The sequence below is a fragment of the Emys orbicularis genome, chromosome 2 (assembly GCF_028017835.1).
Source record: "Emys orbicularis isolate rEmyOrb1 chromosome 2, rEmyOrb1.hap1, whole genome shotgun sequence".
Classification (NCBI taxonomy): domain Eukaryota; kingdom Metazoa; phylum Chordata; order Testudines; family Emydidae; genus Emys; species Emys orbicularis.
In genome coordinates this window covers 1,355,561-1,463,168 of record NC_088684.1, presented here as the reverse complement: position 1 = coordinate 1,463,168, position 107,608 = coordinate 1,355,561, and the positions used below count along the sequence as shown (strand labels likewise).

General features: G+C 57.0%; 2 protein-coding genes across 2 annotated transcripts; one reads left to right on the top strand and one right to left on the bottom strand.

Annotated features, from left to right (window-relative positions):
• Nucleotides 1-15,946: 15,946 nt before the first annotated feature.
• Nucleotides 15,947-52,944, top strand: OPLAH (5-oxoprolinase, ATP-hydrolysing). The gene is made up of 26 exons (XM_065399401.1): nt 15,947-16,120; nt 17,028-17,219; nt 26,990-27,104; nt 27,404-27,527; nt 27,943-28,138; nt 28,564-28,729; nt 28,985-29,123; nt 30,142-30,209; nt 30,287-30,555; nt 31,055-31,167; nt 36,553-36,723; nt 37,365-37,502; nt 37,888-38,026; nt 38,586-38,698; nt 39,053-39,204; nt 45,378-45,538; nt 45,660-45,761; nt 46,147-46,321; nt 46,742-46,926; nt 47,103-47,249; nt 47,779-47,913; nt 49,693-49,842; nt 50,645-50,802; nt 51,193-51,353; nt 52,138-52,235; nt 52,792-52,944. The coding sequence occupies exons 1-26, from the start codon at nt 15,947-15,949 to the stop codon at nt 52,942-52,944; spliced, it is 3,894 nt and encodes a 1,297-aa protein (XP_065255473.1).
• Nucleotides 52,945-71,355: 18,411 nt separating this feature from the next.
• Nucleotides 71,356-77,094, bottom strand: LOC135874807 (sphingomyelin phosphodiesterase 5-like). The gene is made up of 7 exons (XM_065399742.1): nt 76,201-77,094; nt 75,117-75,189; nt 74,583-74,723; nt 73,775-73,864; nt 73,358-73,421; nt 72,185-72,341; nt 71,356-71,451 (listed from the first exon to the last, which is right to left on the bottom strand). Exons 1-7 carry the CDS (start codon nt 77,092-77,094, stop codon nt 71,356-71,358), a joined length of 1,515 nt encoding a protein of 504 aa, XP_065255814.1.
• Nucleotides 77,095-107,608: the final 30,514 nt, after the last annotated feature.

Genomic DNA, 107,608 nt, shown 5'->3' with positions numbered 1-107,608 from the left:
GTTCAGTGCACTCCCACCCTCAGCTCAGTGCAGAGAGAGGAAGAGAATGGGCCAGAACCAGGGAGAAAGGTAGGTACCCACTGTATGTGGGCAGGGCCGGGACCCCAGACTGGCAGTGGGCTGAGCGGATCCGGCAGCTGGGATCCCGGCTGGCAGGAGCTGGCGGATGGAACCCCTGAGCAGCAGTGGGCTGAGCCACTCAGCCCACTGCTGGTCTGGGGTCCCGGCCGCCGGCCCCACACAGCCCGCTGCTGGTCTGGGGTTCTGGCTGCCGGACCCTTGCCAGCCGGGGTCCCGGCTGCAGGCCCTGCTCAGCCCGCTACCAACCTGGGGTTCTGGCTGCCGGCCCCTTGCCAGCTGGGGTCCCGGCCGCCAGCCCTGCTCAGCCCGCTGCCGGCCTAGGTGAACAGAACACCAGTGGGCTGAGCGGGCCGGCGGCGTAAGATCAACATTTTAATTTAATTTTAAATGAAGCTTCTTAAACATTTTGAAAACCTTGTTTATTTTACAATACAACACTAGTTTATTTATATTATATATAGACTTATAGAGAGAGACCGTCTAAAAAACATTAAAATGTATTACCGGCATGCGAAACCTTAAATTGGAGTGAATAAATGAAGACTCGGCACACCACTTCTGAAAGGTTGCCGACCCCTGAGCTATAACATTTGCACTCCCCTTAACATGGACCACTTCCATATCATAATCTTGGAAGGTGTAACAATGCTGGTTCTGTCGGGACCCAACTGAGAGTGCCAATTCAGGACAAATTGCTTAAAACAGGGCAGTTACAGCCCAAGGCTGGGGTTTTTCCACCTCTAAGGCAAACCAAACCAGCCAGACAAAGAGGACTTTGGTCTCACCCCACTGGCTAACCACAAGTCACACAAGCAATTCCCTTAGACATTCCAGTTTCCCAGTATCACCACCAGTGCCACTCGTTATGGGGACAAATGGTTATGAAAACCAATACCCCAGTAAAAGAAAAAAAAGGTTCTCTCGATCCCGAAGGATCAAGCCCCAGACCCAGGTCAATACACAAATCAGATCTTACCCACAAAACACGCTGTTGCCAATCCTTTAGAATCTAAAATCTAAAGGTTTATTCATAAAAGGAAAAAGATAGAGATGAGAGCTAGAATTGGTTAAATGGAATCAATTACATACAGTAATGACAAAGTTCTTGGTTCAGGCTTGTAGCAGTGATGAAATAAACTGCAGGTTCAAATCAAGTTTCTGGAACATCCCCAGCTGGGATGGGTCCTCAGTCCTTTGTGTAGAGCTTCCATTCCTGGCAAAGTCCCTCCAGAGGTAAGAAGACAAGATGGAGGGGAGGCATCAGCCTTTTATAGTCTTTTCCAGGTGTAAGAACACCTCTTTGTCCTTACTGTGGAAAATTACAGCAAAATGAAGTCTGGAGTCACATGGGCAAGTTCCTGCATACTTTGCTGAGTTACGAGGCATATCTGCCTTCTCTCAATGGGTCAGTTGTGTAGCTGATGGTCCTTAATGGGCCATCAAGCAGGCTAGGCAGAGCTAACACCAACTTGTCTGGGATGTCTTCCAGAAGCATAGCATAAGTTTGAAATACAGACAGTATAGAGCCAATATTCATAACTTCAACTACAAAATTGATACACACATATAGACAGCATAACCATAACCAGCCAACCATAACCTTGTCTTAGACACCTCATTTGACCCCCTTTATACAAGATTTGGTGCCACTACAGGACTTTGGTTGCAACCATGTTCTATGTGGTCCCAGTTCAAATCAATAACGTGACAGGCATCAAGTCTGTTTCTGTATTTCGTTTTCAGATGTGCATAGGAGGAAAACACTTTCTTGCATAAGTATGTTGTTGAAAATGGTAACAAAACTGTAGTAGCTTTTTCTGCCAGAAGTGGCAGAACCAGTTTACTCGTTTACTCGTTTCTTAAACTCAGCCAAAAGTTGACAGATTTCTGAAACTCCTTTTCAGTTCGTAATCAGAAAGAGATCTCAATCAATTTCTCTTTTTCCCCAGTGTTCAATATCTGTGTTGAGAAAGTGGTATCATCAAAAGGGTTGTGAATCCAGTCATTATCGCTTGGCATAGCTGGAAAGTATTCCCTGAAAGTTGTGCAAAGTCCTTTTAGGTGTGCAGTTATATTGGTTTTAGTGCACTGATCCAGCTGAAGTTTATATTCTGCCAGGAAGTCAATTTTCCCAGAATTGCAACTTCTTTATCATGGATTCAACTCGCTCTTGCACATTGAAAATTGTTATATTGAGGCCTTGAAGAGATAAATTTAGGAAAAAATATCTGCTAAATAAGCGAGGCTCTGGAGCTGGACATTATTTGCCATACAGCTGGCAAGGTGGAAAGGATGGCTGTTGAAAAAACCTAGGATTTCCATTCTAAGCTCTGTGACGAAGTGGGAATGTTCTTAATGTTTTCTCTGAATACTGTGTGGGTGCCTCAGTTTCCCCTATGCATTTCTTAAGTATCTAGGTGGGGGGATCAGGGGGTGTGATTGTTGCAGAGCCTAAGAAGGCCCCTGTGATACTGTCTGCACAGAGAATGGCCGACACCCTGTCTCCTGGCAATTAATGGCCAGGGCCCCTCCCCTGCAAAGGTGCCAACTGAAGGTGTTGGAGAACAAAGGGATCAGGTGACCTGCTGGCCTGGGAAAGAGACAAAGGGAGAGGAGGGGCTGGAGAGTTTCAGTTTGGAGCTGGCTGGGGAAATGGACCTCCCCAAGATGGACCTAACTGAGGGTGTCCTGTTGTCTGTACCTGCAAGACCTGTCTTGGACTGTGTTCCTGTCATCTAAATAAACCTCTGTTTTCCCAGCTGGCTAAGAGTCACATCTGACTGCAAAGTGGGGGTGCAGGACCCTCTGGCTTCCCCAGGACCCTGCCTGGGCGGACTCGCTGTGGGACGTGCACAGAGGGGCATATGCTGAATGCTCCAAGGTCAGACCCAGGAAGGTGATGCCGTGTGAGCTTCTTGCCCTGAAGATGGTCTGCTCACAGAGAGGAGACTTCACCAGAGTCCTGACTGGCTTCGTAGGGAGCAGTTCCAGAGCATCGCCCGGGGAGCAGGGAGGCCAGAGCCCCGTTGGGAGGCCAGAGCCCTATCTGGGCTCCCATCCATTTTCCAAGCCAGCCCCAAACTGGCTCCCTCTCCAGCCCCTCCTCCTCTGGGCTTTGTCCCTTTTCCGGGCCAGGAGGTCACCTCATTCCTTTGTTCTCCAACACCTTTAGCTATCACCTTGCAGAGGAGGGGCCCCGGCCATCAGTTGCCAGGAGACAGAGTGTCGGCCATTTATGTACACTGGCCCTTTGCTCTGCAACAATCACACCCCCTTATCCCACCACCTAGAGACTTAAGAAATGCATAGGGGAAACTGAGGCACCCACACAGTATTCAGAGGAAACATTAAGAACAGTCCCACTTCGTCACACCATGTCAATCCTTTTGGCAGCCTTTTCTCCGAGCATGCAATGAACTACGTCTTTTATACATGGGCCAATCAAGCTCTCTGCTATGGTATGGGCTTCTGATGCTTTTGCTACTCGGTAGCCAGGGCCGGCACTTCCATTTAGGCGACCTAGGCGGTCGCCTAGGGCACCAGGATTTGGGGAGGGCGGCATTTTGCCGCCGTTGGCGGCAATTCTGCGGCGGGGGGGTCCTTCCGCGCTCCGGGTCTTCGGCGGCAATTCTACGGCGGGTCCTTCACTCACTCCAGGACCCGCCGCTGAAGTGCCCCGAAGACCGGGAGCGCGGAAGGACCCCCACCTAGGGCGCCAAAAACCCTGGCGCCGCTCCTGTCGGTAGCTCACGCGGTATGACACTTCAAGTGCATTTTCATTCTCAGTACTTGCTTTGGATATAAAACTGGTAATGTCATTTTTCCTCTCAGCTGATTTTTGCTTGAAAAAATCCACAGGCTTGTCGAGTTGTGCAGGATGCCTAGTTTCTAAATGGCGCCGAAGCAGAGAAGGTTTCAGGCTGCTGTTTGCTAGAACATCACCACAAATCACACACTGGTTTTGGACGTTCTTGGTCACCAATCACGTACAGCCGTATTTTATAGAATCATCGTCATATTTTCTTTTCTTGTAAGTGACTTTCCAGGACCACCATGATCATTAGAAACCCAGCTGATTCTTGCATCTTTACACTTTCCTTTTCCAGCCACTTATCCATTGAACTTGTGTACAAAAGTTATGATAAAAATAACACAGAGAGACTGATAACCAACAAAGTAGAAAATGAGACAATTCACTCACGTCTCACTGAAGCAAAACAGCACTCCAGAGAGAATGACTTAGTATTGAATTACTGAGGCTCCTTAACATTGCTACAGTGGGACAAATTAGCCTGGAGCACCCCTCACGTACGGCGTGGCCCCTGCTCACTCTGCCCCTCGTGCCACCCAACTTCCCGTCTGCCAAGGACAGGGGTCCGAGCTGCCACCTGCGGGCCTGGGGTCCCAGCTACTGCCCTGCCCACCACGGGGCTCAGGCTGCTGGCCCCGCGCCGGGGTCTGGGCTGCCGGCTCTGCACTCCGTGGGCTCGGGCAGCTGGATCCCGTTGACCAGGGCTCGGGCTACCCACTCAGTGCTCCACTGAGCTCAGGCTGGCGGTCCCCACTGGGGCTTGGGCTGACGGCCCTAATTGCCCAGCCCCACGCTCCATGGGGCTTGGGCTGCTGACCCCATGCTGACCGCTGGGGCTCTGGCTGCCCGCCCCCGCCCCTCTGATGGGGGCAGGGCTTGTGCTGCTAGCCCCAACTGCCTGGCCCCGCTCTTCATGGGGCTCGGGCTGCTGGCCCCCCCACTGACCAGGGCTCGGCTGCCTGCTCAGCGCTCCATGGGCCTTGGGCTGTCAGCCCTGCAGCCAGGTCCCACCTGCTGCCTCCCATGCCTGGGGTCCTCTGGCCGCCATTAGGGAAATTTTTCTGGCGACCCCCCTGTAACGTTGTGCAAACCCCAGTTTGGGAACCATTGCCCTATGTGTTACTCAAGTATCTAGGTGATGGGATAAGGGTGTGTGATCGCAGCAGAGAGCCCTAGAGGGCAGGTGTGACTGCCGACTGGCTGCCTGGACGCAGAATGGCTGATACTCTGTATCCTGGCAAGTGATGGCCAGAGCCTGTCCTCTGCAAGGAGCCAGCCGGAGGTGTTGGAGAACAAAGAGACCAGGTGACCTGTTTGCCCTGGAAGGAGGCAAAGCCCGGAGGAGGGGCTGCTGAGCTTGACAGGGCTGATGGAAGGGGTCAGTCTCCTGGTTTGGGACTTGGGGGAAGAGCCCAGGGCTCTGGATCCCCCCCCCAAGATGGACTTTGCTGTAACTTCCTGATTTCTGTGCTAACAAGCTCTGTCCTACGCTGTGTTCCCGACGACTAATACAGCTTTTGTTTTACACGCTGGCTGAGAGTCACGGCTGACTGTGGAGTTGGGGGGCAGGGCCCTTTGGGGGCATGTAAGGCTTCCCCAGGGGTCCCACCCAGGGGGACTCGCCGCAGGGAACTCACGGGGTGAACAGGGGGCTGAATGCTCTGAAGTCAGACCCAGGAAGCACTGAAGCCGAGCAGGCTTCTTGCCCTGGTGAGTGCGCCCTGAGGGGAGACGCTGCACCAGAATCCTGCCTGACTTCATTCAGAGCGGTTTCAGAGCACCCAGCCTGGGACTGCATGACAGTGGGGTACAAAACTCTGGCAGAACCCAACCATCCCGTTAAGGCCTGGGCCTGTTTCTTGGTTAGGGACATGGTCCAGTTGTTACCAGATTTGCCCGTTACTTTGGGGTACGCTCATTTATTAGGGTTACTCTTGGGGGGGTGTGTGTCTGTAATTCTATCAATGGACTGCTTCTGTCACGTGTGTTCTCATACGGAGCTCTACTTCTCCCTTCTGCAAGTCCCCTCCCAATGGAGCGATCCTGCAGGACATAGGTTCCCCTGGGCTGGGTTCCTCCAGCCCCAGAATCGGCCGAACACACCCACATTAACAGAGCGCGTCTGAGAGGACCGGGTTAATCAGCACTCCCGAGCTGACCCCTTATATATCTCTGCACTCAGCAGGCTGGGTTTAAATTGTGAAAGTGAAATGAATTATATTAAAGAAATAGAATGAATTAAAGAATGCTGTATGAAATGCTGCAATCCAGGTGTCAGGAAACTGTTAATCAATTGCTCCACTTAAGGGCGATTGGTGAAGCATTAGCCTTAGATGATAAGAGCTAATAAGGAAGTAGGATATGCATATTGTGCCCTAGTCAAATTCTTCAATTTGCTCTCTCTGTCCCTTTGTTTAGTTCGCACCCTTTTATCTGTATAAATAAGACTGTTTGAATCTTGCATGGGGGCTCACATTATCTGAATGTATTAGCAGAGCGCTGTGCTAATAAAACAGAGTGGTCTGACAAACTATGAGTCCTGAGTCTAACTTTGACAATTTGGAGGTCCCACCGAGATGGCAACCGTCTTCACTGGGGCCGTGTGATTCCTGACCATTATTGTAGGATGACCGTGGTAGCCGGCACCTGGGCATTTGGCCCGAGCGGTCCTCCTCCTGAACGGAAGGGCGCACGACCACAGTGAGGTCTACGCCATCGAACCTGTTGGTTCCCACTCTGTTCTGGTAGGGATCCTGGGATCTGACATCAGGAATCTGGTCAGGTAATTATTTCTGTGTTTTGTCCGGGCTGAGGACTGTCTTGTCTCTGTGTCTATCCATCCTCCTGTGGAGTGTTTGAGTCTGGGTGCCGTCTCCGTCCGGGGATCGGCCGACCAAGGGGTTCCTGTCCCCGCGGTCTGAGTGAGTGAAATCTGCACAATCGCAGCCGCACGGCACCTTGGGTAAAACCCTTGGTGTGAAAGCAAGGGCGATTGAGTCAGTAGCCTGTGGGCTCCTTTTGTGTGTTGCACCGGGCATCGCTCTGACGAACCCGAATTTCCTTCTTGTGTGATTGGTGTGTGTAAAGTCCTCCTGTATTGGTAACCAGATTTCTAAGTCGGGACAGTTCCCTAAAGGAACGCCGGCTCAGTTTTAGGAAGGGTCCGGACTCCTGTAAATTTCTGGAAAAATGGTCTAGGCTAACTCAGGGAGATCCCAAAACTCAGTGGCCGCTGTTAGGATCTTGGGACAAGGACCGAGTGGACGTCTTAAAAGACAAACTCGGCCAACCTAAAACTAAATTGGCTAAAGGAGAGGTTAATTGTTTCATGCAGTGGTGGGAAGAGGCAAATCATAGGTGGACAGAATCAAAACTCACCTCTCTCAAATATATTCAAATAATAAGTTAAAAGCTTTATTAAAAGCCTCCTCTCCCACCACCAGACTGAGCGCTCCCCTTCACCCTGTTCTCTGACAAAAAAACAACCCCGGATCGATCCTAACCTCCTTCATACTCCCATCTCATTGTAAAAAGAATAAAAAGCCCCTTGTTCTGTTTCCCTTCATTGTCTGCCTCAGAAACTGATTCTTTAGTGTTCCACTACCAATTCAGCAAGAAGGGTGGACTCCTCAACTAGCCCCCACCCTTCCTGGTCCCTTTCCTTAAACATTTCTTTCAAAATTGTGAAATGACCACAATATCACTCACACAAACGGTTCATTGGAAAAAGCAGGATCAGGCCCAGACAAGCAGGCAAGAAACAGAGAGAGAAACTGGAAAACAGGTTGGAAGCCCTAAGGGCATAGTAGCAGGAGTAAGGAAAAGAGTAAGCAAGTACAGGCATGGGGAATTCAGATGCTGGGACAATACTTGGAATGGTGAAGTCTGAGCTGATAAAGGTGATGTCATTTTGGGAGATAAACATGTGATTTAAGGAAAGAGAGTGAAAAGTTAACTCTACAGAGGCTGCAGCAGTTAAACTTTGTGAAAATGTTAAAAAGAAAAAATTCTTGGTTTCTTTGCAGCCATTCTGAAGGGAAAATGGCCCTTTTCCAAAAGAATGTCTGTAAATAATCCAGGTAAAGAGACTATCTGATTGAAATAATTTGACTATGGACAATTTAGTCAAATTTGCTAAAAGAACATAAGGGGGTTCTATTGGAACTTAACTGCCCCAAATGTATAAAGGGAATGCAATCTATGTACAGCTATGTAAAAACAGCAGTGTAGAAGGGATGTTAAGGAAAAGAAAATGTGTATGTATCTGTCTGTCTGTGGAAATATGTGAGGTTTGTAAAACTCCTGTTTTGTGGGTTTAAAATAAATTGGTTTTGTTTGGTTTATAATGCCACTAAAAATCCATTTGACTCTTTAATTCAAAGTTGCAAAACTGACAGACCTTTTTGTCAGACACAGGTAATCAGTGTTGGTTGGCTTTGGGATTTGGTATTTAACTCTTAAGGGGTAACTTAATTCTTTACAAAATTTAAATCAAGTCATGGCTGCAGCAGGGCAGTCAAAAATCAGGAAAATAGGAAGAGCTTCTGGATTCTTTTTGTTTGTTTGGTTGTTTGTTTTTTGTAACAAAATAGCAGATAAGAGCTGTAGTGAAAGAATAAGAAATTAACAGTGCCCCTCTGAAGCAACAGCAGGGGTGAGGTGCACAAAACAAAAAGAAGCAATGTTAGAAACACTGAGCCTTAAAATGGCTCTGTGTAATCAGACTGTCACTTTGATAAGGGTACATAAAACTCTGTAAGAACAAAAGAAACAGTTACACCTTATGTAAAAATTAATATGGCTAATGTTTTAAAAGTTAAAGTATAGAAGAAATGTGTAGACATGTGCAGTGTTTATTATAAAGGGGGGTAAAAAAAATGCAAACGAAACATGCTACTTAATTAAAATCCTATTAGGGCTCCAAAGGAGCCACAATAGACTGTGTTTTCGGTTTGGAAGCAAGAGTTAAAAGTAATCAAAACTCTGGTAAAAGTTAATTGTGTCCTTTTAAGACAGAGTCTCTGAGCTCTGCTGATGGCTTTGAATCCAAAAGCCAAGCCTGCGTTAATGCAAATTACCTAACTGATAAAGGAAGAAGAAAACTGCCAGCACAAAGAAGTTGCAAATAAAGGACATACCTGGTCAGCAAACAAATTGTCTAAATAAAAGGCACGGTATAACAAGATACCTTTAATTGAAATAACGTTAATGTTAATAAGTACCCCTGTAACAATGTATAGTGTGTATAATTTTTGGAAATATCCTTTATGGTAATAATGCTTTTCAGCTGTTACCTGTGAACGAACTTAAAGCTTAACACAGCAGAAAAGACATTGTAAACTTGGTCTGCTGTAGAGGAGAAACTGAGGTACACCATCTCATGGATTTAATGACTGAACAGTGGGATAATTTCCCCATAACTCTTAAAAGATAAAAGCCATTGAAACCTGGCCTGCCTATAGAACAAAAACACAGGAAAATATGGAGGTAATTCCTCTTGTTTTGCCTGCAATCAGCAAGGGTATTTGTAAAAGGAAAAAATATTTTAAGCAATAATCAATGCCACCCCAAAAGGGGTAGACAAATGTTATTTTTGTCTTTCAGAAAATCAGAAAAAGCTAATACCAGCTACAGGACAACCTAATACAGAAACAAATAAAAGTAAAAAGAAAAAAACATACTACTATAGCTATGTAATGTACTGAAGTTCAGATACTTGCTTTGTCCACCTTAAAACACAAAATGTTTTGGGTAATATCAGGAAACACCAAGGTTTTAATGCATCTGTTAAAGCAAAGGAAGGATCTTTGTTTGATACTGCATCCATTCATGTTTATAAGTATGTCTCCAGTATGGTGAGACCAGATTTGTTAAGTGAAAAAATTGTTGTTAAAATTCCATACCAACAGGCTCTGGAAGCAAAAATATGGAAAGTTAGCCCACTCCCCAGATTGCACATGGGATCCTTCTGGCTAGAGCCAGTGGGCTGGGGAGGGAGAAAAACTATTGGACATCAGAGGTTATACCAAGTGGACTCCTCAAAAGTGGGTATGCTTGTTCATGCCTGTTGCTCCAAAGCCCTGTAGTAAAGACATTTCACTAGGATCCTGTATGTGAAATAAAATAAATAATAAGACCAAAGTACTGTATAATAGGCTATGTGTATGTGTTAATTCTTGGGAAAAAGTGTTTTAAAAAAATGGAAGTGTTAGCAATCTTCCAATAGACAAATGTAAATGTAATGTAAGTACTGTGTTTGCAAAAGGTAAAAAGGTAACATAGTTCCTAAAACAAACAAAAAGGCAATGTGAAAAACCGAACCATTCATATTATACATGCAAATGGCAACATGTTAAGAATTGCCACTGCAGAAAGACATAACAGCTTACCATTGGTATAACATATTTTCTCAATGGTCTCCCACAACTACTGGCATACTAATGTTACTAACCCTAATTGGTTTTGGTTTTAAATTGTGTGTGTTTAATTGAAATGTTTGAAATGTGCTGTTGCATAAAACAAATGTATGCAAAGCTGAAGCCACAGGCCCAAATCACCTCCCAGTATTTTCTATTACGTGAACTAAATAAGAAGTGACACTGGCGATTAATAATCTTAGTGTCAAAAGGGGGATATGTAGGAGCTGGATTTCATCCTGTCAGCCACCCCTTTTTGAATAGCAGAAAGGAATGACAGACCAGAACAATCCTTATGACTGATTATGGTCACCCCTTTTGTTTTAGGATAAGTTATAATGTCTACTATGGTTTCCTATATGTATTACAAAGTAGGCCTCTAGTTAAATATACATTTCTTTGTTTTAAGGTTTAGTAAGTAAAGAAACAGGATTCTCTGTTGTGTCTATGTTAAGTAGATTAGAGGAACATTAAAGGCCTGGGTCTCAATGTAAATTGTCTTAGTTATTTATTGTAAAACTTAGCAAGGTTTAATTTGCAATGCTTTTTTTGCTCGATATAAAATAGTACTGTTTGTTAATCTGTTTGTGTGAATGAGGAATGTATGCATCAGAAAAAAAAAAAAAAAAAGGTGTGAAGGCCATTGTTATAGCCAGAGTCAAGGAATAAGAAGTAAAGAGACTTAAAGGACATCAAAGAATCATCAGGTACTGCTTACTACCCAGACGGCTGTTAAACTGTCTGGCATCGCAGCGTGGATACATGCTTCGCAATGTAAGAAGGCACCATCCCCAGCGAACCAGTCATCACCTCAGGACCACGCAGAGTCACTTTTGACTCCAGAAGAAGACGTAGAGGAACAGCCTGCAATACCTTACAATCTACGCTGTCATAAGGGTTGCCAGAAGCAGACGACGACCAAAAGCAAGGACCGAGAAGAAGCAGTAGTGAGCCTAGCGCCTGCTGCCTGGTGGACGTAAAACTGTGACTGCGGTTCCCTCAGTTGAGGTTGTCAGAACCAGAAGGGCCTTACCTCCAACATGCACCTCTGGTGGTGCCTGTTCCTCGGCTGCTGGTGTCTTGAGGTCTGGGGAGTCCACAAAGACAATTCTTTTATCCAGCAGCAAGTGTGGATAGCTCAGACCCTTAATATTTCTAGTTGCTGGGTCTGCAGCCACATCCCAGCCCACTCTCAAGCTGGTGTTCCTGTCCTGGCAATCCCACTCAATTCCCCAAACCTCACTGGAGGACCTCGTCCGTTTAACAAAACATGGAACAACAATGACACTTGAGAAGCAGTGGAAATAAATGTATCTAAATGGATAAGTGTGGTGGAGGGAGGAGGCCATTGGGTGGTTCCCTTATCCCACCTGGGGGAGTAATACACCATGCAAAAAGGCTCCTAAGGTTACAAGCAGTAGTTGAAATAATGGCAAATGAAACCGGAGAGAGTTTAAAAGCCCTGGCCAAAGAAACAGGGGCGATCCAACAGATGGCCCTCCAAAACCGTCAGGCATTGGACATAGTGCTGGCGGCCAAAGGAGGGACCTGTGCTCTCACTGGAAAAAAACGTTGTGTGTATATACCTGACAACACCAATAAGGTAATAGATCGCGCTAGCCACTTAAAACAAATTGCATATCTTCCCCATAAAGAGCCGAGTTCTTTATGGAAGTGGCTAAATAACTTGTTCAATTTCTCTGGCATAGGAAACGTCGTTTCAGGGAGCCCTAACTATCCTGTTTGGAATCCTAATGATTTTTGTATGTTTTCAGTTAATCTCCTGTTGTATCCAGAATTGTGTAAGGTATGCCACCCAGGTGACTGCCCCAAAACAGAGTGCTAATATGATGATGTTAAATATCACTGATGGATGAAGAGATAAAGAACAATTAATATGTGGAACCCAGTAATTGTTGGTCTTTGCGTAAGCTTGACCAAAAGGAGGGATTGTGAAAGTGAAATGAATTATCTTAAAGAAATAGAATGAATTAAAGAATGCTGTATGAAATGCTGCAATCCAGGTGTCAGGAAACTGTTAATCAATTGCTCCACTTAAGGGCAATTGGTGAAGCATTAGCCTTAGATGATAAGAGCTAATAAGGAAGTAGGATATGCATATTGTGCCCTAGTCAAATTCTTCAATTTGCTCTCTCTGTCCCTTTGTTTAGTTCGCACCCTTTTATCTGTATAAATAAGACTGTTTGAATCTTGCATGGGGGCTCACATTATCTGAATGTATTAGCAGAGCGCTGTGCTAATAAAACAGAGTGGTCTGACAAACTATGAGTCCTGAAACTAACTTTGACAAAATGTATGGAGATATACCTATCTCATAGAGCTGGAAGGGACCCTGAAAGGTCATTGAGTCCAGCCCCCTGCCTTCACTAGCAGGACTGATTTTGCCCCAGATCCCTAAGTGGCCCCCTCAAGGATTGAGCTCATAACCCTGGGTTTAGCAGGCCAATGCTCAAACCACTGAGCTATCCCTCCCTCCTCATTTCCTAGCTGTCACCCTCATAGGCCCTTGGACTCAGCAGGCCGGGTCAAACAGCACCTCCAAGCCATCACCCTCATGTGCCCTGGGCACCGCACCGGAATAGTGTACACCTGAGCAGGCTGGGTCGAGCAGCACTTTCAATCTGCCACCCTCATATGCCCCAGGTTCAGCACGTCCCTGTCCCCACTGTCACGTTACAATTGTTCAGGCAGTAACCCACTTGATGAGCAAACCCCACAGGGTTTTGGGGCGCTGCAGGGATCTTTAGCTTAGGTACGAGGAGTGTTGCTGCAGAGTGAATGAGGAAGCCAAAAAACACCCACGGGGGTGGAGTGGGAGGGTGGGAGAGAGAGAGAAGCAACCAGCTTAACCATGAAAGTTATTTATTGCCAGGTAATAACCATAGGGGAGCCAAACAAACAAAACAGCGATAATATTAAATCTAACTTAAATTTGATTATAAAAGTCAGGTTTAGAAAACTATAACTGATCACATAAGTCAGGGTCAGAAGGCTACACCGAGAGAGAGAGAGAGATGGGTTCTCACCACTCCGTGAAGCTTGAATCGATCAGAGGTCCCAGTCCAACAGCCCCCCACTTAACAACCCCACCTGGCCCCTGCTCTATCCTTTGTCCTTATTCCCCGGGAAACCTGGTCACTGGACCTCCTCCTCAGCCCTTTGTTCTCCAGCTCATCACACCCGGCTGGCTTCCTGTGGAGAGTCGGTCATCCATGGTCGTCAGTTGCTAGGTACCAATGTCTGGGCAATTGGAGCGGCCATTGTCTTTGCCTGGCTCTCCGTGGGGTCAGGCCCCAGACAGTCACACCTGGCTCTCTGCAAAGAGTAAACAACCTTTCCCCCCACCCAGTTAATCATGCAACACATGGGGGAAACTGTGGCACACACAATACTCATCCAAAATATTATGACAAATTCCCAGTCTGTCACAAGAGGATTGACGGTTACCGCACAGTCCATTCTGCTCGGCCCAGAGCCCAGCGCAGCTGCAGTGAACCCTTGGTTCAAGTTCTGTCCGCCCCCCACCCCGTCTGACCTCTGCTGCCAGACTCCTGACGAGCCCAGACTGCTTCCTGCAGCCAGCACTTGCCCCCCATCTCCCCAGTCCTTAGATCTTGAGCTGGGAGATTATTGTTCAGCCTCCCAAAGGAGAGGCTGGGAAGTTCATGTTGCTCTGGGGCGCTGGTGGCTGGGTATCAATGTCCTGGCAGTTGGATTTGCCTTTGGCTTTTCAGAGGGTCCAGTGATATGGGGAGCAAGACCCAGACAGCTGGGTGCCACCCACATTTGTCTCTTCGCCTGTGTCAAGGACTCACAGGTCAGGCCCACTCTTGGCCCCGTGCGGTCCGTGGGGGGTGCCCCTTTCAGTGCGACAGCCCTTCTCGGGGGTCCACTCTCTCTCAGGGTCAGGCCCCTCCACCTCCTGGAGCCGCACCTCTCTGAGCCTTAGCACGTCTGTCTCTGCCATGGGCCCCCTCAGGGAGTCCCCTTGCTCTGGACCCCCGTGGCCTCTCTCCTGCTGATAATAACTCACCTTAACTGATCACTCTCCTTACAGTGTGTATGGTAACACCCATTGTTTCATGTTCTCTGTGTGTATATATCTTCCTACTGTATTTTCCACTGCATGCATCCGAAGAAGTGGGCTGTAGCCCACGAAAGCTTATGCTCAAATAAATTTGTTAGTCTCTAAGGTGCCGCAAGTACTCCTGTTCTTTTTAAAGGGAATAATGTGACCCTGTTCTCTAGACCTGAGTGACTCTCAGCTAGCGTAAAACAGGAGGATTTATTGAGAGTTGAACACAGCACAGGAAACTCTCCGGCCTCAGGCCTGGCCTCCCTCAGCCCAGCACATCCCAGTCTCTCTGCATCCCAGTGGGCTCTGTCTGCTCCCTCTCTCCAGCTCAGAGCCCCCCTGCTTCCCAGCTGGGCATCTGAGCTCCCCAGCCCCAAGCCCCCTCTGTCCATTGTCTTCTCTCCAGGTAAACAGGGTCACCTGGGCCTCCTCTCCCCTCTTCTGTCCTCTGGCCCCTCTGGCTGGAACCGGCTGGTCAGGTCACCGGGATCCCCTCTCTGCAGCCCATTGTCCTCCCACTGGCCAGAACCGGCTGTGACTCCTGAACTGGGTCTCCGGGTCGCCAGTCGCTGGGGTATCCATCCTCCAGGCCATCAGCTGGGGTCCCAAGTTCCCTCTCCAGTCCTGTGTCCCAACGTACTCCCTCTCCCCTCACCTCCTTAAACCAGTAACACCCAGGGGCACTGAGTCCTACCCCCTCTGCATGCAAACCATTGAAAAAACAAGAAAATCCCCCACTTCATCACAGCCTGCCTGGAGAGCAAACAGCCCTTCCCACCCCCAGGTAACAACGCAGCATGCAGGGGAAACTGAGGCATACAGAAGCCTCAACATTATTATCATCAAAAAATCCCACTTCATCACCCCCCCATACACCCCCACCCCAATCACCAGTGCTCCATTTCCACCCACTGCTTCAGTGTCCCTCCAAACCCCTCTGCTCCCGCCCCATTCCCCCTCCCAAACACCGGATCACCGCGGCCCCATGGCTCAGAGAGACTCCTCCAGCGCACTGCACCGCCGGGCCGCTCCCGCAGCAGCCCTGGCTCCCGGTAACCCGCTCCGGGGTGGGGCCGGCCCGGGGCCAGGCGTGTCCCCTGCGGGCTCTGTGCCGCGCAGCGGAGCTTCGCCCAGCCCGTGCGGGCAGCGCTGGGGCGAGGGGTGGGGAGTCCCCGAGTCCGGGCGGAGAAGCTCGCGTGGGCTGGAGCCTGCAGCAGGGCTCGGCAACCGCAGCGATCCAAGCCCCAGCGGGAGCCCCGTGCGCTCCCGGGTCTGCCGGAGGGCGCGGCGCAGAGCAGCCGCTCCCGCTGCTTCCTCCCCGGCCAGCCTCCAGCCCCGCCTCCTGGCTCCCAGCCCCACAGGAGCGCACCCGTGGGCCCCAGCGCAGCGGCTCTCCGGGGCCGGGCGCGGCGCGGGGCGGGGCGGGGCGCGGAGCTGGGCCGGGCTAAGTCGGGGACCGGGAGCAGGACCAGACCGCTCACCCCAGGGCTCCTGCTCCCTCCGGGCTCCGCAGGCACTTCCCCTCCTGCTGCCCCCCCAGCCATGGCCGTGCCAAGCCCCGGCAAGTTCCAGTTCGCCATCGACCGCGGCGGCACCTTCACCGACATCTTCGCCCGCTGCCCCGGGGGGCGCGTCCGGGTGATGAAGCTGCTGTCCGAGAACCCGGCCAACTACCGCGATGCGCCCACGGAGGGCATCCGCCGCATCCTGCAGGAGGTGAGGGGCAGGGCACGGGGAGGCTGGCAGTGCCAGGGGTAGGACGTGTCGGTCCTGGCCAGGAGCGGGCACTGACCCCAGGGTCCCGGAGATAGCGGCGCAAGCCCGTGGCTGGAGCCGAGGTGCCCACCCAACCCCCTGGCTGGCAGCTGCGTACGCTGGCCCAGGCGCCAAGGGCTGTGCTGGAGCACCCCAGTCCCCACTCCCTGCATCCCACAGTCCCTTTGGCTCGCTTTCCCCCTGAGGTCCAGGTCAGCCCGGAGCACCTCAGCAGATCGGAGCGGGCGCCGTCTGCCCAGCAGCCTGCCCCAGCTGCAGCCAAATTGGCCCCAATAGCCCAGAGCAGACCGGGCAGCCTCTCGCCCCGTCTGTCTCTTGCACGTCCCGCTGCCAGGATCGCAGCAGCATCCAGGTAGCCGCATCCTGCCTGTGGCTCTGGCCCTGCTGCCAGCGGCCTCGGCAGGTATCAGCGTGACCCTGGCCCATCTGGTGGCCGTGTCTCCCTGGCCCAGCTGGGTTTGGTGCAGGAAGGAGGCGCGGTGTGTGACAGCCTGAGGGGGGCACTCTCCTGACAGATCTGTCACGGTGAGGGCCCAGCCCAAGGGAGTGCTGCCTGACCTGGGTCTGCCTGAGGGAGAAGGGGGAGACCTTGGTCCTGCCGGGTCATGGCTCGTGAAGGGCCCCGCAGGTTAGAGCCCTGGGCTGGGAAGCCAGGCTCCAGGGGTGTTTCTAGCTCTTCCACTGGCTTGCTGGATCGCCTTGGACCAGTTTCTGCCCCTCTGCGCCTCAGTTTCCCTATCAGCACTCTCCTCTCCTGGGCTCATGGGCATGAGATGATCTGAGCTCCATGGAGGGTGTTACTGGCTGTGGGAGGAGACTGCCCTGCAGTGACAGGAGCTTCCCCCAGGAATGTGGCACTCTCTTTCCCCCCGACCACCCTCTGGACGTATCGCGGATAGAGTGGATTCGCATGGGGACCACGGTGGCCACCAACGCCCTGCTGGAGCGCAAGGGGGAGCGGATCGCCCTGCTGATCACCAAGGGCTTCCGGGATCTCCTGCACATCGGCAACCAGGCCCGGCCCAGAATCTTTGACCTGGTGAGTCCCCAGCCCTGCCTCTTTGTCTGTGTGCCTCTCCCGGGCCAGGCTTCTACTGCTGACCTATGGCCTTGGGTGCCAAGTGTGGCCAGGGCAAGGAGCTTCTGGGTCCAGGAGCATCTGGAATCTGGGCAGGATTCTCCGGCCCGCTCTGTCTCTGAGTAAACCAGCCCCCCACTGACCCCAGGGCCCCTTTCCCACATGCCAGGGGCAGCTGGGCAGGGCGGGGTGTGCGCTGCACCTGGCGATTGGCTGGCGCAGGCGGAGTGCACTCTGTGTTGTTCTTCCAGCCGGCGGGGCACTCGTGAATCCAGCACGTGAGGCCCTGGGGGAGTCGCCCTTTGGGAGGGCCCTGTCCACTGACCCACACACAATGTCCTTGGGAACCCAGTGCAAGGGGCCTATTGTTTGGAAGGAGCCGGGGCTGGATTCCGCAGCTAATCTCTGGTTGCAGCACCCGCCTCCCTTTATCTGCACTGGGTTGGCTGTGGGGCACGTGGCAGCTGCAGCTGCTCCATCCCTACCCACAGATCCTCCCAACTCTTCCTGTCAGCCCCTGAGGCTCCCTGCCCCTGCTGCTTGTACATGGCCTGGGTTGAGCCTTTAATCCAGCACCCTCCCCTCCCCGCCGCCCCAGGGCAAGGAGCTGCCTCTCCACAAAACCCTTTGATCTCTGAGTGTCACGGAGTGTGGGGGGACACAAGGCCCTGCACCCCCGGCTTCCTGCGATTCACCATGACTCTCAGCCAGCCAGTAAAGCAGAAGGTTTATTTAGACAACAGGAACACAGTCCAAGACAGGTCTTGCAGGTACAGACCACAGGACCCCCTCAGTCAGGTCCATCTTGGGGGGCCAGGGGAGGCCAGGAGGTCTGTCTGGCCTCATAAGAACATAAGAACATAAGAAAGGCCGTACCGGGTCAGACCAAAGGTCCATCTAGCCCAGTATCTGTCTACCGACAGTGGCCAGTGCCAGGTGCCCCAGAGGGAGTGAACCTAACAGGCAATGATCAAGTGATCTCTCTCCTGCCATCCATCTCCACCCTCTGACAGACAGAGGCTAGGGACACCATTCCTTACCCATCCTGGCTAATAGCCATTAATGGACTTAACCTCCATGAATTTATCCAGTTCTCTTTTAAACGCTGTTATAGTCCTAGCCTTCATAACCTCCTCAGGCAAGGAGTTCCACAAGTTGACTGTGCGCTGCGTGAAGAAGAACTTCCTTTTATTTGTTTTAAACCTGCTGCCTATTAATTTCATTTGATGACCCCTAGTTCTTGTATTATGGGAATAAGTAAATAACTTTTCCTTATCTACTTTCTCCACATCACTCATGATTTTATATACCTCTATCATATCCCCCCTTAGTCTCCTCTTTTCAAGCTGAAGAGTCCTAGCCTCTTTAATCTCTCCTCATATGGGACCCGTTCCAAACCCTTAATCATTTTAGTTGCCCTTTTCTGAACCTTTTCTAGTGCCAGTATATCTTTTTTGAGATGAGGAGACCACATCTGTACGCAGTATTCGAGATGAGGGCATACCATCAATTTATATAAGGGCAATAATATATTCTCCGTCTTATTCTCTATCCCCTTTTTAATGATCCCTAACATCCTGTTTGCTTTTTTGACCGCCTCTGCACACTGCGTGGACATTTTCAGAGAACTATCCACGATGACTCCAAGATCTTTTTCCTGACTTGTTGTAGCTAAATTAGCCCCCATCATATTGTATGTATAGTTGGGGTTATTTTTTCCAATGTGCATTACTTTACATTTATCCACATTAAATTTCATTTGCCATTTTGTTGCCCAATCACTTAGTTTTGTGAGATCTTTTTGAAGTTCTTCACAGTCTGCTTTGGACTTAACTATCTTTAGCAGTTTAGTATCATCTGCAAACTTTGCCACCTCACTGTTTACCCCTTTCTCCAGATCATTTATGAATAAGTTGAATAGGATCGGTCCGAGAACTGACCCTTGGGGAACACCACTAGTTACCCCTCTCCATTCTGAGAATTTACCATTAATTCCTACCCTTTGTTCCCTGTCTTTTAACCAGTTCTCAATCCATGAAAGGACCTTCCCTTTTATCCCATGGCAGCTTAATTTACGTAAGAGCCTTTGGTGAGGGACCTTGTCAAAGGCTTTCTGGAAATCTAAGTACACTATGTCCACTGGATCCCCCTTGTCCACATGTTTGTTGACCCCTTCAAAGAATTCTAATAGATTAGTAAGACACGATTTCCCTTTACAGAAACCATGTTGACTATTGCTCAACAGTTTATGTTTTTCTATGTGCCTCCCCTCCATTTTCCCAGCCAGCTCCAAACTGAAATTCTCCAGCCCCTCCTCTCGCCTTTGTCTCTTTCCTGGGCCAGGACGCCACCTGATCTCTTTGTTCTCCAACACCTTCAGTTGGCACCTTTGCAGGGGAGGGGCCCAGGCTGTCAGTTAAGAACATACATAAGAACATAAGAACGGCCATACCGGGTCAGACCAAAGGTCCATCTAGCCCAGTATCCTGTCTACCGACAGTGGCCAATGCCAGGTGCCCCAGAGGGAGTGGACCAACAGGCAATGATCAAGTGATCTCTCTCCTGCCATCCATCTCCATCCTCTGACAAACAGAGGCTAGGGACACCATTCCTTACCCATCCTGGCTAATAGCCATTAATGGACTTAATCACCATGAATTTATCCAGTTCTCTTTTAAACGCTGTTATAGTCCTAGCCTTCACAACCTCCTCAGGCAAGGAGTTCCACAAGTTGACTGTGCGCTGCGTGAAGAAGAACTTCCTTTTATTTGTTTTAAACCTGCTGCCTATTAATTTCATTTGATGACCCCTAGTTCTTGTATTATGGGAATAAGTAAATAACTTTTCCTTATCCACTTTCTCCACATCACTCATGATTTTATATACCTTTATCATATCCCCCCTTAGTCTCCTCTTTTCCAAGCTGAAGAGTCCTAGCCTCTTTAATCTCTCCTCATATGGGACCCGTTCCAAACCCCTAATCATTTTAGTTGCCCTTTTCTGAACCTTTTCTAGTGCCAGTATATCTTTTTTGAGATGAGGAGACCACAGCTGTACGCAATATTCGAGATGTGGGTGTACCATCGATTTATATAAGGGCAATAATATATTCTCCGTCTTATTCTCTATCCCCTTTTTAATGATCCCTAACATCCTGTTTGCTTTTTGACCGCCTCTGCACACTGCGCGGACATCTTCAGAGAACTATCCACGATGACTCCAAGATCTTTTTCTTGACTTGTTGTAGCTAAATTAGCCCCCATCACCCCTGCGCACCCCTGCCCTCTAGGGCTCTGCAACAATCGTAAACCCTTATCCCACCACCTAGATACTTAAGAAATGCATAGGGGAAACTGAGGCACCCACACAGTATTCAGAGAAAACATTAAGAACAGTCCCACTTCGTCACATCTCTCCCCCCTTGGAGACCGAACTGAGTGAGGTCACTTTAGCCAGTGACCTGGGGAAGTTAGAACCCACCAACGTTCCCATGGATGCCCCAGCATCTCTCCCATTCCTTGGTGGGAGTTACACCAGGCCCTTCCAGTTTCACGCCCTCCCTGGGGTTGAGTGTGCTTGATGGCGCTTGCAGGCTGCATGTGGGAAGGTTTATGCGGCCCGTGCCCTTTTGCTACCCCAATACCCCTGGGGTTCAAACTGAGAACGGGTCTTCTCCCCGCGTTCTGGTCTGGAGGGCTGTGATTTGGGCTCTCTGGGTTAAGAGTCCCCATCTTGACCTTGGCCACCCTCTGAACAGGTGTCTCTGTCACCAGCAGTTCGGCATCAGCCCCTTTCATTTCATGCAGCCACGTCAGAGGAGAGTGGTCAGTATACACAGTAAAGTGCCGCCCAAATAGATACAGCTGCAGCTTTTTGCTCAGGTACCCGATGGGGTGTCTCCCCCCCTCAGCATCGGCTTGCATCAGCACCGTGCCCAGCCCTGCGTCTGAGGCGTTGGTGAACACTGCAAAAGGCTTGGCAAAGCCTGGGTTTACCAGATTTACTGGGCCCTGGATTAGAGTCTCCTTCAGCGCACAGAGAGCCCTCTGGCCCTGCTCGGTCCAGACCACCTCATCTGGCTTACCCCTCTCACATAGCTCAGGGATGGGGGCAGCTAGGGAGCTCAAGTGGGGTACAAACCCCCGGTAGCACCCCGCCATCCCGGTAAAGGCCTGGACCTGGTTCTTGGTCTGAGGAACGGGCCAATCTCTGATCATCTCCACCTTGGCCGGCTCCGGGCTTGGGCAGCCGCTCCCCACCTTGTGGCCCAGGTACGACGCCTCTGCCATCCCCACCAGTAGCCGATCCACCTGGCGCTGGGAGGTGGCTGATGCCCCCTTGAGGTCGAAAGGCAGGACCAGGAACTCAAAGAGCCCCAAAGGGGTGGTGAAGGCAGATTTCAACCTGGCATCTGGGTCCAAAGGCACCTGCCAGTCGCCCTTGGTGAGATCCATAGTAGAGAGATACTGAGCCCCTCCCAGCTTGTCTAGAATCTCCCCAGGCCTAGGCATGGGGTAGGCATCGGACACGGTGATGGCTTTAAGCTTCCAATAGTCCACACAGAATCAGATCGATCCGTCTTCCTTGGGGACCAGCCCCACAGGTGAGGCCCATGGATTGTTGAATGGCCGGATCACCTCTAAAGCCAGCATGTCCTTGACCTCTCTCTCCAGGTCCTGGGCTGTTTTCCCAGTGACTCTGAACGGGGAACACCTGATGGGAGGATTGGCTCCCATCTCAGGGGAGAGATCCACCAGGGGGTGTGACAGACTGGGACTGTTCTTAATGTGGTCTTTGAATGCTGAGTGGGGAGTGTTGGCCGGGGAAGGTTGCAGGGGAGTTTGGCTGGGACGGTCTGAATTGGGGGATGGGAGACTGGCCTTGAGGGAGGAGACCTGAGCAGTAACATGAGAACCCAGGAAGGGGGTTGGAGCCAGGTGACACCTCTGCCCCGGAAACTGGACAAAGGTGGGGGGAGGAGCCGGGGAGAGGCTGAGTGAGAGGCTGGAGGGAGTTAGAGTTTTGGAGCTGGCTGGTGAAATGGAGGGGAGCCCGGACGGGGCTCTGACCCCCCAAAGGGGGCTGTGGGGTCCCTGGGACCCCTAGATGGACCAAACTAAGGGGGTCCTGTTGTCTGTACCTGCAAGACCTGTCTTGGACCGTGTTCCTGTCGTCTAAATAAACCTGCTGCTTTACTGGCTGGCTGAGAGTCGTGGTGAATCGCAGGAAGCCGGGGGTGCAGGGCCTTGTGTCCCCCCACACTCCGTGACAGGGGGTCTTCCCCCTTCTCTTCCCAATCCTCCCTTTCCAGGTCTAGGGGTCCCCTCACTTTCCTCCCATACAGCAGCTCGAAAGGGAAGAACCCTGTGGATTCCTGGGGCACCACCAGCTGCCTCCCGATTTCCCACAGTTCTACTTCCCCTTGGGGAGCCCATTCCTGGTACAGGAATCCCTTCTCCCACCGGACTCTGTCCCTGCAGCCTTCCCCAAGGGGGTTTGCAGCGCTGTGGCCAGCAAGTTCCCTCAGCTTCTCCAAGGAGGGCTCCTTCTGCAGCTCGGTCTGGAATTCAGCTGCTGGGGGAGGGAGTGGGACCTATTCCCTCTCGCTGGCTGGGCTTGGGGTCACAGCCCCTCTGAGCCCTGTCCCTGGTAGCTCCCTCCCTGCCGTGGGATCACTTCCCAGCAGCACGTCTGGACCAGGCAAGCCTGGTTGGCAGCCGACCTGCCCTGCCTGTGTGTCTCCCCACTCAGCTGGGGTCTCAGCTCCCACCGTGCCCAGCACTGTCCTTGTTGTCCCAGTGGGGGCAGGCAGCGAGCTCTCTGCTCTGGTCACAGCATCAGAGCCAGCGTGAGCCCTCTCTCCGGTGTGCAGGGGGGTGGGGAGCATCTCTCTGTCCCACTCAGCCCCAGGGGTCTGGTTACAGGTAGGCAGGTATCCTGAGCCCAGCAGCCCCTCGCTCCTGCCAGCCAGGTCATTTGCATTTTCACTGACCATTTCCATCTTAGCCAATTGGTTCCCTGGATTCAAATTCAAATCCTCGGCCATTACAGGGGCAGGGCCTGGATCCTGTCCCAAAGAGACACAGTCACCCCCCAACAGGACCTCGCAGCCGATATCCTGGAGAGCCCCAACGACCAGCCAGCCCGACCCCTCCTGGGTCTCCACAGGGATCTGGGCCATAGGCAAGGCGAGGGCCTTCATCCCGGGGACCTTCACCCAGGTCACACAGCCCCATAGCATCTGAGGCTGCACCACCCGGGGCCCGACAACAGTTCTCTCTGTCCAAGGGTCTCGCCACCCCAGGCATGTCTCCCCACTGACCACCACCTTCCGCTCCCACTGGGGGTCCGAGGGGCCTGAGCCCAGGAGACTCCACGCCGACATATAGGCCGGGGCCAGCAGTGGAAGCCTGTCCACCACCCCACCCATCTGGCTGACAGCGTCTATGGCCTTGGGACTCAGCAAGGGAGCTAGATACTGGGGCTTTTCCGCAGGGTCCCCCTGGTTCAAATCACCCGCCTGCTCGAAGGCCTTGTGGTGGGCATCTACATCCCGCCCTCCTTAACCAGGGGCAGCAATTTAGTGTCGAGATTCCCTGCAGAACTGGCAGCCCGGGGTCTATCCCCACTCACCCCTGGGAAGCCCCCTATGCCTCTCCGCTCCACCATCGCCAGTCCATGCTGCTGCTGCTTCTCCTGCAGCTTTTCCTCGGGCTCTCGCTGTCTCTCACGGTCCTCTTGCTCTCTCGGACTCAGCTCCAGTCCCATCTGTGTCCAATCCCCTGATGGGGAACCCGATCGTGAAGACCCCTGTCCGGTTGGGGACCAGACTCTTGGGGAGGACTGGCTACTGCTCCAGCTGCTCCCAGATTGTCTTGTAGCCCCGTCTGGGTCAGGAATCTGCTCCTTAGAGCGGTCCTCATCCTCCAGCTGCACGATTAACTGGGCCTTGGTGAACTTCCCAATGCGTAACCCTCTCTTTTTGCACAGGATTACAGTGTCCTTCTTAAGGAGATGGTGATAGGCCATCACTTCACTGTTCCCAAGTTGTGGACTCACAGGCCTGTGTGCTCTCAGCTCCCCACGGTTTCCAGGAAGAACCCCTTGTGACGAACTGGGACTGTTCTTACTGTGGTCTGTGAGTGCTGACAGGGGAGTGTGGCTGGGATGGTCTGCATTGGGGGATGGGAGAATGACTGAAGGGAAATACCTGAGCCTGTAACCTGAGAACCCAGGAGGGGGCTGGGGCGAGGTGACACCTTTGCCCGGGAAACTGAACAAAGGCTGTGGGAGGGGTCGCTGAAGGCAGAGTCGGGGGAAGCTGGCTGGTGAGGTGGCTGGAGGCAGGGAGGGCTCTGACCTCTGGAGGGGGCTGGGGTGCCCGAGGACCCCAAGATGGACCTAACTGAGGGGTATCCTGTTGTCTGTGCCTGCAAGACCTGTCTCGGACTGTATTCCCGTCATCTAAATAAACCTTCTGCTTTACTGGCTGGCTGAGAGTCATGGTGAATCGCAGGAAGCCGGGGGTGCAGGGCCCTGAGTCCCCCCTTACTCCGTGACACCCCTAGTGTGCCAGCCCTTCTCCAGGTCACCACCTCTCTCCCAGGGTCAAGCCGCAGACTCCTCTGCCCCTGAGACTGCTCGCCGCAGTCCCCAGGGGGACCCCGTTACTGCAACAGTCCTTCTTGCTGGTCACACACTCCCAGGGGTTAAGCGTAGCTCCTCCGCCCCCTGAAACCACCCCTCTCTGAGCCTTCAGCACGCAGGGTCCTTGTTAATCCCCCTTTGTTTTACTGCTCCCCAGTCACTTACTGCAGGAAGCGCCACCCACGGGGTGCAGTAGATCCCACTATTGCCACCAGTTGTCATGGAGTGTGGGGGAGACTAGGCCCTGCACCCCCGGCTTCCTGCGATTCACCATGACTCTCAGCCAGCCAGTAAAGCAGAAGGTTTATTTAGATGACAGGAACACAGTCCAAGACAGGTCTTGCAGGTACAGACAACAGGACCCCCTCAGTCAGGTCCATCTTGGGGGGCCAGGGGAGGCCAGGAGGTCTGTCTGGCCTCCCCTCCATTTTCCCAGCCAGCCCCAAACTGAAACTCTCCAGCCCCTCCTCTCCCTTTGTCTCTTTCCAGGGCCAGGAGGTCACCTGATCTCTTTGTTCTCCAAAACCTTCAGTTGGCACCTTTGCAGGGGGCGGGCCCAGGCCATCAGTTGCCAGGAGACAGGGTGTCAGCCATTCTCTGTGCAGACACCTGCACACCCCTGCCCTCTAGGGCTCTGCAACAATCGCACACCCTTATCCCACCACCTAGATACTTAAGAAATGCATAGGGGAATCTGAGGCACCCACACAGTATTCAGAGAAAACATTAAGAACAGTCCCACTTCGTCACAGTCTGTATCCACAAAAACAACAAAGAAGTGAGGTTTTTTACCCACGAAATCTTATGCCCAAATAAATCTGTTAGTCTTTAAGGTGCCACCGGACTCCTTGTTGTTTTAATCCCCTGGGTTTCTCCTGCAGCGACCCCCCACCCCGCCCCCACCAACCCAGGGGAAGGAGCTGCCTCTTCACAAAACCCTTTGATCTCTGTGCTACTACAGATCGAGCCTGGGGAGCCCTCCAAGTGTCTGTGGCGGGTGCTGATGGGCGGCTGCCTGGAGGCATCTGGCTGGGGGAAATGACCACGCACCACAGGGGTGACTCCAGAGAGCCCCAGTCCAGGCGGCTCGGTCACCGAGCGCCCGGGGAGGGGGGGGGGGGGGTCGTGCGCTGGCTGTCGGCTCCGGGGCCTGTTCTAGATGGAAGGGTCTGGTGGGACTGGACTGAGCCACCGACTCCCTACCGGACCGGGGCGTCCCTTCGGGTATGTACACACAGCGGGTCGGCTGACTCAGGGCCCCGGGCTCCACACAATAGCAGTGTAGATGTTTGGCCTTGGGCTGAAGGCTAGGATCCGAGACCCCCCCCCGCCGGGTCTCAGGGCCTGGCTCCAGCCCGAGCGGGAACGTCTGCACTGCTATTGTTAGCTCCGTAGTGTGGGTCCATGCCTGAGCCGGTGCCGCAGTTTGCTGTGTAGACGTACCCTTAGCCTCTCTGGGGCGAGAGGGGTTAAACGCTGGGACGCTGTGCTGGGAGGGAGAGATTGGAGCCCTGAGCAGCTGGTCCTGGTGGGGCCCTGACTGAGTGCAGCAAGGAGCCGGAGCCAGAGCCGGAGCCGGGGAGTTGCCTCCAGGACCATCTGGAAGGGGGAGGAAATGAAGCTACTGAGGCTGAACTGGGGCCTCCCACGCCAGGGGGCCGGGCTGAGTCAGAGGGTCCTGGCGGGAGCAGGGCCTGGGACTCAGCCCCTCACCAGGGGCGGGAGTTGTGGGGAGCTGGAGCAGCGGAGAGAGACCTGGGTCAGTGGGGTGTGGCAGGACGTGGCGGGGCAGCACAGGCAGCAGCCTCACACCGGGAGTGGGGACCCCAATGCACACTCCCTTCCGTCCCCGAGGAAAGCGCTTGGAGGGTGGGGGTGGCAGCAGGAGACCAGAGCGATGGAGTGAACTGCAGCAAGGAGGGGGAGAATGAGCCCCCTGCCCCCCAGCGTGGTGGGACGAGAGCCAATCCCTGGTTCTGCCCCAGACCAGGCAGGGCGCGCGACTGGCCCTGACCTGGGGCTGGTCTCCACACTCCAGCCCCCCAGCCTGGCAGTGACCGGGCCCCTCTCTGTCGGTTCCCCAGGCGGTGGCAGTGCCCGAGGTGCTGTATGAGGAGGTGGTCGAGGTGGACGAGCGGTTGATCCTGCACCGCGCCGGCTGCCAGTTCCCCGGGGCTGACCCTGGCCAGGCACTCTCAGGTTGGTGTTTGGAGCCGGGCGGAGAGTAGCAGAGGCAGGGGGCAGTCAGGGCCGGCTGCACTGCCCCCCCCCCCCCCCGGTGCATACCCAGGGCAGTGCCATGGAGGGGGTTCAGCCCCTGTGCCTTTGGTGTCTCTCCAATGCCCCAATTACCCCTCCCTTCTCCCCGCCCGCCCTCAGCCATTCCCCTCCCCACATTGCCCTGCTCTCTGTCCCTCTGCCCCATGGCCTCCAGGGGGGGATTGGGGCTGCGGTTTGCATGTGCGGGCCCCTCTACCGTGGCTCTGTCCTCTTCCCAGGCGTGACGGGGGATTTGCTGGTGGTGCAGCGCCCCGTGGACCTGGCCGTGCTGCGGAGAGACCTGCAGCGGCTGCTGGCGCGGGGGATCCGGAGCCTGGCAGTGGTGCTCCTGCACTCCTACGCGTGAGTCCCGCGTGGGCCCCTGTTGCCTACATGGCCCCGAGTGGAGCAGGTGTGCGGTGACGTGCTGGGGGTGGGGGCGTGAGGGGCATCCCCAAGGGCACGGGGCAGACGCGGGCAGGGGTGAGATGAGTGCTGGGCTCAGCCGAGTTGGCGCTGGTCCCCACCCCACTCGCGGTGCTCGGAGCCAGTCGGGGCTGGAGCCTGCACCTCCAAAGCCAAAGCTGAGCTGGGCATGTGCCTGGGGAACAGGTCAGCCTTGTGCCACCCCCCAGCTCAGTGCCCCACCAGCGCCCCTGCTCAGCTGCTAGCATGGCCCTGCCCCCGGGGGCCAGGGAGCTCTCCCGTCTGGCTTGGGGCGGGGGTGCCCTGCTCTGGGGAAATGGGCGCCGCTGACTCCGCTCTCTCTCCCTGGCAGCTGGCCAGCCCATGAGCAGCAGGTGGGGGCGCTGGCCTGGGAACTGGGCTTCCAGCACGTGTCTCTGTCCTCCTCGGTGATGCCCATGGTGCGGGTGGTGCCGCGCGGGTACACCGCCTGCGCTGACGCCTACCTGACCCCCTGCATCCGCCGCTACCTCGATGGCTTCCGCACCAGCTTCAGCCAGCAGCTCCAGGTGAGCGTGGCAGCACATCGCCTCCAGGGGCCTGCCATGCCCTGACTGCCCCAGCGGCTGGGCGGGCATTGCCCTGAACAGCCCCCTGGGGTTGCCCCACCGACCCAGGCAGATGTGGCTCTTCTCGCCTCCCCACATGGCCACTCCCGGCTCCTCCACACGGACTCATCTGCTCCCCTCTTCTGCGCCTGGTCCGTGTCAGGCCCCTCTCCCTGCCTGGGGCACATCCCAGAGCCCCTCACCTGGCTCCAGCCTCTGTCCCAGGGCCCGTCCCGGTTCTGCTGGCCTTGTGAGCCCACCCTGGTACTGCCTGTCACCCAGCTGGGGACCCTGGTTCCTGCCTCCTGCCCTCGGTCCATGCACGGCCCCATCCCCTCGTCCCACCTGGCTCCAGGCTCACCTGCTCTCTCTGGCTCCCCCTGCAGGACACCCAGGTGCTCTTCATGCGCTCCGACGGGGGCCTGACCCCCATGGGGCAGTTCAGTGGCTCCCGGGCCATTCTGTCTGGCCCCGCCGGCGGCGTTGTGGGCTACGCGATCACCACCTACAGCCAGGAGGACGGGCAGCCTGTGATCGGCTTTGACATGGGAGGTGGGTGCTGCCTGCAGGGGGGTCTCTCCCTGTGACTGGGGTGGGGAGGGTCTGAGCTCCTTTGCACGCGGCAGGGGACCCTGGCTCCCCCAGATGGGCTCCCCTAGGGCAGGCGAGGCCCGGTGCTGGGAGGGAGCCGGGGAAGCTGGGATGTTGCCCTGCCCCGGGCAGGCTGCAGGCCCTGGGGATGGAGCTAGCTCTGAGCCAGGCCCTGTCTGGGGCCTGGGGCAAGCGGCTGAGCTGTGACCCCCGCAGGCACCTCGACGGACGTCAGCCGCTACGCCGGCGAGTACGAGCACGTCTTCGAGGCGACCACGGCCGGGATCCGCATCCAGGCCCCCCAGCTGGACATCAACACTGTGGCGGCTGGCGGCGGCTCTGTGCTCTTCTTCCGGTGGGTGCCTGCCTGCGGCCGTGCCCCCGCGCAGCCCTTTCCCTGCCCCGCCGCTCCCGGGGAGCCTTCCCCCAGGGGTGGGGTTCAGGGACCGTGGCTGGCTCAGGTGCTGCTGTGGGGCCCTGACTTCCCTTACAAAGGGGGTGAGCCTCCCACACCCCTCAGTGACACCCGTCCAGGCCTAGCAACCCCAGTCCTGCTTGTGGGCCAGGAGAGGGACCCCGAGTGCGGGGTTGGGGCTGGGACCCGAATGGGCACCGTGGGGCTGGCTCTGGGGGCTGCTTCGCCTGCTGCTCAAGGGACCGGATGGGCCGTTCTTGTCCCAAGCGCTCTGACATTCCTGGCCCGAGGGGCTGTGCTTTGAGCTTCAGCATCCGGCCCCTGGACATCGGCCATTCCTGGTTCCCGCCCCGTCCTGGCTCCTTCTCCCCTCCCCACGCTAGGGGTGTAACGTTGGCACCCCACCAGCTAAGCAGCGTCAGGGTAGCTCCGAGATCTACAGACACTCGGCTACTGCTGGGAGCAGTGCTGCATCCCATTTCCCCTCAACAGGGGGTGCTCTCCTCTGCGTCAGCGCTGACCCCGATGCCCCAGACTGGCGCTAGGGGTGCGGTGCTGCCCGGTGGGGGCTCAGTAGGGGGCGTTCTCCCCCGGGTCTGTCCCCGATGCCCCACCCTGGCGTTAGGGGCGCGGTGCTGCCCGTTGGGGGCTCAGTAGGGGGCGTTCTCCCCTGGGTCTGTCCCCATGCCCCAGCCTGGCGCTAGGGGCACCTAACAGGGCTCCTGACCCTTTGTGTTCATTGAAGATCTCCTGGTACTTGCCGGGGCCGCACTGTCCCTGCCTGGGTCCGATCTAGGTCGCCCTTTTCCTCCCTCCCTCTTGCCCATGTGCCCTCAGCTGGGCACAGGGTTCTCCTTCACTTCCTGCCCCAAACTGCAAGGCGATGCCGCTGCGTGGGGCTGCCCTGCCCGCCCCGGGGCCACGCTGCAGTAATGCGTCTCCCTTCTCTCCCCACCAGGTCCGGGCTGTTTGTGGTTGGTCCCGAGTCCGCGGGGGCCCATCCTGGCCCCGCCTGCTACAGGAAGGGTGAGGCTGGGGCTCTGCTGTGCCGGGGCGTCTGGGTGGGCTGGTGAGCGGCAGCGACTGACCCCTTGTCCTTGCAGGGGGCCCCCTGACAGTGACCGACGCCAACCTGAGCCTGGGCCGCCTGCTGCCCCATTACTTCCCCCACATCTTCGGGCCGGGTGAGGACCAGCCGCTGTCGCGGGACACCGCCCTGCAGGGCTTCCAGGAGCTCACTGCCCGCGTGAACGCCTTCCTGGCCAGCCAGGCGCCAGACCCCCGCCCCCCTCTCACCGTGGAGGAGGTGGCCATGGGCTTCATCCAGGTGGCCAACGAGGCCATGTGCCGGCCCATCCGCTCCCTGACCCAGGTAGGGGCGGGACAGTGCTGCAGCCCATCAGCCCCACGATGGTGACACCTGCCCGCACCTCTCCCCAGAGCTGGCAGGGCAACTTTCCTCCCCCCACCCCCTGGGCAAATGCCCAGGAGACCCCCACCCCTGCTCCCCTGCCTGCACTGGGAGCAGAACCAGGGTCCGTGCCTGGGCAGCTCCTGGCTCTGCCGCAGGGCACCCAGCGCTCCCCGGCGCAGAGCCGAGCCTACGGGGAGGGGCCAGGCCAGGTCAGGCTGGTGACTCTGGCAGGAGAGGGAAGGGTTCCCCAGGACTTGTTCTCGGGGGTGGGGAAGGTTCCTGGGGCTCGCACTCAGTTCCCGGGGTGGGGGGTTGGTTCCCTGGGTCTCGCTGGGGGCAGGGGGGCTCTGTTCCCCGGGGGAGGGGTTGGATCCCTGAGTCTGGGGGGGTTCTCATTGGGGGGTGGGGCAGCTTTGTTTGCTGTCCCTGTGTGTGACGCTTCCTCTGGTTCTGGCAGGCGAGAGGCCATGACACCTCGCACCACGTACTGGCCTGCTTTGGGGGTGCAGGGGGGCAGCACGCCTGCGCCATCGCCCGTGCGCTAGGCATGAAGAGGGTGTTCATTCACAGGTACGTACCGGGGAGCTGGGGGAGGGCGTGGTGCCTGCCAGGGCCGAGAGAGCCCGTGGGCACAGAGGGGACGGGGGGGAGGGGCTAACCCTTCCCAGGTTTCTGCCCCCTGGCTCTGGGGGTCTGCATAGGGAGAGCAGGTACAGAGAGCCCCATAGGGCTCGGCAGGGCGGGGGTGAGGATGCTAGCCCTGTGGCTCTCTGGGGCGCCCTGTGGCTGTGTTGGGGGCTCTGCTGTATGCTATAGAGTGGGCTGGCTCGTTTTGGTAGGGTCAAAGTTTGTTGATTTTGGTGTCCCTGCTGCTGCATGTGTGTCTGAGGCTGGGGGGAGCAGGACCGGGCAGTGGGACACGGGGCCCAGAAGGAACCAGGGACAGGCACTGGGAGGGGTGTCCAGAGGCGGCCAGTAGGAGCAGGGGGCCCCAGAAGGAACCAGGGGGAGTGGACACAGGAGCAGAGGGGGCTGGTGGGACCAGGGCTGGGCATTGGGAGTGGGGGGCCGTGGGGAGCAGGGGGAGCACGGCTGGGCGCTGAGAGTGGAGTCATTGTGGATAGTTCTCTGAAAACATCCACTCAATGTGCAGCGGCAGCCAAAAAACTAACAGAATGCTGGGAATCATTAGGAAAGGGATAGATAATAGGACAGAAAATATCATATTGCCTCTATATAAATCCATGGTATGCCCACATCTTGAATACTGTGTGCAGATCTGGTCGCTCCATCTCAAAAAAGATATATTGGACTTGGAAAAGGTTCAGAAAAGGGCAACAAAAATGATTAGAGGTATGGAACAACTTCCATATGAGGAGAAATTAATAAGACTGGGACTTTTCAGCTTGGGAAAGAGATGACTAAGGGGGGATATGCTAGAGGTCTATAAAATCATGACTGGTGTGGAGAAAGTAAATATGGAAGAGTTATTTACTCCTTCTCATAACACAAGAACTAGGGGTCATCAAATGAAATTAATAGGCAGCAGGTTTAAAAGAAAAAAAAGGAAGTATTTCTTCACACAACGCCCAGTCAACCTGTGGATCTCTTTGCCAGAGGATGTTGTAAAGGCCAAGACTATAATAGGGTTAAAAAAAGAACTAGATAAATTCATGGAGGATGGGGTCCTTCAATGGCTATTAGCCAGGATGGGCAGGGATGGTGTCTCTAGCCTCTGTTTGCCAGAAGCTGGGAATGGACGACAGGGGATGGATCACTTGATGATTCCCTGTTCTGTTCATTCCCTCTGGGGCACTTGGCATTGGCCACTGTCAGCAGACAGGATACTGGGCTAGATGGACCTTTGGGCTGACCCAGTATGGCCGTTCTTATGAGTGGGGGGCCACGGGGAGCAGGGCCGGGCACTGGGAGTGGGGGTCTGGGACTGGGAGTGGTGGGCCCAGAGGGGAATGTGGGGAGCAGGACCGGGCACTGAGAGTGGGGGGCAGGGCTGGGTATTGGGTAGGGTTACCATATTTCAACACTGAAAAAAGAGGCACTCCACGGGGGTCCCACCCCGCCCCAACTCCGCCCCTTCCCCGGCCCCATCCCCAACTCCACCCCTTCCCCGCCCCCATTCCAACCCCTTCCCCAAAGTCCCCACCCCAACTCCGCCCCCTCCCCTGAGCACCCCGCATTTCCCCTCCTCCCTCCCGCCCCCCGGCTGCTGCTGCGCTGGGGAAGTTGCTTCTGCCCCCGCCGCGGTGGAGAGCGGCGGGAGCTGGGAAAGTTGGAGCCCGGGGAGGAGGTGGCTGCGCGCTCGGATGCCGTCGCCGCCTCTGTGCCCCGGCAGATCGGGGGAGTTGTAAGTTTTGCTGCAGCCACTCGCACTCGGAGTCCCCTTACCATGCCTCCCTATTTTCCTGGACATGTTTGGCTTTTTGGAAATTCCTCCCGGACGGGGATTTGAGGACCAAAAATCCGGACATGTCCGGGAAAATCCGGACGTATGGTAACCCTAGGTTGAGACACAGCTGCAGGAATGGGCAAGGTACAGGCCCCAGGAACTAGCTACATCCAGCTGGGAGATCTCTGGAGGTTGCAAAACTTCCATCAGTCAGGTTGTGGTTTTGCAAAAAAAGAGCAAACTCAGCAATGGCTCCGATCCGAGCTCCATTTTATCCAGAGTTCAGGAAGGATCAGATAAAAGACTCCAGTTGGGGGCCATCTCTGCACAGGATCAGCCATTTCCAAGAGAGACAGCTCTAGGAGCGAATGGGAGGCGAGGGAAAGGCTCTGCTGTGTGCTGGGGTGGCAGGGAGCAGCACGGATGCACGGCAAAGATTGCTAACTAGCACACACAGTGCTTTGCCATTTATTATTTCCTAAGTCCTGCAAGGGCGCATGGTGCTGTGCAGCCCCATTGAAATAGCAAGTCTCTGCCCACAATTGTTTACAATCTAATGGCCCCAAGGACGGTGTACAAGGAAGCAGGGAGCTTCCCCCAGTTTCTTACACCCGCATGTCACAAGCTGACTCCTCTCTGCTAATGCCTCCAGGAGTGCTAGCTGCTTATAAGCAGACAGGGAGAGGGCAGGATGAGAGTGGAGTCATGACGCCAACACCTCCTTCCCAATCAGTGAAGCTGGCCTGAAACAATGCGGCTTCTCCAATGAAGATGCTTCTCCAGCGTGCATGTCTCTGAATGCAGCAACCAGAATTCCTCCCTTCGGCTCTGTTTAAGAGCCGAGCTGCCCGAGCGCTACCGGCTTCGGGCAGCCCCCATGCCTCCGGACCCTGAGCCGCCGGCCGGGCACTTCCCCTCCCGGGCTCCGGGGGCGCAGGGTCCGGAGGCATGGGGGCTGCCCGAAGCCGGTAGCGCTCGGGCAGCTCGGCTCTTAAACAGAGCCGAAGAGTCGGGGAGGAGCACAGCAGCCGCGGGAGGGGAAGTGCCCGGCTGGCGGTATTTTTCCCGGACATGTTCGGCTTTTTGGCAATTCCCCCCAGACGGGGGTTTGATTACCAAAAAGCCGGACATGTCTGGGAAAAACCGGACGTATGGTAACCCTAGTATTGGGTGTGGGGGGCCGGGGGGAGCAGGGCCAGGCTCTGGGAGTGAGGGGCTGGGGGGAGCAGGGCCGGGGGGAGCAGGGCCAGGCTCTGGGAGTGGGGGAGCAGGGCCGGGCTCTGGGAGTGGGGGGCCAGGGGGAGCAGGGCCGGGCACTGGGAGTGGGGGGGGGCAGGAGGAGCAGGGCCGGGCACTGAGAGTGGGGGAGCAGGGCCGGGCACTGGGAGTGGGGGGCTGGGGGGAGCAGGGCCGGGCTCTGGGAGTGGGGGGCTGGGGGGAGCAGGGCCGGGCACTGAGAGTGGGGGGGGGCAGGAGGAGCAGGGCCGGGCACTGAGAGTGGGGGAGCAGGGCCGGGCACTGGGAGTGGGGGGCTGGGGGGAGCAGGGCCGGGCTCTGGGAGTGGGGGAGCAGGGCCGGGGGGAGCAGGGCCGGGCACTGGAAGTGGGGGGCTGGTGGGAGCAGGGCCGGGCTCTGGGAGTGAGGGGCTGGGGGGAGCAGGGCCGGGGGGAGCAGGGCCGGGCTCTGGGAGTGGGCGGCCGGGGGGAGCAGGGCCGGGCTCTGGGAGTGGGGGGCCGGAGGGAGCAGGGCCGGGCTCTGGGAGTGGGCGGCCGGGGGGAGCAGGGCCGGGCTCTGGGAGTGGGCGGCCGGGGGCAGCAGGGCCGGGCACTGGGAGTGGGCGGCCGGGGGAGCAGGGCCGGGCTCTGGGAGTGGGGGGCCGGGGGGAGCAGGGCCGGGCTCTGGGAGTGGGCGGCCGGGGGCAGCAGGGCCGGGCACTGGGAGTGGGCGGCCGGGGGGAGCAGGGCCGGGCTCTGGGAGTGGGCGGCCGGGGGGAGCAGGGCCGGGCACTGGGAGTGGGGGGCCGGGGGGAGCAGGGCCGGGCACTGAGAGTGGGGGAGCAGGGCCGGGCACTGGGAGTGGGCGTCTGGGGCGAGCAGGGCCGGGTACTGGGCGTGGGGGGCCGGGGGGACCAGGGCCGGGCTCTGGGAGTGGGCGGCCGGGGGGAGCAGGGCCGGGCACTGGGAGTGGGGGAGCAGGGCCGGGGTCTGGGAGTGGGGGGCCGGGGGGACCAGGGCCGGGCTCTGGGAGTGGGTGGCCGGGGGGAGCAGGACCGGGCACTGAGAGTGGGGGAGCAGGGCCGGGCTCTGGGAGTGGGTGGCCGGGGGGAGCAGGACCGGGCACTGAGAGTGGGGGAGCAGGGCCGGGCTCTGGGAGTGGGGGAGCAGGGCCGGGCTCTGGGAGTGGGTGGCCGGGGGGAGCAGGACCGGGCACTGAGAGTGGGGGAGCAGGGCCGGGCTCTGGGAGTGGGTGGCCGGGGGGAGCAGGGCCAGGCACTGAGAGTGGGGGAGCAGGGCCGGGGGGAGCAGGGCCAGGCTCTGGGAGTGGGGGGCTGGGGGGAGCAGGGCCAGGCACTGGGAGTGGGGGAGCAGGGCCAGGCTCTGGAAGTGGAGGTCCAGGGGGAGCAGGGCCGGGCACTGGGAGTGGGGGGCTGGGGGGAGCAGGGCCAGGCTCTGGGAGTGAGGGGCTGGGGGGAGCAGGGCCGGGCACTGAGAGTGGGGGAGCAGGGCCGGGCTCTGGGAGTGGGCGGCTGGGGGGAGCAGGGCCGGGCTCTGGGAGTGGGCGGCTGGGGGGAGCAGGGCCGGGCACTGAGAGTGGGGGAGCAGGGCCGGGCTCTGGGAGTGGGCGGCCGGGGGGAGCAGGGCCAGGCTCTGGGAGTGGGCGGCCGGGGGCAGCAGGGCCGGGCTCTGGGAGTGGGCGGCCGGGGGCAGCAGGGCCGGGCACTGGGAGTGGGCGGCCGGGGGGAGCAGGGCCGGGCACTGGGAGTGGGGGAGCAGGGCCGGGGTCTGGGAGTGGGGGGCCGGGGGGAGCAGGGCCGGGGTCTGGGAGTGGGGGGCCGGGGGGACCAGGGCCGGGCTCTGGGAGTGGGGGGCTGGGGGGAGCAGGGCCGGGCACTGGGAGTGGGCGGCTGGGGGGAGCAGGGCCGGGCTCTGGGAGTGGGCAGCCGGGGGAAGCAGGGCCGGGCTCTGGGAGTGGGCGGCCGGGGGGAGCAGGGCTGGGCTCTGGGAGTGGGGGAGCAGGGCCGGGCACTGAGAGTGGGGGAGCAGGGCCGGGCACTGGGAGTGGGGGCCGGGGGGAGCAGGGCTGGGCTCTGGGAGTGGGGGTCAGGGGGAGCAGGGCCGGGCTCTGGGAGTGGGCGGCTGGGGGGAGCAGGGCCGGGCTCTGGGAGCAGGGCGCGTGTTTCCCGGGGTAGTAGGTTCACCGGCCTGGGACCGGCCTGGGGCCGCTCGGCCTGGCTCAGACAAGGTGCCCCCCTGCTGCGTTGCCCTGAGGGCAGAGCTGGTGCCTAGGGGCGGGGTGGGCGCCGTCCTCACGCTGAGGTCTCCTTGCAGGCACAGTGGGATCCTGTCGGCCTACGGCCTGGCCCTGGCGGACGTGGTGCACGAGGCCCAGGAGCCCTGCTCCCTGCGCTATGGGCCCGAGGCCTATGCCCAGCTGGACGAGCGCCTGGCGGCGCTGGAGACAGAGTGTGTGCGGGCCCTGCAGGCCCAGGGCTTCCCCAGGTACCCGCCCCACAGGCCCAGGATTGCCCACCTGGGCATGGGACCTGGGGGTGGGGGGCTGCATGCAGGCTGGACTCCCCGAGGAGGCAGCACTGGGTGCGGGGACCAGGAGAGGCCCATCACCGTCAGCCCAGGGACCTTGTACCGCTTTCTCTGGGCGGGCGGGACGGACTCTCTGGGGGGGCGGGGGGGCAGGCTCTTGGGGGGGCCATGGGCTCTCGGGGGGGCAGATGGGCTCTCTAGCACTCAGCAGGCAGGCGGCTCTCGGGGGGCGGGGGGCAGGCAGGCTCTCGGGGGGGGGCAGGGGGCTCAGAGGGGCAGACAGGCTCTCGGGCGGGCAGGGGGGCTCTCAGGGGGGCGGACAGGCTCTCGGGAGGGCAATGGGCTCTCAGGTGGGCGGACAGGCTCTCGGGGGGGTAGGGGAGATGAGCTCTCGGGGGGGTGAGGGGCTCTCAGGGGGGCTCTCGGGGGGGCAGGGGGGCTCTCAGTGGGGCAGGGGGGCTCTCGGGGGGCAGGGGGCTCTCAGGGGGGCAGACAGGCTCTTGGGGGGTAGGGGAGATGAGCTCTCTAACACGCAGCAGGTGGGTCTGCTCTCTGTGTAGAACCCCCCCCCCCCAGCTAACGCCCCCCTCCCCGCCCAGGTCTCAGATCTGCACGCAGCCCTTCCTGCACCTGCGCTACGAGCGCACGGACTGCGCCCTCATGTGCTCGGCCAAGGGGCACCCGGCCACGTCCGATTCCTGCCGGGCCGGGGACTTCCGTGCCGCCTTCTCCAGCAGGTGGGTGTCCCTTGCCCCACGCGGGGGCCTGGGCCCCTCCTTCCCCCCAGCAGCACTGGGGCGGGGGCTGCCTAGGCACTGGGGGGAGGAGTTGCTGCCCAGTGCTTCTCCCAGAACGACTGACATGCACCGTGGCACGATCCTGAGGGCCCAGGGGTTAGTGGGCAGCACCTGCCCAGGGCTCGCTGGAGACTTGCCTTGTGGCTGCCAGGCCACTGCCCCTGCCCCACCTGTGGCCCAGAGGACCCCTGCCTTGCCCCCAGCGCCCTCGGCTTCCCCGCAAGGGGTGCAGTGGGGTTTGTTCCCAGCCACGTGCTGGGCTGCTAGGCGTCTCTGCAGCCCCGGTGCAGCATGTGTCTGGACTAACAGCTGCCTGGCCCTGCAGGTACCTGAAGGAGTTTGGCTTCACCATCCCTGGGCGCCCTGTGGTGGTGGATGACGTGCGTGTGCGAGGCATTGGCAGCACTGGGACTGGCCAGGACGAGCCAGTCGCGGCCAGCGGCAGACCCGCCCGTGTGGAGACGGTGAGACGCAGGCAGCAGCACTCTCCCACCCCGCCGTGTGCGCCCCTCTCCCCCCCTGGGGCTGTGGAGAGGGGATTGCTCCCTCCCTGCCAGGGGACAGGCGGGCTCTGGGATGGAACAGCACCTATCCCAGGGCAATCCCACAATGCCCCCGCCAGTCAGTGATCTGCTGGTCCTCCCCCATGCCCTGCCTTGGAGCAGATCCCGGGGGCTCAGCTCTTCCCAGACAGCCCTGCCCCGGGGGCAGGGCACGCGGTGCGGCACAACAGGCACCTCTCCCGGGCAGCACAGGCCCGTGGGGTGCTGAGTGCAGGGGCCCAGGCATGGCTGACTGCGCTGAGCCCCGCCCTGTGGCTCCAGATGGCTCCTCTGGGGCAGGGCAGGATCAGTGCCTGGGTCTTGCCTGGCCTGGCCCATCAGTCTGAACTGCTGAGACACTGGCTCCATCTATGCCGGGGCGCAGGGGAGGGGGTTCCCTGTTAAGTGATGCACAACGGGGTGGGGTTGGGGGAACCTGGGCCCAGGCACTCTCAGGGCATCCCCTCTTCTCCCTGGACAGGTGACCCGCTGCTATTTTGCTGATGGCTACCTGGACACCCGCGTGTACCTGCTGGAGGATCTGTCCTGGGACCACTCCATCCCTGGCCCCAGCATCATCATCGATAAGAACAGGTGGGAGGGGGGTAGATGGAGCCCGGACACTTGGGTTCTATTCCCATTGCTGGGGGGAGAACCTAGGCCAGTGGTTAAAGCAGGGCGCTGGGCTGGGTTCTGGGCCCGGTGTCGAGAGGGTAGAGCTGGGCGGGCCTGAGATCGGTGGTCAGCGCTCCTGGGTGCTGTTCCCAGCCCAGCCTCTGACTTGCTGTGTGGCTGGGGAAGTCTCCGTCCCTCCTGCGCGAGAGGCTGTGCGGGTGCTTCAGGTTGTTCTGGAGGTGGGTGATGATGGATGTCCTGGGGGGTGATGGGAAGTGCTGCCCTGGGGGACCCTCCCACGGGCGTGTGCAGTAACACAGCCTCGTCCCTCAGCACCATCCTCATCGAGCCGGGCTGCACGGCCTCCATCACCCGCCATGGGGACATCAGCATTGCCGTGGGCTCCGAGAAGCAGGGCCCCATCAGCACCCAGCTCGACACCATCCAGCTCTCCATCTTCTCCCACCGCTTCATGGGCATTGCAGGTGAGACTGCGGCACCAGGCCAGCACCCAGGCCCTGTCTCCACGTGTGTCGTCCAGGAACTTCTCTCGTTCTTTTCTGAGCCCCGTTATAGTCTTGGCCTTCACAACATCCTCTAGCAAGGAGCTCCACAGGTTGACCGTGTGTTGTGTGAAGAAATACTTCCTTATGTTTGTTTTAAATCTGCTGCCTGTTAGTGGCTGGTTTAGAAACAACAAATCCTGCATCTCAGCAGGGGGTTAGACTAGGTGGCTGTTGCGGTCCCTTCTAACCCTGTGGTTCTATGATTCTAGTTTCATTGGGTGACCCCTGGTTCTTGTGTTATGTGAAGGGGTAAATGACACTTCCCTATTCACGTTCTCCACATCATTCATGATTTTTAGACCTCTATTATATCCTCCCTTAGTTATCTCTTTTCTAGATGAAAAGTCCCAGTTTTGTTAATCTCTCTTCATATGTATGTTTTCCAATTCTAATGTCTCTTTTTTGGGATGGGGTGACCAGATCTGCACACAGTATTCAAGGCAACGTGATATTTTCTGTCTTCTTATCTATCCCTTTCCCAATGATTCTCAACATTCTGTTTGCTTTTTTGACTGCCGCTGCACATTGAGTGGATGTTTTCAGAGAACTATCCACACTGACTCCAAGATCTCTTTCCTGAATGGTAACAGCTAATTTAGACCCCGTAAATTTGTATGTAGAGTTGGGATGATGTTTTCCAATGTGCATTACTTTGCATTTATCACCATTGAATTTCACCTGCCATTCTGCTGCCCATGTTAGGGCTTCCCCTCCTCCTCCCTTGGTTCTTGTCACCCAGACAGAAAGCAGAAGGCCAGAGTCCAAAGTGCAGGCAATGCCATGTTTATTGGGGTTACCAAACAAGCATAATCCACAGCTCTGTACACCAGCAGAGCTTTTCCCTGTCCCCCTCCTCTTTATTAACAGGTCAGTTATGCCTATAGTGCACGCCCCAGGCACCACCTTTACCATTTATGGTCATGTTCCATTTTGGAGGGTTGAGAGTCTGGGGGCTTCGGTACCACCTCTCTTGTACCCCAAGGGAAGGGTAGGGAGTGAGGCCAGGCTTTTCTTCGGCTTTTCTTATGCCTCCCCTCCTCAGCTCCCTTTGCCCCTCCTGACAGTTTCCTTGACCTTGGCTTGGGAGGGGAGTTGTACACCAGACCCAGCAACACTTCAGCTCTATTCCGTATCTTTTCTCATTATACTAAAAACCCCATCTGGCTGTGGGCAGAAGCAACACCAGTGACCTTGTTCCTTGTTCACACATGTTAGTAAGTCAAATGGGCAAACAAAACCCAGAATTCGATCTCAGGCAAATTTGCAGTCCTAAATACTATATTACCATCACTAACAGCCCAGGCACCCAGTTTTCTGAGATCCCTTTGTAGCTCTTCGCAGTCTGCCTGGGACTTAACTATCTTGAGTAGTTTTGTATCATCTGCAGACTTTTCCACCTCACTGTTTACCCCTTTTCCCAGATCAGTTATGAATATGTAGAACAGCACTGGGCCCAGTACAGACCCCTGGGGGACACCACTATATACCTCTCTCCATTCTGAAAACGGACCATTTATTTCTACCCTTTGTTTCCTGTCTTTTAACCAGTTACCGATCCAGGAGAGGACTTTCCCTCTTATCCCATGACAGCTTACTTTGCTTATGAGCCTCCCTGCAGAGAGGTGGGGAAACCCCTCTCCCCCCTAGGCCTTGGGTGCCAGGTGCCAATGTCCTGCTGCAGGCTTTGCCATCGTTCACTGCTGTGGGGTCGGCTGGGCCAGTCCTTTCCAGTGACCTCTCCCGGCTCAGACAACTGGGCACCATTCAAACCCAGGCCTCAGCCTGCCCCGAGAGCACATTTATAGATTCATAGATTCATAGATTCTAGGACTGGAAGGGACCTCGAGAGGTCATCGAGTCCAGTCCCCTGCCCGCATGGCAGGACCAAATACTGTCTAGACCATCCCTGATAGACATTTATCTAACCTACTCTTAAATATCTCCACAGATGGAGATTCCACAACCTCCCTAGGCAATTTATTCCAGTGTTTAACCACCCTGACAGTTAGGAACTTTTTCCTAATGTCCAACCTAGACCTCCCTTGCTGCAGTTTAAGCCCATTGCTTCTTGTTCTATCCTCAGAGGCTAAGGTGAACAAGTTTTCTCCCTCCTCCTTATGGCACCCTTTTAGATACCTGAAAACTGCTATCATGTCCCCTCTCAGTCTTCTCTTTTCCAAACTAAACAAACCCAATTCTTTCAGCCGTCCTTCATAGGTCATGTTCTCAAGACCTTTAATCATTCTTGTTGCTCTTCTCTGGACCCTTTCCAATTTCTCCACATCTTTCTTGAAATGCGGTGCCCAGAACTGGACACAATACTCCAGCTGAGGCCTAACCAGAGCAGAGTAGAGCGGAAGAATGACTTCTCGTGTCTTGCTCACAACACACCTGTTAATACATCCCAGAATCATGTTTGCTTTTTTTGCAACAGCATCACACTGTTGACTCATATTTAGCTTGTGGTCCACTATAACCCCTAGATCCCTTTCTGCCGTACTCCTTCCTAGACAGTCTCTTCCCATTCTGTATGTGTGAAACTGATTTTTTCTTCCTAAGTGGAGCACTTTGCATTTGTCTTTGTTAAACTTCATCGTGTTTAACTCAGACCATTTCTCCAATTTGTCCAGATCATTTTGAATTATGACCCTGTCCTCCAAAGCAGTTGCAATCCCTCCCAGTTTGGTATCATCCGCAAACTTAATAAGCGTACTTTCTATGCCAATATCTAAGTCGTTAATGAAGATATTGAACAGAGCCGGTCCCAAAACAGACCCCTGCGGAACCCCACTTGTTATGCCTTTCCAGCAGGATTGGGAACCATTAATAACAACTCTCTGAGTACGGTTATCCAGCCAGTTATGCACCCACCTTATAGTAGCCCCATCTAAATTGTATTTGCCTAGTTTATCAATAAGAATATCATGCGAGACCGTATCAAATGCCTTACTAAAGTCTAGGTATACCTCATCCACAGCTTCTCCCTTATCCACAAGACTCGTTATCCTATCGAAGAAAGCTATCAGATTGGTTTGACATGATTTGTTCTTTACAAATCCATGCTGGCTGTTCCCTATCACCTTACCACCTTCCAAGTGTTTGCAGGTGATTTCCTTAATTACTTGCTCCATTATCTTCCCTGGCACAGAAGTTAAACTAACTGGTCTGTAGTTTCCTGGGTTGTTTTTATTTCCCTTTTTATAGATGGGCACTATATTTGCCCTTTTCCAGTCTTCTGGAATCTCTCCCGTCTCCCATGATTTTCCAAAGATAATAGCTAGAGGCTCAGATACCTCCTCTATTAGCTCCTTGAGTATTCTAGGATGCATTTAATCAGGTCCTGGTGACTTGCAGGCATCTAACTTTTCTAAGTGATTTTTAACTTGTTCTTTTTTTATTTTATCTGCTAAACCTACCCCCTTCCCATTAGCATTCACTAGGTTAGGCATTCCTTCAGACTTCTCGGTGAAGACCGAAACAAAGAAGTCATTAAGCATCTCTGCCATTTCCAAGTTTCCTGTTACTGTTTCTCCCTCTTCACTAAGCAGTGGGCCTACCCTGTCTTTGGTCTTCCTCTTGCTTCTAATGTATTGATAAAAAGTCTTCTTGTTCCCCTTTATTCCCGTAGCTAGTTTGAGCTCATTTTGTGCCTTTGCCTTTCTAATCTTGCCCCTGCATTCCTGTGTTGTTTGCCTATATTCATCCTTTGTAATCTGTCCTAGTTTCCATTTTTTGTATGACTCCTTTTTATTTTTTAGATCATGCAAGATCTCGTGGTTAAGCCAAGGTGGTCTTTTGCCACATTTTCTATCTTTCCTAACCAGCGGAATAGCTTGCTTTTGGGCCCTTAATAGTGTCCCTTTGAAAAACTGCCAACTCTCCTCAGTTGTTTTTCCCCTCAGTCTTGATTCCCATGGGACCTTACCTATCAGCTCTCTGAGCTTACCAAAATCCGCCTTCCTGAAATCCATTGTCTCTATTTTGCTGTTCTCCCTTCTACCCTTCCTTAGAATTGCAAACTCTATGATTTCATGATCACTTTCACCCAAGCTGCCTTCTACTTTCAAATTCTCAACGAGTTCCTCCCTATTTGTTAAAATCAAGTCTAGAACAGCTTCCCCCCAGTAGCTTTTTCAACCTTCTGAAATAAAAAGTTGTCTGCAATGCAGTCCAAGAATTTGTTGGATAGTCTGTGCCCCGCTGTGTTATTTTCCCAACATATATCCGGATAGTTGAAGTCCTCCATCACCACCAAATCTTGGGCTTTGGATGATTTTGTTAGTTGTTTAAAAAAAGCCTCATCCACCTCTTCCACCTGGTTAGGTGGCCTGTAGTAGACTCCTAGCATGACATCACCCTTGTTTTTTACCCCTTTTAGCCTAACCCAGAGACTCTCAACACTTCCATCTCCTATGTCCATCTCTACCTCAGTCCAAGTGTGTACATTTTTAATATATAAGGCAACACCTCCTCCCTTTTTCCCCTGTCTATCCTTCCTGAGCAAGCTGTATCCATCCACACCAACATTCCAATCATGTGTATTATGCCACCAAGTTTCAGTGATGCCAACAATGTCATAGTTGTATTTATTTATTAGCACTTCCAGTTCTTCCTGCTTATTACCCATACTTCTCGCATTTGTATATAGGCATCTAAGATACTGGTTTGATCTTTCCTCCCAGTTTTGTCCTGACCCTCCTTTCTCTCTGCCAATATAGCCCACACTCCCACTCGTTTCCGACCCATGTCCCAGGTCTCCATGTTCTCCACTTACCTGCGGGCTTTGCTCACCTGTCCCCGTCGAACCTAGTTTAAAGCCCTCCTCACTAGGTTAGCCAGTCTGTGTCCATGTGAGGTGAGGAGTCACTCCTGTGCCAGGCGCCAGCCAGCCCCCCAGCCAGGAGCTGGGCTGTGACTCACAGGGCAGGTATATAAGCCCCACGGGAGGAGCAGCAGCTCAGTCTGCTCAGTGTGACGCCAGGGCCTGGAACTCTCTCCTGCCTGACAGTGACAACAGAGCCCCCAGCCTGAGCCTGCTCCAGCCCTGCTCTTGGGCCCAGGCCCACCCTGTTCCTAGTCCTGCTCCAGCCTTGCTCTCACGCCAACCCCGTCCGGACGCCTGAGTCTGGCTCCGATCGCTAGGCCTCAGCAGCCCCTCACCATTTCAGACAAAACAGCCCTTTTCTCCCCCCCTCCCCCCACGACGGTCGCCATATAGAGGAAACTGAGCCACACTTAGGCTTCATAAAGATACTACAGAAAATCCCCACTTTGAGTGCTCTCAGCTGGGCCCATCCCACAAGCCCGGGGGGCTGGGCAGGGCAGTGCTTGGATGGGAGACTTCCCAGTATGCCAGAAGCTGCTGGGAGCAGCATGGGGGCCCAGGAAGTCCGCTTGCAGTTAGTGCTGACCCCAGTGCAACACTAGGGGGCGCTGCACAGCTGGATGTGTTGCTAGGGTCTCTGGAACACGTACCCCAGAGTTGGGGTGTTAATCCCACTGTCCTGGCCCCATTCTAATCAGGTGGAGCTCCTTCTGTCTCTCCAAATTCCCCCCGCAGCTTCAGCTGGAGCACAGACTCTCCTTCATTTCCTGTCCCAAGCTGCTGAAGAGCCCTGCTGTGTGGCTGTTACCTAGCTGTTCCATGCTCCACCCCCGAGGCAGCTGCATTTCATACAGCATCTTTCAAACAAACTGTCGCCCAAGGGTCGCCCCGGTTCAGTCAGGGGGTATGGGGCTCTGAGCAGCTTGTAGGACAGGGAGGTGAGAGGCGTTTGTGGCTGAGATTTGGGAGGAGCTGCCGGGTCCATGATACAGAGGCCGCTGGAGTGGCGGTGAAGAAGGCTCGTGCATGGAGAGCGTGTGGCACTGATGCGAAGTGCAGACAGGCTGGTGCTGGGGAAGTGGGGGAGAGACGGACCCGTGATGCCAGCTGGAGGCAGGGATGGAGGGGAACTCTGCCCAGCCTGCTGAGCTGCCTGGGTTGTGGGAAGGGTGGGTGCGTGGCCATGGGGGGTGCCCGTGGGGCTGGGATTCCTATGGAACAGCTCCCTCCTTGGCGTCGGTAGCAGTCGCTTCATCTCGCCCTGCAGAGCAGATGGGCCGGAGCCTGCAGAGAATGGCCATCTCCACCAACATCAAGGAGCGGCTGGACTTCTCGTGTGCCCTCTTCGGGCCGGACGGGGGGCTGGTGTCCAACGCTCCCCACATCCCCGTGCACCTGGGTGCCATGCAGGAGGCCGTCCAGTTCCAGGTAGGCGTAACCCCAGCGCACACCTCCTTGGCATCCCTTGTACCCTTGCTCTGCGTTTCGTGGGCTGGGCCTGCGGCTCCCCCTGGGCGGCCCCTGAGCGCCGCTCTCGGTGCCGTTTCAGATCCGGAACCTCGGGGCTGACCTGAACGAGGGCGACGTGATCCTCAGCAACCACCCATGTGCAGGGGGCAGCCACCTCCCAGACCTGACTGTCATCACACCTGTGAGTACCACCGGCAGGGCCCGGGCAAGGGGCAGCTGGTGCCGCTGGGCTGCAGCTCCCCATGTCAGATCCAGCCAGGAGCCGTTCTCTGTCTGGGGGCAGCCCTGGGGCCCACGAGTGACATGAGTTTATGGGTCTCAGCCCATTCCTGAGCAGGCAGCTGTCCCCACCCCAGAGGTGCCAGCCCCCAGGGCACTGTGGCCTCAACAGAGAGGCCAGGGGCCAAGCGGGGCTGGCAGGCTGGTGACTCAGGGCAGCGGGTGGCCCAAAGGCAGGGGTAGCGGATGGGGGTTGCCCCACACCTTGCTGTGCCCCGCCCTGAGCCCCTGCAGGGCATGTGGGTCCCTGGCCCCTGGCCCTGATTCCAGCTGCTCTCCCCTCCCAGGTGTTCTGGCCAGGGGTGCCAAGGCCCGTGTTCTTCGTCGCCAGCCGTGGGCACCACGCGGACGTTGGCGGCATCACGCCCGGCTCCATGCCCCCGCACTCCAAGGTGCTGCAGGAGGAAGGCGCTGTCTTCGTCTCCTTTAAGCTGGTGAAGGACGGAGTCTTCCAGGAGGAGGGTGAGTCTGCTGGGGGCAGGATGGGGGCTCCATGTATGAGCTGGGGGGAGCAGCTAAGCAGCCTTGGGCTGGATTTGCATGCGGATGGGAGACCCCCGAAGGGATCCCTGCGCTCTGGCCGCGGGGGAGCTGTCTTCCTGACCCTGGCATAAGCTCCCCTTCCGTGCCAGCAGGGTGGGTGGGCTTGGTCTCCGAGCCCTGTGGGGGGTGCAGGATTTGTTCATTGGGTGTTTGCCTCCCCAAGGCCCAGGCTGGGGATTGGGTAGATCTCGTCCCCCGATAGCACCGTCCTGCCCAGTCGAGACCCTGGGAACCAGTGTGCTGCGTGGGGAGTGAATATCCCAGCGTGCAGTGCAGCCCATGGTGCATGCTGGCACCTGTCTCCAGGGGCCCGCTCACACCTGCCCTTCCTCTCAGCAGCTGTGACCGAGGCCCTGATGGCTCCAAGCCGCATCCCAGGCAGCAGCGGCACCCGCAAACTCCAGGACAACCTGTCGGACCTACAGGCACAGGTGGCGGCCAATCAGAAGGGGATCCAGCTGGTGAGCGAGCTGATTGGCCTGTACGGGCTGGAGGTGGTGCAGGCCTACATGGCACACATCCAGGTAAGGGGGGGCTGCAGGAGAGGGGCCTGGTCTGGGTTCCTGGGGCTGGTGTGCCCTGATCTGTGTGCAAAGCAGGGGGACCCCTGGGCTCCCCTGCCCCCCACATCCCGTTCCCAGCCGTGCCCCGGCCCTGGCGTAGCCCCCGGCCCCCCTCACTGCCCCGCTCTGCCCCACAGGCCAACGCGGAGGTGGTGGTGCGGGACATGCTGAAGGACTTCGCCACTCGCTTGGGGGGAGCGACGCGCCCCCTGGCAGTGCAGGCGCAGGACCACATGGACGACGGCTCCCCCATCCGGCTGAAGGTGGAGGTGGACCCACAGGAGGTGAGCCAGGCCCCTCTGCTGGGGGTCGGGGCTGATGTCAGGAGCTCTTGCGGGGAGGGGGATCTGCAGGGGGAGGAACTGGGGCAGTAGCAGGAGGATGAGAGAGTTGGGGGGAGCCAGCTGGCAGGAGGAGAGTTAACCCAAAGGTGGGGGACCCAGGGGCAGAGGTAACCTCCCATCTGATGAGTGAGCAGGGAGAGGGCTGGGGGTGACTCGGGGGGGTGAATCTGTGGGGGAGGAGGGAGGAGCTAGGATATCGGGGCAACTCTGATGGGGGAGGTGGGTGCTGGGCTGACCCAGGCTGGGGGGAGAGGGGGGGTGGGGTGAAGGGGGGCCAGGCTGCTGGGGTGACCCCTAGTCTGGGGGGGAAGGGTTGGAATGAAGGGGGGCCAGGTGGCTCGGCTGACCCCTATCTGGGGGGAGGTGGGTGCTGGGCTGACCCAGGCTGGGGTGAGGGGGGGCCAGGTGGCTGGGCTCTCCCCTATCGGGGGCGGGGGCAGAGCCCCGTTCTGAGCCCAGCTCTCCGCAGGGCAGCGCAGTGTTTGATTTCTCCGGCTCTGGCCCCGAGGTGCATGGGAACTGCAACGCGCCCCGCGCCATCACCCTCTCGGCACTGATCTACTGCCTGCGCTGCATGGTGGGCCAGGACATCCCGCTCAACCAGGTGGGGCCCTGCCCTGGGGCGCCGGGGGTGTGTGTGTGTGTGTGTGTGTGTGTGAGGAAGTGGGGGGTTTTCTTGTTTGTTTTCTTGTTTTCAGTGGGGTTTCAATGGTTTGCATGCGGAGGGGGTGGGACTGGGATGTGCTGGGCTGAGGGAGGCCAGGCCTGAGGCCCTGAGAGTTTCCTGTGCTGGGTTCAACTCTCAATAAATCTTCCTGTTTTACGCTGTCTGGGAGTCACTCCGGTCTAGAGAACAGGGTTGCATCAACCCCTTCGGGGGTGGAGGCCCCGGGGGTCCAGAGCGAGTGGACTCCCTGAGGGGGCCCACGGCAGAGACAGGTGTGCTAAGGCTCAGAGAGGTGCGGCTCCAGGAGGTGGAGGGGCCTGACCCCGAGAGAGAGTGGACCCCCGAGAAGGGCTGTCGCACTGAAAGGGGCACCCCCCACGGACCGCACGGGGCCAAGAGTGGGCACGACCTGTGAGTCCGTGACAGGGGGTTCGGCTCCCCCCAGCCTGCTCCCCCTTCGGTCCGTGCCAGCAACTGGACAGTTAGTGTTGGGGGGGGACCTGCCCACTACAGACTGAGCTGAGACCCAGCAAACTCCTAGCACGCAGCAGCCAGTCACTGTCCCCTGGCTGGTCTCAGGGGTGAGGCCCCAGGCCAGGGGGAAGAGGGGTCTGCAGAGCAGAATGGAGGGTGTTAGGGGGCATGTGCCTGAGCCCCTTTACACAGGAGCAGGGGGGAGCCAGGGCATCTCCCCCCAGACTGTGCCCCCATGCCAGGGATCCCAAGGGCGTGACACGCAGCAGAGCGCAGCTGTCCCCAGGTCCCCGCATGCACGGCTCCTCCTTGAGCCGAGATGGGGTGCTGCAGGCCGGGGTACAGCAGGGCTGGGAGCTGCGGTCTCTGGGTGGGGCCGGGGCTGGGGCAGGGTGCTGGAAGCTGAGGTCTCTGGGTGGCACCGGGGCTGGCACAGGGTGCTGGGAGCTGAGGTCTCTGGGTGGCACCGGGGCTGAGGTCTCTGGGTGGGGCTGGGGCTGGCACAGGGTGCTGGGAGCTGAGGTCTCTGGGTGGCACCGGGGCTGGCACAGGGCACTGGAGCTGAGGTCTCTGGGTGGGGCTGGGGCTGGGGCTGGCACAGGGCGCTGGGGGCTGAGGTCTCTGGGTGGGGCTGGGGCTGCCACAGGGCGCTGGGGGCTGAGGTGTCTGGGTGGCACCGGGGCTGGCACAGGGCGCTGGGAGCTGAGGTCTCTGGGTGGCACCGGGGCTGGCACAGGGCGCTGGGAGCTGAGGTCTCTGGGTGGCACCGGGGCTGGGGCTGGCACAGGGCGCTGGGGGCTGAGGTCTCTGGGTGGCACCGGGGCTGGGGCTGGCACAGGGCGCTGGGAGCTGAGGTCCCTGGGTGGCACCGGGGCTGGCACAGGGCGCTGGGAGCTGAGGTCTCTGGGTGGCACCGGGGCTGGGGCTGGCACAGGGCGCTGGGGGCTGAGGTCTCTGGGTGGCACCGGGGCTGGGGCTGGCACAGGGCGCTGGGAGCTGAGGTCCCTGGGTGGCACCGGGGCTGGCACAGGGCGCTGGGAGCTGAGGTTTCTGGGTGGCACGGGCGCTGGTAGCTGAGGTCTCTGGGTGGCACCAGGTTTGGGGCTGGCACAGGGCGCGCTGGCAGCTGTATGCCCCCTATGGCTACGCACTGGCCTGGAGCCGTGGGTTCAGCCCTGGCTCGGCGGAGGCCAGAGGGGCGAGGGTGCTCGGGGCTGCCTAATGCCCTCTCCCCCACGGCAGGGCTGCCTGGCCCCGGTGCAGGTTCTCATTCCCAAGGGCTCCATCCTGGACCCGTCCCCGGAGGCTGCCGTGGTGGGAGGCAATGTGCTGACCTCACAGAGGGTGGTGGACGTGATCTTCAGGGCCTTCGGGGCCTGCGCTGCCTCCCAGGTGAGCGCGGGGGGAGTGGGGGCGGCACGCCCTGTGTGGGGCTGGGGAGGGGCGGCTGTGGAGCTGGGCCCTGGGGTTCTCCTTGGCTGGGGCTAGGACAGGGGCACATGGGGCCTGGCGATTGCTCCAGCCTGCGGGCGAAGGGCATGGGCGGCTTGGAGGCTGCGCCCAGCCCAGGGGAGTTGCCTGCTGAACGGGCCCAGGCAGCTGGAGGCTTCCCGCAGGCTGGGGCTGGGGATCCCTTGGGGTGGGGCTGTGCCACCTCCAACTGCCCTGGCTGGGGCTGGGCCAGGGCCTGGCACAGGGCTGGGACTGCCTCTCCTCTGGACTGGGACCCCACGGCAGGGGACTGGCTGGCACCGGGTGGGTTTGGTCTCCCGTCGGGGGCCTGGGGCCGGCTCTCCCGTCGGGGGCCTGGGGCCGGCTCTCCCGTCTGGGGCCTGGGGCCGGCTGTCTCGTCGCGGGGCCTGGGGCCGGCTGTCTCGTCAGGGGGTCTGGGGCCGGCTCTCCCGTCGGGGGTCTGGGGCCGGCTCTCCCGTTGCGGGGTCTGGGGCCAGCTCTCCCATCGGGTCCCCGGGGCCGGCTCTCCCGTCGGGGGGTCTGGGGCCGGCTCTCCCGTCGGGGGTCTGGGGCCGGCTCTCCCGTTGGGGACCCCGGGGCCGGCTCGCCCATCAGGGGGTCTGGGGCCAGCTCTCCCGTCAAGGACCCCGGGACCGGCTCTCCCATCGGGGGCCTGGGGCCGGCTCTCCCGTCGGGGTGCCTGGGCCCGGCTCTCCCTCCATCTCTCATCCCCTCGCTCCAGGGCTGCATGAACAACGTCACGTTTGGGAACGAGCACATGGGCTACTATGAGACGGTGGCGGGCGGCGCGGGGGCCGGGCCCCACTGGCATGGGCGCAGCGGGGTACACACCCACATGACCAACACCCGCATCACTGACCCCGAGATCCTGGAGAAACGGTGGGTGTGGGTCTGGGGCCCCATGGGGAGCACCCCGTCTTTGCGGGGCTCTCGGCTAGGGCCACACCTCCTGGGGGGACACGGGGCAGGGAGTCTGGGAGAAGGGCCTGGGGAGGGGGCTGGATGGAGTGGGAGTGGCAACAGCCAGGACTCCCAAGACCTTTGGGGTAACCCCAGCTCTTTAGGGGCCCCCACCGAGCTGATGGGCTCTCGGGGTTTAGTGTCCTCGGCCCCTGTAACCTCTGGCTGGGGGGGCTGAGCCGGCTGTGGGTCCCAGGATCTCCCTGCTCTCTGCTCGGGCAGTGGCTGTGTGTGCAGCGGGACAGGGTGGAGGGTGCTGCCAGTGGGAGGGGGTCGCCCACCTCCCCAGTGACGCTCCCTCCCCCCCAGGTACCCAGTGACCCTGCGCTGCTTCGAGCTGTGCCGGGGCAGCGGGGGCAGCGGGCGGTTCCGGGGCGGGGACGGGGTGATCCGCGAGCTGCTCTTCCGCGAGGAGGTGGTGCTGTCGGTGCTGAGCGAGCGCCGGGCCTTCCGCCCCTACGGCCTGCACGGTGAGCCCCTGCCATGGTCCGGCCCTGTGTCCCAGCCCCCCACCTGGCCCCCATCCCCTCCCCACCCCTTCACTCCCTGTCATCTCACTTCATCTCACTGCCCAGCTCCTCGTGGTATCCCCATCTGACCCTCCCTCTGACCCCCCGTCTAACTAGGGTTGCCAGGCATCTGGTTTTCGACCTAGGAGCCGGAGGGACATCCGGGCGCCACGCAGACTTCCTCCGGCCCTGGGGAATGCCAGGGTTGCCTGACATCAGCATCACCTGGAGCCTGCACCCCTTGTCCCAGCCCTGAGCTCCCTCCCACACACCAAACCCCTCGGCCCCAGACCAGAGCCCTCTTCTGCACCCCAAAGCCCTTATCCCCGGCCCCACCCTGGAGCCCTCACCCTTCGCACACCCCAATCCCCTGCACCAGCCCAGAGCCCCATCCCACCCTCCAGATCCCTCAGGCCCAGTGTGGAGCCCCCTCCTACACCCCAAACCCCTCATCCCCGGCCCCACCCGGAGCCTGCACCCCCTCCCACACCCCAATCCCCTGCCCCAGCCCGGTGAAAATGAGAGAGTGAGTGAGGGTGGGGAGAGCAAGCGACAGAGGGAGGGGGCATTGAGTGAGCGGGGGGGGGCCTTGGAGAAGGGGTGGAGCAGGGGGCGGGACAAGGGTGTTCCATTATCTGCAATGAGACAGTTGGCAACCCTAGATCTTACCCCCACCCCCTCGTGGTATCCCCATCTGCCCCCCCATTTGACCCTCCCTCTGACCCCTCCTTTCTCTCCTGGGCAGGGGGGGACTCTGGCTCCCCCGGGCTGAACTTGCTGATCCGCAGAGACGGACGAACCATCAACCTGGGGGGGAAGACGTCAGTGCGAGTGCTCCCCGGGGTAAGAGTCCAGCACCCCCTGGCTGGGGGAGGGGGGCGGCTGGTTGACACGGCTCTCCCGGTGGGGGGTGGGGCTGGCACGGCTGTCCTGGAGGAGGGGGGCGGCTGGTTGACACGGCTCTCCCGGTGGGGCCGGGGTGGGGCTGGCACGGCTGTCCTGGGGGAGAGGGGGTGGCTGGTTGACACAGCTCTCCTGGTGGGGGGAGGGCTGGCACGGCTGTCCTGGGGGAGGGGGGCGGCTGGTTGACATGGCTCTCCCGGTGGGGGGTGGGGCTGGCACGGCTGTCCTGGGGGAGGGGGGCGGCTGGTTGACACGGCTCTCCCGGTGGGGGGTGGGGCTGGCACGGCTGTCCTGGGGGAGAGGGGGCGGCTGGTTGACACGGCTCTCCCGGTGGGGAGTGGGGCTGGCACGGCTGTGCTGCGGTCTGGCTGTACCAGCCACACCTTTCCTTGGGTTGACCTGGTCTGATTCCCCTCTCTGGCGGCTCCTGTCTGGGCAGGGTCCGGGGACAGCCCCCTTCTCCTCTCACCATCTCCCCTCCCTCCCCTCCCCACAGGACGTCTTCCGCTTGCAGACCCCTGGCGGGGGTGGCTTTGGGTCGGCTGCTGACACCGGGGACTCCATGGAGCGGCACCAGCCGTCTGACGCCAGGAGCTTCCCGGAGCGTGGCAGCCTGTACGACTATCGCCTGGCGCAGGAGATGGCGTGAGGGCCCGGGCCGGGGCGTGGGATGAGCCGCCCCACGGCTCTGCCCCGATGCAGTGTGGGCTCCGGCCCCCTCCCCCATCCTGTCCTCCTAATGCGGGGAGCATGCTCTAATGGGCCAAGACTCCTAGGTTCCAGTCAGCTGGGCCCTACCTCGCTGTATGACGTTCCCTGAGTCCCTGCCCCTCTCTGCCCCACTTGCAGGGGTCATTCCTGGGCGTTTGCAGAGGGTTTGGGACTCATGGGGCTGGAGGTGCAGTTGGGGGCCCGAGCCAGGGCCTGTGGTGGCTGGGGCCATGGGAACTCCCCTCCACACATACTGGAGCTGAATCTCCCTGCTCTGTCAGCCCCACGGGGCCCCTGCTGCTCTCGGGGTGCATCCCCGCCATGGAGGAGGGGCGTTAAGGGAGCTGCATGGGGGGAGCGAGAGCAGCATTTGCCCTCCGCCTCCAGCAGCGAGGAGCCGATGCAGCAGTTCGGGTTCTCTCCAGGGAAGGGCGGCATTCGCCCCATCACAGGGTGTGGTAAGATGAGGCCATGAAACATAAACCCTTGGTATCAGAGGCCCGGTATGAGGCCTGAACTAAAGTAATGGTCAAGACTTTGCTAACACAAAGCAAAGTTAAGCTGTGAGCCAGAGGCAGGCCCTGCTCACAGAAGCTGGCAAGAAGAAGGCTGCTAATTGGACGTATACACATATCTAAAGGGTATCAAGCACTAATAGGATAAACATGGACCAGGATGGCACCAGAACAGTCCGGTACGAACACATTCCACAGAGATAATGAGGAACAGGCTGAACCATCCTAAAAGACAGGGTCAAAAGGATAATCTGATGGACAGACTTGTTCAAACCCACATGTACCAGGGGAGAGGCAGCACCCCAACACGCAGAGGGGTTGCACCTCGATACGTCAGGAGTGATGTGTAATTTGTTTGTACCTGTGTATAAGAATTTACCTGAGGAGATGTCTTTGTCTGGCCTGGGGGGTAGTGGAGAGTCCCATCACTGACTGAGCCGGTCCATTGTCGGGGGGCCACATATTCGTAGTATGTCCTGTAGAGTCTACGGGAAACTATTACTGTGCTTTGTTTGACAATAAACCTGGCCGGTGCCTTCGTACCTTATCGGAGTCTGTGGTCTCATAGACTCATAGACTCATAGACTTTAAGGTCAGAAGGGACCAATATGGTCATCTAGTCTGACCTCCCGCATGATGCAGGCCACAAAAGCTGACTCACCCACAACAGAATCTTCCAGCCTGCGACCCCTGCCCTATGCTGCGGAGGAAGGCGAAAAACCTCCAGGGCCTCTGCCAATCTACCCTGGAGGAAAATTCCTTCCCGACCCCAAATATGGCGATCAGCAGAACCCCGAGCATACAGGCAAGATTCTACAGCCGGACTCTCATTTTACCCGCGATGGCCCGTTAATGCCTATTTGACTAAAATCACATTATCCCATCAAACCATTCCCTCCATAAACTTATCAAGCCTAATCTTGAAGCCAGAGAGGTCCTTCGCCCCCACCGTTTCCCTCGGAAGGCTGTTCCAAAATTTTACCCCTCTGACGGTTAGAAACCTTCGTCTAATTTCAAGCCTAAACTTCCCCACGGCCAGTTTATATCCATTCGTTCTCGTATCCACATTACTACTAAGCTGAAATAATTCCTCTCCCTCCTTGGTATTAATCCCTTTGATATATTTAAAGAGAGCAATCATATCCCCCCTCAGCCTTCTTTTGGTTAGGCTAAACAAACCGAGCTCCTCGAGTCTCCTTTCATAGGAAAGGTTTTCCATTCCTCGGATCATCCTAGTGGCCCTTCTCTGTACCCGTTCCAGTTTGAGTTCATCCTTTTTAAACATAGGAGACCAGAACTGCACACAGTACAGTTTGGGTTCTCTCAGGTCTGCTGTGCCAGTGATCTGCAGAGCCGGGGCAGCACACGGGGAGAACACACATGCACGCAGCCGACTGTTACAACATTGGAGAGAGCAGAGCACCACACCGGTGACGGTGCTGGAGTCTGCTGCCCGGATGATGGAGCGAGAGGCACCGGCACTGCTGTGGGGCGCGCTGCCACAGGCCAGCCCAGTCGTAGCCTCTCTGTGGCCCCAGAGCTGGAGACCCCTGGGCTTCTGCTCAACCCGTCTCTGTGCTTTGCTCGGGAGCGATAGGCCTGGCAGGGGGCAGTTCCACCTGCCCACACGCGTGACGCCATCCAGGGCTCTGGCTCTTTCCGGCGCGGGGGGAGCCTCGGCCAATGGGCTCACTGAGTTGAGCCAGGCCTGAGCCTCAGGCAGGCACGTTTCCCGCTGGGCTGGGCTTCAGTAAGTCCAGCACTGAGGCTTTGGTAGGATCGGCCTCACTTGCGGGTGCTGGCTGAGCCCGGGCTGGACTCCTGCCAGGTCGAGCGGGTCTCCCTCAGCTGGCATGAGGGCGGCACAGAGAGCAGGAGTGGCCCTGGCCTCTAGCTGCAGCCTAAACCCTGGAGTCTTCGCTGCCTGCCCCAGCAGGTTCCCAGGCCTGGCACCATGTCTGGGCCTCGCTTCCCTCCCGCTCCCCAGGAGCACCTCCCATTGCACCCGCTGGACTCAGCCCTGCAAGGGTTAACCCCTCCAGTGCCGTGGGCAGGGCAGGGCAGGGCAGAGGGCGTGATGGTTTCCGGTGAGGATATTACAGCTGACCTGGATCGACGAGCGCCGGATGGAACGCCGCCAAGAAACAGAACGGTTCTCGCAGCTCCCACCAGCCCTGCTGGCTCTGCCCCCATGACCAGGCCCTTCTCCATCGCTGAACCCAGGCAAGGGGAGCCGCTCCGGCCCGGCCTCTCAGACGTGGAGAAGAATTGACACTGAGCATGAGACCTATGCCCAAACCGTGGGGAACCAGGATGCTTTGCGTCAAGCTGCCCTGCCAAGGTGTGATCTGCACCTGGGTCAGAGAAAGCAAAGCCCTAGACCCGTTGGGGGGTGCAGGCTGGGCTGGCGCCCTCCCCTTTTCTCCAGCAGCCCGCACCAGAACGCTAGCGATGGGCAATCAGAGTCTAGCACCTCTCCAAGCCCCTCTCCGGCTTGGGCACCTTGTGATGCCCAACACCAACCTAGAGGTGCTGGTGGATTCGGGTGCCATGGATCCAGAGTCTGCCCAGGCACAATATCCCCCCAGAGCGCAGTCACCCACCAGCTGGCTCCCTTAGAGGGAACTACCCTTTGAGGCCACCGAGAAATTCTGTTTGGGCTCATGCGTGAACTGCATTCACCAGTTGTCCCTGGCATCCCCTGGCTCATCGCTTACAACCTGCGCATCTGCTGGTGGTCAGGCACGATATGCTGTCCTTCCCTGTCTCGCCAGTTGTCATGGAGTCCCCGGGCAATGCTCTGGAACTGCTCCCCACAAAGCCAGTCAGGACTTTGGGGAGCCTCCTCTCCCTCGGAGCAGACCGTCTCCAGGGCAAGAAGCTCACACGGCTTCACCTCCTGGGTCTCTCCTGGGAGCATTCAGCATATGCCCCTCCGTGCGCTTCCCACAGCGAGTCCGCCCAGGCGGGGTCCTGGGGAAGCCAGAGGGTCCTGCACACACCCCCACTTCGCAGTCAGACGTGACTCTCAGCCAGCCAGTAAAACAGAGGTTTATTAGATGACAGGAACACGGTCTAAAACAGAGCTTGTAGGTACAGAGAACGGGACCCCTCAGCCGGGTCCATTCTGGGGCCCAGCGAGCCAGACACCCCCGTCTGCCCTCCCTCCTAGTCCCCAGCCAGCTCCAAACTGAAACCCCCTCCAGCCCCTCCTTCTCTGGGCTTTGTCTCTTTCCCGGGCCAGGAGGTCACCTGATCTCTTTGTTCACCTTTAGCTATCCCCTTGCAGGGGGGCAGGGCCACGGCCATTTGTTGCCAGGATACAGAGTGTCGGCCATGTATGCGCACTGGAGACTTAAGAAATGCATAGGGGAAACTGAGGCACCCACACAGTATTCAGAGGAAACATTAAGAACAGTCCCACTTCGTCACACCAGCAATCCTGTTTCCTGAGAGCCAAACCAGGCCCAGCAGCCCACTGCAGCTTACTCAGTCCTCCAAAGAGTTCAGAGATGCTACGAGAGGATCCAAACGTGACCATGGCAACCTCCACGACCTCCTCCACAGCTCCAGGGATTCCTGTTAAATATCAGCACTATGCCGACATGGTCAAAGAAAGCCAACACCCTACTGCCTCATCGCAGCTATGACGGCCCCTTCTGGGCACATTTCCTCCCTCTCACAACCTGAACTACGGGTACTTCTGGAAGGAGACGAATGGCAGACCACCTTCCATACCAGACATGGCCATGGTCATGCCATTTGGGTTGTGCAATGCCCTGGCAACATCTTTAGGGACATACTGGACCAATTTGTTGTCCTTTACCTGGATGAGATCCTCATTTTCTCTGAAAGTCAGGACCTCTGGTCATCATGTCTGCACTGTCTTGGAGTGACGACGCCAAAACCACCTCTGCTCAAAACTTGAGAAATGCGCGTTCAATAAGGACACGGTGGAATTCTTGGGATCCCCTCGCCCGAGGAACTCGCATGGACCTTCGTAAGGCAGTGGCAATATTCAACTAGGCCACTCCCAAGGATGTAGGTGGGGGGCAGTGATTTCTCGGATTTGCCAAGTTTTACAGGTGATTTATTAAAGGATTCTCTAGCCTGGTTGCACCCATAACCCATGGGGTTCAGTAGCCTTTGATCGACTGAAGAGGGCATTCACCTTGGCACCTATCTGAAGTCACCCAGATTTCACTAAACCATTTATGATCAAGGCCAATGACTCAAACTTTGCCATAGGTGCAGAATTATTTCAACATGTGGGTCCCTGCAACCAATTCTACCCCTGTGGTTTTTATTCTCGGAAGCAGTCCCCAGTGGAGAAAAATTACAATATTTGGGACAAGGAACTATTGGATATCAAGATGGCTCTGAGAAGTGGTGCCACCTCCTAGAAGGAGCCCTATTCCCAGTCCAAGTCCTGATGGACCATAGGATCTTGGAATACCTACAGACTGCCAGACTCCTTAACGAACCCCAGATCTGCTGGTCCCTCTTCTTTGCTCACGTCAGGTTTGTTGTAACCTATCATCCCGGGGCAAGAAATGGGAAGGCGGATGCCCTATCCCGCAAAGGCTAACATCTCAAACCTGGTGAAGAGCCCTCTGCCACCATGGTCAAGGGGCCCAACTTTGTCAACAGGACAATTGACAGCAGTCTGATGTCCTCCATCTGCTCCCTGCTCCCCAACAACCCACTTGTGACCCAGATCTGCCAGACCCTGAACGACGCGGTTACCCAACCACTCCAGATTCCCACTACAGAACGGCCTCATCTATTGCAAGGCTTTTCTTTATGTTCCGGAGGGACAACCTAGGCTTCAGGTGTTGAAACTATGCCACAACTCGCCACTAGCTGGCCGTTTTGGCCAATTCAGGCCAATCTGGTCTTGAGGAGCCTCTGGTGGCCAGGCCTACGAGATTACATCAAAGATTATATCAGGTCCTGCAACCTCTGTGCCTGTGCCAAGAACCTACTATCAAAACCCCTAGATCTCCTCCAGCTGCTGCCCACTCTACCAGTCTTAGTCTACTATGCCAATGGACTTCATTGTAGAACTGCCGTGCTCCCAGGGACACTTGGCAATCCTGCACGCCATTGAGCACCTAGCAACGATGGTGCACTTCATCCCATGCCGTATTGTTTCCATTTTGTATGTGAAATTACCCTGTATGCACCTGCTCTGCGGGGCAGGAAGCGACCTGCCAGCCGGGCCCGCGGCGAGCCAGCGGAGCTGTGGATTGTATGTCAGGGCAGGCGGGGCCGTGCCCTGTGCCGGGCTGCACCTCGGGAGCGAATTTTGGCAATTGACATGAGCTTTCCGGTTTGTGGTTTGCCTGGGTAAGCCACACGGCCCTGTACAAACCTGGGCACGTCCTCGGGCTAATTAACGCAATGAGGGCTGGAGGAGCTGGGCAGGGCTGGCTGGGCAGGAGGCCAGCGGCACATTCAGCGGGTGATTCTCCCTCAGTTAGCAGCTGCTGTGATCATGGGGGCCCCGCTGGCCTGCTCACAGTGTCTGCCGAACGGAGAGACGGCAGAGAAAGGGTTATAAAATATTCCAGTGCTGGGAAAAGGTGCCCCAGGGAGACGGACAGAGAGCCTAGGCTAGTCCAGACAATGCCCCTGCTCCAGAAGAGCCCCAGCACTGTGCTAACCTCACATCTGCTAACCGAGAGAAGTGGGACCAGAAATCAATGGGCCAAAATGAGGCCTAATTAAGAACATAAGAACATAAGAACATAAGAAAGGCCGTACTGGGTCAGACCAAAGGTCCATCTAGCCCAGTATCTGTCTACCGACAGTGGCCAATGCCAGGTGCCCCAGAGGGAGTGAACCTAACAGGCAATGATCAAGTGATCTCTCTCCTGCCATCCATCTCCATCCTCTGACGAACAGAGGCTAGGGACACCATTCTTACCCATCCTGGCTAATAGCCATTTATGGACTTAGCCACCATGAATTTATCCAGTCCCCTTTTAAACATTGTTATAGTCCTAGCCTTCACAACCTCCTCAGGTAAGGAGTTCCACAAGTTGACTGTGCGCTGCGTGAAGAAGAACTTCCTTTTATTTGTTTTAAACCTGCTGCCTATTAATTTCTTTTGGTGACCCCTAGTTCTTGTATTATGGGAATAAGTAAATAACTTTTCCTTATCCACTTTCTCAACATCACTCATGATTTTATATACCTCTATCATGTCCCCCCTTAGTCTTCTCTTTTCCAAACTGAAGAGTCCTAGCCTCTTTAATCTTTCCTCATATGGGACCCTCTCTAAACCCTTAATCATTTTAGTTGCTCTTTTCTGAACCTTTTCTAGTGCTAGAATATCTTTTTTGAGGTGAGGAGACCACATCTGTACACAGTATTCGAGATGTGGGCGAACCATGGATTTATATAAGGGCAATAATATATTCTCCGTCTTATTCTCTATCCCCTTTTTAATGATTCCTAACATCCTGTTTGCTTTTTTGACCGCCTCTGCACACTGCGTGGACATCTTTAGAGAACTATCCACGATGACGCCAAGATCTTTTTCCTGACTCGTTGTAGCTAAATTAGCCCCCATCATGTTGTATGTATAGTTGGGGTTATTTTTTCCAATGTGCATTACTTTACATTTATCCACATTAAATTTCATTTGCCATTTTGTTGCCCAATCACTTAGTTTTGTGAGATCTTTTTGAAGTTCTGCACAATCTGCTTTGGTCTTAACTATCTTGAGTAGTTTAGTATCATCTGCAAACTTTGCCACCTCACTGTTTACCCCTTTCTCCAGATCATTTATGAATAAATTGAATAGGATAGGTCCTAGGACTGACCCTTGGGGAACACCACTAGTTACCCCTCTCCATTCTGAGAATTTACCATTAATTCCTACCCTTTGTTCCCTGTCCTTTAACCAGTTCTCAATCCATGAAAGGACCTTCCCTTTTATCCCATGACAGCTTAATTTACGTAAGAGCCTTTGGTGAGGGACCTTGTCAAAGGCTTTCTGGAAATCTAAGTACACTATGTCCACCGGATCCCCCTTGTCCACATGTTTGTTGACCCCTTCAAAGAACTCTAATAGATTAGTAAGACACGATTTCCCTTTACAGAAACCATGTTGACTATTGCTCAAGAGTTTATGTTTTTCTATGTGTCTGACAATTTTGTTCTTTACTATTGTTTCAACTAATTTGCCCGGTACCGACGTTAGACTTACCGGTCTGTAATTGCCGGGATCACCCCTAGAGCCCTTTTTAAATATTGGCGTTACATTAGCTAACTTCCAGTCATTGGGTACCGAAGCCAATTTAAAGGACAGGTTACAAACCTTAGTTAATAGTTCCGCAACTTCTAAAAATTCTAAAACTTCCAAAATTGGTGAGCACATTGTCACGGAGAGTGGGGGGACACAAGGCCCTGCACCCCCGGCTTCCTGCGATTCACCATGACTCTCAGCCAGCCAGTAAAGCAGAAGGTTTATTTAGACAACAGGAATACAGTCCAAGACAGGTCTTGCAGGCACAGACAACAGGACCCCCTCAGTTAGGTCCATCTTGGGGTCCCAGGGGCACCACAGGCCCATTGGAGGGTGCAGAGCCCTGTCTGGGCTCCCTCCATTACCAGCCAACTCCTCAAACTCCCCCCAGCGTCTCCTCCCCCAGCCTTTGTTCAGTTTCCCGGGCCAAGGTGTCACCTGGCCTCTAACCCCTTCCTGGGTTCTCATGTTACATGCTCAGGTATCCTCCCTCAAGGCCAGTCTCCTATCCCCCAGTGCAGACCATCCTAGCCACACTCCCCTGCCTTCCCAGGCCAACACGCCCCACTCAGCATTCAAAGACCACATTAAGAACAGTCCCAGTTTGTCACACACACTAATGAGGGGGATGGACTGTTCCGCCCCCCACTCCCTTTGGGGGCCTGACAAAAAGCCTTCAGGGAGCTGGTGGGGAGGCGGGCGGTCTGGAAGGAACGGGCTTTCCCATCATAGTCACCACCGCCACCTTCTCCTGGGCTCTGCCCTTGGGCTGCTACCCTGACCCTGAGCGCTGCCCTGGCCAGGCCAGAGAGAGGGACCCCAATGACATCGCCAGCTGCACTGGCTCCCACTAACTCCCAGCCCTGTTGCCCCTCATCCCTGGTGTGTCCTTTTTCTCCCCTTCGCTCTCCTCTGTCCCCCCCTCGCCTCTCCCTTCTGGCTAGTAAGACCCTGGCTGAGCCGGCCAAGCCTGTGCATTCGCAGCCCCGCTGTGAGCCTGGGACCACGGAGGTGGCTAACGGTCCTGCCCAAACAGCCCAGAGCTGGTATGAGTTTGCTGGGTCCTGGCGTGGCCGATCAGCCCCTGCGATGAGCCTGTTCTGGTCTGCCCAGGGTGTCACCGAAGGATCCACGTGCTCTCTGATCCACGTGGCAGCTGTGAGCACACTGGTGTCACACGGGGGTCGTTCCCTTAGCCTGTCCCTAGAGGGCACAAGGAGGGGGAGAGTTGTGGGGTTTAATATCGATACCCCTGTGTGACGTTATGAGCGTAATATAATATTTCATTGGAAGATGACAGGGCCAGAAAGAGTTAATTAAGTCACCGACTGACCTGACCCATGGGTGAACTGTAGAAACTGGTTAGGAAGATCTGTAAATGAATAGAGCTTTGAAATGCAAGTCTGCATTGTTAGAGATCTCAAGGGTAGATGTTTGCTCAGGGCTTGTGATGTAAGCAAACAAGTCTTGTCTATTGCTATAACTTTAATTCAAAGATCAAAAAAGGAATATTAACATTTATGATGATACTTGAATGAAATAGTATTATTGTCTCTATGTCTCTTTGACGGTTGTGGTACCTGTATCTGAACTGTTTAATGGATAAATTACCCTGTGCTAATTGCCAGGATGTTTGGAAGGAGAATTAAGCCTATTGTTTTCTCAGGCCGAAAGGCTGCTGGAAATGTATAAGAACCCTGGGACATGATGCTATTTCGTCTCAGATCTGCTTTGGGTTTCAAGAGGGGGAAACCTAAAGGCACAAGGATTGAGATCCCCAGTCACTGATTGGAGTCACCCTGAATATGGACATTGGACTATAACCTATGAACTATTTCTAAAAGGACTTTTGGCAACTACAAGCTCACCTCTGCTATGCATCTGAACCTCAAGAATTGAATTCAAGTCTGTCTGTATATTGATCTTTTAACCAACTCTCTCTCTCTTTTCTTTTTTAATACATTTTAGCTTAGTTAATAAGAATTGACTATAGCGTGTATTTTGGGTAAGATCTAAGTTATAATTGGACCTGGGTGTGTGGCTGATCCTTTGGGGTTGGAAGAACCTTTTATTTTATATGATGAAGTAAGATTTTCAGTAATCATCATCATATCTGACAGGTGTGTCTGGACGGAGGCCTGAGGCTGGGCACTTTAAGGGAACTGCGTTGTTTGGACTTCTGAGTAACCAGTGAGGTACTATAGAAGCTGTTTTGGTAAATCTAAGTATTGAAATAACCACCAGCGTTTGGGGTTTGTCTGCCCCGTTTTGTTTGCAGTTCACCCTGATTGAGTGACCTCGGCTGGCTCTCACGGGCAGCACCGTCACACCCTGCTGCTCTGTTTGTTAGCCCCGTGCCTGGCCCTTGGGGTGGAAGATGGGGCAGTTTGGGATGGTCCTTTGCTCTGGGGGTGGGGGGTGTGTGTGTGTCATTCCAGTCTCCACCTGGCCCCTGCAACGGTCCAAGCTCTGCTCTTCCTGTGGGCGTTCTGCTGGGCCGTTGCCTGATCCCCATCCAGGAGCCCTCGGCTCTGTTTGTGTCTTCTGGGCCCCGGCCATGGAGCACTGGGGGGGGATGGCCCAGCCCTTGAACGTGCTGTGATGACATGCTGTGGGAAGCCGGGGTTAGGGTGACTAGATCGCAAGAGTGAAATATCAGGACACATTGGGCAAGCGGTGCGGCGGGAGGGGAGAGGACGACAATGACAGACACAGGTGCACAGAGCCATGAGAGGGGGCCCTAGGAAGCTGCGAGAGGGGTTGTACGGCCCCCGCTGCAGCCCGCACCACAAGCCACAGGGCAAGGACACCTATTGAATTCAATGAGAATTTTGCATGTGAATTGATGTACCTAGTTCTGAGATTATAAAACCAGAAGGGATCCGGTGATCACCTGGTCTCACTGCCTGTATAGCACAGACATAGAACTTTCCCAAAATAATTCCTAGAGGATAGCTTTTAGAAAAAGCTTTTAGAAAAACACCATAACCCTTAGTATATTGTTAATCGTTAATTACTCTCACCATTGAAAAGGTATGCCTTATATCCAGTCTGAATTTGTCTAGCTGCAACTTCCAACCATTGGATCCTGCTCTACCTTTCTCTGCTAGACTGAAGTGCCCATTATTAACTATTTGTTCCCCATGTAGATACTTACAGTCTATAACCAACTCACTTCTTAACCTTCTTTTTGTTAAGCTAAATAGATTGAGGGCCTTGAGTCGATCACTATAAGGCATGTTTTATAATCCTTTAATCAGTCTTGTGACTCTTCTCTGAACAGTCTCCAATTTATCAATATCCTTCTTCACTTGTGCACCCCAGAACTGGACACAGTATCCCAGCAGTGGTTGCACCAGTGCCAAATACAGAGACAAAATAACCTCTCTACTCCTGCTTGAGATTCCCCTATTTAGGCATCTGGTCACCCTATTTCTGTATGCATTTCCCCAAACTGAACTGCCCCAGAAATTCTGTCATGTGGAATCATCGTGAAACTCGCATGGCTCCAACCCTGCCGATGAACCTTTAGATCCACTGCACAGACTTCTGCCACTTGAGCTAATGGAGTAAGTGATGGCAGAGGCAGTAGGTTGTCATCCTATATGTGATAGATCAGCCCTATAGGGGGATGAGACACTTTTTTTGCCACTGGGTTTCACAGATATCTGCTGACAGAAGAGGAACTGTGAAACTCAGGAATCCTGGGTCTATTCCAGTATCAAAGGGGTAGCCGTGTTAGTCTGGATCTGTAAAAGCAGCAACGAGTCCTGTGGCACCTTATAGACTAACAGACGTTTTGGAGCATGAGCTTTCGTGGGTGAATACCCACTTCTTCGGATGCATGCTCATGCTCCAAAACATCTGTTAGTCTATAAGGTGCCACAGGACTCTTTGCTGGGTCTATTCCAGCTCCTGAACGGAGTGGTCTCTAGTAGTCAAAGACCCTTCTTCCCCGTCCCCTCCAGTCTATGTCTATCCTATTGCTGTCTAACCCGCCCCAGCTCCTCATCTGTATGGGAAGCTGGACTTGGCCGAAAACAGCATCCCCGCGGTTATATCTGCGTGCTGTGCCCTCCATAATATTTGTGAAGGGAAGGATGAAAGCTTCACTCAGGCATGGATCTCTGAGGTTCAACACCTGGAGGCTGAGTTTGCAAAGGCAGAGAGCAGGGCTATTACAGGGGCCCAGCGCGGGGCTGCAAGGATTAGGGATGCCTTGAGGGAGCAATTTGAGGCTGAAAACCAGCAGTGATATCTGGTGCCCTGCACGGGAGTGAAGTGCAGTAGTTCCAATCTTTAGGAATCAGTGTCTGCTTAGCAGACAAGCAGACTTGCAGTGCCTGTTTAATTCCTGGGCTAAGGAGTCTTTTACTTTATGCAATAATAAAGAATGTTTTCAAAGCCAAAGAATCCATTTATTGAAAAGGAAAAAAAATTATTTATTGAAAAGAAACAAGGGGGTGTGGTGGGGAACGGTACAATCACAGATTCGCGTCTGTCCTGTCTGGTGTGCTGTGCAGTGAGTGCTGCACTTCAGGACAGCTATACTGCATGGTGATGGGGGTTGAGTGCAGAGGGTAAGGGTCGTGGTTTTCAGGGCTGGGTGGTGAAGATACTGGTGTTGGAGGCAGCGGGTGGCGTGAACAACACGGAAGTTGGGGAAAGTGGGTTGGAGGAAAGAGTTTTGGGACAAGGGCTGTAGGGGGGGGTGGCGTTTGCGGTACTGCTCCTCTTTCTGCATGGCTACGAGCTCCTGGATAGTGTCTGCTCGGCGCTCCAGGATGCTTATGATCTGATCCGTGCTTTGCTGCCGGTGCGCGGTGCTTTGCTGCCGGTGCGCTGTGTTTTCCTGGCGGATCCTGCTTTCTCTCTCCCTCCAGTTCTGTGCTTTCTCATTCTCTTTAATAGATTGCTGCATCACTTCTTGCAGCATGTCTTCTTTGCTTTTTCACGGTCTCTTCCTGAGTCTTTGCAGTCTCTGAGCAGGCGATAAGAGGGACGGCTGAGGTTTCAAGGTTGATGCAGCTGTATAGGCAAAATGCAACATTTAACAGAGGCAGCATTGTTTATACCAGACAGAGTAATGTTTCCCCCCGCACTTAAGGAGTAGAAAACACACAGGGTCTACACAATAGCATAATTTCCCCGTCCGAAACAGAGCACACATATCCCACGGGAGCCTCAAAATGGTGAGTAAGGGGGACTGATTGTTTCAGGGCTGCACTGTCCTCTGGGTTTCTGTGCCTTGGGGAGAGCCAACAGCTTCAGGGGGCACCTACACTGAACACTGTCCCAACATTTTCCACAGGAGTTCGTCCTGGACAATATCTCGCTGCTGAGGGTGACCTGGGAAGCAAGGGAGGGTCTTCTACTGCAATGCGGCTTCCACCCTGGCCCATATGCCGCTTGCCTGCGTGCAGCAATGGTCCCCCCGCCCCTTGCGGCACAGTGGCGCAGACACGTTAGCCTGGCTGGGACAAGGACCACGGTGGCTCTCCCGATAAACCTGCGCAAGCGCATTGCACACATTCTGGATGAGACATTCGAGGAGATTACCGAAGCCGATTACCGCGATGTGATAAACCACATCAATGCACTATTCCGCATCTAGGCATGCATGCCTAACCCTCCTCTCCCAAAGAGCCCGCACCGAAAAAATTCCTTCCCGAAAAAACAAAACAAAACGCTTACCGGGAACCTGCTCTTCTGTTTGTCCTCCACCAAGTACTGGCCGCTGCGACTGGCTACCTTCCTCCTGGCTCGAGAAGAGCTCCTGGCTGCACGGTGTGACGAAGTGGGACTGTTCTTAAAGTTTTCCTCATTTTCCCCTATGCAGTTCTTAAGTATCTAGGTGGTGGGATAAGGGTGTATGGTTGCTGCAGAGCGAAGGGCCAGTGCACATAAATGCCCGACACTGTCTCCTAGCAACTGATGGCCTGGGCCCCTCCTCTGCAAAGGTGCCAACTGAAGGTGTTGGAGACAAAGGGATCAGGTGACCTCCTGGCCTGGGAAAGAGACAAAGCCCAGAGAAGGAGGGGCTGGATGGGGGTTGGTTTTTGGAGCTAGCTGGGGACTGGAAGGGAGGACAGACGGGGGTCTGCCTCGCTGGGCCCCAGAATGGACCCGGCGGAGGGGTCCCGTTCGCTGGACCTACAAGCTCTGTTTTAGACCGTGTTCCTGTCATCTAATAAACCTCTGTTTTACTGGCTGGCTGAGAGTCAAGTCTGACTGCGAAGTGGGGGTGCAGGACCCTCTGGCTTCCCCAGGACCCCGCCTGGGCGGACTCGCTGTGGGAAGCGCATGGAGGGGCATATGCTGAATGCTCCCAGGAGAGACCCAGGAGGTGAAGCCGTGTGAGCTTCTTGCCCTGAAGACGGTCTGCTCCGAGGGAGAGGAGGCTCCCCAAAGTCCTGACTGGCTTTGTGGGGAGCAGTTCCAGAGCATCGCCTGGGAACTCCGTGACACATGGCTCCAGGGATTCCGGGGTGTCTCCATCCGGCCCACCATCCTCACTCCCGTTTTCCTCCTCCTCCTCCCCCCCCCCACCAGCTCTGAAGTGTCCATGGTGGTGCTCGGAGTGGAGGTGGGGTTAACCCCAAGTATCGCATCCAGCTCTTTGTAGAATCGGCAGGTGGCAGGGGGAGCACCCGAGCGGCCGTTTGCGTCACGGGCTTTGCGGTAGGCACTCCGCAGCTCCTTCACTTTAATCCTGCACTGCAGGGCGTCCCGGTCATGGCCCCTTTCCATCATGTCCTTTGATACCTTCCCGAAGGTATCGTAATTCCTACGGCTGGAGCGCAGCTGGGACTGGACAGCTTCCTCCCCCTAAACACTGATGAAGTCCAGCAACTCGCCATTGCTCCATGCCGGGGCTCGCTTGGTGCGTGGAGGCATGGTCACCTGGAAAGATTCGCTGATAGCACTCCACGCCACGCCGGGCTGAGCAAACAGGAAGGGGATTTTTAAAATTCCCGGGGAATGTAAAGGGTGGGTCACATGGTTGGTTACCTGAGGCCAGGGCAGTAGAGTTTGAACTGATGACCAAAGTGGCTAGAACAGGCATTGTGGGATACTGCCGAATAATTCTGGAGGCCATTCACAGCGCATTGGGCGGCCACACTGGCGCCGCAGCGCTGCAGCGGCAGCGCAATACTTGCTGTTCCTCTCGGAGAGGTGGAGTACATGCAGCGCTGCAACCACGGAGATACAGCGCTGCAAATGCCTTGCCAGTGTGGACGGGGAGTGAGTTACAGCGCTGGGGGCGGCTTTACAGCGCTGCAACTCGCAAGTGTAGCCAAGGCCTATCTCCCCTTGTAAGTATTCTCACACTTCTTATCAAACTGTCTGTACTGGGCTACCTTGATTATCACTTCAAAAGTTTTTTTCTCTTACTTAATTGGCCTCTCAGAGTTGGTAAGACAACTCCCACCTGTTCATACTCTCTGTATGTGTGTATATATATCTCCTCAATATATGTTTCACTCTATATGCATCCGAAGAAGTGGGCTGTAGCCCACAAAAGCTTATGCTCAAATAAATTTGTTAGTCTCTAAGGTGCCACAAGTACGCCTGTTCTTTTTGCGGATACAGACTAACACGACTGCTACTCTGAAAAAAGTAACACCTTTGATGCCCTGGCAGGGGGGCTTTAGCCAGTGCCCCTGGATGCAATCGCACCCACAGAAATCAGTCGCAGATTAGCCAGTGTGCACTGGGCTCCCAGCTCAGGTTTGGCCCAGGCGGCCTCCATTGGGACCTGGTGCAGACTGAGGCTGGGTCAGACCTGAGTAACACAGTGACCACATGCACTAGGTTGCAATGCGGAGAGTGGGGAGCCGGACGCAGCCCCCGGGACAGGAGCCACCTCTGCAGGGTGAACATAAGAACGGCCACACTGGGTCAGACCAAAGGTCCATCCAGCCCAGTATCCTGTCTTCCGACAGTGGCCAATGCCAGGTGCCCCAGAGGGACTGAACAGAACAGGGAATCATTAAGTGATCCATCCCTGTAGGACAGTCCCAGCTCCTAGCAAACAGAGGCTGGGGACACCATCCCTGCCCAGCCTGGCTAATAGCCATTGAAGGACCCATCCTCCATGAATTTATCTAGTTCTTTTTTTAACCCTATTATAGTCTTGGCCTTTACAACATCCTCTGGCAGAGTTCCACAGGTTGACTGTGCATTGTGTGAAGAAATACTTCCTTTTGTTTTAAACCTGCTGCCTATTCATTTCATTTGGTGACCCCTAGTTCTTGTGTTATGAGGAGTAAATAACACTTCCTTATTTACTTTCTCCACACCAGTCATGATTTTATAGACCTCTATCGTATCCCCCCTTAGCTGTCTCTTTTCCAAGCTGAAAAGTCCCAATCTTATTAATCTCTCCTCATACGGAAGCTGTTCCAGACCTCTAATCATTTTTGTTGCCCTTTTCTGAACCTTTTCCAATTCCAATGTATCTTTTTTGAGATGGGGCGACCACATCTGCACACAGTATTCAAGATGTGGGCGTACCATGGATTTATATAGAGGCAATATGATATTTTCTGTCTTATTATCTATCCCTTTCTTAATGATTCCCAACATTCTGTTCACTTATTTTGACTGCCGCTGCACATTGAGTGGATGTTTTCAGAGAACTATCCACAATGACTCCAAGATCTCTCTCTTGAGTGGTAACAGCTAATTTAGACCCCATCATTTTATATGTATAGTTGGATTATGTTTTCCAATGTGCATTACTTTGCATTTATCAACATTACATTTCATCTGCCATTTTGTTGCCCAGTCTGCTTGGAGCCGGGAGCGGCAGGGGGCTCTGAGCCGGGAGCCAGGAGGGGCAGGGGGCTCTGAGCAGGGAGCCTGGGTTGCATCTCCTTGGCCAGAGACCAGAACCGTGACTCTTTGCCAGTGACTCCTGTGTAGTGGCCACACGTGGCATCACTGGGTATGAGGGCTGAGAGGCTTGGGCAGGCTGTGGGGGGTGATGGCCCCTTGTCCTGGAGACCCCCCCATACCCAAGGGGGGGTTCTGCAGTAGGGGTACGGCTGAGAGGCCTGGTGTGGTGACAACACCTGGGGCAGAGCAGGAGCCGGGAGCTGCCGGGTCACAGTCTGGCCGGGGGAATGCGAAGGGGGCGTTGAAGGGGCTGAGCCGACCCAGCCCAGCCCCGTGGAGGATCCGGGAGGGTGACGGGAGCTCTGAGGGCTGAATCCCGACACCTCCCAGGGCAGGCGGGAGCTGTGACCTCAGCTGGGGGCTGCAGGCTGGGACAAGGGGCGAGGGGGGTTGGATAAGACCCGGCTTTGGAGAGACTGGGCAGATCTCGCCCGGGACTGACGGAGCCAGGCCACAGATTGTGTGTCCGATTGGCCGGGTGCTCGGACCTGGTCCACATGGGAACGTTGGCTGCCCCGTGTCACTGCGTTACAGCCGACTGACAAACCCTGCTGCCCAGAGATACAGCCGATGGCGGAGGTGCCTGGGTCCGGCAGAGGGGACAGGTCTGTAGTGGGGTCGGTCCCGGGGGACAGGCTGGGCAGAGCTCGCAGCCTGGGGCAGGAGAGCTGGAGCCCCGAGGCTCAGTGCAGGGGGCTGCGTGGCCCCCCTGAAGGGAGAGAGGGGCCCTGGGGGCCCGGCCTGCTGAAGGGTTCCTACCAGGGACTGTTCAAAGTTGGGGTGTAGCTGTGCCAGTGGCCAGCCTGCAGCTGCCAGGGGAGATTCAGCCCCAGCCGCCCCCTATCCCCGTTCCCCAGTGCATAGACGCGGGCAGGTGCTTTGGAAGCTTTATTGATTCCAGCTCCAGACCCCACAGGGGCACAGTGCCAAGGCCGGGTGAGCGCGGGGCAGAGGGGAGCCCCTCCTGGCAGCCACGGCTCAGCTGAAGGGCACTCTGCCCTGCTGGGGGACGGACGGGCCTCGCGTGGAGCTGAGGGCTTGCGATGCTGAGCAGGGGCAGACGCGGCCCCGTGGGCCCCACACCAGCTCCAGGGAGCCCATGCCCAGCTAACACCCAGCTCACGGGCTGGGGAGGGGGCCCGAGGGCTGGCTGGACCCATGGAGCCCGTGGCACTGAGCCGGGTGGGGGAGCTGTGCTGTCAGGTGGGGAAGCCGGCTGGCAGCCTGGGAAATAGCCAGCCCCTCGTCCTGCTGCAGTGGGTGAGGTCTGCAGAGGCAGCTCCACACCCCAGCGATCTCCCGTGGACCCCGAACCCAGAACCATGGGAGCTGGGCCCCACTGGTGCAGCAGAGCAGCATGCCTCCTCCTTGGGCCCCCGCCAGCCTGGGAGCCAGGCGCTGGGGCTGTCCCCCTCCTGGGGGCGGTGGCCAGCACAGACCCACCTCCCATGGGACCAGCAGAGCCCCTGGGGGCAACTCTAGCCCCACACAGCCCTGCACAGCCCCAGGGGCCCCTTGGCCCAGCCAGCTCCATCCGGTCCCAGGCCTCGCGGCCTATCCGAGTCCGGTGGGGGGGAGGGCACACGGAGGGGGAGGGCCCAGCCCCACCCAACCCCACCATAACGAGGACTCTCCATCGACCTTCCGCCCCGGACACCGGGATTCACACTCGCTGCTGTCACTGCGGCGCAGGGTTCAGGAGCAGCCGCAGCCCCACAGCCAGGTGGTCCGAGCAGCCAGCCAGCTGGGTGATGAAGGAAAACTTCTCCACCTCCTGGGCAAAGCAAGAGGACAGCGGTGTCAGGAGCACAGCAGGCTCCCCCTCCCCCCGTAGAATGCAGAGGGGGGGGGCGGTCCCCTGAGACTACAGATCCCAGCATGCAATGCACCAGGTCTGGCTGAGCCAGAGCAGTGCAGGCTGGGACTTGTAGTCTCCATGGGCTGCAGCCGCCCCTCAATCAACGCTGAGCACTGACACAGCTCGCTACCCGTTCCCGGCCATGGCCAGGCCAGGCTCCTTCCCCGGCTGCAGGGCAGGGAACAGCCCAGAGCGGGGCCGAGGTCCCAGCCAGCATCTCGCAGCACATCAGGGTCAGAGCCAGCAGAGAACCCAGGCCCCCCGGCTCGGACCCTTCCAGGGAGCCCCAGACCGTGCTGAGTAGCTCTTTGAATCCCCCGCCCCCCGAGCAGCGATTGAGCGAGGCCAGCCCCCTGCCGCCTGGCCCCACGGCACCGTACCACCAAGCCCCCGGAGCGTGGGAGCTGCTGAGAGCCCCCGAAGGAGCCGACGTAGCGAGTGCGGCTGCCAGCCCCAGCCACCTCCCCAGCACGGGCCCCGCAGCCCTACCAGCCCCCAGCAGCTGGCCCCAGAGCTGGGTCTCAGCTGAACCCCCTGCTCTGGGCCCAGCGTCCCTGGCTGGGAGCTCTCCTGCACCTGGGCTTGGGGCCTGCCCTTCGCTCCGTGGGGCCCAGGCTGGTGGGGCCCCGGGGCCCCTCTGGGCACTCACCGTTGTCAGGCTGATGGGGGCGGGGTGCTCGCGGTACAGGATGTAGTCGATGCGGCGCCCTTCCCAGGGGCTCCTTGCTGCCGAGGGGTCGGGGCGGCCGTCCCGCAGGATGGGACCCGCCAGGTACATCCGCCTGCCCTCCTCTTGCTCCAGGGTCCTGTGGGGTGCACAGGGAGCCGTCAGCAGGGTGGGCCAAGTGGGGCTCTGCGTGAGGAGCTTAGGTGGGGGCTGCACGGCAAGGGAGGGCCATGCACAGGGTACCCCCAGTGTCCCATTACCCTGTGCGGGGGCGGAGGCAGCGCCTGCCTCGGACCAGGGCTGTAAGCCCCTCTGCCCCCCCAGAACTACCGGACGCCTCCCTCCCTCCCCTCCAGTTCTCTGGAACCCACAGAGCCCCCGTGCATTTCCCTCCGCCAGTGCTCCGGAACCCGCAGGGCCCCTGGACCCCTCCCCCCTGTTGGTGTCATTAGGCATAACCCTAGGTAACTCGGGAGGGTGGAAGACCACGAGTGTCGATGAAGCCTTCCTGCACTAGACCTAAATGAACCAAAGTCCTTCCATGTTTAAACTCTAATCGACCTCAAAAGCCAGATGCAGAAATTGGAATGTGTAACAGCCAATTATCAGGTGTAGCACCGCTCATACCGGTGCCAAGCGGTAATAATGAGGCCTGCATACTTCTGGCTGAGAGGCAAAATAACAAATCAAAGGAAAGGGACAAGATAATAATTCAAAGAAAAGTTACTAACAAGCTGGACTTATAGCGGCCAAGATGATTTAACTGCTTAAATGTAATTGCTTGCTACTTGCTTAATGTAAACTATTCCGGGGGGGGGGGGGAAGGAGAGGGAAGAAGGGAAAAGCTTACCTGCAAAATGTATAAAAAGAGAAAAGCTGCTTATGATGGTGTGCTTGAACTGAGACGTGCCAGTCTCCTTGCACCGCTTTGAGATCTCAAATAAACTTTGATTGCTTCTCCAACCTGGTGTGTTCGTTGGCGCTGTGCCGGCAACACCCCCGAGCTCTGGAACCCACAGAGCCCCCGTGCATTTTCCTCCCCCAGTGCTCTGCAACCCGCAGGGCCCCTGGACCCCCCCCCCCCCAGCACCCAGAACCCACGGAGCCCCCGGACGCCTCCCTGCCCCCCCCGGAACCCACGGGTGCAGCTGTTACCTTTTCAGCTTCTCTGGGGTCGACACGGCCTCCTCATGGATCTCCAGGTAGTTCAGCAGGGTGCCTGCAGGGACGTGAGCAGCAGTTAGAGCCTCCCCTACTCTGCCATTCCCCCCACCCCAAAATCTTCCTTCACCCACGGGTACCTCAGCAGAGATCTGGGGGGGTGGCAGGGAGCAGGGCTGGGACAGCAGGGGCTCCGGGTCGGGAGGGGCATGGGCAGAGCTGGGGGGCAGGCCTAGGCTAGCAGGGCCTCTGAACCCCTGACCCCCGCTGTCTCACCCTGAGCTCCCAAAGGCTGGGCCCCTGGGAGGATTTGGATCTAGATGTTTATCTGCAGCCCCAGACAGGGTCCCAGCACCACGGAACTGAGACAGAGAGGGCAGCAAGACTGCGCTGGGCCGGCCAGACACGTACCTATGGCCCAGGGCTGGTCCTGCCTGGCCCCCACTCGGCATGGGTCTTGGTACTGGCGGAAGATGTCATGGGTCTGCTCCAACTCATCCCCTGGAAAGAGCCGGCAGAGTGAATGGGCCCATCTGCCCTCCCCCCTCCCCTCACCCACCACTCCCACTGCCCCTCCCCCTCCACTCCTTGTGTGATGAAGCGGGAAATTTCTATAATATTTGTATGATGCCGATGTGTGCCTCAGTTTCCCTCTACACTTTGCTGCTCCTGGAAGAGTGCAGGAGACACAGGTGTGTGTGTGTGTGTGTCACTCGCCGTTGGGATCGGTAATTAACTGCTTGGAGCAAACCCAGATCAACAGAGGGCCCAGGGAGACCAGAGACGTCCCCAGGACTGAACAGAGCAGGAAGCCTGCAGGCGGGACTTGGGACCTGAGCTGGGGGAGAGAGGGGCCAGGTGGCTGGGCTACGGGCCCCTTTGGAGGGACCGAGGCAGAGAGACAGGGAGCCCCAGGAACAGAGTCCATCACGCTGGGCTGGCTCCTGGCTCTGCTGGGCCTTTGCCTCTCTGGGCTAGCTCGCGGGCGTTCATTTCTGCGGCCAGGGGACTAGTCAAAGGCTGCCTGTGTGGCTGTAAATACCCCAGAGCCTCGTGCCCTGCAGGGCCCGGCCCCCTCGTCCCGCAAGGGCTGGCGTGGCTGGGTTCGCTGCAGGAAGCCCTGGAGCAAGCCAGGGTCGCTGGGGCCCCACGAGGGTGCGGCACTCCCCAGGGACGGGTTCCAGGCTGGGCATGCCGCGACACCCTCCCCTGCCCCCACCTGAGGAGCAGTTGTCGAAGTTGAAGTCCCCGCAGAACACGTCGAAGGCGACGACGTCCCCGCGCTGCGCGTGGCTGTCCTGGAACAGCTGCACCCAGAAGAGCCCCTGAATGAGCTGGTCGCAGCGGATCTGTGCATCAGCTGGGTGGGGACAGGGCTTGATTACAGGGGGGCCAACTTCCTCGTGTGTGAAAACCGGACACTGCCCCTGCTCCACCTCCTTCCCTCAAGGCCCCGCACCCCCCCCATCACTCACTGCTCTCTCCACCACCCTCCCCTGCTAGCTGAGCAGGGCTCCGCGGGTGGGGGGGCTGAGTGGGGCAGGGCGTGGCAGGGAGAGCCATGGTCTGTGGGTGGGGGGGAGTGGGGCAGGGCAGGGGAGGGGAGGGAGAGCCGTGGTCTGTGGGTGGGGGGAGTGGTGCATGGCGGGGGAGGGGAGGGGACGGGAGGGAGGGCCGGGCTTGGGGTGGGTGGGGGGGAGTGGGGCAGGGCGGGGGCGGTGAGAGCCTCTGACTGCCCCCTCCCAACACTCACCGGCTGGAGCGTGCAGGTGTGTGCAGTTCAGGTAGCCCACAATCCTCTGCCCTTGTGCTGACCCCAGCTGCACCTAGCACGTGCACATGGAAACGTTGCTAGTTACAAGCTGGAGGGCCACCGACAGGGTCGGGCCCCACACAGCACAGGCCCCATTGTGGGGATGGGTGGGGGTGCAGGCGTCTGGCCAGGGCGATAGTCAGAGCCGCGGGGAAGGAGGGTCAGTTTCAGCCGTCAGAGTAGGCCATGGCTGGGAGCTGGGAGGAGACGACCCCCCTGCGGTTCATGGACCCACGTGTCCGTCACCCCACGGGTGCCCTGGACTCAGCCCTTATTGTCTGGCTGGGGTCCCAGCACCTTGTGGGGTGGGAGGCCGGCTCCCGGGGCACATCTAGACAGCCTGCGACAGCGAGCCCCCAGCGCAGGGTGGGCTCGTCCCCGGGGTCAGAGCTGAGCTCCAGCCCCAGCCATGTCCACACGGCTGGTTGTGAGCGCTCGCACGAGCCCTGCTAGCCCCAGGCTGCCCCGCCGGGAGGCTGCTGCAGGGCTGGGCGGACACACCCTGGGTGACTGTTCCCAGCGCTGGGAGGAGGCAGAGCCCTGGACAAACAGAGCAGTTTCCATCCCACGCTGGGGTCATTGCTGGGGCAGGCGTTTCCAGGCCTGGCTAAGGGGGAGCGAGTGGCCGGGGTGGCAGCGGGGTCAGGTGCCCAGGGGCCCGTTGTCAGAGGCTGAGCGCCCTGCAGCCATCCTGCTGGCTCCCAGCCCCGCTGCCGAGGGCTCTCACTGCTCTCCTGGCAGGGCCGTTCCCGAAGCGCCTGCTCCCCGCCAGGCCCTGTCCCTGTCTGGGCTGCAGACACCCACTCTCCCGGAGCCGTCCAGCTCCGGCTGCAGGCACTGCCCGAGGGGCGTCCCCCCCACCGGCTGAACAAGAGCATCGGGGGGCCCTGCCCCCGCCACCCACTGCTGGGAGCCCCAGCTCCCAGCCCCTGTCTGGGGATCCTGGGATTTGGGGCAGACGCAGGCAGCTGCTGCTTGTGGGACAGGTGGTCCTGGGCACCCCGCAGCTGGGGCAGCTCCTCACCTGCACGGAGAGCAGCCCCTTGGCAGACAGCGCGTCCTCGCCGGAGCACTTGGCGTAGCAGTGGTACTGGGCGGCCAGCACGGGGTAGCGGCTGGCCAGGAAGAGCCCGCTGTTGAAGACCTTGAGGGCAGAACAGCCCTGCAGCCCGTAGGCGCCCACGTCGTACACGATGTGCTCGTAGAAGGGGCTCAGCAGCTGGCACAGGCGGGCGCCCGCCCGCTGGTCAAACACCTCCTGCAGGCACACGAAGTCCACGTCCGGCGGGAAGGGCGCCGAGATCTCCCCGGGCCCAGCCCCTCCGTCCCCGTCGGGGATCTCGATCACCACACTGGCGTCAGGGCGGCGGGCACCGCTCTCCGGCCACGGTGGGCTGGACTTGGTGGCCCCGTACTTGGTGGGCGGCAGGAACTGGCTGGTGAAGCTGGCGCTGGCCTCCCCCTGCGTCAGGTGCTGGCCGATGAGGGCCACGCGCTGTTTGATCTGTCCCAGGTTGCTGAACTTGGCCAGGCCGTTGGGCAGGAGGCACACGTTGGCGCTGATGAAGCTGAAGGCCTTGCCCTTGCCCGGCAGCTCCCACACCTCTGGATGGCGCGAGAGCATGTTGTGTTTGTAGGCGAAGGGCCTGCGGGCAGCCTGCAGGGGGAGCCACAGCAGCAGGCCCAGGAGGGCGACGGGCATGGAGAGGATGAGCAGCAGCAGCAGCAAGGGGCCGGTGACCAGTGCCCGCAGGGGGCAGCACTGACGTTGGCGCCGGTTCTGCTGCCGCTCCGCCGTGGTCTCCCTGAGGTTGAGGAGGCAGTCAGTGGCCCAGTAGCTGGGGAACAGCAGGTACTGGCCCAGGCTGTACAGGCCGCTCAGGAGCTGGTTCGGGAACGGAGACTCCCGCAGGACCATGCTGCACGGCACCAGGGGCGGGGGAGCCCGGGCGTTCCTGCTCCACCTGCCTCCCGGGGGCTCCGGTCAGACCTCGCCACGCCCCGGGGGTCCCAATGCACGGCCCCAGGGTCCTGCAGGGCTGGGAGGAGCGGCTGAGTGACCGGCGAGCCTCGTGCACAGCGCTTCACGTCCGGGGAGGTGCTGAAGGGAGAGAACGGGCAGAAGTCAGCGCTGCCTGGCGGGTGCCGGGCATCACTGGGGGCAGGCGGCGTATGGTGGGCTCAGCCCCACGCCCCTGGGTGAGTGGTTTGGACATTGGCATCTGCCCCTGCTGGTTACCTGGGGCTGATGACCCCAAACACCCCCTGGTGGGCTCACAGACCGGCTGGCCGGAGCCTCCTCTGAACAGGAGTTTGCAGCGGCTCCCCCAGGAGCAGAGGGGGGCAGCGCAGGGCCTCAGCTACAGCAAACGTGGCCTGAGGCTCAGTCCTGCCAGGACAGAGCCCGCAGACGGGGCCCAAGACACCCCCTCCCTGGACAGAGCCCGCAGACGGGGCTCGGGACGACGCCCTCCCTGGACAGAGCCCGCAGACGGGGCCCAAGACACCCCCTCCCTGGACAGAGCCCGCAGACAGGGCTCGGGACGACGCCCTCCCTGGACAGAGCCCGCAGACGGGGCCCAAGACACCCCCTCCCTGGACGGAGCCCGCAGACGGGGCCCAAGACACCCCCTCCCTGGACAGAGCCCGCAGACGGGGCTCGGGACGACGCCCTCCCTGGACAGAGCCCGCAGACGGGGCCCAAGACACCCCCTCCCTGGACGGAGCCCGCAGACGGGGCCCAAGACACCCCCTCCCTGGACAGAGCCCGCAGACGGGGCCCAAGACACCCCCTCCCTGGACGGAGCCCGCAGACGGGGCCCAAGACACCCCCTCCCTGGACGGAGCCCGCAGACGGGGCCCAAGACACCCCCTCCCTGGACAGAGCCCGCAGACGGGGCCCAAGACACCCCCTCCCTGGACGGAGCCCGCAGACGGGGCCCAAGACACCCCCTCCCTGGACAGAGCCCGCAGACGGGGCTCGGGACGACGCCCTCCCTGGACAGAGCCCGCAGACGGGGCCCAAGACACCCCCTCCCTGGACAGAGCCCGCAGACGGGGCTCGGGACGACGCCCTCCCTGGACAGAGCCCGCAGACGGGGCCCAAGACACCCCCTCCCTGGACGGAGCCCGCAGACGGGGCCCCAGACACCCCCTCCCTGGACAGAGCCCGCAGACGGGGCCCAAGACACCCCCTCCCTGGACAGAGCCCGCAGACGGGGCCCAAGACACCCCCTCCCTGGACGGAGCCCGCAGACGGGGCCCAAGACACCCCCTCCCTGGACAGAGCCCGCAGACGGGGCTCGGGACGACGCCCTCCCTGGACAGAGCCCGCAGACGGGGCCCCAGACACCCCCTCCCTGGACAGAGCCCGCAGACGGGGCCCAAGACACCCCCTCCCTGGACAGAGCCCGCAGACGGGGCCCAAGACACCCCCTCCCTGGACAGAGCCCGCAGACGGGGCTCGGGACGACGCCCTCCCTGGACAGAGCCCGCAGACGGGGCCCAAGACACCCCCTCCCTGGACAGAGCCCGCAGACGGGGCCCAAGACACCCCCTCCCTGGACGGAGCCCGCAGACGGGGCTCGGGACGACGCCCTCCCTGGACGGAGCCCGTGGACAGGCCGCGGGGAGGGACTGGCGGGGACCAGGACCCAGGCACGGAGGAACGTTACCTGCTGCGTGTGCTAGGCTCCCTGATGAGTGCCAGTGTAACACACACACCGCCTGGGGGTGGTGTCTGTCCCATCGAGTGGCACCGAGACCACTTAGAGAGAGAGCGAAAACGAGTCTGCTCTACAGCCCTAGCTACGAGCCAGTTGGCTCATGCGCTAAGCTCCAGAGGCCCCAGATTCGATCCCCCCGCCGACGAGCGGGGTCTGTCAGCGTTACACCAGGGCGCCCGCCCATCTCGCCACAGGGACGGTTTGCATCTCCCTCCCCCATGCCCGGCCCCATGCCCCTGCCCTATCACCCTTACCTGGGCTCTCCTGCCAGCCCGGCTTCCTGAGCCCTTCCCTGCTCTGCCCCACCCTGGCCCCCTCCCCGCTCTCCTTCCTCCCCACTCTCCCTTGCCTACCCCGGCCCCGCTCCATCACCCTCACCTGCTCACCCTGCTTCCTGAGCCACCCGCCGGCAACACGGGGGCCCAGCTAACGTCCCTCCATGTTGTCATTTCAGGGGGCCTGCCAGGTGTCATGCAGGCAGCAAAGAGCCCAGAGCAGGGAGCCAGGACTCCTGGGATTTCTCTCCAGCCCTGGGAGGGGAGTGGGGTCTAGTGGCTAGAGCAGGGGGCTGGGAGCCAGGACTCCTGGGTTCTCGCTCCAGCCCTGGGAGGGGAGTGGGGTCTAGTGGCTAGAGCGGGGGGCTGGGAGCCAGGACTCCCGGGTTCTCGCTCCAGCCCTGGGAGGGGAGTGGGGTCTAGTGGCTAGAGCGGGGGGCTGGGAGCCAGGACTCCTGGGTTCTCTCTACAGCCCTGGGAGGGGAGTGGGGTCTAGTGGCTAGAGCAGGGGGCTGGGAGCCAGGACTCCTGGGTTCTCTCTCCAGCCCTGGGAGGGGAGTGGGGTCTAGTGGCTAGAGCGGGGGGCTGGGAGCCAGGACTCCTGGGTTCTCTCTCCAGCCCTGGGAGGGGAGTGAGGTCTAGTGGCTAGAGCGGGGGGCTGGGAGCCAGGACTCCTGGGTTCTCTCTCCAGCCCTGGGAAGGGAGTGGGGTCTAGTGGCTAGAGCGGGGGGCTGGGAGCCAGGACTCCTGGGTTCTCGCTCCAGCCTTGGGAAGGGGTGTGGGGTCTAGTGGTTGGGGGGGGACCCCTGGGTTCCATTGCCAGCTCTGCCCCCACCGCCCTGTGACCTTGGGGTGTCCTTGTCCGGTTTCCCCCTCCCAGTACCGGTGTCCCGGGCACTGACCTGGCGCCTCCCCATTGGCTGCCGTCAGAAGCAGCCACCTGGCCGGTGCGAGAGACCCCCCCGGGCAGCTGCCGGCCCCGCCCCAGAGCCCCCCCTCACCGAGAGCGGCCGGGGAGCCGCTGCCGGGCCGGGCTGAAAGCGAAAGCAGCCGCCCCTACCTGGCCGGGGCCCCCGCCCCGAGCGCTTAAAGGAGCCGCAGCCCGGGGCGGGGGGACCCAGGAGGTGGCGTCCGGGCCCCCCTCCCCGGGTCGCTGGGTCTGAGCCCCCCGCACCGCGCAGGAGTCTGTCCATGCCCCCCCCCCAAGCCCCTGGCCGGGGCTGGCTCTTACCCCGCAGTCACACACCCGCCTGCCGCGCTGGACTTGGGCCGGGACTCGGGAGCAGCCCGGGGGGGCAGGACTGGGCAGGGGGCGCAGCCCGGGGGGCAGGGGCAGCCGCAGGGCTCAGTAACCCTCCCCGGAGCGGGGCGCGTCGCGTCATTGCCCAGGTGGGGAAACTGAGGCAGGGGGTGGGGGATGGACTCAGCGAGCCTGCGCAGAGCCGCGATTAGCGCCCAGGAGCGCCGTGCCGAGCCCCTGCTCTCAGCCAGTCAGCCGGGCCCTTGCCTGGAGGTCCCCGCCTGGGGGTCCCTGCGGGGCCAGGCCCGCGGGAGGGGGGGCGATGCGGGGCCCGCGGCCGGGGGGGGGGGGGAATACAGGGCCCGCAGACGGCCGAGGGGGGGGCGGCGGCGGCGATGCGGGGCCCGCGGCCGGGGCTGCCTCCTGGAAGGTGCTTAACGCCTGGCCCAAGTCGCTGGTTCCCGCCCAGCAGGCGGCCCCGGGGCTCTCCGGGCGGCGGGTCCGGGCTGAGCCGGGTGGGCGGGAGCCCGGCTCTCCGGCCCCCCGGCCCGTTACGGGGGGGGGGGGGGGGGGGGGGGATTGAAATCAGAGGCTGGGGCATTTCCCTCAGCAGCCCCGCGGGTCTGTGTGCAGCGCCGAGCCGCGGCGGGTCCCACAGCCACTGCCGCCGGGCCGGTTATCCCCCGCCGCAGGAGAGGGGCAGCGGGGCCGGGGCGCTCCTGACGGGTACAGGCCGGCGGCTGCCCCCTCCCCAGCAGATCCCCCTCCCCAGCCCCCGCCAGACCTAGCCCCTGCTCCCAGCAGGCCCCCTCCCCTCCCCGGCTTCGCTGTACAGACCCGGGAAATGCCCTGAGGCGCTGCAGGGGAGCGAAGATCACTGTGGAAATCCCCGAGGGAAGCTCATGGAAAGTGAAACCACCCAACTGTACCTGGCCTCTGCTTTCTGGGGGGGGGGCTCCTGCCTCCCCCTGCCGAACGAGCCCCTCCCCAGCCGCAGACCCCCCCGGACAGGGGTGCAGGGGCGCCAGGGGCAATGCTGCAGCGCTCTGGGGCGCTGAGGGTGCCAGTGTGGGGAGGGGACGGCCTGCTGGCTGGGGTCACGCCCTGGCCCTCGGGGGTGGGGTGCGCGGTACTTTGCAATGAAGGTTTCTGTGCATGGGGGGATCGCTCACTTCCTTCCTTCTGCAGGCCCAGCCCAGCGTCCCCCACAAGCTCCCCGGGTACCCCCTTCCCAGCCCCCCCATTCTGGGACTCCCTGCAACCTCCTCCTGCCAGAGTCTCTGGGTGCCCCCCTCATCCCCCAGCTACCCCCATCTCCAGCAGTGACACCCTCCCCTCCTTGGCCAGGCTTCTGGGGCTGCCCGTGGGAGCGCGTGGGGAGGAGGCAGGTGGACGGAAGGGGCAGGGGGTGAGTGGAGGGGGGCCGTGTCCCCCTTTGCCAGTGGCTGGGCCCGGCTGCACCCAGATCCAGCCCCCCCTCGTGCAGCCTGACGCTTTGCAGCATCGTGGGCTATCAGCAGGGCAGGAAGGAAACCAGCAGAACGGAGCCTCCACCACCAGAGGAAGTCACATCTGAGCTGCCCTGGCCAGCACCTTCCTCTGCTCTGCCTCTGAGCCCCTGGGGCAGGAGGTGCCTCTGCCCCCCCCCCCCCCGTTACACAGGGAGAAGCTAGCACAGCCCTACAGGGAGCCAGAGCCGCCAGTGCGGGCCCCTAGGAGAAGGATGGGGCAGGCCTGGGACCCCCTGTGGTATCCGAAGGTACCGGAGGGCTCCCATCACGCCAGAGAAGGGCCAGCAGTGATACTGCAGTACACTGTGAGTTAACCCTCCAGCCGGTGACATGTTCCCCATTCGACAGAGGGGAAACTGAGGCACAGGGCGGGATGGTGACTTGCCGAGGGTCACATGGCGAGTCAGCGGCAGAGACAGGGCTGCAGCTGAGCGCTCCCAGTTCCCTTCTCAGCCCCCAGCACATCCTTCCACCTTCTTCTCAGAGCCTCACGGAGGCAGGTGCAGTCTAGTTGTCTGACCACAGCTGTGGGAAACAGGAACTCCTGCACTTTGGCTCCAGTGCTGTCACTGCCTCCGGCTGCAGCCCGGGAGCACCCGCGCAGCCGCAGGGCCGAGCGGTGACACTCCAGGCCGGGTCGCAGCTCTCGGTCAGGATGAGGAGGGACGGCTCCAGGCCTTGTGCAGAGCCGGGTGAGGACTGTTCCATAAAACGGTTTCCCATCAGAAAACGCCAGTTCGTCAGTTGGGTGGGAGCAGGTGGGTTTGAACAGAGCTTGCCCTGGGGCAGTTCTTCAGGTCAGGACGGACTTTCTGGTCCAATCCAGAGCAAGAGACAAGCCAACAGCCCAGTGCCAGGAATGCAGGCACTATGGGATCTCTCTGTGGCTCTCTGGCTGGTCTCAGGTCTGCCCCAGTGCAGAGCGGGACATGCTCGTCCACCTCAGGGGGAGGTGAGGGAGAGGGAGGGCTCACTGGTCGATGACGCTGTCTGACGCCCCAGGCAGACGGGTTGTGTTGAACAGGAGTTCTGCCTCCTCAGGAAAGCGTGTCTGGAACGCCAGCCCTGGTCCCGCACTAGCCTGGCGCCGAGCATGCTGCAGCCTGTGGCTGTCCCTGCGCCAGCGGCTGGCACTGGAAGCTCTGAGCAGGGATCAGGGGCTTGGCTCTGAAGGGTTCACAGGGATGGCCAATGCCATTTAGTCAGCAGTGTGTCTCCCAGACCCTGCACACCTGTACCTAGGGTTCCCCCCAGCACCTCCCCCCCAGATCCATGCACCTTGAGAAGGGAGCAAACTCCCCAGGAGGCCCCCTTCATTTCCCCCTTTGCCAGGGCCGGCTCCACCATTTTGGCCGCCCCAAGCAACAACAACAACAACAAAAAGCCGCGTGGACTGTGCTGCCCCAAGAATGGCTGGAATGCCGCCCCTTAGCACGTGCTTCCTCCGCTGGTGCCTGGAGCCGGCCCTGCCCTTTGCTGTCGAACAGGAAAGTGTCACCTACCGGATCCCCCTGTGTCCTGCTGCAGCGTCCAGGGAGCTCTTCAGATGGGGCCTCCCAATCCGTCTGGAAAACAGATCGGGTCTGTCAGTGATTGCAAGTGACTCTCCGAGAACCCAGCCGGCCCAGCCACAGCACCATGTGTCACGGCACCAAGACAGGCCACCCATGCTTGCCAGGAGCAGCAGGAGGCAAGAAGGAGAGCAATAATTTCACAGTTCATCCGTCTGCCTGTCCATCCCCGCACCCGTCTGTCCATCCCCCCGCACCCGTCTGTCCATCCCCTACACCCCTTCTGTCTGTCCATCCCCCCACCCGTCTGTCCATCCCCCTACACCCATCTGTCCATCCCCTACACCCCTTCTGTCTGTCGATCCCCATATGCCCCTTCTGTCTGTCCATCCATACACAGCCCCATCTACCTGTCCATCCGCATACGCCCGTTCTGTCTGTCCATCCCCCTACACCCATCTGTCCATCCCCTACACCCCTTCTGTCTGTCCATCCGCATACGCCCCTTCTGTCTGTCCATCCATACACAGCCCCTATCTACCTGTCCATCCCTCCCACCCATCTGTCCATCCCCTACACCCCTTCTGTCTGTCCATCCACATACGCCCCTTCTGTCTGTCCATCCATACACAGCCCCATCTACCTGTCCATCCCTCCCACCCATCTGTCCATCCCCTACACCCCTTCTGTCTGTCCATCCCCCCACCCGTCTGTCCATCCCCCTACACCCATCTGTCCATCCCCTACACCCCTTCTGTCTGTCGATCCCCATATGCCCCTTCTGTCTGTCCATCCATACACAGCCCCTATCTACCTGTCCATCCGCATACGCCCGTTCTGTCCATCCCTCCCACCCGTCTGTCCATCCCCTACACCCCTTCTGTCTGTCCATCCGCATACGCCCCTTCTGTCTGTCCATCCATACACAGCCACTATCTACCTGTCCATCCCTCCCACCCATCTGTCCATCCCCTACACCCCTTCTGTCTGTCCATCCACATACGCCCCTTCTGTCTGTCCATCCATACACAGCCCCATCTACCTGTCCATCCGCATACGCCCGTTCTGTCCATCCCTCCCACCCGTCTGTCCATCCCCTACACCCCTTCTGTCTGTCCATCCACATACGCCCCTTCTGTCTGTCCATCCATACACAGCCCCTATCTACCTGTCCATCCCTCCCACCCATCTGTCCATCCCCTACACCCCTTCTGTCTGTCCATCCACATACGCCCCTTCTGTCTGTCCATCCATACACAGCCCCATCTACCTGTCCATCCCTCCCACCCATCTGTCCATCCCCTACACCCCTTCTGTCTGTCCATCCCCCCACCCGTCTGTCCATCCCCCTACACCCATCTGTCCATCCCCTACACCCCTTCTGTCTGTCGATCCCCATATGCCCCTTCTGTCTGTCCATCCATACACAGCCCCTATCTACCTGTCCATCCGCATACGCCCGTTCTGTCCATCCCTCCCACCCGTCTGTCCATCCCCTACACCCCTTCTGTCTGTCCATCCGCATACGCCCCTTCTGTCTGTCCATCCATACACAGCCACTATCTACCTGTCCATCCCTCCCACCCATCTGTCCATCCCCTACACCCCTTCTGTCTGTCCATCCATACACAGCCCCATCTACCTGTCCATCCGCATATGCCCGTTCTGTCTGTCCATCCCCCCCCACCCATCTGTCCATCCCCCTACACCCATCTGTCCATCCCCTACACCCCTTCTGTCTGTCCATCCGCATACGCCCCTTCTGTCTGTCCATCCATACACAGCCCCATCTACCTGTCCATCCCTCCCACCCATCTGTCCATCCCCTACACCCCTTCTGTCTGTCCATCCACATACGCCCCTTCTGTCTGTCCATCCATACACAGCCCCATCTACCTGTCCATCCGCATACGCCCGTTCTGTCTGTCCATCCCCCTACACCCATCTGTCCATCCCCTACACCCCTTCTGTCTGTCCATCCACATACGCCCCTTCTGTCTGTCCATCCATACACAGCCCCATCTACCTGTCCATCCGCATACGCCCGTTCTGTCCATCCCTCCCACCCGTCTGTCCATCCCCTACACCCCTTCTGTCTGTCCATCCGCATACGCCCCTTCTGTCTGTCCATCCATACACAGACCCATCTACCTGTCCATCCGCATACGCCCGTTCTGTCCATCCCTCCCACCCATCTGTCCATCCCCTACACCCCTTCTGTCTGTCCATCCCCCCACCCGTCTGTCCATCCCCCTACACCCATCTGTCCATCCCCTACACCCCTTCTGTCTGTCGATCCCCATATGCCCCTTCTGTCTGTCCATCCATACACAGCCCCTATCTACCTGTCCATCCGCATACGCCCGTTCTGTCCATCCCTCCCACCCGTCTGTCCATCCCCTACACCCTTTCTGTTTGTCCATCCGCATACGCCCCTTCTGTCTGTCCATCCATACACAGTCCCTATCTACCTGTCCATCCCTCCCACCCATCTGTCCATCCCCTACACCCCTTCTGTCTGTCCATCCCCCCGCACCCGTCTGTCCATCCCCTACACCCCTTCTGTCTGTCCATCCCCCCACCCGTCTGTCCATCCCCCTACACCCATCTGTCCATCCCCTACACCCCTTCTGTCTGTCGATCCCCATATGCCCCTTCTGTCTGTCCATCCATACACAGCCCCTATCTACCTGTCCATCCGCATACGCCCGTTCTGTCCATCCCTCCCACCCGTCTGTCCATCCCCTACACCCCTTCTGTTTGTCCATCCGCATACGCCCCTTCTGTCTGTCCATCCATACACAGTCCCTATCTACCTGTCCATCCCTCCCACCCATCTGTCCATCCCCTACACCCCTTCTGTCTGTCCATCCCCCCGCACCCGTCTGTCCATCCCCTACACCCCTTCTGTCTGTCCATCCCCCCACCCGTCTGTCCATCCCCCTACACCCATCTGTCCATCCCCTACACCCCTTCTGTCTGTCGATCCCCATATGCCCCTTCTGTCTGTCCATCCATACACAGCCCCATCTACCTGTCCATCCCCATATGCCCCTTCTGTCTGTCCATCCATACACAGCCCCATCTACCTGTCCATCCGCATACGCCTGTTCTGTCCATCCCTCCCACCCGTCTGTCCATCCCCTACACCCCTTCTGTCTGTCCATCCCCATATGCCCCTTCTGTCTGTCCATCCATACACAGCCCCTATCTACCTGTCCATCCGCATACGCCCGTTCTGTCCATCCCTCCCACCCGTCTGTCCATCCCCTACACCCCTTCTGTCTGTCCATCCGCATACGCCCCTTCTGTCTGTCCATCCATACACAGCCCCATCTACCTGTCCATCCGCATATGCCCGTTCTGTCTGTCCACCCCCCCTCCCACCCATCTGTCCATCCCCCTACACCCATCTGTCCATCCCCTACACCCCTTCTGTCTGTCCATCCGCATACGCCCCTTCTGTCTGTCCAACCATACACAGCCCCTATCTACCTGTCCATCCCTCCCACCCGTCTGTCCATCCCCTACACCCCTTCTGTCTGTCCATCCCCATATGCCCCTTCTGTCTGTCCATCCATACACAGCCCCTATCTACCTGTCCATCCGCATACGCCCGTTCTGTCCATCCCTCCCACCCGTCTGTCCATCCCCTACACCCCTTCTGTCTGTCCATCCGCATACGCCCGTTCTGTCTGTCCATCCCTCCCACCCGTCTGTCCAGCCCCTACACTGTCGATGTCTTTCTGTCCATACATCCCCATACACAGCCCCATCTACCTGTTCATCCATCCCCCCCTCCACCCACAGCTCTCTGTCCGTCTGTCCCGTGCACATCCCTCTGTCTATCTACTGCTACTCCTGGCCGGGCTGAGCCTCCCCCTTGGCAGTGAGCAGCTCCCAAGCCAGAGCTGCCAAGGACACCGAACAGGGAGCGGGGGCAGAGACAGGCAGAGCTGCTGGGGCCCATGCAGCCCGTCTCCTGGGTGATGCAGGACCGTTCCCTGCTGCCCGTGTGCGTCCCAGGGCTGGTGGGCAGTGCCCAGGCTCGTGCCCCTTCCCGTGGGAGCTCAGCCACGGGATGGCTCTGACCGACCCTGCCCAAGACCGGCCCAGTCGTGTGCCAGGATCCTTCTCCCCCCATCCCTTCCCCTCCTGCAGCAGGTCCCTACTGCTTCCCCCAGGTCCCGCACAGCACAGCTCCTGCTGGCAGCCCTGCCCTCCCCCCCCACTCCTTACGCTCCACCCTGGCCTCCGTGCTGACAGCTCCCGGAGTTTCCTTCCTGCACACCTGACCTTGCCCCTCCGGATGTCCCAGCACCTGGAGTACGGCCCAGTTAGCGCTGGCCTAGTGCCCCCCCAGCTGCCCCTCTGGGGGGAGGGGGGGGCCAGCTGCAGGGTGCACACAGCTCTGCTCCCTGCCCAGCCTGCGCTGTGCTGAGCCCACCGCCCCCTCCCTTTCCGGCTCCTCGCGTCACTGTACAGCGCTGTGCACGTCCGCAGCACCGGCACAAGAACAGCAGGTGGGGAGGAACGGAGGGCACAGGGGGGGAGGAGCCATCAGCTAGGCAGGCCCCAGCCCGGGGAGGGGGCTCTGGCAGCCAAAACCAAGCCGGGAGCCTGCAGGCAGCCAGTACAGATCCCAGGGCACAGGGTTACATACCAAGGGACAGGTTTCAGAGGGGTAGCCGGGTTAGTCTGTATCAGCAAAAACAACGAGGCTTCTCCTCGTTATACCCAAGGGACGATCAACAGGCCTCCCCGTTCTGCCCCCGGGCTGCGAGAGCCATTCTGGAGCAGCAGGGAGCTGCTGGGAGTGGGGTGCAGCGAGCTAGCCCACGGCCATGCAGGTTTCTGGGGGCCCAGGGAACAATCTGAAACGAGGCCAAAATAATGACCGCTGGGGTGAGGGGAGGCTGCCCGCTCCGGGCATTGGCACCCAGCACGTGGGATCGCAGTGCCACTCAGGTGGGCCTGGCCACAAGGGTCACGACAAGGCCACTTGGGTGGGAGGCCCTCAAATGCGGGGCCCTCAAATGCGGGGCCAAGGGCAAACTGCCCCTTTGGGCTCCCGGGTGTCCCTGGCAGCCCTCTGCAGCGCACACAGGAATGGCCAGACTGGGTCAGTTTCCTGTCTCTGACAGAGACCAGCCCCGGCTGCCTCAGGGGAAGAAGTCCGAGATACTCTGCCCCATGCCGCCTCCTTCTGACCCTAATCACCAGTGAAGGGCTGAAGCCCGGAGAGGTCTCACCCTTAGCACCAACTCCTTTCACTCCAATCCTTTTCTGAATCACGCTAAGTTCTTGACCTCAACAGCTTCCTGTGGCAGTGAGTTCCACAGGCTAATCGCATGTGTGAACACAGCTTTCCTTTCATCAGTTTGGAATTAGCCACCTTTACATTTTCCCGGCTGTCTTCTGTTATGAGCTAGGGAGAACCAGAGCTGCTGCTCTCCCATCTCTATCCCATTCATCATTGTATCACGTCCCTTCTTGTTCAAGTGCTAATCCTCAGAAACACTTAGATTCAGCTCTACTCAGCACCCCCTTTATTTTGATTTCACTAAGATACCCAAGGGCCTCAGACCACTTAATGTGTTTCTCCTCACACACCGCTATGGGGCAGGGCAGCACTATTAGCCCATATTACTGAGGCATAGAGAGGCTAAGTGACTGGCCCCAGGTTGCTCAGGAAATCTGTGGCAGAGACTTGAAGCCAGGTCTCCCAAGTCCTCAGCTGGTGCCACCCTTCCTGTGCATCGCCCTGCCGTGGGATCCCACCTTAACGCTGGTGTGTCCCCACCAATGCCTGCATTTGCAGAGTGCTGAGCTCGGGGGAGACGAAAACACTGAGTGTGATGGAGCGTCCCAGGCTCACCCCCATCTGGGAGTGTGTCCCAGGGGCTGTGGATTCATAGGGTTTAAGGCTGGAAGGGACACTACGATCACGTACTCGGTAGGGCCCAGGCCGTTCAATTTCCCCTGGTACCAGCGGTGATTTTATATTTACTTCCAGGTCATTGATGAAAACACTGATTGGGGTCAGGCCGAGAAGCGATCCCTGGGGAACCCCATTAGAAACACCCCCCCTTTGGTGAGAACTCCCCGCCGATGACCACTTGCTGAGTGCTCTCCGGTCCCTGGTTCTCCAGCCCCGGACCGTGTGTCCCCTGGATAGTGGAGCGCTACATTCTCGGTCACAATGTGGCACGGCACAACGTCCCATGCCTCAGGGTCTTACCACTAGGCCATTGTGACGTTAGGAGTCTGATCTAATATCTCATTGGACGGTGACAGGGCCAGAAAGAGTTAATTACCTCAAAGACTGACCTGACCCAGGGCCGAACTTTAGAGACTGGTTAGGAAGATCTGTAAATGAACAGAGCTTTGAAATGCAGCCTGTATTGTTAGAGGTAGAAGGGGAGATGTTTGCTCAGGTCTTGTGATGTAAGCAAACAAGTCTGGTCTATTGCTATAGCTTTAATTCAAAGATCAAAAAAGGAATATTAACATGTAGGAAGATACTTGAGTGAAATAGTATTATTGTCTCTATGTCTCTTTGAAGGTTGTGGTACCTGCATCTGAACTGTGTAATGGATAAATTACCCTGTGCTAATTGCCAGGATGTTTGGGAGAAGGAGAGTTAAGCCTATTGTTTTCTCATGCGAAAGGCTGCTGGAAATGTATAAGAACCCTGGGACACGATCCTGCTTCATCTCAGATCTGCTTTGGGTTTCAAGAGGGGGAACCCTTAAGCCATAAGGATTGAGATCCCCAGTCATTGACTGGAGTCACCCTGAATATGAACATTGGACTATAACCTATGGACTATTTCTAAAAGGACTTTTGGCAACTACAAGCTCATCTCTGCTATGCATCTGAACTCAAGAGTTGAATTCAAGTCTGTATGTATATTGATCTTTTAACCAATGCTTACTCTCTTTTCTTTTTTAATAAATTTTAGCTTAGTTAATAAGAATTTGCTATAAGCGTGTCTTTTGGGTAAGATCTAAGTTATCATTGGACCTGGGCATGTGGCTGATCCTTTGGAATTTGAAGAACCTTTTCTTTTATATGATGAGATAAGATTTTCAGTAATCATCATCATATCTGACGTGTGTGTCTGGACGGAGGCCTGAGGCTGGGTCTGTGCTGGCTTGGTAAACTAAGTATTGGAATATCCACCAGCGTTTGGGGTTTGTCTGCCCCGTTCTGTTTGCAGTTCACCCTGATTGAGTGAGCTCAGTTGGCTCCTATGGGCAGTGTCGTCACAGCCACGCAGCCGGTCTGGCTAGAAGATGCCCTTGGTGAGCTGGGGCGGCTGGACTCGGAGTCCAGGTCTCAGTTAACCAGCCTTTGAGCAGCCTGGGCAAAATTCACCTGTGCCAACAGCTAGCACCAGGACAAGGGAGTGCTTCTATCCGCTTGAGCCCTGAGGTGCCAGGGGCCGGCCCTCGGCACAGGGTGGATTTCACCAGGAGCCCAGCGAGTATCTCTCGGCCATTCGGAAGTTGCCAGCCAAGGACTTGCTGTGGCTTTGCTAAGGCTGAGCAATTTGGCAGGCTCAGGGAGCAGCCGAAGGTGCTGGCACAAAGCGCTGGGCTGTGAAGGTGTCACATGTCGTTCCAGGGAAGAGTGAATCACTCCTTGTAGCTGGTGCTGCTCCAGCTCCTGGCAAGCTCCAGGGATCAGCCCCTGCTGCTGGGAGCCGCCAGACCCTCCCCTGGTTTTCTTCAGCATCCGAAGGGCTTGGGAAAAACCCACCCCAGATATTGGACAGTTATTTATTATGTGAATTGCAATCGTGTGTCGGAGGTCCTGCCCTAGCCATGCCCCTAGTGTGCTAGGTGCTGCACGGACACAGAGCGAAAGGAGTCAAACTCCATTTGATTTCCAAGGCCAAGGCCACGTTCCCAGGGCTGCTCTGGGCAGGGTGTTAGGAGAGGAAGAATGCCGTACAAGCAAGGTTTTGAATCACAGAGAAGGAGCGTGGTCCAGTGAGCCCTGGGCTCTGTTCCTGGCTCCGCCACTGACCGGCTGGGTGACCTTGGGTGAGTCACCTCCCATCTCTGGGCCTGTAGGGGGGGAACCATTGCAGATTTTGGTGGTGGTCGTGGTGGGTGGCAACTTTAAGTGTGACTAGAGGCTACTTGCTCACCTGAAAACTCTTGTTTTTTGCAGATAACTTAGATACAGTGCCCCGTCAGATAATAATGTCTAATTCCTATATAAAGAAAGAAAATTAAATAAATATTAGACCCACTCAGCTCTAATACTAACATGTTCAGACATCTTGTGTCAACTCACTTAAGGGACACTGGTTAGGTTTAAAAATTTAATGTCCATTCTTTCTTTGTTACTAACTCTTGAATACAACAATTGTAGAAAAATCTAGATTACTTCCCAGCACTTTTTTGCAGTTCTCCAAGCATGGAATAGATCATTTAACTTTTGGAAACATCCTAGTAGAGCAAGGCCCCGTGAGTTTATACTGCACCTGCCTGGGGCTCTAGGGGTGTTACCCCACTACAAATAATAGACCAGAAACTGGCTTTAAACAGGAGTGAAACTGACACTGTCAAGTCATTTTCATAGTATTGCCAACATCAAATGTTCAAAAATCATGAATCAGGCTCACCAAAAATCATGAAATTGGCTTTAAAATAATGAGATTATGCAAAAATAATAGATTTGGGGATCTTTTTATGTACAATCTGCTTTTTGAGCCTTTTGGGTGCACTAGGGTCATATTTTGAAGCTTTATCCACAGCCACAAGGGCTAGAAACTGACTTTGTCTTTAAGAACGAACGCTGAAATAATCACATATCACTTGCCTCCAGGAGCTGGGACTTTAAGCCAAACAATAATTATCATGAGACTCATGACAAAATCATGAGTGTTGGCAACACGGCTTTCACTTCTGTTTAAAGGCTAGTTACTTCCCAGAAGGCTCTTAAACACAACACTACAATGCCTGAGTTGCAGTTCTCACAGGAGAATATTTAAAACCAAACACCAAGAAACTTCCACATTTTAAAGCTGAGAAAAAAATTGAGACTTCTGAGGTATCTCAGGGCCACTGCAGGCAGGAAAGGAAATAAAAAGGCACAGGAGCTTGGGGCAGCTTTTCCTCTTGAAAGAAAGTTGGAGGGTCAAATCTTCTAGCCCTTAATCCAGTAAAACTTCCATTGCCATCAGCGCCTCCACGCACAGATATTAACACGTGCCCCATAACTAGACACGTCATACGTAAATATCTGAGCTCTCTTATCCAGAGTTACACACCCTATACACATTGGCTCAGAGACTGGAGTGTCTGGCATATTCTGAACAGTGCTGAAGACAGATGGTGCCCAGTGAACACCACAAATCAGGACAATAACCGTCGACTTTATGGACTTTGTGGATGCAGTTTCTGTTCCTCGTTCTGGAATTGGCCTGAATACAGCTGAGCTGAAACGCTAAGAATTTGATGTATAATCACCTCTGATACTCATACGACACTTTCTCATTCCTTCCTTTTCTCAAACTTAGAACAAAAAAATGACAAAACAAAATGGGTTTCCGTTAAAATCTAAAATTGCCCAGCAGGCATTGCTGTACAACCCAGCCTGCCACCCACTGGCTGCTAAGTGCTCTCCTCTCATCTGACTTTCTTTCTTCATCCTTTCTGACCTCTGTGCTGCTTTTCATACTGTCAGCCGTGACCTCCTTCCCGATTGCCTGGGCCCGTGGGCTGCAGGCTCAGAGAACTGGCCTTCTTGGCTTTGCTCCCATCTGAGTCCTCTCTTTTGCAGCATGCAGCAGCGGGAAAGGTTGGTGCAGTGGATAGGGAGCTAGCCCTGAGAAACCTGGGGGCTACTCCTGCTCCCCCCAATGGACTTCCTGTATGACCTCATCTAAAGACTTCCAGATCCTTAATGTAATTCCCAGCCCTTTCTTATCTCAACCACAAAACCCCAGGGGCACAACCTGGGAGAAGCACCTCTCTGCAGAACGCACATTCCACACTCATTCTGGGTGGTGAAGAGCTCTGCCTGGGAGCGCCCGGCGCCCTTGGGCCTGTGTTCCCCCATCTAACCCTTCCTTCGGACAGTGCTCTGAGCTCGGTGGGGGACAGTGCTGTAGGGAGCTAGCTCCTAGCACCGGCTGGCGTGGGTCCTATTCCAGACAGTGAACAGCGCCAGTTACCAGGTAGATCTCAGCCAGTCTCTCTATGCTGTGCGAGGAACATGGGCACTGCCAAGCGGGATGAGCCCAGCGGCCCAGCCCAGGGCAGGGTCTGTCTCCTGGTTGTGTGTCTGTCAGCACCCAGCACACCGGGGCGCTAGGCACTACGGCAATACAAACAATGCATAATAGTTGTAGAAAGTGGGGCACCGATACGCTGCCTCGGACATTCTGTCCAAACCGCAGGGAACGGCTGGCTGGTGCAGGACGCTCCCTCTCCCAGACAGAGGCTAATGGAACAGGATGGTCGTTTTATTCACGTCTGGTCCTTTTTCAAATCTGGATGTACCCGTGACCTCCCCAATATCTAGTGGCAGAGAGTTCCGCAGGCTCACAGTGTGTTTTGTAGAATGGTCTTTCCTTTATCAGTTTTACGTTTGCTGCCTCCCCTTCTCCCCTTGCTCAGGGTGGTTTTTAATAGAAAGAGATTTGAGCCCACAATACACAATGGAAAACGCAGCCCCTTGGCCCCTGCCCCCTTTGCAGGACAATAGCACGGAGAGGACACTGCTGCCCACAGAGACCAGTGGCCATGGCCGTGTCCCTGGCAGGACTCCAGGCTGGCAGAGTGGCCTGTCGCTCTTCATTCCTTCCAGCGCCTGTTCTTCTGAGCTCAGAATCTCTGCCAGTGCCTCATCTCTATTCCCAGAGAAAAAGCGGATCCAGGGAGACTCTCCCGACCAGCCTTACTGGTGCAGAGAAGCGATTTACCATCTCTGCAATGTCCTTATCTTCCTTGATTTACCCCCTGGTGTCTAGAGGCCTCCCCGATCTGTTCACAGACCTCTGCCGTCCCACGTTTCAACCATTCCTTCTTGCTTGGTTTTTGGCCTTTGGCTCTTTGCTGTCCCAGTTCCCTATTCACCCCCCTCAGTCCCCATCTATTGGCTTTGCACCGCTGGGTTTCCACTTGTCAGAGGAACCTTTGGGCTTGAACAAACTCCTGCATCTTCCTACGGAACCGTCCTGGGCTTTCCTCACCTCTCTGCTACCCGTGCCCCCCACCACGAGGTACAACAGGAACAGCACTGCACCCCTTGTGATGTTGTGAGTGTGATATAATATCTCATTGGAGGTGACAGGGCCAGAAAGAGTTAATTAACTCACAGACTGACCTGACCCATGGCAGAACTTTAGAAACTGGTTAGGAAGATCTGTAAATGAATAGAGCTTTGAAATGCAAGTCTGCATTGTTAGAGATCTCAAGGGTAGATGTTTGCTCAGGTCTTGTGATGTAAGCAAACAAGTCTGGTCTATTGCTATAGCTTTAATTCAAAGATCAAAAAGGAATAGTAACATTTAGGAAGACACTTGAGGGAAATAGTATTATTGTCTCTATGTCTCTTTGAAGGTTGTGGTACCTGTATCTGAACTGTTTAATGGATAAATTACCCTGTGCTAATTGCCAGGATGTTTGGGAGAAGGAGAGTTAAGCCTATTGTTTTCTCAGGCCAAAAGGCTGCTGGAAATGTATAAAAACCTTGGGACACGATCCTGCTTCATCTCAGATCTGCTTTGGGTTTCAAGAGGGGGAAACCTTAAGCCATAAGGATTGAGATCCCCAGTCACTGACTGGAGTCACCCTGAATATGGACATTGGACTATAACCTCTGGACTATTTCTAAAAGGACTTTTGGCAACTACAAGCTCATCTCTGCTATGCATCTGAACCTCAAGAGGTGAATTTAAGTCTGTCTGTATATTGATCTTTTAACCAACTCTCTCTCTCTTTTCTTTTTTAATAAATTTTAGTTAATAAGAATTGGCTCTAGCGTGTATTTTGGGTCAGATCTAAGTTGTAATTGAACCTGGGTATGTGGCTGATCCTTTGGGGTTGGAAGAACCTTTTCTTTTATATGATGAGATCAGATTTTCAGTAATCATCATCACATCTGACGTGTGTGTGTGGACGGAGGCCTGAGGCTGGGCACTTTAAGGGAACTGCGTTGTTTGGACTTCTGAGTAACCAGTGAGGTACTATAGAAGTTGTTTGGGTAAATCTAAGTATTGGAAGATCCACCAGCGTTTGGGGTTTGTCTGCCCCGTTTTGTTTGCAGTTCACCCTAATTGAGTAACCTCAGCTGGCTCCCACGGGCAGCACCGTCACACCCCTCCACTCCTGCCCTGCAATGCAGGCTCTCCGCAGATCCAGCTTGTGTTTATGGAAACACGCTGACCGGGCGGCTCGAGGAGAGAGTTACAGAATCCAGGCTCACTAGAGCTGGGCTGAGGGTCTGTCATGCAGGGCACCTGCCTGGCCACTTCCTTTGACAATATCCTATGGTCCGTCGCGAAGGGCAGAGAATCGGAGCATTCTGGGCACAGTGCAAAGCCTTCTGAAGTCAGCAGGCGTCTTTCCATTGGTTCCACTGGGTCTGGATCAGGCCCTTTCTGGAGCCTGGCTGTGAGACTGGGACGTCTCTCTCCCACCTCCAGGGAAGACTCAGGACTGGAATCACTCCGAAGCGCTTTCCCTGCTCCAGCCTCCACTCTTGCAATTCTCCATGCCTGGCTGCTCCTGCCCACGTTTGGTACCAGAGGCAGCAGCCCCTCTTCCCCCAGGTGTGCAGAGGTCAGGAACGCAGCACACCAGTACAAGTTCCCGCTGCTGGCTCCCCATCCCATTCCCTATTCTGTCCACAGTTTTATGACAGCACTTACCTCCGCCTCCGACAGAATTCATCACCAGCAGGCCATATGGTGCGGCTGAGTTACACGGTCATGTCCTTTGGAAGAACTGCGACCAGTTAGCAGCTCCGGGCCAGGATGTGGAACGTGCGTTGGGCTCACGCCGAAGAAATGTGTCTCTGCCATCAGGGTGACCTGTACGCTGAGCAATGACAGTCTTAATCACGTTTCCTTGGGAAACGCCCCGTGACACCTGGCTGCTCAACACACGCATTCTTGCTGTAGGCGTGTTTGGAACTCCACTTGCGGAACGCCCTCTGGTCTGCTGCCTGCCTAACAGGTCTTGCTTCCAGACTTCCTGCACTTTACTATTATTATAGAGTCATTTTACTGCACTCCACAGCATGAGTCCAGGTCACTGGGTCTGCCCCAAAGAACCGACAGTCTAATTATAGACGTGCCCCAAGCACCACCGTTAATAATCACACAAAAGGAGGACAGCCACTGCAGAAGGGTGAGGGTTACTGGCTTATGTAGTTACCTGGTTCAGCTGGCAGGACTTTGGCTCACTCAGTCGATGTATTGCCTTCCATGGTGCAGAACATTCACAATGGGAGAGGTTAGTTTGTCACTCTTTCTGAACCTGCCTGGTCATGCTAGTAACATCCATATCAGGCCCCATTTCCCAAAGCTAAAGAGTATTAGGGGCAAAACTGATTAGCAGAAGAACATCAGCAGAGATGGGAACCAAACCTGGGAGCTGCCCAAGGACCTTTTCTAGATGTCCCAAAGCCACAATTCCCCAGTTGAAAAAAAAAGAAAAAAAGAAAAAAAAAAAAAAAAAGAAGCTGCTTTGCTTAAAAATCATTTGATTAAGAGAGACATGAAAGCGGCAGTGAAAAAGGAAAAGAAAATCATTATCTACCGAAGGGGAGGTAGATGGCAATGGATACCGCGCAGAAGTTAAACCTCCAGCAATCAATACGAGAAGCGGAAGGTAGCAATTTAAAATGTCTGTAGTCAGTAGAGTTAAAGACAATGAGCAAGAAGGTTTTAAATATACCACAAATAAAACCCCTGACTAGGTGGAGATGGAAAATTGTCAGTAATGATGCAGAAGAGCCAGAGGTGTGGAAGAGTTCAGAGTTTGGAACCAAGCTGGAAGCCGTATTCATATCTTACAAGGAGGATGAAAGACTCTCTTGTCCAACAGGAACGAAGGCAGATGTCAAACAGCATCCGCTAAACAGGTAATCTGCATCCACGAGTTTTATTGAAGAGATGGCTGCAGAACTCTCCAGGTCACTCCTGTGCCCTTGTAATAAGAGTGTAGGAAACTAGGTAGGGTCCAGAGGATTGTGGAAAGCCCATGTCATGTCAAACAGGGCAAACGAGATGGCCTGGGTAACTCTAGGCCAGTTACCTGACACTGATCCTGGGTAAAATAATGGAATGACGGACACAGGACTCTATCAACAGAGAATGGAAGGATGGAAATATAATCCGTGCCAGTCAGGGAACACAGACAGTCATTCCTTTGCAAGATTACAAGTCTGGCTGATGAAAGGAACTAGGCTTCCAGCTTGGTTCCAAACTCTGAACTCTTCCACACTTCTGGCTCTTCTGCATCATTACTGACAATTTTCCATCTCCAGCTAATATCCTGACATTTCAGCAAGGCGTTTGGCTTTGCGTCGCAGGACACTCGGATGCTGGAAAGAGCTGTCAGGTGGCAAATAACTAAGAGGACAGGTCACCGACAGAGCGATCTGGATCCCTTACTAAAGGAGGCGGGATAATCGAACTGCATGAGTTCAACACAGCCAGATGCAAGGGTGAACAGAGACTCCGGATCACACTCGTTCCGGGGGGACTGTCTCCTGGAACGCAGAGACACGAAAAGGACTCAGTGTTATGGTAGAAGCCAACTGAACTTGAGCTCCCACTGCAGGGCAGTGCGACAAAAAGGGCGAATGCGATCCCTGGATGCACAACTGGGGGCTGTTGCGTAGGGATAGGACGGGGATATGGTCTTTCCATACAGCATTGGGGAGTCCGTAACTGAGCACGGTGCCCAGCTCTGGCGCCCGCACTTCAAACAGGAGGTTGACCAATTGGGAAGTGTCACGGAGTGTGGGGGGACTCAGGGCCCTGCACCCCCGGCTTCCTGCGATTCACCATGACTCTCAGCCAGCCAGTAAAGCAGAAGGTTTATTTAGGCGACAGGAACACAGTCCAAGACAGGTCTTGCAGGCACAGACAACAGGACCTCCTCAGTTAGGTCCATCTTGGGGTCCCAGGGCGCCACAGCCCCCTTGGGAGGTCAGAGCCCCGTCTGCCTCCCAGCCATGTCACCAGCCAGCTCTGAACTCTCTCTCTAGCCTTTGTTCAGTTTCCCGGGCAAAGGTGTCACCTGGCCTCTAACCCCTTCCTGGGTTCTCAGGTTACATGCTCAGGTATTCTCCCTCGGCCAGTCTCCCATCCCCCAATGCAGACCATCCTAGCCACACTCCCCGTCAGCATTCAAAGACCACAGTAAGAACAGTCCCAGTTCGTCACATCTCTCCCCCCTTCGAGACCGAACTGAGCGGGGTCACTTTAGCCAGTGACCTGGGGAAGTTCGAACCTACCCACGTTCCCATGGATGCTCCAACATCCCTCCCATTCCTGGGTGAGAATTACACCAGGCCCTTCCAGTTTCACACCCCCCTTAGGTCGGGTGTGCTCGATGGCACTCGTAGTTCGCATGTGGGAAGGGTTATGCGGCCTGTGCCTTTTTCCCACCCCAATACCCCTGGGGTTCCAACTGGGCTGGGGTCTTCTCCCAGCGTTCCAGTCTGGAGGTCGGTGATTCGGGCTCTCTTGGTTCAGAGCCCCCCTTTTTACCCTGGCCGCCCTCTGGAAAGGCTCCTCTATGCTGGGCAAGGGTCCTAAAGCCGTTTTCCCCTTGTCCCAGGCCTTCCTCACCCTCTGACAGGGGTCACAGGATCGGCAGTACTGTCGGACAGTAATAAAGACCCCAGGCCAGTAAAAGTTTCGTAGCAGCCTCTGCTGGGTATGCCTGGTTCCCTGAGACAGGGGTGTCATGGGCCCGGTACAGCAGCTGGCGGTGATACTTCTGGGGTACCACCAGCTGCCTCCTGATCCCCCCGACTCCATTTTCCCTGGGGGAGCCCATTCTCGGTACAGGAACCCCTTCTCCCACAGGAACCTTTTCTGGCCACCTCTCCCCATGGTCTGTACCGCACTGAGGTCAGCCAGGTCCCGTATCTTCCGCAAGGAGGGATCTTTCTGCACCTCGGCCTGGAACTCAGCAGCTGGGACAGGGATGGCCACCTGTTCTCTCTCGCCGGCTGGGTCTGAAGCCGCAGCCTCCCTGAGCCGTGTCCCTGGGTGTTCCCTCCTCACCGGGTTAGGCACCCTCCCCAAGGTCAGGGCGCAGTGCCCCTCGCTGGCTCTGACTATGGGTCACGACTAGGGCACCCTGGGGGTTGCTTGGCCAGTCCTCCAGGTCCCGTCCCCCCCATCAACACCTCAGTGGGCAAATACGGGTGTACCCCCACGTCCTTGGGGCCCTCCTTGGCCCCCCACTTCAGGTGTACCCTCGCCATGGGCACTTTGACTGGGGTCCCACCCATCCCTGTCAGGGTCAGGTAGGTGTTGGGCACCACCCGATTTGGGGCCACCACCTCGGGCTGGGCCAGCGTCACCTCTGCGCCCGTATCCCAGTATCCATTGACCTTCCTCCCATCCACCTCCAGGGGAACAAGGTACTCTCTCTGGAGGGACAGCCCCGCGCCCACCCTGTAAACCGAAAACCCTGAGTCTGGAGCATCCAGCCCCCCAGAGGAGCTGGCCTGGAGCTCTCCTCCCTCCTTAGCAGGTGGTACGCTGCCAGCCCCCCTGGCCTGGGAATGCTGCTCCTCGTCCGGCTGGGTCTCTACCCAGTCAACCCTCTGTGGATTGGGTCCGCTCAGTCTGTCCCTGAGCCTGGGGCACTGGGCCCGTATGTGACCTCTCTGGTCACAGTGATAGCAGCCCATGTCCCGTGGGTCCCCTCGAGCGGGTCAGATGGACCTGACGCTGGATGTTCCCCTTTGGTGGGGGTTCTCCATATTTCCCCGCTGGGAGGTCCCATGGTGACTCTCACTCTGCGTTGTGGTGGGACTGTTCCTTTGGGACTCCTCCCTGTTATCCCCTGCCTGACTGTTCACAAACTCGTCGGCCAGCTGGCCTGCATGCTGCAGGTTCTCTGGCTTCTGGTCCATCAACCATCGCCTCAGGTCGGATGGGCACTGCTCATACACGTGCTCCAGTACGACTAGGTCAAGCAGGTCCTCTTTAGTTTGGGCCCCAGCTGTCCACTTGCGGGCATACCCCTGCGCCCGGTTGGCTAGTTGTAGGTATGTGACCTCACAGGTTTTATGCTGACTCCGGAACCTTTTCCGGTACGTCTCAGGGGTCAGCCCAAACTCACGGAGCAGGGCCTTTTTGAACAGTTCATAGTCCCCTGTCTCCGCCCCTTTCAGTCGGCTGTACACCTCCCTGGCTGTGGAGTCCAGTGAGGGGAGAGAAACTGGAGCCTGTCTGCAGGGTCAACCTGGAGCAGCTTGCAGGTATTCTCAAAGGCCGTCAGGAAGGTATCCATGTCCTCCCCTCCTTACGCTGGGCCAGGAAGCACTTATCAAAGCTCTTTGCAGTCTTGGGTCCCCTCTCACTCACCGCAGCCGGGGCCCCACTGCTCCTAAGCCTGGCCAGTTCCAGCTCATGCTGACGTTGTTTCTCCTTCTCTTCCTGCTCCAGTTCTTGCTGCCTTAACTCGAGCTCTTTCAGTCTCAGCTCCCTGTCACATTCCAGTCGCATCCGCTCCCGGGACGGGGAGCTCCGCCGGGACGATCCCCTGCTGGCTGCCGGGGTCAGGGTGCCCTCGGTATTTCCTGGGCTTCCCCCAACCTCTCCCCTAGGTATAGGTAGGCAGGGTCTCGGGATGTCCTTGGCAGCAGTCTGGCCCCTCCCAGCCAGGTTGGGTCCCGGGGCCCACGCTGCATCCGCCGGGCGGCTTCTCTCAGGGACAGGGCTCGGTTCATCCAAGCGATCCCTCTCCTCCAGCTGGGCAATGAGCTGTTCTTTGGTGGACCTCCCAATGCGCAGCCCCCTCTGCCTGCACAGCTCCACCAGGTTGCTCTTAAGGCGTTTAGCATACATCCTCCGGCTGGCCACTCGCCGGCCTGCGCTCTCCGCTTTCCACCGTTCCAGGGGGACCCCTAGTGTGCCAGCCCTTCTTCAGGTCACCACCTCTCTGCCAGGGTCGAGCTGCAGACTCCTCCGCCCCGGGACCGCTCGCTGCGATCCCCTGGGGGACCCTGTTACTGCAAAAGTCCTTCTCGCTGGTCACACACTCCCAGGGGTTAATCGCCCCCTGAAACCGTCTCTCTCTGACTCTTCAGCCCACCTGGTCCCCGTCGATCCCCCTTCGTTTTACTGCTCCCCAGTCACTTACTGCAGGAAGCGCCGTCCACGGGGTGCAGTAGATCCCACGGCTGCCACCAGTTGTCACGGAGTGTGGGGGGACCCAAGGCCCTGCACCCCCGGCGGCCTGCGATTCCCCATGACTCTCAGCCAGCCAGTAAAGCAGAAGGTTTATTTAGACGACAGGAATACAGTCCAAGACAGGTCTTGCAGGCACAGACAACAGGACCTCCTCAGTTAGGTCTATCTTGGGGTCCCAGGGCACCACAGCCCCCTTGGGAGGTCAGAGCCCCGTCTGCCTCCCAGCCATGTCACCAGCCAGCTCTGAACTCTCTCTAGCCTTTGTTCAGTTTCCCGGGCAAAGGTGTCACCTGGCCTCTAACCCCTCCCTGGGTTCTCATGTTACATGCTCAGGTATTCTCCCTCGGCCAGTCTCCCATCCCCCAATGCAGACCATCCCAGCCACACTCCCCGTCAGCATTCAAAGACGTCACAGGAAGGGTTCGGAAACGAGCTCCAGGGATGACTCAAGGGCTGGAAAAGCTGCCTTGTAGTGAGCGAGTCAAGAGGAATCTAATCCATTATCTACTTAGAGGCTATAATCAACCTCCAGTCTCCGGCGTTTCCCACTCCCAACACAAACATGCTTTGGTCTCTTCCAATTGACAAATACCAACTTGCCAAGTGCCCGGTCTCCCTTCTGTCTTTAATCTCATCAAACGCACTGTCTACAATTGCTGTCTGGAGCTCCTTTCTTCCAGGTCCATTGAGACCATCTCCAACTCAGCTCCCATCTTGACATTTAACTGAAATCGTTCCTGTAAAGTCTCCAACAACCTCTTCCTATCACAGCTCAGAATCCATTCGCCAGCCTCATCCTCTGTGACCTGTCAGATGCCTTCGACCAGGGCCGGCTCCAGCTTTTCTGCCTCCCCAAGCGGCGAAGCAGGAAAAAAAAAAATAAAGCCGATTGGCGGCAGCTCAATCGTGCCGCTTCATTCTTCGGCGGCAATTCGGTGGCGGGTCCTTCGCTCCCTTTCTTCCTCTTTGGCGGCACTTCGGCGGCAGCTCTAAGAGGAAGAGAGGGACTGAGGGGCCCGACGCCGAATTGCCGCAGAAGACCCGGACGCGCCACCCCTTTCCATTGGCTGCCCCAAGCACCTGCTTCTTGCGCTGGTGCCGGCCCTGCCTTCGACATCAGATACGCTCTTCTGCTCTAATGGGTCACACATTGGATAGGAGACAGCCGACGGTACGAGACAGAAGTGACACAGGTTGGGCTGTATTAACAGGAGCGTCACGCATACGACATGGAAGAGAATGGTTCTGCTCTACCCAGCACTGCGGAGGCCTCTGCTGCAGGACTGTGTCCAGGGTTGGGTGCCGCACCTTAGGAAAGATGTGCACAAACTGGAGGGAGTCCAGAGAGCAACACAAATGATGAAAGGTTTGGAAAACCTGCCCTGTGAGGAAAGGTTAAACACCCGGGCATGTTTAGTCTCGAGTAAAGATGACTGAGCGGGGACCTGAAAATGGCCTTCAGATCTGTTCAGGGCTGTTACAAAGAGGCTTTGATCAATTGTTCTCCATCTCCACTGAAGGTAAGATAAGAAGTAATGGGGTTAACCTGCAGCAAGGGAGATGGAGGTCAGGTATTAGGAAAAACTTCTTAACTCTCTGGGTAGTTAAACTCTGGAACAGGCTGTGTGTGGAACCCCCGTCACTGGAGGGTTTTAAGAAGAGGTTGGACAGATCCTAGTGTTCCTTGGTGCTGCCTCAGCGCAGGGTGATGGACCAGGTGGTCTCTCAAGGTTCCTTCCAGCCCGACATTTCTAAGATTTTACAAAAATCTTGTCCTCCCCTGGGCTCCTTCCTCTCCTGGTTCTCCTCCAACCTCTCCGATCGCTCCTTCGGCATGTCCTTTGGAGGGTCCTACTCAACCTCCCGCCAGCTTTGTGGGGGGAGGGAGGGGAAGGTTTCCAATGGACTCTGGCCTTGATCCCCTTCTCATTTTGATTTGGAAATGCTGCCATGATGCCTCATGGGAGTTGTAATGCAGTTTTCTCATGTCCCCATTCTCCTCTGTGGGTCCAACTCCCAGGGACACAGAGGCCCATTGGTGGATTGCAACTCTTTGTCTGTCACTCTTGTCAAGCCTGACACGCTTACTACACCTCACACACTGTTGTCATGATATGGACCCAATAGATGCCATGTGATATAGCACTGGACAGCTGATAACACATTGGTCATGAATATTCTTGTGTGGTATATGTACGGCGTGTGTACAAAGAGTTAGGGATATGGGCTAGAATTATAGTCTTAAAATGTGTTTGGTAGGCAATGCCTAAGCCCCAGACAAGGGAAGGTGTATTTGTTGGTCTGTCCAGCCTGGCCATCAGGCAGAGACAGTGAAACATCCAGTTACATAAGAGGTAAATGAAGCCATCAAGCTAACAAGGGGAGGAGGCAACGTCTTAGCTATCACGAGTGGGGGAGGAACCAGCATGAGGCCTTCACCAGAGAGGAGAAAAGGAGCTTTATCTAAGAATACATTCCAAAGGTTTACTGGTCTCTAAAACCCCCAAAGAATAATCAATTGAATCAGCTGAGTGTATACAATAAAGTGTTTTGAGTAAGCTCTCTTATGAAAGCCTGTGGCACCCCACTGATCCCTAGAGGAGAATGGGGACATGAGAATATCAATACAGACATGTCACGGCGATATTACCCATGTGAGGGATTATGGCGACTCACTAACATTAGGCTTTACAGTCTGACTGAACAAAGGGAGAAACAGGTTCTCTCAGACACGAGGAGGGGGGCTGAGAGCCATTGAACCAAACTGTAACCCCTAGATATAATGGAAACTGCTTCAAGCCAGGGGGTGCTGCAGCCCCCCAGCACCCCAGTTCCAGCACTTATGGACACGAGGGAAGGTAACATGGTGGAGTCAAAACAACGGAAGCCCCGTTTACACAGAACTCAGCTGAGGGTGGGAAGTCCGCAGGATGGGAAGGACAGCGCGAGGTCATAGTGCCTCTTAAAACAGGGTCAGTGAACCCTGAGAGATACAAGGGAAGACTGAGAAGCAGCCGTTCGGGCATCTTTCCCCTCAGAGGCCAAGGGAAAGCAGCACTTTGTATGTCTGTGGAAGTTCCTGACAGAGGGAGAGCCAGCCACAGCTGAATGGGGCGAATGTGCCATGACCCAAGGCAGTAGTGTGGGAAGTTCGGCTTTGTAATGGCTGAGCCCTATTTTTACTGTCGTCATCTGTAACCACTTAGGTTTTCAGTGAGTTCAAAGACAAGGGAAAAAGACCGTTCTCGTTTTGATTCTCTTTTTTGATTAAATAAACGTGTTTTACTTTAAATCTAACCCCACCCAGTGCGTCACACTGAGAATCGAAGTGATTGGTAGCTCCAGTTAACATAACAAGCTAGGCTGGGCTTTGTCTCTGTAAAGGAGCAACGCACCAGAAAATACCCCTCTGAGCTGTCCGGGGGGGGGGGGGGCAGGGCACCTCAGGGCAGATGGGTTTGGGAAGGAAGATTTGGGAGGGGGGTGTTGGGGTCACCCTGTGAGTAGTCTGTCATAACTATAAAGGGAAGGGTGACAGCTCTCCTGTGTACAGTGCTATGGAATCCCTCCTAGCCAGAGACTCCAAATCCTTTTACCTGTAAAGGGTTAAGAAGCTCGGGTAACCTGGCTGACCCCTGACCCCAAGGACCAATAAGGGGACAAGATACTTTCAAATCTTGGGGGGGGAAAGGCTTTTGTGTGTGTCCTTTGTTTAAGGGGTTGTTCGCTCTTGGGACTGAGAGGGACCAGACATCAATCCAGGTTCTCCCCATCTTTCTAAACAAGTCTCTCTTATTTCAAAATTGTAAGTAAAAGCCAGGCAAGGCGTCTTAGATTTACTTTGTTTTCTCAGCTTGTAAATGTACCTTTTACCAGAGTGCTTATCTTGTTTGCTATACTTTGAACCTAAGACAGAGGGGATTCCTCTGAGCTCTTTAAGTTTGATTACCCTGTAAAGTTATTTTCCATACTGATTTTACAGAGATGATTTTTACCTTTTTCTTTAATTAAAAGCCTTCTTTTTAAAAACCTGATTGATTTCTCCTTGTTTTAAGATCCAAAGGGGGTTTGGATCTGTATTTACCTGGAGTTGGTGAAAGGAAGGAGGGGGGAAGGGTCAATTTCTCCTTGTTTTAAGATCCAAAGGGGGTTTGGATCTGTATTCACCAGGAGTTGGTGAAAGGAAGGAGGGGGGAAGGGTCAATTTCTCCTTGTTTTAAGATCCAAAGGGGGTTTGGATCTGTATTTACCAGGAGTTGGTGAAAGGAAGGAGGGGGGAAGGGTCAATTTCTCCTTGTTTAAAATCCAAGGAGTTTGGATCTGTATTCACCAGGGAATTGGTGAAAGGTTTCTCAAGGCTTCCCAGGGAGGGAATTCTTAAGATGGTGGCAGCGGACCAGAGCTAAGCTGGTAGATAAGCTTAGAAGTTTTCATGCAGGCCCCTACATTTGTACCCTAAAGTTCAAAGTAGGGATACAGCCTTGACATGGTGGCAGAGGTGGGATCGTTTTAAACCCAAAAGCCAGTAAGAGATTTTTTTTTTCCTTCTAGCTGCTTGGAGAGCAGAGCTGAAGGTAGATGCATATCTTATCTCTCCTTGCCTGAAGGCAGAGATGTTAAGTTTTTTTTTAACAAGGTCCTTTGTTAAGAGAACGGTTCAATAAGTGAGCAAACTTTGATCTGGTAAAGGTAATTTACAATCTGAATTGTTTTTTTTTTTCTTTTTACATCCTCGGAAGTAGCTAGTTAGAAAGTCTCTGTTAACTCAGCAGCACTCAGCAGGAGCCTGAGCTAAATACATCCCAGTTTCAGTCAACTGCAGAGGGGTGTGGCCCAGCACAGGAAAGCAGGAAAATGACTACCAGTGAAGCAGCTAGCAAACTAGAACTGGCCAGACTAGAAGCAGAAGAAAATGAGAAAAAACATCAGAGACTACTTCAAATTAAAAAACTCGAGAAAGAAGCCAAAGAGGAGGCCCACAAGAGAGAAATGGAGCTGGAAAAAGCCAAACATGACAAAGAAAAGAAAGCCAAACAGGAGGCCCATAAAAGAGAGATGGAGCTGAAAGAAAAAAGAGATGGAACTGGAAGCAGCAAGGACTAGGCAGGGTGCATCAGACCATCCTAACAACTCCTCTCCAGGTACCACTTCCCATCCCAGGAAATTCCCCACCTACAAGGCAGGCGATGATACTGAGGCCTTCTTAGAAAATTTTGAAAGGGCCTGCCTTGGATACGACATCCCTCCAACCCAGTACATGGTAGAGCTGAGGCCGCAGCTCAGTGGACCCTTAGCAGAGGTGGCGGCTGAAATGCCTAAGGAACACATAAACAGTTATAAACTTTTTAAAAACAAGGCCAAAATCAGAATGGGGCTAACACCTGAGCATGCCCGTCGGCGGTTCAGAGCCCTAAGGTGGAAACCTGATGTGTCATTTACCCGACATGCCTACCACATTGGGAAAAATTGGGATGCCTGGATATCAGGAGCAAATGTTAAATCTACGGAAGAGTTCCCCTTCCTATTGCAAATGGAGCAGTTTTTAGAGGGTGTTCCTGAGGAAATAGAAAGGTACATCCTAGATGGGAAGCCCAAAACTGTAACCGAGGCAGGGGAGATTGGAGCCAAATGGGTGGAGGTGACAGAAAAGAAAAAAGCTAGTAGCAGTTGGAGCGAATATCAGAAGGGGCAAGCCGAAACAAAACCTTATCACCGGGGACAACCCAAGGCCCCACCCACATCCCAAGGGAAACCCCAGACG

What these genes read in the sequence shown, in the direction of transcription:
- OPLAH (XM_065399401.1), top strand. Translation starts at nt 15,947, where the DNA reads ATGGCCGTGCCAAGCCCCGGCAAGTTCCAGTTCGCCATCGACCGCGGC. An exon ending in GGCTCTGTGCTCTTCTTCCG is followed by an intron (nt 29,124 to 30,141) that starts GTGGGTGCCTGC and finishes TCTCCCCACCAG; the next exon opens with GTCCGGGCTGTTTGTGGTTG. An exon ending in CAGGCCCAGGGCTTCCCCAG is followed by an intron (nt 36,724 to 37,364) that starts GTACCCGCCCCA and finishes CTCCCCGCCCAG; the next exon opens with GTCTCAGATCTGCACGCAGC.
- LOC135874807 (XM_065399742.1), bottom strand. Translation starts at nt 77,094, where the DNA reads ATGGTCCTGCGGGAGTCTCCGTTCCCGAACCAGCTCCTGAGCGGCCTG. An exon ending in CTTCGACAACTGCTCCTCAG is followed by an intron (nt 73,865 to 74,582) that starts GTGGGGGCAGGG and finishes GGCTCTTTCCAG; the next exon opens with GGGATGAGTTGGAGCAGACC. An exon ending in GGACCAGCCCTGGGCCATAG is followed by an intron (nt 73,422 to 73,774) that starts GTACGTGTCTGG and finishes ACGTCCCTGCAG; the next exon opens with GCACCCTGCTGAACTACCTG.